This window comes from Rhea pennata, chromosome 4 (assembly GCF_028389875.1).
Source record: "Rhea pennata isolate bPtePen1 chromosome 4, bPtePen1.pri, whole genome shotgun sequence".
Taxonomy (NCBI): Eukaryota; Metazoa; Chordata; class Aves; order Rheiformes; family Rheidae; genus Rhea; species Rhea pennata.
The window spans coordinates 32,039,993-32,161,888 of record NC_084666.1 but is presented as its reverse complement, the minus strand read 5'-3'; the positions used below and the strand labels follow the sequence as shown (position 1 = coordinate 32,161,888).

The 121,896-nt window shown below is 36.9% G+C and overlaps 3 protein-coding genes across 3 annotated transcripts; 1 reads left to right on the top strand and 2 right to left on the bottom strand.

Annotated features, from left to right (window-relative positions):
* Positions 1-355: 355 nt before the first annotated feature.
* Positions 356-35,230, bottom strand: ZDHHC2 (zinc finger DHHC-type palmitoyltransferase 2). The gene is made up of 13 exons (XM_062574647.1): positions 35,068-35,230; positions 22,614-22,640; positions 19,411-19,505; positions 15,883-16,003; positions 14,862-14,931; positions 13,363-13,395; positions 8,334-8,454; positions 7,482-7,614; positions 4,950-5,076; positions 4,688-4,780; positions 3,579-3,688; positions 3,014-3,091; positions 356-1,366 (listed from the first exon to the last, which is right to left on the bottom strand). Exons 1-12 carry the CDS (start codon positions 35,228-35,230, stop codon positions 3,051-3,053), a joined length of 1,134 nt encoding a protein of 377 aa, XP_062430631.1. The 3' UTR covers positions 356-1,366; positions 3,014-3,050.
* A 7,638-nt stretch (positions 35,231-42,868) lies between these two features.
* Positions 42,869-94,354, bottom strand: MICU3 (mitochondrial calcium uptake family member 3). The gene is made up of 14 exons (XM_062575628.1): positions 94,055-94,354; positions 82,723-82,876; positions 79,043-79,074; positions 78,249-78,327; positions 74,924-74,971; positions 73,753-73,835; positions 70,842-70,913; positions 69,479-69,517; positions 67,001-67,096; positions 61,655-61,755; positions 60,391-60,562; positions 55,073-55,181; positions 53,891-54,048; positions 42,869-45,278 (listed from the first exon to the last, which is right to left on the bottom strand). The coding sequence occupies exons 1-14, from the start codon at positions 94,352-94,354 to the stop codon at positions 45,168-45,170; spliced, it is 1,554 nt and encodes a 517-aa protein (XP_062431612.1). The 3' UTR covers positions 42,869-45,167.
* Positions 94,355-99,025: 4,671 nt separating this feature from the next.
* FGF20 (fibroblast growth factor 20) lies at positions 99,026-105,396 on the top strand. Its single transcript, XM_062574526.1, has 4 exons — positions 99,026-99,075; positions 100,500-101,080; positions 103,711-103,814; positions 105,151-105,396. Exons 1-4 carry the CDS (start codon positions 99,026-99,028, stop codon positions 105,394-105,396), a joined length of 981 nt encoding a protein of 326 aa, XP_062430510.1.
* Positions 105,397-121,896: the final 16,500 nt, after the last annotated feature.

The following is a 121,896-nucleotide window of genomic DNA, read 5'->3' as shown; positions in this document are numbered from 1 at the left end:
CTAGTTTTCTTATCCAGTCACATCAAAAGTGTAACTAAGTTCCTCCTAAAGTTGTTTTCTTAACACAATTACTTTGCATTTAAATGTAAACACTGTGATACCATAAACATAGTGTATATGGAAGGCACAAGACAAACTGATTTGTGTTGCTGAAACTTCCTTGACTTTGAAAGTTTATAATGTATCTTTTATTATCTGGCTGGTAGACTTTGATCTTAAGAGAGCCGATAGCGCCTAACTTACTTAATTTAAAGAGGTTTCCCATATGCAACAGTTTGGCTTTTTGGTATTACCAACAAATGTCCATTGTCCTATAAATGTAAATATCACAAGTTATGATAATAAATCTCCTTGATCGTACTTAATATTTCTTGTGTTATGCAATAAGAAATGAAGTGTCTTAATGAACAACTGAGAAAAGAAATAAGACAATTATTGAATAAGCAAACTAGGATTTTGTAGGATAGCGCCCCTCACGAGCACAGGTTGGTTCAAAGCCTTTTTGAATCAAAGTGAGATGCCAACATTCCTTTCCCTGCAGGGATAAGGACTCCAAATGGGACAATAAAATCCCTCTTTCATGGGGCTTCCCTGTGCAGCTTTCCTCAAAATCCCCAGTTGGCCAGGTTCATTTATACTAGCCATCTGTATGCGATCTTTATATCGTTCTGCTTACAAGTGACTGACTGTAGCTATAGTACTCAATCAACGCAGGAGTTTTTTTCCCCTTCCATAACTCTGCAATCTATTGGTGGTGCATATCTGAGAGAAGAGGGAGCCTTTGCAAATATGCTTTCCAAACATGTTCCAGATATAGTCTGATACTTCACTCAGGTTGGCTTACCTTCAAAAATAGCTTATCAAGTATGCAAAACAAAATACAGTCTACCACACCACTCACTCATTCATCATCAACATTGATTGTTCTCTCACTCCATAAAGCCAGTAGTGCAAAAATTTGTTTTTTAAGCCACTCGCAGCAATTTGAATTAACAGGTGAATTCTCAAAACCAAGGCAAGAACATGGACTGATACGTCAGAAGGTCGCATTTTCCTTGTGCTGTACATCAAAGTAAAACCAGCCATAGAATTTGCAGAATAACCCTCAGCCCCCTTTCTTCATTTCTTAATACTCAGAATCATCTTTTAGCATTCAAAGACAATAATTTTAAGCTGACACATTCTTTCTATGGTTCAAAAGTAGTATGTCTTGTTTCATGTTTCAAGCAGCGATATGGAGACAGCTAATTATCTGTCAGTTTATTTTCTGAGCACATCCACACAAGAGCAGACAGGAACAGTTGGCCAGTAGGGCTGATTTTTGGAAGAATATATATTCTCCTTCCAACAACTGCTTTTTCTTGAACTGGAACAGAACATAAATTAGCAAAAAATGTTTTAGAAATGAAGAATACTTAACATGGCATTATTGCAACAAGTCTTAAAGGAGATGGCAAATGAGAGCTGAATAAAAATCATACACACCACTAAAGAACAGCAGCACGTGAGACTTAACTTCACAGTTATGTTAATAATCCACGTCACATGACTAAAAACTGACCACAAAGCAAATTGGCCACTGGACATTATAAAATCAAGTGAGCAATACTTACAGGTAAAGATGCTTTTGAGAGATTAGTTGATTTTGTTATCGTGATTCAGCATCTTTAATAGAATATCCTATTCACTGCCCAGGAGATAATATAACTCAAACATTGACAACAAAGGAATAAAGTTAAATGCAAGCTAGTCCCAGAAAAAACACTGTAAGAACATTTTCAGACAAGGACTCTTATTCCAGCAGCTGTATGTCAGCTATGTGTATGCACACACAGAGTAACGTAGCACTTTTTGTTACATCTCCAGGAAGAGTTCCAAGTGCCACACAGAAGTCTCAGACACAGCTAAGGGTACAAGCTCATGCCACAGAACCTCTCTCTCCTCAGCTCTTTCAAGTTGTGCCCACATTGGTCTGAGACAAAGCTGATTTCCAGGCCCCTCTTTCTTTAGGTGGCTTTATACTTGCTCTTTGGAACACTTAACCTCCTCTGAAGGTAGTCTCTCTTTTATTTTAAATGTGTGTGTGAGGAAATCAGACCGCAAATATAAATCTAATTATTACTTTCCCAAGCTAGTTGTTTATCAAGTAAGATACTTTTTGAAAAAATTTATTTCACAGTTTGTGTCTTAAGAACAATCCCCAGACCAGAAATTTGACATTCAAAATAATTTAAACAACAGAGTTTCAAGGAAATGTACACACTGTTCAAAGAAAGATTAAGGTTAACAAGTTGTTAAATAAATTATGTATTAGAGCTTTGAAAGAAGAGCCTCAAACACGACAAAGATAATTGTAATTAATGGTATATCTGTAACATTTCATAATTTGATCCAAAGATCTGTTTGGGGGGTGAGGGAGGTATTTTTATTTCTGTAAGTTTTTGTCTTCAGTGCTTTATTCTTTGATTGCTTTGCTCAAGAACACCACCACTTGAGTAGCGATGACGTGTAAAAGACATGAAACTAATAGAAGTTGAATAATTTATTCTTTCCCAGAAGCTATTGTTTTGTTGAAGCAACTGATTGATTCAAAAGGGCACAGGCATGCCAGTTTACATTTTGAAAGAAGGGTTAGAAATGAGAGTTAGATTATTGAAAAACAGCTACGTAGAACAGTAAAAATTGCTGATGCCAGCTGAAAGTTTCATTTCTCAGCTCTTTAATTGCATTCAACACCCACATTTTAGACTCATATAACCCATTTCAGTCAGTATCATCACAGCTTGTAGATACCCCAGAAGCATCTATATAGGTAATAAAAATTAAATAATACTTTGAAAACATGACCCATAAAGAAAAGAAGAAATCAGAGGTTTAGTTTAAAATCATAAATTTATGTGCTACTACCTCACGGTAACAAAATTAAAAAGGAAAAGAAAACATCTTTTGTGCACTGTTCAAGTGGAAAGTAGTTATGGAATAGCAGATTATAAGCGTATAAAACGTAACATACCTTTTTTTCAGTATTCAGATGTTTCTTTTAAGAAAAACTAGGTTTCATTTTCCATGGTTAATGCAGGATTGCTCATACCTTTAAAGACAGAAAGTTAGTACTTTTAAATTAAAAAGTTGCCATGTCATTTTTAGAAAACAATACAGCCTTTAATTATCAACTGTCTTAATTTTGTTCCACTATTAAGTCTATTCCTGTCATATGTCTATTACACAGCTTTTCACTAGTTGCAACAGGATACTGTCATATTTGATATAAGTAACTTCTCTCCCCCCAAAAAATATCACACTGAGTCAGACAGACAATTAGCATCTACTTGTATTACTGTGCTCAATATCTCTTAGTCATGTTTTCCAGTAACTTGGAAGGACATGGCAGCTTCATAAATGGAACTTTTTACAAACATACATTAGAATGATAAGTTTAGTGGCACAGCTCTATGGAAACAATTTTGATTCAGGAATACAAACCAAGTCACCTCTGTCATTTTTACACTATATTCTCTAATATTCTCTAAAAATAATTTATTACAAAATTAATTACTACAGCATAAATAACTCCTTACCAACTTTGCCCTTTTCAGCCTTTGCACTAATTTCTAACCAAGACTGTGTATCAGTAAGAAGGTGGCTCTGGGAATCACGTAACGGCTTTGCAGGAAACAGGTGATTCTCACTGTAACATGATTGAAAAAACATGGAAGTGAACTTTGGTAATTTCACATTGTCTTACTTCACATTTCAAACACTGTGCCATATGCAATATTTTCTACATCTTATCTTGTTTATTTTCTCATGAATCACTAAACTTTTATCACTACAAATGCTACATTTTAGTTGTCAAAAGTGCAAATGCAATCTAAAAAAGAACTCTTTCTTTAATGTAGAGCTGTGAAATCATTCTTGTTTTCAGCAGATACTATAAATTAATAAAATTTAATTTCAAATACACTCTACATATGTTCTCCTCCAATACAACAAATCTGACACAAAGAGTGAAGAGAACATCTCTGAAATCTCTTGTCTAATCTAGGTTATGGTTCACTTTCCCTGCACCATCCCATCATCGTGCATGGACTTGCAACAGTATAAATACATGCCTAAATTACTAGTATAAGACTTAAAACATGCTCCAGCTGGATATTTCTTGTCTGTCAATAAATAACTAGCTGAAATTCTGTGCACTTTTCATGCTTTAAGGATACTATGGCTGTGAAAGAGGAAGATATTAAATTTAATATTTAAGAAAATGTCTCCTATTATCAGCAGAAGCAAAACACAGGGATTTTACATGCAGCTTCATTCCCACTCCCCACTTCAGAACTCCCTGCCACACACAGCAGTTGAGGCCCGAGATTCTCTTAAGCAAAGTATCTTTTACCAAATATAAAGAAACAGGCTTCCCCCTAAAGCCTCTCAAAGTAATGCAAATAGGTCCAGACAGACTGATCAACTATCTCCTATGTATGCAGAACAAGGTGTTACTGAAACTATTCAGGCAGCCTTAGCTGAATGACAGCTTACTTAGCTGTTTTAAATGTTATTTTATTTCTTAACAGGAAACTCTTCATTTGCTTACCACTTTTAGATATGTTATATATGGTTCCATTTATATGTGCACTAGAACAACAGAATATCAGCTATCTGAAATATGTAACAATAAGCATAAGATTACTTTTTAGATGTTGAATTAAGACCACCAGGTGTGGAAGCTTGCTCAGGATCTTGATTAACAAGGCAAGTTGGGAAGGAGCAACCATCCCCTAGACTGAAAAATTCAGAATTAGTGTTGCACTTATAAAAATGCTCTGTATGACTTTTTTAAAGTGAATTTTACCATTTCTTATTTCAGAAAACTTAAACAAAAATCAAACCAAAATGAATGTTTGTGGCTCCTGATAATGCATCAAATGAAGCAATCAAAACTTAACACATACCTTGAAAACACAGGCAGCAACCAGTATTTCTTCTCATCACCAAACACCTGCCTTAGATTTTTGCTGAAGCCCAAACTAAAACCATTCTTGTCTGTTCTATGACGAAATATGGGAGCTCTGAACACCTCTTAAAAAAAAGAAAGTTTGCATCACATTTCCTTGCAAGATAACACATTTCAGTTTCACAACAGTATTTAAACAATTGCACTGATGAAATCATCATCCAAGAGGAAATGCTTTATGGCATAAACAACTGAAAGTTGGGTCACTCACAAAATCCCAAATTACTGGTACACTACATTTGCAGAGGAAGTCCTGTGGCTAAGGAAGGGTGGAAGTCTTGCCCTCTATCCTCTTTCTCAATCAAGGCCAGAAAGAGTGAGAGACTTACTTTTTAGGAAAGCCTGGTATGTTTTATGAAGATTTCACCACACGACTACAACACAGTTTTCTTCAGAAAGAAAAAACTACACAAATGGTCTGCTACCTAAACTTAACCTACTCCAGTAGTAAAACCAGCTTTTTGTACCTGGGGTATGAAAACATTCTATATTTTTACAGCTACATACAGAAAGCACTTTACTCACAGACCGAGATAATTCCCCATGGATGTCCAATCCAAATGTATGGAGAAGACAGCTAAAAATAGCTTCAAGTGTTGCACAGTGTCAGAAGCAGAAAACTCGTTCACTTTTGAACAAGTGACAGCCGTTTAATTCCCTTAATTGACTGTACATAGTAGGGAAACCATGTCCTGATATACTGACTGCACAGCTTACACAAGCCCTTCTGGCATCACGCAGAAAACAACCTTCAAAGTGTAGGTATGCATTAGTTATAAGGTGTTTTATAAAAGGGGCAAAAGAAAACAGAGACATCCTTTTAGACGTCCATGTTAGGCTAGGAAAACCTCTCCTAGTATCATTTAAGCACAGCCACATTTAAAGCTATCATAGTTTAATTACCAAACTGTTGCATGTGCAGAGCCTGATATGAGGAGTTACTCCGCAAAGTAAAATGAAAAGGAGATACAAATGCATCTCTGAGTAGACTATGTATACAGAAAATATGGTATATTAACTGTGTGAAATTTAACTATTTTTTAAAATGTAAAGTGAATTAGAAGTATACTACCAGTTACCATTAAATAAATATTTCTATACTTACATGTGCACTAAAGCTGGTAACAGTTTATAAACAGAATATTCAATTACTTTAAACATCATTAATAAAACTTTTTTCTCCACTTACAACTAGTTGGAATGACATCTTCTGTTACTAATCTATAAGTTAATGTCCAATTTTTCAGAATTCCAAATGAACATACAAACTCTAGAGAAGCCTTGAAGTAAGCAAACTTTCCTTCAATGATTATATATACGAAGTTTTCCAATAATGATGGAAACACAGTAGAGTCCAGAAGAATTGGGGGGGACCCAAAAAACAGCATTCTCACTTGCTTAGTCTAAGCTATCTTATATCAAGAGAAAAGCATTTAGTGATCTAGATGTTTTGAAAAACATATCAGCAAATTGCTATTATTACAGTCCAGGATATGGTAAAGGACAGGCACAAAGAAATTTTTGCTCCTCTTTTTTCCAGACCTGTGACCAGACAAATATTCATTGGTATAATAAGAAATCCTGGCTTAACATTGCTATTAAATACAGTTATAAACATTCCCAAAGTAAAGGCACAGGGCCATCTTTGAGGCTTTAAAAATCCACTCATAACACAGAACCCTTTTTATGCATCTATGATTATGTGACAGCCAGGAGTTGCAACTATGAAATTGCCTTTTAGAACTCTGGGTTCACTTACTACTAAATATAGAAGCACTGCTTTAAAATCTGATCTTCTGGATCAAGTTATTTTCTGACATTAACTCTTTTTCCTCACTCATGTTGATCAAAAATAACAATATTAGTTTTTTTTTTTTTTTTTTTTTTTTTTTTTCAGTGTAGGTAAATTTTTGGAATGCTTTTCAGTGCTTTTAAAAAAATTCTAACTGAAGTGGAAGCGGGAGGTGTGGTTAAGGGACAAGGAGGTTGGTACAAGATGCTAGTATACAATATAAGGATAGGAAGGAACTGCTGCAGTCACTGCCCTGATTGAGACATCACATCAGAGGACGCTGAGATGGCATCGGAAGCCTGGGAATGCCAAGTAAGGAGCAGTTGTGCAAGCATGTATTAGTGTATCTTGTATTTATTACCAAGTGATCTTATTTTTTTAAAAATGTGTTCCATTTCTGTTAACGAGCTACAGAGAAGTGAAGTTGGGAGGAGAGATTAAGTTCATTAACGGCTTGGCACTTTGAGGCAGGGCACAAAAAAGCCAAAATTTCTGGGGAGCAGCGGAACTGGGCAATCAGTACTGAACACTGCTAGATTCAGGTTTTTCTAACCAGGATCCAAGGACACAGGAATACATATTACAGTGCCCTTTTTTTTTTTCCATTACTTGCATACATATAATATATATTTATTATTTATTTTTGCTATCAAGCATAGAAGCATTAAATTTGCTTACCTAATGTAGACTTATTCTTGCTAACAAGCCAACAATGATACCCAAAGAGAGAAGACAGACTGACAGAAAACATGGCTGCAGCAAAGAATAAAAACATGATGTGGAACTTGGCTTGAGTATCAGGAAGGCCATTCTAAAAAGAATGGAGAATTACGTTGTTAGAATTGGGAAAATAACTGGTTAACTTGATTTTAGCAATCCTCTCTATTCAACCAAATTCAATTCAATGCAGACACAGACATACTATGCAGCAAGAGCCTGAAAAGTTTTGTACAGTTGGCCAAGGCTACTGATAGCATACAAATTAAAGAAACTGGCCCTTTCCTGAGACAGTAGAAATACTGACAACAAGAATTTGAAATTTGGATCTCAATCTTAGTTATGTATTTTGAAGAGACTTCTAGAGAAGAATGATTTATATTCAGAGCAATTATCTTGCTTAATTAGCCTTCTCAGAATAGTTATGCTATAGCATATCGTTGTAAATCTAAGAAGGTAATATCCTAGGTTGCAAAATCTAATAATCACAGCAGTACAGATTTTCTTGAAGCATTTTCATCATATACTATTAAAATAAGTCAAAGCTATCTAAAATACTTTAAAGGGAACTTGTGTTTTCTAAATGATTGCATACTTGTTTCATGCATCTTCAAAATAAAGTAAGAATAAGTGAAACTTCATAAACTGTGATAAACAGAAAAAAAAAAGAGAAGAGAGAGAGGACTACAATTATTAGCTGAACTTTGGTCCTTATATTAGGACATACTAAATTACAATATAAAGCCTCAGATCTGACTTCTTGCACAGGAATAACTTCATATGCTTGAAGACAGTATGTAGATGCATACTTACTGTCCAAAACTTGATAAAATATTGCAAATCTGTTGCAGCAATGAAAATGCAGTACAGTAGAGAATAAGCCAAGAAGAGAAGAAAAAATTTATAATTGGAGAATCCTACGCAGTTGTTCACCCTGACAACAACAACAAAAAAAGTAAAAAGGAAAACACAATGTAAAGAAAGTTTCTTTCATTGTTTTAGTCCAGTTTAGTTAAACTCATTTACTCTAACAAAAGTTGGTATCAGTATGTAAACTAGGCTTTTGCCTCCTCTCTGTGTTGCCCCAGCTACTGAAATGTATTTAGCTTCTACTCCTGAATCAGTATAGTAATTCTGACAGAAAAACAAAACAAAAAATCCCCACAACAATAAAACTCCAAAGAACTTTACAAGGTCTACTTCATACGGCCTACTGAAATTAAGTTTTGGCTTATTGCAAGAAATCTGTTCCCGACACACCTAACATAACTGTGAACTGCAGTTACAGTCCCTTTTTTTAGTTTGTAGGTAGATTTAGGTATCTACGTTTTATTACTAGGTATACTGCACACAACAGCTAGAAGAGTTGCAAGCCAAGATTTTGAATATTGATCAAATTTTGTGAGAATAAAGGCAGTCACATTTAATTCATATCCTCCATTATTCATCATATTACATAGTAATATAAACTTTTTCATAAAACTCATACTTAAGAGTATTCATAAGAGACCCTTAAACATATTTTCATGTATTAAAAAACAAACAAAACAAAACAAAAACCCCCAGGGAAACATTATTGTTGAAGCAAATGTTCCACATCGCTGACAACATGACAGCAAATGAAAGATGAAGAAGATATAAATACATGTCCAAATGTTAAGATAAATCTTATTCTACCATTTCTTTTTATAGACTTCAAGTTTATCTGCTTCCCATTTTTAAAGAATTTAAATTTACACATAACAATTAGCAACTAGAATACACTGCCATCAAATAGACATAATGAGGGTGCATTTAGGACTGTAACTTCACTTTAAAATCAATATTTTAAGTATTATAGATTTCAGAGCTGTATAAAACATATAATACAAAACATCAAATGAAAGTTTTTTGAAAGCTGCCCATGGAAAGCTCCCTCTTTCATTTGGTTGTGTTAAGAAGCTAACCAAAGCTAACACTGCACAAGTAACTTTGACAATTCTTGACAAGAGTTTGAAAAATAAAAAATCCCAGTAACTACTTTAATAACACTGCTGCCAGAAAAATTAGACAGTTAAGAGCCCAAGAAAGCACTTATGCATTGAAAATAATTCTCAAAAACATAAGAAGCCTTGCAGAGTCCCAGTTTCAGTTTCTTGCAGAAATGTAGTACAAGTTATTGCAACTATTTAGGGAGACAGTGCTGATAAGGGCAGGATGCATAGTACTCAGAATAGGTAAAATTGTAAAATATCGAATAAACTTCCACTGTAGCACACTAATCTTATTTATGGAGTTTATTATAAAATATTACCATTTCGATAAAAATTAAATTTAGCATCACCATTTGGAGAATTAAAAAGCAATAGTTAAGCATCTATATTAACTACATTTAAAGTAGAATTCATAAGATATTGATCTATTTTTTTTAAAAAAAGCACAACAAATGTTTCCAAGCTCTTCATGATTGTTATTGAAATGCATGTTTACCATTCCCTACAGTGAAGTGTTTTTCTCATTATATAAGTCAAAGTTAGCAATTCTGTGTAAACTGCAAGCAATTCAAACTCATGATTTCTATGATAAGCCTGCTTTACTTTCTTGGCATTTCATTTATGATAGTTTTTATTTTTGACACCGTATGTACGTAGTATGAGGAAAAACAACACCAAATGACATGCTATTCAGCAAAGATGAAATTTCTTGAATCAAAGATAAATTTTCTTCTTGTTGTTCTTTTGTGCTACTAAATATGGTACATACATAAAATAAAATTTCAGAAATTATCTCCCTCCTCTAAGTTTTGACAAAGCCCCCAACTGAGGAGTTCTCATTGGAAGAGAATATTCATCAAAAGATTGAAAAGAAAGTTAAAACCAAGGTTTTACAATTGTACTGCTTGAACATGCAGTATCAAATCATAAAAATCGAACAGAGTTTATATCTAAAGTCTAACATTTTTGAAGATTTAAAAGTGATAAACAGATAGACAACTGCTAAATAGTTTTATTACAATAAAATATTTATTCAGAAGAACTTACTAATTAGCAATTTGTTTTATAAATAACATTTAAAATGCTTAAATTGGAAGTATGAAAATAAAGAGCTATTCCTGCCAGCTCAAGAGTGAGTTTACTGAAAATGCAAGGCAAAAATATAACTTACAAGGCACATAAGTTGATGCAACTCAGCTAACAGAAAGCAACACAGAATTAACGACACGTTAAATTCTTCTTTGATAACTCAAAAGACAATGGAAATGTGTTTCACATGATTCCTAAGGTATGCGTCTTGTTAGTAGTTGAGTTCCTATATATATACTATACTTTTTTAGTGGTGCCTCAAGCCATTATATTCCTGCCTGCAGCTCCATCTACAATATGAGTATCACAAGCACTAGCCTAGAAGTCACTAATACTTTATTTCTGCATCACTTAAATCTTTCAGAGTAGCTAGAAGGCAATACGCATTAAGAATTTCTATTCATTATAGCACTTCTGTTAGCACAGAAGCTAGAGCCAAAATAAGGCCTCCGAAAGCAGAAAAGGTTCTCTCCCCCCAAATCCTTCTCTTAGTAGAATATTAAAATAATAATACCCATAACAGTTTCCCTGTTCTTTCTAAGCACTACACAAGTTCTTTCCTCCTCCTCTCCACCAAATCTGCTCCCAGATTCTGTTGAAAAAATTCAACAGAAAATGCAAACAGCATTTTTTAAAAATGTTTTTAAGGGGGCTACAACTTACTCATTATGCTGATTTGCGCCATTACTCTTGTTGGTAAAATAGATCAGATGAGCTTTCCCTAGGAACCTCTAAACACAGGTCTTTAAAGGAAACTTGATCAGCACTAGGTTTGTACAATGCTGACACTGTTCAATCACTCAGCCATCAGAACAAAGCCAGCTTAAGAAACACACACCAGCAAAAGAGAACTTGAGAGCCTTGTCGTTATTGTGTCACTTACTAATCAGAGACACTAGAAAGCCCAAGAATCAGCAAAGGAAAAGTAGTAATAAATTTTTCATGTTCATCAGCTGGCTATGAATGGAAAATTTTTCCAGAAGAGGTTTCAGAGAGGGAAAAGAAAAAAAAAGAAATCAATTGGTCTTAACATGTAGTCACTCTCACTTTGCAACTTAATCTACACAGTATTTCAAAGTCACTCATCACTTTCACAGAGTTAGTTTTTCAGGCTGAACAAGGAACTGTGGACATCTATTCAACATAAATATAAAATAAAATAATACATCTTTTCTCAGTCCACTTCTGGACAAGACAGATAATTCTCTATTAAAAGTGTTATGTCCTTCAAGTGCATACTCCATCTCTACCTTGCCCGTTTGCGCTCATTGCTTATTAGATCAAAAATGATGAGCAGTGTATAAACTCTCAAATTGGTATGTTTGTGACGTTTGGATATGAAGAGTCTGCAATAGGTAAAGTAAGCAAACACTAGTGGGAGGAAATTGGAATTTATTTTTCTAAAAGACTATGCTCTAGTTATATAAAAGGGCAGTAAAAATGATATCTAACTTAACCTAACGATTAAGTGCTCAGTTTATGATTTTTTATTTGATGCAGCAGTTTTTATTCTGAAATTTAAGTTTACCTAAAGGATGTGTTCTTCCTTAGGATAATACACGAAAACCTCAAAACATCCCAACATAGACCATAAAGCTTATGAAAAGTACGTGGTTAGATAGTGTGACTAGAGGAATAGTTTTATCATGGTACAAGAATTAGCTTCTCTTCCTATAGTTTAAACAAACAAACAAACTTTGTTCAACATTCAAAGTCTGTTGGGAAGGGGGGTGTTGGTGGGTTGGTTGTGTTTTCAAAGAAACACACTCCTAAGACTAAGCATCTCCAAGTTTCACACACCAATATCCCTGTAGCAAAAATATGTAGAAATCACCTCTGCACTATATCAAGCCAAGTTTTTCTAGCAGCTGCATCTAACATGCAACTGCAAAATAAGAGGAGATTATTAAAAATCATACTGCATTATGTCAGAGGCTCTAGTCAAAACTAGAACAGCAGAAGCTTCCCTAGCACGCTTCCATCCCCAGCACACTGTCCTCTGCCCAAGAATCTGGCTTAAGGTCAAAACAGCTTCTGGGAACACCTTGTATTAACTTGTTCAACGCAGGACATTCTTCTTTGGTGGGTTTAAATGTGCTGAAGAACGGCCACCTAACAGTCAATCCTGATAACTTGGACAATTCCTGCTACTAAAAAGTTACCTTTAATGACTTCCGCAGGATACGTGCCAAGCTGAAATAAAACTAACTACACATCCTGCCTATCCACTGGTTTCAAGGGCTGCTGAAAAAAGCCAGGAAAATAAACACTGTGCAGGCTAGTATGGCCACAGAGCAAGGAAAGGAGCAAGGTGGAAGAGAATAAAAAAGAGAAAACAAAAAAATTCACTACAACTAAAGAGCTGTCCTGAGAGCTCTAGGGGAAAAGGCATAGCTCTTCCTGTTTTGTTTTTAAGCTGGGGTAAAATTCATCATTCAATGTAACTAAGCCACAATAATACTCAGATTCAAAAAACCCTGAAGAAAAGATATAATCCTTAACAGAATTTCCTTTTCTTACTGACTAGAAGTCTGCCTTATCTAAACTGTAGAAATAAAGAGCTACCAAAGGTCTAAAACAAACAATATATAAACTTCTCTTTACATTTCGTAAGAAGGAAAAGAGGAGATAAGCAAATAATTCCATCTGTTCTGCAAGACCAATGAATTCATAAGCATCTACCTCAAGGAATAGTAAAACATCACCTTCATAATAAACCTCTCAGATGCTTGTTTTACCAAATCAGAAAATTAGAAAAGGAAAGCATATAGTATACTCACCAAGGACAATGATGATCCATTTTCAAAATGCATCTTGAAAAAACAGAAGTCCAAGCATCAAAAAATACCAGTTATGAGTCAGAAGAAAGGTCAGAAGGAGTTGTTTGTTATTTTTAAATTAGTCAAATACAGATTAAGAATTACCTACATGTACTATCACATATCTAATCCATATAGCAAAGATAGCTATTTAAATTCACATAATATAGTTTACCTACAACTACCCAACACACTTGTTTTGTCAAGGGGTTAGTGATATAAGAAAATCCCACCTACAACTTCAGCTTTAGGTTTTGTTCCTCAGTCTGAATAAAATTCTCAACTGATGTTTATTCTCTAACAGAAATTTAAGAACTGGACTAACTCAATTATATATTTAGTGATGCAAATAAACATATTTCCAAGTATTTGATATAGTTTATATATAAAATATATACATACACATATATGCATTTAAGAGGAACTCACCTTATGTGAAAAATCCAAAATAATTTTTGCAATTAATTAGTCTCCATTAATAAAAGGTGCACAAGAAATAAGATATAATTGAAGCAAGTGAATTTTGAGAAATAAGGACTTTAAAAAGTTAAAGGTATTTTGCAACATTTTCTAATAAAATTCTGTAAATATTACTCACATTTCATAGGACAACAAAGGTCATCCTCTTTTTCTAGCCTACTCAGACATGAGATTGTGTTGTATGTGATGGTGGTTGCATTATAAGACAGGAACAATCAAGATTCTATCTTAAATCAGTTATTCTTTCACTGTAAAGCTATTTTGCTGTTCAGTATGGTCTTTTCTGCCTCACAATAATGTTGCAATGTTTGAGTCATTACTAGCTGAGAGTATCTGGTACTGTCTTAAAAACTAAGAATAAATCAACATTTGAGGAAGCCCCTTTTCTTGAAGTTGGGGATTTAAGTCACTGGGGGCAAGAGGGAAGAAATGTAGAGGCAGCTCTGGTAATTGAGGAGACAGAGAGGAACAACTGAGGAAAGAAAGCAATTAGATCTCTGAGGAATCTGTAGGCGACCTTCCTTTCAAGTTACATAACAAAACCTTTACATTAGTGCTTCGATGAGAAATGAGGGCTGCTTGGCTGTTTCCTTTTTAAAAATAAAAATAATCTTCAAGTTATCCAATGAAAAATAGGATATTAAGTTTATTACCTCAGGTAAGATGTAAGTGACATCATGATTAGATTGAAATAGGTATGGTCTTTATTCAGATTCTAACAGAAAAATCAAAAAATTTTTTTAAGCAGGTATTTTTGGTTACATTCCTAAGGCAAGTTCTTTATTAAAATTCATAATTTTCAGCCTTTATTTAAAGGATGCATAAGACCACCTAATCCATGTCAGAATCAAAAAAGTCAAAGTACAATAAGCTACAGACTTCCTTAGAAATAATTTTAAAAATCTAATAAAAAAAAGCTTCTCTTTCCACAAAAAAGACACATTTATTTGAAAAGCATTTATTAAGAATATTTTCCTTACTTGTCGCATACAGAACAGTGATGGCAACGATCCGGTTTCACAAGTTGGCATCTGTCACAGTATCTGATTGCTAAAGTAAAAAGTTCAAAAATCAGATAGAGTTACACATTTTGATTCCTGAAGTCTGATCAAAAGTAAATACTTACAAACCCATCTTAACAGAACTCCTAGTAGAGCATTTCAGCACAATCAGAAGCAACTGCAAACACTGAACCACTCTGCATGTACTGTCATACAGGATCTAAGAGTGAACTGAAAAAAATCAGTTTTTGAAATCTTGCTGTTGAGGACTTTTTCCTCTAAACGCAACTCGGCTCTACAAAACCACTAACCAAACAAAAAAAAGTCTACAAAACCCATACCAGAGCAGAAAACTATTAAAGACTATTCAACCAAAAAGCCGTTTTAAGCAATTATTCTGACAGCTTTAATTCACTATATCAGGTTACCTTCTGGATTTGGTTAGCTAGCAAACACTCACAAACTTATCATTAGGTGAAGATCAATGGAAGAATTTCTGCTCTTGCAGCTGAACAGCCAGTGAGTGCAAGAGTAACAGTTTCTTTTTGTGATCTATCTAGTTATATATTATACACAGACAATGATTCATCTGCAATTAATGTTTATTTTTTACTTATGAAAGAAAGGAAATCTATGCAATCAAAAGCTATTACTGCTGCTTCTGAGGTTTGTTAATATTACCAGCTATTTTAAAATTTGTTTGCTAACATTTAGCAAGGTGTTTTAAAATCATAAATTGTACACAACAATTTACTTTCCAAAAATCTTTTTACTAAATTAATGTAACAGTATAAAGTTACATGAACATCTGATGTTGCAATGGCTTACTGTGTTTTCACTGATTAGATATACAAAATTCTTTCATCAGTTTATTATTTTATGAGCTATGAAAACCAGTTCTTCCCCACAGTCCAACCACTTGAAAATTCTCACTTCCTTCAGGCAGCAAAGCACATCAAGTCACCTGCCTTCAGTGGGCTCCTGAACAGGCAGTATTTACCTCCAGACATTGTTCGTGTATAGATAGGAAGATCCTTGGCTGCTCGTCTTAAGACTTCTTGCTGGGATTCACCTCTAGGCTCCCTCTCTAGGGATTCCTTGTCTGAATACGACAAGTGGAACTGGAAATAATTTTTAAAATCAAGGATGTGTTAGTGAATTTTAAGGTAAGTAAATATCTCTAGACACATGAGGAGAAATATTCATTAAATAAAGATGGATTAGTGGCACATATAAGGTATTATAGCAAATAACCTGCTGTTCCTAAGAGCACTAATTCAGTTTACGGTGTTTTTTGTCTAACAGAAGAAATAAGACCAAATTAAAATTCTTTCTGATGTGCTCCCAGTAGCACTTGGGGACAGTCTTCAAGAGGAGGATCAAGAGCTTTTGTAATCAAATGTAATTACCAATCCTTTGACAGGTCAGTTAATCTACTTTTCCAATAGTAAATATTAGCTAGCGAATACAAGCTACGGATGCCAATCTTTAACTGAAAAAAAATATGCTGCCAGTACTACTAAAGTTCTACTTTCTATAAGTAGAAAAGATAACTATATTTCTTTTCTAGTGTCTGGCATTTTCCCTTTTATTCTTTGTCATTGGAGAATCATAGTTCTCTTCATGAACATGTTAGTGTGTGTTTCTAGTTTAGAGACTGAGTGAAAGAATGGAAGAGTTGCATGCCATACATATGATAAACATGTCTTAACAACAAAGGACTTCTTTGGTTGTTGTTTAGAATAACAGATGTTGCTTTACTAAGTGCTGGAAGGTTGAAAAAGTGAAATAGATGCACAGTATATGTGAAGAAGTCCAGTTCTCCTTTACTGTAAAGTCCTCACACCGAGCAACAGAGTCAGCAATGTAACTGCAGCTTCTAAAAATGGGGAGATGCAGAAATCTTTGGTAACTCTATAAGAAAATAAGATACAAAATTGCTTCCTGTATTTGGCAGGAAGAGTGACTGCCCCTAACTTGTACCAGCAATAGAAGCCTTTTCAAATAGCATTTAACACCCATAAAAACATTTAAAAACTAGTCATCTTAACAGTATTATCTTTTTTTCCCTAAATAAAAGCAATTTATATAAAGCTAAGAAAGCAGACAGAAATATGAAGTGAGGAGCCTGTTTTCACCTCTTTAAAGAAAGCATCAATCCACCTTCTTGATAAGAAGCTCACAATCCTCCAGTAGAAACCAGAGGTTCACTGTGTGACACCAATTTCTCAGAGACCAGTTAATTTTTCCTCAGCAAAGTTACACCCTTTCTGGCTACTCTCCGGTCCCCCTCGGCATCTCCTGTTTGGAGTACGTAAAGCTATTGCTCCATCATTTGTATTGGTTCCCAGAATAATTACAAGTCTGCAAAAAACGAAGGTTTTGGTGCCTGGGAAACCACCTTGTCTCCCACTTGCATCCAACACTTGTACAGAGCTGGTACACACAGGTACAGAATGGCAACATTTAAAATGAAGCCGCTCAAAGACAAAATGCATCCAGGTGACTTCTTCACAATAGATTCTTAACCACAGAAGTTTTCCTCTACCACTGAGAGGTAACTCACAAGCCTTCAAGAGAAAGTAAGAAAATATATTATGTAAAAACTTTACAAAGTATAGGGATACAACTATAGTTAGGGTAATATAGTATTATTTGAGTTTGAAGTATTTCTCTGGACAGTTATTTCTAACTGAGAGGGATGGGGAAAAAACACTGAACATCAGAAGAAAAATGTAGTATTTTAAATTCAAAGCCACGGTGCTAGTAGTTTGATTGGTGCTTTTTATATGAGTAGAAAATTGAAATAAGCTTAAGAAAAGAAATATACAGCCAGTGTTTTTCCACCAGCTGCAGTATTCACTAGAACAAAACACAAAAGCTTTATGCCCTTTTTAGTCTTCAGAAGGGTATTTATTATGGTTGGTACGTTAGTTTAGTTAAATTGAGAATACATCATTTTAGATTTACAGATTATTCTAAAAACTGTAAGTCAGACAGTAACTTAGCATTATAAAATACCTCAATTAATTTTAAAAATAAAGCTCTAGCAGACTATCAAGAAGACACAGAACACTAAAAGATGTCATTTGCTGCCAGCAACATTGTATAAATTCAAAGAACACCGAAACATCACATACTGCTCTCTAGTAGCTAACTACACTACTAACATTCCATTTGAAGTTCTCTGATAGTATTGTATAATACTAGTATAATTACTAAGGATTTGTCAAAATGCTGACAAGAGCAGTGTTCTAGAAATCTTCTATTGACATCAGCCCAGTGACTTGAATACCTTCCTAATTATTGCTATGGCCACTTTAAACATACATATACTCTGCTCTGTAATTACTAAATGAAATAGGTTCTTAATTTTTATTATTTCCATCTTTCCCACCTCAAGCTGTAGTAAAGGCTGCAATGTGAATTTTAAGACAGACACTCATTACTTAAAACTATCTGCTTGTTTCCAGAATTACACATCTAGCAATTCAGAAAAGAACCTTCACACAACAGAGAGTGGAAGTCACAAGCTATTTGTTTTGTGTTTGCATGGTGGTTATAGGAGCTGAAGTTATGATGAGTCCACCTAAAATAGACATTGGCTTTGTGGATATTCAGAACTCTAAGGCAGCCACATTGTGCTTTCTCTTAGTATGTCTCAAGCTGTAAGGCTATCTAGTACAGAAGTTGTTGTTTCTGTACAAAGATGGGATGTAAAAGGACAAAAGCTTCTTTTGTTTGTACCAAGCTGTATAGGAAAGAACAGCATTAAGAGTAGGTCAGTTTTTCTCTTCTTTTTTTAAGATGATACCAAAAATAATGCAAAATTAAGCTGAAAAACCTAAACACTGAATTACAATCAATTATCTTGAGGCTATGTCACATTCAACATGGTTTTATATTATAATATTCTCCCAGAAAACTGGATCCTTCTTATTTAACATTTCTGTATTAGTTGGCCTTAGATTTTGGGTTTATATTCAACCTGACTGCTTTCTATGCAGCAGGTATATACTAGTTGCCTGCCTGGTTAGTCAGCAGCAGCTTCCCAGCAGCAGCTTACCGTATGGTACACTCACCCAAGTTCCTTTATATCAAAGCAGATGTAGCAGAAGCTGTAATTTAGAGGACAATTGACAAATGCTTATAGGTAACTTGGAACATATGTCTTAAATAAGTGGAAATAAAATTTTTCCCCACACAAAAATAATATATTCCTGTGCAAATATTTAACCTCCTAGTTCAAATAAGTGGCATTTTTCAACTAGTGACTTATTTTCCTGCTCTATATCATAAATGTTATCTTCTTTAACCTATTCAAAGATTTTTAAATTTAGTGAAGAGGTCTTTTTTGTCTTGTCAATTATGCTGTTTGCAGCCTGACTTATTCATATGAGAAGCTGTAACTACCAGTAATGTACCTTTCTACATACTATAAAGCCATATGAGTTCATAGCCTAAATTATTCAAATACTACAAAATCAGACATTTGACCAGGCTAGTTCAGAAACAAAAGTTATCTTACTTCTTTTGAAGGATTCATTGGTAGCGTAAAGATTGTTTTCCAATATGACCAGATGAACAGCATGAAAAATATGTGGTAAGCAACCAGGCACACAACTAAAATCAAAGAGGAACAGAATTAATACAAATAGACCAGCAACGTTATACTACTTACAAACAGATACCATACATATCACAGAAAGGTACACTAACAAATGTAAATACAGAGGCTTTGCAAAAGCTTTGCAACGAACATATTGCACTGCAACTTTACATGAGACAAATACAGACTTACTGTGCTAGGAAGTCATAATATAGGCTAAATATATTACAAAAGTTTGAAGGGAACTGTTGATAGGATTTAACAAATGAATAAAGGGAGAATGATTGCTTATTAATTATGGGATTCTAATATACTATCTAACTAATCTTTCTCTGCCTTTCAGTTTTATAAATCATTTCTGTAGACAGCTAGCCATGCAAAAATAAAGGAAATACAGCTACCTAAAGCAACAATCAGAGTGAGAAGAGTCTTTGAGTGTATATGGATATGCTGTCTGAACATTAACTACAATCAATTAGTTTTGATAGATTTTTTAGGATGGATGATGGTAGGGCTGTTTGTGAAAGACTGCAGGTTATTTAAACTCACATATGCGCTACTTTTTCTTCTTCATATTCAGTGATAAATTCTTACATTTCTTAATAATGGCAGTCAACATTTACCTTGCTGAGATGTTTTACTAGAATACTGAATACAATATTAACTTGGTCAAAGCCTGCCATGGATTCATGTGTTTCTACGCAAAAGTTCTCACTGTATGTATCAGTTATTCTGTATGTTACTACAGAAAATAATCAATCATACTGAACAATTCACTGCAGTAAAGATAATATCCAAAACCTGTTTCCCCTAACTAACAAAATGGAAATATCTTATCAGTTTAAGTCACTGATAGAAGTAAACTCCAAATCAACCACAGACTGATAATCATAACCCAGATTATAGCAAATGACTATCTCACTATTGAACAAGCATTTCTCAAAAATAGTCTACAACAAAACATTTTTATTGACTCTAAGAAAAGCTCATCTACACAAACAAAATCAGTATTTTTTGAAGCAACAGTATACTCATGCCATACAAGTGAAGGCAACGCATGACAAATTATATGAATTCTGTACAATATGCATTTACTAATCTGTATATGTATTTTACTGCTGTGAGAATACCGGTTATGGGGATTGGTAAGAGAGTTCCTTTTTCCTACATTAAAACAAAGAATACTGGAAGAAAACAAAATTTTAGCCTGAAGGCATTATCTTGAAAGGGAACCCACGCTTTCCTTTTCAAGTCTGCACTAGACATAAAACTTTTGTGTTTGCTCTTGCACCGAAGTTCTCCAAACAGGTCAAGGCAATGACTTTCCCAAGTGCCTGCCCATCAGTCTCCACACCCCACTCTGGAGCTTTCCTGGCTCCTACAGGAATCCAGAATCGGAACCTCAACTCTCTTGAGACACAAAAATCTGTTCCTTTTACATAAATCATATTGGACAACTATTAGAAGACAAGAATAACCAAGACAAGACAGCTGAAATTTGAAAATGTAACTGTACATTTTATTTTTCTGGAGGGCTCTTACTTCATTCAGCTCACAAGATAGAGAATGAATTAAGAAGCTACTTCAGTACTCTTCAATGGAATTTGGAAAGCTTAGTCCAAGGAACTATTCCCAAAAGTATTCTTCTGCACCCTTCCATTCCAGCTTTTCGATCAGACATGTAGATTTACTTCCTTTTTTGGTTTTGTGTCTTCTAGAGCATTTATGTCTTGGTTTTGTCTCTTCCCTTACATTCCCAGCTCTTCAGTTACACTTTTCCCATCCCATGATGGCTTCTCCCAGTGCTAAGATTGAGAGCGTATTCACATTCTGACCATTCACAACTGACCACATGAGTTTGAGGAGGAAGGCTTACAAAAAAAAAAAAAAAAAAAAAAAAAGCTTCTGATTCACACTGTTTCTCAAAAAAAATAAACCTGCCCCCCCAAAAAAAACCAAGAAAAAAAATTGCACAGGCTTGCATCAAGGAAACCCACTTACTAGATTTCAAACCCACACTTCTGGCATCACTAGACTTGCCCAGAAAGTTACGATAACTTATAATAGGGATGAGCCACATTTCTCCAGTTTTCATTTCTGAAAATTGTTAGTGCAGAAGGATAGCTGAGGGAGACTGCTCTTGAGTGAAGTTTACCAAGGCTTTAAGCAGCTAAAAATAAAAAAAAATCTAAGTTTCCTCAGCACCTTTTCTGTTAATTATAATTTGTGTTTTGTGAGCAATGCCTAACTACACATCAGTCTTTATTTTTGTTCCAAGGAGCAGCAGGAAACTGGAATTGTTTCAAAATTTGCAGGTGCTGAAGTTTGCAGATATGTTTATGCACTAATGGGGAAGAAATCACTGGACTGAACAGAATTGTTTTTCAAGCAAGCAGTTCTTAAATGGTAAATGCTTTTTCTTAGTAATGGAATCTCAAATAACTTAATAAGAACTGCTGAAATTACACAAACATAAGCAGCATCCATTTTTCCTCCTAACCTATACCCCTCTTCATTTAAAAGCTCCACAGGCCCATACTTTACATATACAGGTTGCACTGTATTATTAAACAGCATCTGGAAAAGCAATTTAAGAATGTTACAGCCTCCAAGTAGCAGCTCTAATTGTAGCTGATCAGGCAGTTTCATTTCCTTCTGAAAAGGTAACGGATCTGAAGGAGTCTGTGATTGTTTCTAGAAAGACAGTAGTTACAATGGAACTGGAGAAAAAAAAATACCTCTCATTTCAGTATGTTTCTCCACCATCGCCCCCCTCACACAAACATACACATTGCTCATTTTTAAAGCTCTTGGTTTTAAAAGAGCTTCCCTTGTTATGAATAGAAAAGTCTAAAAACAGGATGTTTTCAGCTGGCAACTCAGAAACCCAGTAAGAAGAGTGAAAGGTTCTCGTCTTTCTGGTCTGTACTTTGCATGGCTAAAAGAATATTCAAGGGTAATAGGACAACAAAAGGAGCTGAGTAACATCAAAAAATTTACTTGTTTACAGCAGATTAGATCTATAACTCAACTTTATTAGTAAACTATTATATATCACCACACCAATTATATAATCACCTGATGTATGAATTATACTTATAAATTGCTAATAAAAATCTTACCTTTTTCTCCAATATTTGTCATTGTTACTGAAAAATGAGAAAGAGAAAAAGAATAAAAATGTTTAAATAGCAAACAAAGTATTTGAGTATTTTAAGCTTCTGTTTTTCAACTGAAGAGGGAAGAGTAAATACCAAATAAGATGAGCTTGACACATTGTAAAGCTTTTATGGTGCAGCTGTGTAAATTCATGATTAAAATAGGTAAATAACTAAAAACAATGCCAATTGCCTATGAAGTTTTCTGTTTCCTATTCTCAGCCTCTCTACTCTAGCACCCCCCTACCCCCCGCCGAAGTAGCCCATGTTTAACCCAAGTAAAGCCATCTCTGAAGAACAAATGTTTTATTAACTGTAACTCTTCAAGCCTTATTGTTCATATATGTTCCATTATTGAGGTGGATGTTTCACATTCCAGAACTGTTTTTGCCAGCAATACTCAGTGTTAGTTTAGATCTCAAATGTGCAAAAATCACAGTAGATAAAAGTGGCATTTCCTTTAAGAAATTACCCACAGATTATAGGATTTTGGAATAATAACAGAGTGGGAAGAGTACATTAGCAATGGAATACATAGGTGTCATGCATCAGTTACTGCATCTAAGAAAAGAACATTTTTTTTTCTTACACCTATATTCCACTCTTGGTCATATTATAAAAAACCCAAACATCTCCAAGAGAGAACAAAAATTCCTAAGTAATTAAAAAGCCCTCCTCCTGCTCTTCCCTTTCCATCCAAATCACTCAACCACACATTTATCCACCCCAGTTCAGTAGGATGGATAACACAGAGTCCACAGAGATAACACAGAGAGATAACACCGGCACCTACAATTTCCAGGGAGAGGGTACTAGCTCAACAGACCTCTCAGCTGCTCTTGCTTCCATAGCAAAAATGGACATCCTGTAGGCATGAGGCAGCTACTACAGAAAGGCCATACAGCCATGCCATTCCCCTTCCTGGCCTGGTTTAAACTTATCAAACTTAGGCTTGTTGATAGAGCAAGAGTCACTCTAAGTATATCTTGCACAACACAAATTTCTCATGTAAGTAGTACTGCTTCACACCTTTACCAATGACTCGGAAGACGTGAGAGTGTGAACAACTTGATAAGCTAAATCTTTGTAGCAACTGCTACACAGAAGTTGAGGGAAGAATCTGAAGAGCAGAGATGCTGCAGCATGAGAATGCATGAACATGGTAAAGTCATAAGCCATTCACTGGAAATAATCGGTAAATTTTTAGAGCTGATGTGCAATTCAAAAACACTGGAGTTGACAGACTATGACAAAACAGTCAATTTACAAGCTTCAATTTTCTGTCTTCACTACGTACAGCCAACAAGGTATGCAGAATCCTTACTACTGCCTTCTGACACAGAATTTATGTTTGTCTTCTTCCTATAACTACTCTCTGCTAAGCAGAAAGCCTTAGCCAGGCACACAATGCAGAATCACTAACTTCAAACTAAGATCCACTTGTTATTTTATGTCTAGTTAGCATCAGTTCGCACTCTTGTGAAAACTTTCATAGTATTTCCCAGAATTGAGGAGAAGGAGAAAAGGAGTACATTTGTGTCTTAAGCCACAGTACCGAGCAAGTTTGCAGTTTGGCCCCTGGGTTCAGGATAGATGTGGAACAAAGCTTGAAGTTTTTCATGGACCTTTCGCAGTGGTTTGTGGCAGTCTCTCCTCCTCACAAGGGAATGGCACAGAACATTACTATGAGAGAACTGGTGGTCATCGTTCTTTTTAATCTTGGATAAACTGCAGTAATTAATGCGCTTAAGTTGAGATTTATATTCTGATCACTGAATCTACATCAGACAAGAGCACTCTTATCCCCTTCATCCTCTTCCTTAAAATAAAACAGCTGGTGAGCATCAATTACAAGTATTAATTAGGACAGATGAGAATTTCAATGCTGATGGCCTACATGCCCAAGACAAAAACTATTCTACTAATCTCTAAGTAAGGACCAAAACAACTGCCCAAAATACAAGTTTTCCATTAACAAGACATTGATTTAGAAGACCTTTAACAATTTCTCTCCACCTGCTACCCTCAAATAAGAGAAGAGATAAATACAAATTCAATAATTTCTACCTTACTGGAAGACTACAGCTTTTTGAAATTTCTGTCCTCCTCCCAGATGAAATATGCTCTTCAGAACATGCCTCAGCATGTCTTCAGCAGCCAATGTTTTCAGTTTTTGCAATGTCTAATTTAGAAGCCAAGTATTCCTGAAAGTCAGAAATTGCACACCATGAAGACTAAAACATAAGTGTCTCAAAATGTCCAACTAAGCCCAATAGGCTGAGAACCATTTTTTTGGCTTTTTTTTTTTTTTTTTTTTGACACCTCTGGACCTTTTAATCTCTTTTACCTTCTGCTAAGACCCAGAGTTGTTTTGCACACTTCTAAGTTACAGCCACAGTAAGAGGCTGAAGTAGGAGACAAGTCTGAAGAGAGAATCCTGTATCTTCAATCTTACTATTTTTTCCAGGCTGTGATTGGCATTTACAGCGAAACTGCACTGCTTAACAAACATCCCCTCAAACTGCGACACAAGGAGCACACAAGATATCCAATAACTTGCAGCTTTATAAAATGTGAAGTATCACTCCTTATGCTCATGTCTTTTTAAAGCACCTTTGACAAAGGCTCCCCGAAAGAGGGACAATATGTGGGAAAGTAACTGAGAGGCATCTGCAGTGGCACAGAACTAGAGAGGAGATAAGTCTCCCCCCTTCTCCCCACCAACATGAACACAAGCTATATATTGATCAGTACAAAGATAACTCTTAAAAAAAAATCAAAGTATCAAATCTAAATTACTCCATACTTCTTCTATTTGTAAAATGACCACGACATAAGAACTTCTTAGGGTTACTATAAGATGCTTATACTTAAACGGTTTAAGTGCACAAAAAATCATTTTGTAATAAGGAAAAAATAAATTCCGAGTCACAAATATTAGATTTGATCAAAAACAAGTTTGCTAAATTTTCACCTTCTGAACAGCACATTTGATAATTTTTTTAAAAATTAATTATATATTGTTCAGGAGATACAGTGATCTGGCTTTGTTATTTTATCCAACAATATTTTTTATATAGTCTTCTATGGAAAATTTGCACAGATCTTTCCAGTGGTTTTCTACTCTCTTCCTAGGGATTACATTTACTGTTGGCAACATACAAAAAAAGTAGGTCAGACCGTACATTCCGTCATTAACAAGTACCAGCTTAAATGCTGCAAATTTGCTACTGGTAGTCAAATAGCATATAAATAATGAATGTAGAAAGTACTTAAATATACAAGGACTGAAAATAACCACCTAGAACACACCTATCCCAATCGTTAAAGAAGTTTTACAGTTTTGGAGGAAAAAGAATATAATTATTTGAAACAGGATGACATGATAGCTTCCATTTTTTCAGAGACAGAGATAACTGTAAAACCATGGACCCACCTTCAAATATTCCTTAAAAAGTTACAGCTCTGTTCACCTCCTCAAGTACTGCAGGGGCCAATTTCACTAAGAATTATCCTTCCAAGGCCAACCACTACTACACTGCCAGGGTGCCATTTACAGCTCAGTACCAGCAGACTATCACATCATTAGAGCCTCTCTTTCTCATTATGCAGCTTACAGGTGGTGCTCATCAGAATTAAGGATCAGGCTGTGATATATGCGGGACTTCGGCCAACAGAGCTGCCAATTTCCTGAACCAGAAACACTGCTTCCTGCTTGCCATGAACCACGCTCAGCCAGAAAGATGTTCAGCATGTTCAGTAGCCTACACTGCTAAATAGGCTGTGTTTGCAAGAAAAGCAGTGCCTGAGTGCAGAAAGTTACATTATAAAATATGGTAATTGTTTCTCTTTTCTCCAGAGGAGGAAAAATTCAGGATGGGAAGAACACACAGAGAAACCAGGGGAATTCTTCCTCAAGTTGCTGGTAACATTCCTTCCTGAATTAAGTCTTTCAGCATTAGAAACATTGCCTTGATAGGCAAAGAGGACAGAAAATATCCAGAGAATATCTGGCCTTGGAGCACAACACAAGGTGGGTGGGAGGAGAAAGGACCAGCAAAAAGGCCCCTGTGCTAGCTGAAGCGGATCTAGAACACAACAGGCAAAGTCTGCCAACTAAAAACCCGTTTATGAAAGGTTAACCTATGCCTGTTCTTTTGACTCAACCAAGTCACTTTGCACTGGCTCAGGCCTTAATCTGAATTACTACTGGAACCAGATTTACCATTTCTGGAACTATGATTGACTTTCTCTAGAAACATTTATTCTCAGTTTACCCACTGAAAAATTAAGCAAGCATCCATCTCCATGTAGCTAGAGACTGTGCAAAACACATTGCTAGCACAAAACCCAAATGAACTTGGAGGACAAGATTCCTGTTAAAATTTTGTATTAGTTATCATTAAATTTTACCTGACTTGTACACCCCAAAATCAAAGTTCTTGAATGGTAAATATAATGGTTGACCTTAAAAAAAGAAAAAGATTGGAGAGAGCACTGTTTTTTTTAAAAGCTTTGATGGGGATAAGGATACAAGATCTTGTTTCCACAGCACAATTTTTTAATATTAAAAAATCAGGACACGTGAAAATATTTTTTCCCGAGCCGCTGCAGCCACATCTATAAATAGTTGTTGCTCTCAAACTTTTATACAATTTAACATCCTTATCTGATCCACAAAACCAAGTATGTATTTTATCTTCATAGATTATCTGAAGCTGTAAAACACTGATCTACAGATGTAGTTTAACTCATCTCTTTGTATGTATAGAATTGCTTTACTCTTATGGCATGTGTTCCACTCTTATCTAATCATTCATAAAAAAAAAAAAAAAATCAATGCTGTAGTAAACTACCTCTTTGCTGGACAGGGCAGCATTTTGCATTGACTCAGAATGACAAGGTGAAGACCAAGCAACCAGTGTTTCACTTAAGAACAAAAGCAACAGAAGTATTTCTGGCAGATTTAAGGTCAGCATAAGCAGTCATAAAACCATGTTCTAAGGCTGTTTGATAGAATTCATAACTGTGTCGGTAAGTTCTGTTTAATCCCTAGCACTGCACACATCAAACTACATCAGTATTTAGCTATCCAACACAGGCTGCTATCTGAAATCCTTTCATGCTTTAGGTTACAAAAATGTTGGTTTTGAATTGAGTATAGCCAAGAACTGATCTGATCTTTCACACCTGCAAATTTCCTATTTACCTTCCAAGTCACAGGGACTACTTTATGAATGAAGATTACTTCTCTAGAAGTTCTATGATCAGATCCTTTCTGGAAAAGCATATGCTGGTAAATATACTTTTGTAAGCTATTATGCATCCAGCAGTGTTAAATTTTTAACTGAAAACACACTCTTACCGAATAATTACACCTTTGTCATAAACCTTATGCTTTCAACTTAAAGCCATGGTTTAAACTTCAAGGCAGAAAACCTGCAGGTAGTACTAGGTGCTACAGGGCATGATAAGCAATCACACTTATAACAGAGGTTAATTCAATTTCAGAAGTGGAGAAGAGATGCTTTTCGGGACGGGGAAACAACACAACTTTTGAAGGAGGAACAAATGAAGGAAGTTATCCCTTTGGAATTCTGTAAAATAAATTAAGTTAAATTTGGGAAATGTAGAGGAATTCTACCGGCTAAAATTCAAAATGCTGATTTTGCTTCAGCTTTACATATCTTTCTTCTAACATGTAATTCCAAATCACAAACTAGCAGAAAAATAAACCCGGAAAAACATCTTATAAACTGAGACTGTCAAGAATGCTTCTGACAAACAACAGTGCAAGCAACTAATGGTTTTGCATTATCAGAGCATGGACTAGATAACTACTCGAGGTCTTTTCCAGTTCTACGAACCCGAATTACTGCAACATCTAAGAATGAAGGCATAAGAAAAGACTATTTTCTTTGTATATGTAGAGTTTACTGAAACCAGTATGTATTTTCTGAGTAATCAGATCTGTTTTCTCATGTACAGGAGCAATGGATGAAGGGGATGAGGGAAGAACTCTATTTGCAATTAATGTTCTTGTTCCAAATATCTTAGATGGAAATTTCAGCAGCTTTAGCTATCCAAGTTCAGCATACTCACTGGGTATAGCCTGTATTTTCCTCTCTTTTAAAGAAGGCATCTTTCTTTATGAAATTTTGAATGCTTGCAAACACAAGACAAAAGCAATGAAAGAGAAAATCTGTTTAAAAAAATTCTCTAGCTTTATATTTATGCATCTATTCATGTAGCTATTGCATGTACAACTGGCAGGAGTTAGAAGAACATGAGATTTTACCAAATACCTCCATCTAGAATGGATATTTTCACTTGAACAACATTTGCATTCCCTTTATCTCCAGATGTGAGAATTCAGGATCATGCTGAAGCCTCTGAAATTTTATACGGAAGAATAAGTCTTATTTTCAATTATCACCATCAGTTCCTTAGAGCTATTAAAAAAAAAAAAGAGTTGTGGTACTTCGTGCAAAGCTTCATCTGGTTTAACTACAGGCTACAAATTAATCAGAGGTAAAACCAGACTATGCTAGAGAAATCCTGGATTAAAATCTATGCACTACAACACACTGCCTGTGCATAGACAGGATTGCTTCTAACTACTGAAAAACTACAAATATTTAATAATTTGTAAAAGCAAGCAGCAGCTACAAGACACACTGACATCTCACTTCCTTGGTCAGATATGCATATTACTAAACATACTTCCACCAAGCCAAATAAATACTCTTATCCTGGATACTTGTTTACAACTCTCTGATTTATCATGTTGACATAGCCTCATTTAATCTGAGGCATTTCTCTTATTCTGCCTATTCCAAAAACTTAGGTATTGTATTTACTATCTCAAAAACATAACAATCATCTCCAACATACACACACAGGTACAAGCTTACTTTTACTGCTCATTCCTTTGAGTACAATGTGGGTGCAAAGGACCGAGAGGTATGAACTGGCTACTGAATTAGAAAATAAGTTTCCAAATCAGTATGGATCTGAAGACTCAGGACAGACTCAACAGCAGTAACATAAGAAGAAAAAACAAACAAACAAACAAACAAACAAACTACTTTTAAACCAAGCACTCTCAGAAGTATCTGACAAGGTGCCTGTCATAGCAGAAGGCTTGACTTTCATAGCAGGAAGCTCCTGTGATCTAGTACAATGAATGACAAAACCCATGCAATCCAGTATGCAGTTTTTCCAAGCAGGAAGTTTGGCCTGCACTGGGGAATGGGACTGGGATACCCATTTTATAATTTGCCTATTACACGCTCCTTCCCCCTAGCATAGGTACTAAACAGCCAATTGAATCTGAAAAGAGCATTTGATCTTTTAACTAAGGTGCAAAAAACCTTCTCCCTAAACTTTTATCATTTTACTGAAATATTTCAGAATTTTTTTACTGGAAATCCAGCCTTCTCCCTTTGTTCTTCCAAAAAGAAAAAGAAAGAGAAAGAAGTTTTCAAACAGTCCTATGAATGACTCCAATTCCAGAGATACAGAATGATTGCACCTTGGCATGTCAGATCACCTGCAGCTTTAGAAGAAAGAAGCACTGTGCAGTGCCACAACAAAATTTTCGTACCTGGGAATTCAGAAAAAAGTTCTGTTTTACTTAACACCACAGCCAATCCCAGAAACAGATCTATCCACATTTTCCAGGAAAAAAATATGCACTACAAATGAAAAAAAAAAGAAAAGTTCACAGTACAACGCATGCTGCCTTTTGCATGCATTAGCATTTGGTCTAGCCCTTCTATTATTCACTTACACTCTGTCTCCAAAATGACATCCAAATACACAGAAAGCATGCACCTTCAGATCTTTAAATAGCTTTTTTAAAAAAGTTAACATCTAGCATGTATTGAAATAGTGTGGTTCTGGCATTACAGATTCATTTGAAAATGAACAGCTTTTCAGTTTAGCACACTTTTAGCTTTACTTTGTTATCTAAAAATCAAAGAGGCAGCTTCACTGCCTTGTAAACACTTTTGAGAAGAATGTCCCCTAGCTGCACATCAACACTCTTAGACACAGCTAAAAAGATGGGAGAGATTTATCTTTTGCTCTTATCTTTTTAGTCCTATGATTTTTAATCAATTTCTAACGCAACAGGCCTTCAATAAAAGGAATATTGCATGAAGGTACAATCCTAAAGTATGATGTGCTGAAAGTTCTTTTGGTTTCATTTGAACTGTATGTTTTTACTTGATGTGTAGGTCAAATGACAGCAGAAAGACATTTTAAAAATTAAACTATTACTGGTTGCATAACTGAAAAATAGGCTTCAACTGAAACCTCTCTTTCTTATTTATTAAAAATCACTTGATATTAATAACTGACTTTAGCAATAAATACAATTCAGAAAAAAATATATACTATATACAAGAACCAAATTTGCCTTCACGCACCAGAAGTCAGCCAGCAAATGAAGGTTTAAATAAATATAACTCACAAATCTGTTTGCACTCATGGTATAACAATCATAATAAATATTTAAGTGTCAAATAATCAAACTTTTATGAAATATACTTATGTAAAATAAATATACTACTGGTAAAAATATAAGGGATAAACAGATTTCTGTGTTTCACATACTTTAGCATCTCTCTGCCCAACCTTCGAAACAACCATTTTGTAGAAGAAGAAAAAACATTCTGAAATACTCAGGTTTTTATGAACATATTCGAGTATTTTTAAGAGAAAGTATATTTAAAAGTCCATTGACTTTAAGTATAGAGGAAATTATTTTGAGGGAAAAGACAAGTACTTCTGGCAGAGGTCTTGTGAGTTTAAAATATCAGAAAAATCCAGAGACTGGAACTGGAATAAAGCAAATGAGTTTTTTAAACTGATTTGTTTACACATTTAATTGCAATATTCTATAACCAGTCTGAAGAAGATGATAATTTCCTAGCATTCAATACCTAGCGTTCCTTTTTCTTAAGACATTAAAGCAACATAAGCACTTAACTAAATTCGCTAATAAAAGAAACAGAAACATAAAAATGCTAAATTCTGTACTTAAGAGTTATGGATTCCTTTTTTTTTAATCATTATTTCTAAGAGCTAAACCATTTTTTGCACTTCTAAGAAGTTAGTCAGTACTATAACTACTCAGTTTTAGAGACTAAAGACTTCAACTCAGTTTAAAAGGACTTTTTTTTTTTTTTAACCTCTCTCCTACAACCCCCAGCTGAAATTTCAAAAGCAATACTATATTGCTTAACCAACCTGATAGCCTTCTCTGATGGGGGAGAGCAGTGGACATTGTGTACCTTGACTTCAGCAAGGCTTTTGACACTGTCTCCCGTAACATCCTCCTAGAGAAGCTCAGCAAGTGTGGGTTAGACGAGTGGACAGTGAGGTGGATTGAGAACTGGCTGAAAGGCAGAGCTCAGAGGGTCATCATCGATGGCGCGGAGTCTAGTTGGAGGCCTGTGGCTAGTGGCATCCCCCAGGGCTCGGTCCTGGGTCCCATCCTGTTCAACATTCTTCATCACTGACCTGGCTGAGGGGACAGAGTGCCTCCTCAGCAAGTTTGCTGAGGATACCAAGCTGGGAGGAGTGCCTGACACACCTGAGGGCTGTGCTGCCATTCAGAGAGACCTGGACATGTTGGAGAGCTGGGCGGAGAGGAACCTCAGGAGGTTCAACAAGGGCAAGTGCAGGGTCCTGCACCTAGGGAAAAATAACCCTAGGCACCAGTACAAGCTGGGGGCTGACCTGCTGGAGAGCAGCTCTGCAGAGAAGGACCTGGGAGTGCTGGTGCACTACAAGCTGACCATGAGCCAGCAATGTGCCCTTGTGGCCAAGAAAGCCAATGGTCTCCTGGGGTGCATTGGGAAGAGTGTTGCCAGCAGGTCAAGGGAGGTGATCCTGCCCTTCTACTCAGCCCTGCTGAGGCCTCATCTCGAGTCCTGTGTTCAGTTCTGGGCTCCCCACTACAAGAGAGACATGGAGCTACTGGAGAGAGTCCAGCACAGGGCTACAAAGATGATCAGAGGGCCGGAGCATCTGCCCTATGAGGAACGGCTGCGAGAGCTGGGCCTCTTCAGCCTGGGGAAGAGAAGACTGAGGGGGGATCTTATCAATGTGTACAAGTACCTGAAGGGAGGGTGTCAAGGGGATGGGGACAAACTCTTTTCAGTTGTCCCCTGTGACAGGACAAGAGGCGATGGGCAGAAATTGAAGCACAGGCAGTTCTGCCTGACCATGAGGGGGAATTTCTTCCCTGTGAGAGTGACAGAGCACTGGACCAGGTTGCCCAGAGAGGTTGTGGAGTCTCCCCCTCTGGAGATCTTCAAGGCCCGCCTGGATGCAACCCTGTCTAACATGCTCTAGGCGCCCCTGCTGAGCGGGGATGTTCTCCAGAGGTCCCTTCCAACCTTACTGATTCTATGATTCTATGATTTTGAAACTCTCATTACTAAAGGCTCAAACAAATTACTTTGGTTATAACCCTGCAAAGTTACTTTCCAAGTCATACTAAGCTATGGTTAACACTGTCCCCTGTACATTATTGTTAGCATCAAAGATGGTAAGTTGCGGTAAAAGACACTTATTATATACATTCTCTTCAGCAGCCAGTGCTGCAGAATACAAGATGAACTGAACAGACAGGCTGGCTTCAAAGCACTTAAAACGCCAACAGTCTACTCCTGCTGTTGGCTTTTGTTCTCGAAGTTGTTAGCTATTCCTTCTGTTGTTTACACTAAATACTAATCAGTAAGATGAGGCATAAGTTTATTTTATCTTAATATGCCAAAAATGAAGAAAAACATCCAGATACAGTTAAAAAATAGAGTTAGTTCAAGTTGTGAATGACTGCTGTGTCAATGACTGCTAGTTTTTTTACTGTAAAAAAAACAGTAAGGCAGGCAGAATGGGAAGAGGGGAGAGGGGAAAAAAAAATAAAGCCGTTTATCCAGAGAAAAGAACTGAACTCATGAGGTTTGTGGAGAATTCTAAGATTCCCTTTTCCTTCCTCCCCACAAGACTTTTGCTTAGAGCAGTTCTACAAATATTATGGCAAAATAAATAGTTTGAAGGAAGTTTCAAGCATTCTGTTGTCCTAAGAGGCTTTACAAAATGCTTTGAGGCATTAGTACACTAAAACACATTTTTCTGGCACTATATAGAATTACCTAGAAAAAAATACAGTAGATCACTAACAGTAGTGCCTGAATCAGGGCTACTTTTGGGGGGAAAGTATCAAGGGAATGTGTACTTTAACACGGGTGTTAACCAGAGTCACTTCCCCCTGAAACATCCTTGCCTTCCTTGTCTCACTGATCTCCCCTTTCCAGGCTCACTCAGGCAACTCTTCCAACTCTCTAGCCAGCCCATTTCCTTGCACTGGCAGTGAACACTTCAGTCCTCCTCTTGCGACACCGACAGGGTACTCAAATCTCAGTTTCTAGATGAAGAGCAGCCACAGCAAGAAATGCCGAACTGCAGCCCAGCAGTGCGGGCACTGGACGGAAGCACACAGATGAAATCTCTACAGAGTTTACCCAGAAGTCGTCCGTTGCCAACAATGATTTTTAAAGCACTTACAACCAGCAAATGTGAATGCCATTAGTGAGAGCGAGGAAAAAAAAGGGGCTATACCATCCCAGGTCTTGAGACCTCACTCCAAAACAGAGGAGCTACACCTGGAAATCACTTTTGCTAAATGTCTCAACTAACTGTTCAGCCAAGCATCTATAAAGTCAAGAATTTTCTTATCATATTCTTCTGTTAAAAAAAAAAAAAAAGCCACAAGGCTACTGAGATTTTTCAGCCAGAACAGCTGAAGTCTGACAAAGTTATACGCACCTATCAATAAACACACTGAACTTGGCAAGGCTTCTACCCTCTCCCCTTTTCTCCGAACAGGCGCTAGGTAATTCAGGGACGCTCCGGACCCACCCGCAGCAGAGGCTGCATGGGGATCCAAGGGGCAGTTTGCATTCCTCCGGGCGGTACGTGACTGGAGAACACACGCACGCCGGTGCGCTGGCACCCGCACGCTGACGACTGAACCGCTGCTGCTCGGCAGGACCGCGCTGCCCGCGGCGCGACGGACCGCAGGGCACCGCCACCCGCGTCCTGCCGGCTCGCGGGCACCCGCGCGGGAGCTCTGCACGCCAGGGAGAAAAACGACCCTCCCCCTAAAAAAAGGAATTTTAGATCCCTCTTTGATTGATTTGTAAGTGGAAGCTCGCACACCCGGGGATAACTTCCGAGCACGTCCCACCGCCAGGGTACGCGCGGGACGCGGCGGAGGGGCGCAACCCAGGGGCTCCACGGCCCGGCCCGGCACGGCCCGGCTCGGCCCGGCCCGGCACGGCCGGCGGGCGTGGCGGCGGCCCCTGCGCGGACAAACAACGCCCGCCGCGGCGGCGGCACTCACGCAGGCAGAGCTGGACGACGTAGGCGTAGTAGGACCAGCAGAGGATGCTGGAGATGAAGAGCACCGGCACCCAGTATAGCAGCCGCCGGCAGCGCCGCCGCACGCCGCCCCAGGTACCCGCCGCCCCGGCCGCCGGCGCCGCCGCCATCTTCCCGCACCGCATCCCGGCCGCTCGCTGCGGGAGGGATGGGGGGGGGGGGCGGCCGGGGCGGGGCGGGGCGCGCCCTGCCCGCGCGGCGCCCCCGCCCCCCGCCGCGGCAGCGCCCTCTGGCGGCCGCCGCGCGCGGCCTCCCCGCGGCGCCGGGAAGCGGCCGTTGGGCGCGCGCGCTCGGTAAAGCTGGCGGCGGCCGTTGGGCGCGCGCGCTCGGTAAAGCTGGCGGCGGCGGCCGCCGCGCCGCGCCGCACGCAGAGCCGTTGAGGGCTTTCTGTGGGGCCGGGGAGTTTTTACACCATCATGGGTCCCTCGGCGTTCACGATCAGGCGGAGGAATTTCCGTTAGCCGTCGTAAACTAAACTGAAGGAGCGAGACATTATAGATTGAAAGGAATGAGTAAAATGATTAAGTATCCCATGGCGGTAAATTATCTATTCAAGAAAGAGGTTGGCATGTCACTCGCTGAAACCATCTGCCCAGTATGTAGTTACTATAGAAGAAAAATGAACAAAATGTGCTGTGGAAAGACTGGAATACAATTACTTAAGAAATGGTACTGCATAATGGAAAGTATTGAATTTACTTACAATAACTTAGCACCTGACATAAATTGGGGTTGGGGAGATCTAAAAGGCAAAAGGGAAGAGACAAATGACATAAACAGACATCGTGAAAGGCACTGGAAAACCAAATTTGATATACCTATGTAATGTGTTTCATAAAACATGAGGAAAGGGACCAAAAGTGATGCCTCGATAAAACACATTATTTTAACTGTAATTGAGTTATGCAAGTCATCACTGAGGCCAAAATCTTACTAGAATATTTAAAGCATTTGACTTCAGCGTGGTTACTCCTGCTTGAAGGCATGCTCTATGCTTTACTGACAGAAGTTAAAAGAAATAGAGGCAATTTAATCCATCTGATGGCTTTTGGCACTCTTTGGAAATGCCTCTTGGTGACGTCTCTCAGATAATGTGTTGTGTTTTTTCAGGACAACGCAGTTACATCATGAGAATTTAGCAGCTAGAAGCTCTGTAAGGGCGAGTTCATTTTTGTATGGTGCTTGGTCACTATGAAAAGCTGTTTGATATTGTCACTTTTTCTGTAAACATCATGTGCTGTTATTTTTTACACTCATCAAATACACATTGTAAGTTTGAATTAATCTTTTAATGTTCCAGTACCTGTTGGTTTGTTCTGTCATGTTTTTTCAAAGGATGCAGGAAGAAAAACCAGTAATGCATTATTTTCTGTTTCCTTAAAACTATGTAAGTGTTCAAACAGCACTTGCAGACTGACTTACGTATACTGGCAAAACAATTCTCATGACTTTATAATTCTCCTATAAGCCATTTGAAAACACTGTGTATGCTATAGGGCTTATTAACCACAACATGTGCCAGGGAAAGATGGTAAATGTTAAAGCAAACTTTTTAATAATTACTTTTTAGTAATTAATTCTTTAAAATAATAATTATTATGTAAAACTATGTATATAGAAAGGTAGCAGTGATGTGAGAATACAAAAATGAAGTGTTGCAAGGACGTCAACTTGTATCATACATTTCCTAGTCAGATGCTTTCTGTTATGCCTTCAGGAAAATGGCCTCTGTGGTCCAGCTGTCCAGCTTTCTCATGAGCAGTACCATCCTCCTCTCACTATTTATTGTAAGCATGCTCTCTACCAGCGCTCTAAAGTAATGGTCATTCGGGTTCCTAATTACGCTGGTACAAAGCCCAACTTCAATTTAGCCAGCACAAAATTTAGCTGGCATAAAAAACCTCTGCCTTGACTGAGATCATTTAGTACTCTGGAGTGTCCTTTGGCTAGAGAGCTCTGAAGAATCCCAGACCCTTCCTCTTTCTTGCCCTTGTGCTTGTGGCTCTCATGGCACTCATGCTCTCCTCCATGCGCACAATTCACTATTCCCTGTGCAATGCTATCACTCTTCAGGTAGGTCACGAGAAACCCTTTCTTTTATGCCTTCCTCCCTTCTCTTCCCTCTGTTAGATCTGTGGTACTACCTGCAGAAAGTTTAGTTAGCAGCAGCTGCAGTAAAACTCAGGAGTGGGCATGTTCAAAGGAGTACTGCATTATGGCAAAAGTAAATGCTGGGGCAATCTAAACCATGAGGTATTTATAGAGAGATGTGCCCAGTACTCAGAAACCCTCCTTCTACAATGACAATATCAGAGGTTACTTGGGCCATAGTTTATTGATGCTTGTATAAGTATTCACATGTAAAAGATTTAGTAAGGCACTAGCTTTTGTTCATGTCAGGAGCTGGGTTGAAAGTAGTTGGGGTTTGAGGGGGAGGCTGAGTGTCTGGTAAACCGAAACAAAATGTTCTTGTCATAAGTGATACCACTTGTTTTCTCCCCTCAGGCAGGAAGCATTCTACATGCAAGGTGCTGCTGGCAGATCTTTTTAAAAGTGTCACTTCTGGAATACCTTTGGGTATTCCTGATAGTAGAGAAGTATTTTCTATATCAGGTTGTGCAAGCTAGGGAGATTCTAGCTTGGTCCTCATCTGTAAGTGGAAAGTGCAAATACTGCCTCGTTTCCTAAGGAATGATTTTTGTATTTTAGTAAGCAGTTGCAATTAAAAAATAGTCCTATACAAGTCTAGGGGGCTGTGCTTTGTTGAATGTACTGCCTCCAGATAAAAAATCACATTACTGTTCTAATTGCTAGCAACATTAACAATTCTTTTGATACTTTATAGATAGATCATGCTGCATTTATACAGTGTTTATTGTGTATGGATAACTGTTAAGAACGTTTTGGTGCATTTAAGAAGTAAGAAACTATTCTGATCTTAGTGAGTCATCCCTATAGAACAAATGACAGTAGAAGGTTTGTATATGTTTAATGAAGTTGCACAGACATCTTGAATGTATTTGATTAAAACATGATAAATAGTTCCTCATAATTAGTTTGTAAAATAATAGCAGCAAAACAGGAAAAATTCTCAAGTGAGGGAGAATGTTTAATACAGAGCAGACAGAAATTATCTGTTATAAATAAATTCACATACATTTTCTCTTCAGACCAGTTTTGTACCAGTTTGAAAGGTCAGAAAAATTTCTAAAAAATAGGAATGAAAAAGCAAAATGAGCCACAATAAAAAATAACCAAAAGAACAATGAAAGCTTGTCAGACTTAGATTGGGAATTACTTTAGCAGTAATTTATTCCCTTAGTCCAAGGCTGGCCATATAATACTCACATTTACAATTAATTCATGAGTTACGATGAGTAGCTGGAAATACCATGTGGGTATCTATCTGATTACATTTCAGTTATAAAATTACATTAAACAATGTGAAAAGATAAGGCTTTGGATTATTAGATCATTTTAATATGTCATGGATTTTCTGAACACTGGAACTCTTTTAAAGTGATAAAAAACATGATTTGTTTAATTAACTCATGAGTAACTTTCTGGTGATTTTCAGGGGTATATCTTAGAAACAATAATTTTTTGAGGTCACTTAAAACTCTGAAACTGTGCAGAATACATAAATGATGAGCAAAGTTGAATTTTACAGCTTTACCAAGCAAGTATTATGCTTTATTTGCTTTTATAAGCTAAGAAGTACTATCTCTGACCATATAATGATAAATAAACACACAACAAAAATGTATAATAGATATTCTTCAGAGAATCTGCCTAGGAACTTAATGGTTTACGGACTGATTAACATCTTTTCTTCTCTGTAAGCAATGTGGTATGATGGAATAGTTTCTCAGTGACCAGATGTCCCATACATTCAGTGGCACAGCAAGAAGAGTAGAGGCAATAAAACTGGAGTATAAATTTTTCTGTTTAGACAAGTGTAATACATAGCCAAGCAGTTAGTAGCAGGAATATACACAAACACCCAGATACATACACATACATTCATGCATACATGTATTTAATCTGACCAAAGCTAATTTCCTTGAGAGGATCTCTAATTAGGCAAACCAGTGGTTCCCTGGCAAAGAAGGGATGCTCTCCACTTTCCCATTAGTGAATTACTTTAATCCAGAGTGTTCAGGTGTAGGAGCACAACTTACTACACAGGAAAAGAAATCCCTCTGCAACTTCTCTTGCATAAAACATCACTGTTAGGAAATGTATGTTGCATCCCAGCTGGATTCAAGTACCATCTGTGTACAGTTTGTGGCTCCCAGCTACATGAAAATAAGCAGCCTGGTAGCCACTCCAGTTTTAAACACTCCTGTGCCTTGACATTTATTTTAACTGGAGACTTGATCCAAATATGTTTGTTCTTTCTCTTTCTTCCTTCACCTTGGCTAGGTACTTAATTATTTGTAACCATCTGAATAGCCAAACCTAATTTTTGTTGTAACCTTTACCACCTTTGTTTTTCAAGATGTAGAAATTTGCCCTGTTCCTGTGCAGGAGAGGGTTAGTCAGCTCCCCTTCAAGTAATGAAATCCTTCCTGGAGACTTGATTGCTATCCCTGGATGAAACTGTGGTATGATACTGTTTGTTAGAGTCTACTTTCAAGGAAGTTGTAAAAGGCATATTTAGGGCTTGTTATCCACCCACTCTTCTGTCACTTTCAGCAGTAATATTTCATTGTATTTTTTTTTTTTTGAAACATACTCATCGTTTGAAGTTTTCATTTCCCTGCTGTTTTGCTTTTGCCACGTAGGGTGGGAAAAATTAAACCAGTTCTAACCACTAGTTGTTCCAGTGCAATATAATTTCATACAATGCCCCAAGACATTTCTTTGCTTGTACAAAAATCATGATCTATGGAGGGGGAAATCCCTAAACAGCTATTTGTAAGAAAGCTTATCTCATCATACTAGTGACATTACATGCTGTGTGATGTGACCCAGTGGTTTCTGCTCTTTGGAATAGAAGTTATATGGGTTAATAGTTTATTCCAAAGGTAGGCATCTAAACACAAACCTTTCAGTTTGACAACTCATTCTCTTTTTGTTACCTAACAGTAAGTAAATAGTGCTATGGACACTTTAGTATTTTAAATTAGGTTTCCTCAGGCAATTTAAATCTGCCTGGGTGCCCGGAAATGCTTTGGTTCAGCTGACCAACTCAGTGCCTTGGTCATATATCTAGGTCTGACCCTTGTCCAAGGATGCGATACCTGTGTGTGTTCATGGTTGCTATTACTAGAGATCCTCAGAATGTGCCACTTCACAAAATGCAGCAACAGTCCTAATTTCTTTGTTTTTTCACTTCCCAAAGAAGTGTTTTAACTGCCAGTCTTTAGGCCAGTTTTGGCATTTGGTCCTTTTTTTTTTAATTAAATGATATAAAGGCAGCTGCAAATTTCATTGAGCCAGAGAAGAAAAATTTGATAGCCTTTCAGGGTATTTGCCCAAGTTCTACACACCAGTCCCTGCTCCTTCTACTGGGTGGCATGATGGGCTTTCCAAGTGCAAGGACATACTTTCTTTACAAACTACGTTAACTCTGGCAAGAACTGTAATTTGATAGCAGAGAGTACCACAGCAGCTTAAGTGTCTCTGAGTTTTGACTGCCATGGTCCTGCTTTTCACCTCTGCTTCCGGTAACGTATTTCAACTCCCTGTCGTGTGACATCACCAGCACTTTCGTAACCAGGAGCAGTTGAAAACAGTGTAACTGCATGTGTATATACACATACCCATATATGCGTGGGGTATATTTTGCTGTGTTAATTCTGAATTGAGCCATCTCACCACGCAGTGACGCGAGCGCTACCGGCAGTGAAAGAAAGTGTAATAGAAGGCAGAGGAGGGAGGTGGGTAGGAGAGCAGAGCGGGCTCGTGGCAGCCCTGATGTAGTCCAGTTCCAGCTACCTGGAACACCACCTTATGGCATCTCTATAGTCAGTACTGCCCGGTTAACTAGTTTAGCAGTTTATAGTATTTACGGATTTCATGTAATTCTCTGCATGTATTCATTGGAGAGCCTGTGTTTCTAACTTGAGACTCAGTATTACTGAACAGAATTGCATACCTGAAAGTTTATCTTTAAAGCACTGTACTCTTGGATTTGGGTTCAGTGATGGTTGCGGCTTCTGAATCAGGGTTAAAATGAGTTAGATGAACTCCATTATAACCTAAGGCAAATCACTTGAAACCACTTAACAGTGAAAGTGGTTATTAAAAAGGCATGGCTTACAGGTGTGGCTATTTACAAACACTGGATTACAAACACTGTCAGAAGAGAGTTGTAAATGAAAAGTTGCTTTCAGTGAATTGTTATGAAATAAAAGCTGGAAAAGTTCCTGTGTTCCTCTATGGAAATAATTTATAAGCAAGGTATTGGTGGAAATTAACATTACTCATTCAAGTTTAAAGCACGCTTTCTTGTATTTAATTACATTTTTGTGTGTAAAAAAAATCCATACCGCATATCCAAGGGCACCATCTGCTGACAGGTTCAGGATGCCAAACTACACCAGGGATATTCACATATAGGGAAAAATACTGTATATTCTGCCCCCACATATATTAAACAAAGTATTCTTATTCCTTTTGACTTGATTTTAAGGGGACTTCAGACTCGATATTTCTCTAAATTATTTTGTTTCAGATTAATTATTTGAATAGTGGAGGTTTTGATCTGATTCTCTTCCTTCTGCCAAACATCCGTCTGGAGTTCTTTTGCCATTAACTGTTTTTAAAGTGTCCTGAGGGGAACAACAGAGCAATCCAGAGCATTATTTAGAGAATATTACACAATGGCAAACCAAAACAAAGTGAAAAATTCCTTTACCCTTTTCTCTCATTTGAATGTATTCTCTTTTCTGTCTAAATTTAGGAGAGATGATCAAACAACTACAGAAAATCAAGGAAATCAACAATTTGATCCAAGTCACCATTAAGTAGTATTTTTTTTTTTTTTCTTCAGGCTGGTAACTTTCTTCTGTGTTACAAAACACAAGAATTTGCAGTGGAAGTAATTTATATTAACTTACTCTAAAAGTATGCAAGGATAGAACCTGCCAGTGTAATTTTAAACATTATAAGATTAGCAAGAAGCAGCTTACAATAAACAATATTCTGCTGAGAACTAGAAAGTCATCAGAGCTCAGGCAAAAGTAAGTTATTATCACAAAGCTACCCAAAGCTGTAGGTTTAACATTTTAACACAATTTACGGCTGGTCTGGGCATCAAGAGATAGTTCCTAAGAATTCACTATATATATATTATATATATATATATATATATATATATATATATATATAAAAGAGTTGGTTCCAAAAAAGAAAAACTTTGTAGAAAACTCTGCAACAAGAGTTGGTTCTACAAAAACAAAGCCTTCATTTGCACTTTCACATAACTTAGTGGCAGCATACACAGTTCTTGCTGCCAAAAATGTGGGAGATTTTGAATAAGCTTTTATCCAATACCCTGACTGCTGCCTCCCCGAGGGGTGCCTCTACAACAGATGGCACATCTCATTAGCCTGCTTTGTTTTCACCTGTCTGTCCTTGTACTTTCAGCTCTTTTGTACAGAATTTGGTGGCAGGACAGTGTAGTTATCTAAAGAAAAGAGCAAAAAAGTATTTTTTTTTGTCATGGCGATATACCCATTCAAAGCACTTTTATATCCATATTTTGCAAAAAAATATTTTATGACAAATTTGAATAATTAACACTGCAAAGAAAATTAGTTTTAAATATTTATTTTGAAATAAACAGGAATATGATATCCATAATTTCATACCCTATATTACATAAATTATTATAAACAAGAGAAAAATACTTGTAAAAGCTAATCTGACACTTTCACATTCTATTTTATATTAAGTGACTACAGGAAATATATAGAAAAATGTTACAATTGTCTCAAGCCAGTCATAAAGCAAAGTGCACTGTTGCCCAGGGTAGTGGAGCAGCAAAATTGTGATGGTGCTTCTTCTTCCTCCAAGGGGAGGCATCACTGTGAGCAGGCAGTAGTGACTGAAGAGGAAGTACGGGAGCCCCTTTGGTAACCTCTATCCTTCCTTCCCATTCTTCGTCTTTTGTTACTAAAGTACCACAAGTCAGTTTTGAGTACACTGGTAAGAAGCAGAGACACCATTCTGGGAACCATAATACACTGAATACCAATTGATTCCCTAACTGATCACACAGGGATCACAGCTTATCCATATACTATTGTGTCAATTCAAGAACCTTTATCCCAGATTTCTGATTTTCCTTGTTGTCAGTAATTTGAGGAGGCCAAGCTAGAAACTTGGTAAGTATTTATCATGAAATATTAATTAAAGCCTTCAAAATGAAATCCTTCAAAAGTTTTCTGAATTGGCTTCTTTGTAGATTAAAACCACAACTAAAAAGATACTCTAAATGGCATGATTTTTTTCTAAAATTCACAGGGTGGAATTTCTTAAAGAACAGCTTTCTTTATCCATTTTATTTTTAAAGAGAGAAATCTTATAAATTAAGCATTTCTGAACCTAAGTGTACTTGAACAGATGCTACACATCTTTTTCTATTAATATATAATGAAAATGGTATTTGAGCAACATATGCACTAACTATATTTTTCATAAGTTTTCAATAAAAATTTTAAAAACCATTAATTTGAATCTAATAGTTTGGTTATATTTGAGTTGTATGACTATACCAAATACTTACCTTTCTAATAACACTAATTTATTGATATTAATTTTACTGTGTAGTCAGCTAGAAGTCTTTCAATGCATAGATTGTTCCTGAACAGATACAGGATAATTTAATGTCCAGTGAACCTTTTCAAGAATGGTACAAAAACTATGTATTCACATTTGTTTGGGTTTCATTCACATTACATGATCCATCCTGAAAAGGAGTGAAAAAAGGCTGCTGCTGAATCGAGAAGAAAAATTTTAGAAAATACGAGAAACAAACGCAACGGAGTGCCTTTAGGGTAGTTTCAATAATACTGAAACCCCCATGGCATGAAAGATCATGGTGGCCACTGATTATTTGTAGTGTCCAAAACCTTAGTAAGGTTAACATTTGAGTCCTAATATTCAAATAATATTATTTAGCGAGTGTTGCTCTGTACTACTGCATGCACTCATATTTTGCTTTGCTTTTTTGACACAAACACAAGAATATTACTAATAGAAACTGCATTGCAGAGTAGCAAATCAGACAACTATAATTTTTTCACAGTGCCATGTCTTACCTCATATAAAAGTGCACTATTCACAAGAAACACAAAGTTATACTCTACTGGAAATATATCAGTGAATTTATATGTATGGAAATAAAGTTTATGATAAATACTCCATAGTTGTGCATTACCTAACATGAATTAGAATATTTTGACACCTCCTCCTCAACATATTGCTCATAAAATATCTTAAAATTAATACTTTTCAAAGATAACAAACATAATAGTAAGACTCACAGAATTTGAACATTATAGTCCATACAGTACCTTTTTTTTTTTTTAGGTAAATACCTAGCATTCACATTATTTTTTAAAAAGGTAAAATATTATAACAGCTTTGTTAGCTTCTAAGAGCTTCATTTATACATTCACCTTGTATATAACTGTTATGCTACATAATGTTTTCTCATTCCCAATTTAGCATTGCAAACTGTTAATAGTGCTCTTCTGAAAGCAGATTCATACTCTAAGCTGATACAAACAGTTTCTCTTCATTGTCAAAAGGTGTGCTTACCCAGGTGTAACACTTACTTTCTTTTAAATGACAAACACATTGTAAAATAATGTAAAACCCGTTCAAAATGTTCTTAACGAAAACTTCTGCCAATCAGATGATAGTTATTTCATTGCTTACATAAAATAATACTGATAAATAGTTGTGATCACTGTATTAAGTGGAAAAAAAAATCCTGTGTTATCTACTGCAGCTGGAAGATTCACGATTCACCCAGGGTTAGTTTGTTCTTCATTCAATGTATATAGGAATAAATAGCTAGAACCAGTGCCCACAGTCATTCTTTCTTTATCTCAGCATATCACGTCTCCGAAATTGCTTCCACAGATCTCTGAGATGTTCACTGGTTACAGTCATCACACAAGAATAATAATCATTCCAACCGTATTTTGGGGTCTCCTGTGAAAAGTGAACAAACACACCATTGGAAGATATTCGCTAAATTCCTTAACACAGCATTAAATTTTACTCAAATTCATTTAAACTGGATAGACGGTTTAATGTTTAATTATGAAAAATCAAATACTTCCATGTCTCAGAACTACTTCTGTAAGATCAGGATTATAAATGTATGAGCAGGTAAGTTTTCAAAATGCATCCTCACTTCACAAAGTACAGTGATCATTCTAGAAATTGCTATTTATATTAATAACTACAAGGAAGTATATCCTCTCTATTCAGATATGTACTGCTGTCTGTATCCTTTGTTTCTTACTCTTTTATGTTCACATTGTACTAAGAAGTTCACCTCTAGCATAATTAAAAGCTTAAGAAATTCTTGACATACATGAAGCTGAGGCATTATTGGCATTAGCTAAAGCTAGTTATAATACAGGCAGATGACAAGAAAGCTTCTTTATACTATGGTATCTCAATCCTAAATTGCATTTTAGTTCAGTGATGTTCACAAGTGTCCACTGAGTGGGGAGGAATATGGCCAGTGACTGGCCTGGAAGATTCACCACCTGCGGACTCACTAGATCATCTTATTTCTTCCACTCTTCCTAACTTCACAAGTGTATTTTGATGGTAAATACATTAAAGATGGTGAGGGACTAAATGTTACAGTAGTTGGGGAAAACAGTTAAGGGAGGAACAGGAACTGTAATTGCCATAGATAAATCAGAAGGGTTAAAAAGTAATTTTAAATTGTAATCCAACTTAGAAGTGAAGTCCAGTATCTGGAAGCAAGTGGTACAGTGTTCAGGAGAAAGACTGGAAACAATACTTATGTGAATACATTATTTAGTTGAGATTCATGGTCAATCTTACTAAAAATGCATTAATTGCAAAATGCGTTGCATCATTTAACAAAAGCATATTCAGCTGATTAATCAGTATTTTAAGATATGCATGTTTTTATTTTATGAAACAGATTTATATAATGTTCATGAATAACAGAGTATTAAAAGAAATGCTGAACTACATTAACCACTCATCAGCTTACTTCTAATGTATGTATTGTTGTTGTACATACTCTCAGTGTACCAAATTTAATAGAACATTTTGTCCTCATACTCTCTGATGTTTTGCATTTTTCTAGAAGATTTTCCTCCCACTGCAGATACATTTTTAAGATGCTAGTCAGTTTTAGAAGACCAAATCTCGCGATTTCTAGTTGCTTCTGTAGAAACAGTAAGGTAAGGTTATCATATGCTACTCACTTTATCTGCTTCAGAGAAGGGATATGCAGCAGTCTTCAACTGGCTGCTTTTTAAAAGCTCTCTTATGATGGATATATTCAATTGTTGTATATTAGGAAAGCAGAGAAATTAAAAGCCTTCAAATTATTAGCTATATGACAAATTTTAATCTCATCTGACTGAAAAGATATTTATGGGAGATAGCAATTTGCTGTTGAAACATGACTAGAAATGATTCATGCAAGTCTTTCACGTGTTTCTCAAAACAAAATTTCCTCCCCCATCAGTCCCAAAACATTGTTTTAAGCTATTAACTCTTACTTCCTAAAATCCTTAGTCAGAAATACAGATAACCGACAAAACTCAGAGAATGTAGAAAACAGTTAATGCAAAAATCTTAAGTTTTTCAAGAAATTAGTGGGATATACCTCTTAATAACTTGATTTACAACTCTGACGTATGATATTTAATTTCAATATTTTAGAAGTCAACAAAACTGGAATTACAGTCTTAATATATATTACAGTTACTGAGTAAGTACCAGTAAGTTAGTGAATAGAACTTTCAAATGGGCTTGAATACCTATTAAAGTTGGCCTCTAGCTTCCTTTTTCTGAAATTACCACTGAGGGGGCTTGGTTAGAAACTTCTTAGATAACCCATCCATAAAATATTCAAAGCAGAATTCTCCTGTCAGCTCTGTGTGGCAGTTCTCTACTACAGTATTATTTCTGTTCTCCTCACAGCACACGCAAAGAACTCCTACCGACACCAAGGCAAGTGCTCTGCCTTGCAATAAGAACTGCAGAGAAAGAGAAGCTCTCCAGGAATGCTGTCAGCTGTTTAGACTGCACAGTTAGTATGGCTGTTCCTCAAGGACAGATTTTCATTTTTTATTATGTGGCTATGACAATATGCTTTGAAGCAAATGTCATGAGTGCAATTTAGAGATATGTAATGGACAGCAGAAGCTGTTCATCTCATTTCAGAGTAGATTCAAAGGTGATAAGCATGCCAAATATCATAGTATCTTTCATAAGAGATCTAGGTTTACCACACAAGTTATATGAAAGCATAAATGATGAACTTTACATTTCTATTTGGAACAAATTAAAAATGTTACGATATTGCATCTAACTTTGGGATGTACTTGCAGCAGATATTTTTAATTTCACATACAGTTATGTGTTTCTTTGTAAATCAGACTGAAATTTAACTAATCAATGGAAATACATGCTCAATTTCAACCCTCTAATGACTCAGCCTTTATGCTCTTTTCTATTTAAAAAATAAACTACAAAATAATTAGTTTCAGAATTATGTAAATTCATTTTTATTCCCCACTACATGACAAAGACAGAATTAGTTCTATTTTCCTCCACAGTAACTAACTCCAAATCATTTCTGGTATGTTTGGGCTGAAGTTCAATTTCTATTAACTGACATTTACAACAAGCTTTAAGAAATACAACAGATACACATAGATATTGTAAATTATATAACATTTTATAAAAAGAACTCAGAATAGCTAACAATGGGATACGTCAGTGAACTCATTACAAGAAACACGGAGCAAATGCTCAAGTGAAGAGCAGTAGCTGACTAATATGCTGCTAGAGAAGAGGGTATTTTATACATCTGAGATTTACACTGCATTCTTCAGTGCACAGGGAACAGAAATCCAATATTGCTTCTGGTACCTAAGCTTGCTTCTGTAGAGCTGTCTTAATCATAGCATCTGAGAGCTCCCTGTGGGAAAAGGAGCAGGTTAAATTAACCATCTTCAAACTATATGCTATTGCAGTGAGGTTGCTGGTAACCCAGTTAGTGCACTGAGAACAAATCTGGTTTCTCCATACTGTCCCACAGTGTGTAGTGTAGACGTAGTTATTCATCTTTAAAGAATTTTCTTGAGAATGACTTTATATAAAATTAATAAAATCTCCCTTTATAAATCTCCACGGTATATTGGCTTTTTCAGGTTACTCCATCTCAATGGATGAATGAATTAACTTACAGCCTGAATTCAAACATCCATAAAGCTGTCTAGACACTTAAACTTAATGCTTTTACCACAGTCTCTCCATTTGTTACTAAGCTAATTTTAATAGGCTTGATGATTAGATATTGGATTCTTTTGTGTCATTGTATTTTGTTCCTGTTGGTCACAGGCTCTCTACTGAAATTATTAGGAAAGCATCATGACTGTACAACATTTTATCAGTTTCTTATGAGAGCTATTCCCTATCTTGAGGAGTTTACAGTTTATATAATACTTGACATGTAACAATGTCAGGTGTGGCAGAATCAGTGGGGCTAAAGAAGAGAAAGTACTCCTAAAATAATGTTTTTAAAAAGACCTTGTGAAAGAAGCAAGAAAGAGTCAAAAGCGTGAGTTTCAGAGAGATGAAGTTACATGAAATTAATTTTAAACAATGAATTTACTCTTATGTAACTGGCATGTTGGATTACTAAAATGTTGTTTTAACTATTTCATTAGTTACTTACATTTCACGTTAGCAAGGTGAAGAAACTAGATACTTTGTCTGTAAAGATTCTATTCCTTGTGTATTAATACAACGCTTCAGTATTTGCATTTATACTCATAAAGAGGAAGTATAAATGGGATTAATGCTTAGCTAATAGTTAACCAAAATAATATAGAAAAAGTCCTACTGATGCTAAGTCTACATGTAACACAAGAGACTGCACACACATCAAGCAGATCTCCTGTCCTCTCTTCTTGAGTAAAATATTGGATGCTTGAGCTGTATAACTCTGGACATTCCCCAAACAGTTCTTTATACTGGATTTCACAGAACCAGCCTGGTCATGATGTGACACTTTTTTGAAAAAAATGACATGAAGAGTCCCAAAGAGCATAGGTCGGGACAAAGAACATGCTTTGCCATGGGAGTGAGCCAGTAGTTGAGGTATATCCCCTCTCCCTTCCTTCTCTTGCACCGGGGTCTACAAAAGAAAACCATTAGCGGGACTGGTGAGCTTGATGGCAACCAGTCTGAGTAATGGTGTAATCTGAAGAAATGGGCCTCACCTCTCACTCATCCTGAATGACTTAGATTTTCCCACTGTGCTGGAAGCAGACATCACCTCAGGTAAACAAGACCCCTAAAAATTCTGCTATGGGTTCCTTGCTTCCCTGCCATGCTGTTTCAGAACATCTCAGTCAGAGCCTCAGAAAGCTCACTGGCCTGCAAGTGGTCGGAGAGGACTCTGCAAGAAATGGGGAGGGATTTAGAAAATCAGGTGCCAATTTTAGGATGTATGGAGGCATCCAAAGATGGTTATTACAGAGGGAATCAGAGTTTAATATTGTGCCACAGTGTTCCAGAACTAAAAACAGTGGGGAAACTGTAGCCAAACCCTAATGGCTTGGCAGCACATGAGATTAATACACTGAGTCTCCCCACACCAGATCAGAATTGCTGCAGGACTAGTTTGTCATAACAGACATCTTCTTTCTCCCCACTAAAGAGGTGAAGAATCTGGAACCTACATTAGCTGTTAACAATCTTTGGAGTAACTACCACAAAGTCTATAAAAATGAACAGGAAAAAAAAGTGCCAGCACTAAATTGCAAAGAAGTAAACTCTTACTTCACATATGAAGAGTTTTATGTTCTAAACATTTACTGACATGTTTCTGCTGAGGCCAAAGTGTGACAAAGAGTTTCACGATAGGCTACAGAATATTCACACTGCAGTTCTTACAATGCAGTTTAATCGTAAGAATGAATATTCATGTGATGACTATACAAGAATGGCCATGGTGGTCACATGTGGCCACAGGTACCTATTATTGAGAATTGCTGGTGTAGCATTAATAGTGCCAAAAACACATTATGTTTAAATCAAAGTTGCAATCTTGATTGATAAATACTTATTAGCCATAGGTAACTCAGGTATTATTGAAAAATGGTCACAGAACAGATGGACAGAAAACAGCAACAGAAACTATGAAATAATACTTCTCCCTGTTCCAAACATAGCACAAAATAGCAACTGGCTTACACAACACTGACAGCGTGACTGACTTATTGCCAACTCCAGAATAAAATTCTATTACTTCAGTCAAAAACACAACATGACATTTTGAGCTGCTACATTGGTTACAATCAGATAATCTCTTCCTGAATTTTGAAATGGGAAACAAAGCAATGATGGTTTAACATTCAGCCACTCCTGCAAGCATGCCAGCACACTCTGAGCAGCTAACACATACCGTAATTTATCTGCTATAGAGTTCCTTCCTCACGCAGGATTTGAAAGTAGTATACCTCTGTATAGGTTTGTAGCCCTGTGGAGCAGAAGACGGAGAGTGCGCAGATGCAAACAACATGTGAAGGCAGCCAAAGGTAAGCAAAAGACAACAGTATCATGAAAATACAAAAAAATGAGTTTAAGTGATGAATAGCTAGTAGTTACAGTATAGTATGTGCTAGCTAAAATGTTTATCATTTAGTCTTTAAGTTCCAAATATTTCAGTTTAAAATGGAATTTATAAAGGAAAGGGGATCTACTTAAGTATTTTTTAAGCTACAAAAATGGAAATAACTATTTTAACCCAAACAGCAAGCAAAAAAGCTTTTCATTTCTGCATGTTTTAATGAGCTTATAGCAATACTCTGACTGACCACTTGATGGCAGCTCAATATACCACTTCATTTCAAAATACTAAAAAAGAAAAAAGTTTTCAGTTCATAACACTGTAATTCCAGAAAGAGAGAAATATCATTTGATTAACTCTTTAAGATGTTTGTTTTTTTCAAAAACTAACCTGAAATATATGTTAAAATGAGTATTTATTAAACTCCTAAAGAGGTAGGACCTGACCATCCTCAACTTTATTAATTTATAGCTTAGCTTTTAAACAGGACAAAGCTGGCATGTACTGACCTTGCAGAATTCCAGTTTCATCAGACCTGAATAACTCTTTGCCTTAGTCAAACTATAAGACTATATAAAGCCCTTTTCTAAAACACACGGTCCTAGTAACAAGGTATGTAATAACACCAAGATCCTTGTTGGCAAACATTTTAGTACAACTTTTATAAAAATTGAATTAGTAACGTATAAGGTGTTAACTGTAAACTACAGGTCTGTTCCACACTACCTGTTTAGATGTTTTTAGATTGATAATCGAAAACCGCATTGACTGTGGTAGATATCAACTGTAAGATATTTTGCCTCATTTCATGAACAGGTTAAAATTTGGCAAGACAAAAACTTACACGTGGACCACAAAATACTGCATGAGCAGAAACTGTAATATTCTATTGGTATAATAGAACTGACAAAGTCTTAATATGGATTCAATACGTATTTATTAACAAAGAAGATGTTAGTAATACATTAGTTCTAATTTAGTACAAGATAATGTAATGTTTGTGTAGCAGCAAAAGGGTCCATTTTTACTTGCTCTGACCACACTAAATATGTCATAACTTTTAAAGTTCAGATTTACTGGAAACATTTTGTATGTCATCTGAGACCAAAGTCTACAATCTTTGGCAGTTTCCATCATTAATAACACTTTCTGCTAATTAGTTCTGGGCAGCAAATTCTCATATATTATATATTTTGACCTTTTTATTTTCAAACTTGATAGAGGGAGATACTAAACTACAAAGGAGGACTTTCACAGAATTTTTATTACATAGACCGCTACCCATTCCTGGAGAAATCAGATTTTCATGACACTTATGAAAACTTAGTGGACATGATAACTAATAAATAAATTGTATAAAGCAACTGTCTTAAACACTATTCTTTAGTGAAAACAATATATTCTTATGAATAATATAACAAATCTGCATGTAAGCATGTCTAAAAAAAGGAAAAAAAAAAAAAAGGTATTTTTGGTCACTGTATTATACGACCAAATCACGATCACCTCACATATCATGAGCGCTGTCATTAGTATTAGACATAACATTTGTGAATCAAGGTGCTATTCTTACAAATACCCTAGTCTATTCTTTTTAGTTCTTCTATAGTCTCTTAACATAGTGAGACTATGTTTCACATTAAGATAACATTAAGATATTTTAAGGTGGCTTAGGCAAAAGAGATACATGCATAACGCTAAACTGTGCTGCGTGATAGAGATTCTTAAGAATTACATGTGATTTCTGTCATTCATTTTGTGAAATAGAAACATGCAATACATATTTACAAGAATTGCTTAGTAAGCAGACTGTGTTCTGGTTAAATTAACATACATTGCACACTTACAGTTAGTAAACAATTAAAACATACAGCAGAACATCTTGAAATGGTTATGAAACAATCATCATTTTCACAGCATAATAAAGATTTGAGGACCAACGAGGAAATAAGTCTGTCACAAATACAGTGGTTGTTATCCACACTTTTTACACTAGATGAAAATATTACAAAAACAAGTAACCTATTAGACTCAACACAACTTCACATAAAATTTTAAAATTATCTTAGTAAACTATATTTAGAAGGCTAATTAAAATGAATAAAATTACACTACAGAAATAACATACTGAAATGTGAATTTAGCAACTTTTATATACTTCACAAGTTCAAAAATATTTTCTTTTATAATTCACTTTCCACAGATAAAAATAAAAATTTGCTACTACTAAATTTTTCTAGGCTACTATAAAGTTTTTCTGTACTACAAAGAACCTGAAGAGGGCAGTAAGGTCTACACCTTCACCTAAAAGGCAAACTTCTAAGCACAATTCATATGTGTGTCCCCTACGAAAATTTCTGCAAGTAATTTCCTGTCTTCCAGCTTCATGTAATTTAATATGCTAGATACAGGGCTAAATTATCAAAAGCAACTTTGAACCAGAATATAGTCTTGTTCATCACAACTTAACTAATTCTTTTTTTTGAGAGATAAAGTTACCTTCTACTGCAACTCTTTCCAACAATTATTATCAATACTTGGTATTTAAAATAATGTATTGGAAGAGCTGGTGGTTGTCCTTCAACTAAAGTACCCAAGTTAGAGAAAGAGAGGAGGGAAGCAGGGCCAGGGGAGGGGGGGGGGGGGGGGGAAGGCACTCAGTTATCCCAGACATAATTGTTATCTTTGTTAAAACTCTTAAGACCAACCTATCAATCGCACCATGTAGAAGTATGCACAGTATACACAGGATTTCTGGTATCTAGTTTCATTTGTGTACTATAAAGGTACATTATGCCTTCTGTGGATTGCCTTCTAATACAAGAAAATCTAGAAATTTAGAAGAGACTAATCTTTTAGATTGCTTCATAATTTCTATGAAAATTACATGTTTAAACTGATATAACTAGTTATTTTCATAGCATAGTCAATTAAGAGAGCTTCAAAAAATCAGTATCCTTACCCTGAACCCTCGATTAAGTCTATCTTTCATAATGCCAATAAATTCTTTATAACTCAACTGGTCATCTCTGTCAACGTCAAAGATCTTGAACACTGTGTTCACCAAATGCGGTGAAAGTTTCAGTCCTGTGGCTACATACACAGCACGCTTGAATTCATCTACATAAAGAGAATATCAGAAGAAAAAAAATAAAAACACACACATGAATTTAAACTCTCCAAGTAAACTTATGCAAATAAATGTTTTACTTAAGTTTGCAAACTTTAGCATTCAAAAAATAAGAAAATGTTAAAATTAGGATTGACTTTCACAGATCTAAACCAAGTAGCTCTTAACTGGTATAAAATGATACACTTTATTGATATCAATTATTTTGCATAAAAGATAACAGCATATGAACTAACTACACATAACAGCATTAGAAAATCATAATTAAAGCCTAAGTCACATTTATACTGATGGCTTCTACCTAACTGACAAGAAATTGAACCAAAGAAATGAGAGTGTAGAGGAAACACCACACTCCTAAGGCAAGGCTATATGAAGAGTGTACTGTGTCAGACCAACACAGAGATGCTACTTTGAAGCAAGCATATAAGTTTGCCCACTTCACTTGGTCCTTCATCTTGCACTTCGTAAGCATCTACAACTGTTGCATTAGGGATTTCACACAGCATATACCTGCCTAGGCCTTTTAGTCGCCAATTACTGACTTGTTAAAAGTTTGTCTAATCCCCTTTTGCACCTTCTGGTACTGTTTCCCTCTACAACTTTGTAGCAGCAAGTTCCAAAGATTCACTACCCAACCTGTATAAAGAAATGCTTTTGTTTCCTTTAAACCAATCTTTTACTGGGATCATCAAGTAAGTGCCTCTTAACTCTTGTGTTGCAGGTTTTGGTGACCAGCAGTTCCATGTTCAGCTTATCCACCACTTATACAATCTTATAATTGTATCTCTTGTGATATGACTGAGCTTTCTCCTCTCAAAGCTATAAAGTACTTGCTATTTTAGATTTTCATCTGAGACAAGGAAGAATTGAAGAAACAGTTTTCAAAGGCAAGTTAAAGTCTAGTGATACCTATTTTATTATTTTAGTAATAGTTATGCTGAAAACACTAACAACAAAAACTACAAACTGAGAACTACAGAACAATTTACTTTGTATCTTTTGTATCCTTACCTTGACCTATGGAACGACTTGCAAAATTGTACATTTGCATTGCAATTGTAAAGTCTTCTAGGTTGTTCAAAAACTGGAAAAATGATCTGAACTCATCAAATGTGATACCCTGATGAATAAAAGAACAATATGTATATTAGTACCATTAGAATTAAAAAAATAAGTGACAAGCGAAAAAACAAACTTCATAGTTGCCTATATCAACTTCATTTAAGAATAGATATTACATCCATTGTAACTTGTACTGCAAATTGTACTTGTACTGAAATTTGTACTGCAGTCAATAAAGTCTTAGAGTCTCCTGAGAAATGAAATATTTTTATATTTGCTATTGCAATGGATAGCAATCCTCACTCAAAATATAATCAAAATGTTATTCTGTTGCTTAATACAATCCTAAAAATTCCCAGATTATTATGATATAGTAGGTAATATTTAGAGTAAGAGCCTAGGTTTGTCTAAGTCTTGGATTATGATTATTGCTCAAAGCACAAACTATTATTTTATATATATGAGAGTGTATGTGTGTATGCATACATAAATATGTTGAATGAACTAATATATACATGCTAGGATCTAATTTAAGCTCTGTACTTCAAGGTGAAGTTTATACGTATTCACATTTATAAACACCTAAGACTTCAACTGATACTCCAATTATCATATTATATTGTAGGGCTTGTCCAGCAATTTAAGAAATGTTTTGCATTTTGACTAAGAATTCAGAATCCTTTAAAAGTTTCTGTGAAAGTGCTAAGTTGCTAAAAAAAGCAATTTTTTTCCTTACGTGATATTTGTTCTACTTTTCTCCTGCTTTAACTATGAGTTCAGAGACCTGATAAATTATCTCTGGAAAAAATCTGAAAGAAATCTTTAACAGAGACTTTTAATTAAATATCCCCCTTAAAATGTCCACTATCCTCTCTAAAGGGATGTTGTTTTTGCATCTTGAACTCCCTGGTCCTCCTTAACTGTAATCTCTGGCTATTCTTCTGTCTACTTATAACCTTCCACATGTTCTTCAGAGGATCCCACTAACTTCATTTCCAGTTTTGTGGAGAGTATTTCAAAGTTCTGCCTTTGGTCTCTTTGGACTATATATAACAATACCTAAACAAGCAGTCTCAGTTTTAGGTGAAGCACCCTCTAAATTCTGGTGCTTCCAAATAGTATCAGAAGGTTCCAAAGGCACTATGTTATCACTGAAGACAGAAGGAAGATCTGTGAATCTTTCTGTTGATAGATTTTGACGTTTCCTCAAAGATAGGTAGTCCTTATGGTATGGTGGAACTCAGAAAGCACTGGGAGAACCTGAAGATACTGAAGTAGGTGTGTGATAGACAGGAGAGTATTGTGGTAAATGTGGAAGGCAACATAACACTGATAAAAAGTCTTTAATAGGCCTCCACTCATGAGATCTCAATCACCGCTAAACTGATCAAACCTAAGCTCTACCTAAGATCTGTAAACTCCAATTGAAAAGCATGACCAGTCTCCATCACGAATTTAGTTTCTCAACAACCATCTTCGTGCTTTCTCCGTTTCATCTTTTGAAACTGGGAGGAATCCTCACAGGTAACCTGCAGAAACTACCTCTTTATTTTCCTTTAAATTCTTCTCTATCTTAAAAACTTAATTACTAATACTAACCACTCCTGTCTTATTGTTTCTTTGTACTTGACACTTAATAGTGTATGCCCACATTCTGTTTCTTGTACTTTGTTTAAACTGCAGACTCTTTGGGACTGGAATCATTTTGGCCCATGTTTGTGAAATGCTTAGCTTAGTGAAACCCTAGTCCCCAACTAGTACTCTTAGGTACTACAGCAAAATGGCAATACATACTAGAAAATTGCCATAGATGCCTTGAACTGATAGTTTTAAGTTCACAAAGATTTAAAAAAAATCCTTAACTTGAACCAATTTGTCTGTAAAGATTTTGACTGTGGGAAATATCATAAAAGCTACTACAAAAATCTTTTCTCTTTCTATGTTAGGGAGTCTCTCCATTACAGGGAGAGGAGGAGGTAATTAGTCTAGGTGGAAAGCTGTCCTTGCACAGGAAAGACCAAGAATCACTAGTCTACAAAAAATCCTTTTTGCAGCTTCTGTACTTCTAGTAGCTATGAAAACTGCTGTCATGAGATATTGGAGATAAAGCAGAGAGACAGGTGAAAGAGCACTACTTCCTAGTGCTAAACATCCAGGCTAAACTGCATGGACTCCATAACATATAAGCAATGAGAAATACAATTATTTGTAGAATAATTTAAGCAAAATCTTTCTACAATTTCCATTGAAATAATCTGCAATCCTACATGAATAATTCCTTTCCAGAGGAAAGAGAAAAGGACAGAAGAGAGCAGAAAAAAAGGTCCTTTCCTAGGACCTCTTTTTGTTCAACTAGCAATTGTAGTAACATTCCTTATTTTGCATACATTTTGCATAATTTTGACATATAAAATTATTTATATAGTTTCCCAGGTTCCTACTGGAAATTATTTATTTTTTATGTAAAAGGAAACTGAACTTTATTTCTTTGGACAGATTATATTTTACTATAGCAAAGAAAACTGTTACATTAATGCACCAACGCTGTCAAAAACACATAAACTTTCTTTAGGGGCTGATATTCATAGTGATTCAAGATGCCAGCTTAAATAAATCACCGCTTGGCATCTAGTTAGTAAAAGGAGGAGAACATCCTGTGAGCAGGCAGCATGCCAGCTGAACATTTCAACATGACTACTACCTGCCAAATGATCACCACATTTGCTTCACAGGCTTCTACATACAGTGCTACAAAAAAAGGAGCACTGCCAACTGTGAAAGTATTACTTTACAGGCTAGCCTCATTTCTAAATGGAATCCTCTGTTTAATTTTCATATTACAGCATATTACCGCAATAAAACAGAGTATATTTTATAATCTTGGCATCATACTTCTAAATTAGGAATGTAAAAAAGGGCAAAGATATCAACAATGTTTCCATAAAAATAGGAGGCAAAATCCCATTCTCAAAAGCCGATTGCCAGTAAGAGAGGTATGCCACAGGGATTTACGTTTTTCACTGCAGTGATTGTGATTTTACCAAACCACTGACATGGGGTTACAGAAAATAGCAATGTCCAGTTTCACTTAATGGAGCTACAGCATATAACATATAGATACATGGTAATGGTGAAGTGGCAGGATATTCTCGGAACATAACATAAGCACACTTGTAACTGAGTGACGCAGCATTCCACACAGACATTTTCTTGGCTGATGGTTGCAACAGATGAAAAAGAGGAAACTACTGTGTGGAAGACTATCAAAACAGTAGTACTGAAACTTCAAAGAACACCTTGTGTGTTTAAAAAGAATGCATTGGTATTTGTTTTTACTTAAACAACTTCACCTTTGCCACTCAAACATATATTTCTCTCTTCCTATAACTACATTATTTCTTATTATGCAAGTGATATGTATATGATTGTCTTTATGCAAGCCCCAAAGTAATTATTTTTTTCAGACATTCCATACATACGTTAATCTTGAGTTCACCTTAAACAGAAAGCATTTGGCAACCTAAGAAAATAACTTTGTACCACTTCTATAGCATTTGCTTGGCTTTTATATGTTAAAAACTGTACAGACCTCTTATGTAATAGTTTGAGCTGAGTGCCTCAACGGCTAGACTGTAAACTTGCAAGGGGTCAGGGCACAGGAACTCTGATTCCAACCATCTTACTTCATTTTATATTTAATCTGGTGTGAAGAGGCAGCCCTGCTTTTCCTTTCCACTCCCCAGCTATTTTCGTATCCCACTATTAGCACTGGATCTAATTATTGTACAATCACTGGATGAATCAGATAAACCAGATACTCCAATGGAGAACCATTATCTTGAGGGATATGCTTTTACCAGGTTAGCTGACTAATCTTATTTACTCCACAGCTGTAACGTCAGTACATGTAAATTCAAAATCAGTGGCAGAAATACAAGGCTGGAGAAAAAAGGGAAGAAGATAGGATCATTCCCTTTAAACAGTCAACAGTTAGCCAATTCAGAGGTAATGTGCCCCTTAAAACACAGTTTTCTGGTTATGGTTGTAGAAGCTGAAGATCCCAGAATACTGCGCTTTAGGATTTTTTTTCTGGGAAAGAATGGGTTATTTAATCATCACATCAAAACAGCTTGTCCCTTTCTACCCTCTGTATTCACACAGATGCTCTGACTGGATGATCTCTGTCCTGCTACACTCTCCAATGCTAGAAAAGGAGAAAAAAGGCAAGAGAAGCTGAGTAGGAGTCATGACAAGTTAGTCCTCAGTAACTTTACATGATACAGTTCCATGTCAGTGACATTCACTTTAAACACCCATTTGTGCTTATAAATGTACTTTATAATTCTAACTTTGTAATAATGTATTTGGTTTTCATTATCATTTACTATTTTACAGTATCTCACTGTTTTTAATTACAATATAATTTCCCAAGTTAAAAAATGGCAGCAACTATCCAAACATGTTTATTACTTTGCTTCACAAGCTCTACTGTCAATGCTACCAAAACATCTGGAAACGTGATTCTTTAAATGGCTATGACAGACTAGTCTGATCCTTCTACAAACAAACAGAGGAAATGTATCCAAAACATCTCCTACTTGAAAGGCTACTTGTAACATTATCCTACTGATTACCACTGATGCGTTCAGTTGCCACTACATTTTTCTCAGATAAACTTCTGACAAGACATTTGTTGTCAAATGAAGGATGGGCCAGCCATCTTTACTGTTGTTAACTATCTTTTCTGTCTCTTCAGCCACTGATAAGAACCTCTAACCCATCAATGACTATGCACAAGTGATCCATTATTGAGACTATAATAGAACTAGATAAAGGGTGTCAATGTTTATTCTAAAGAGCTGCTTGTTTAGGCAGCAACACAAAAGAGAAGTCAGAAAAAGTATTTTTTTTAATGCATCATTGCTGGAAAAGAAAGCCTAGGTAAGCCATTTCTAGAAAATTTCTCTATTTCAACTCTCACATTTCTACTGCTTGAACTGAGTTTTAATGTAAATTGTAAATTGTTATCTAAATCCCAAAAATATTACTATATCCTAAGGAACAAAATGCCATCTTATTCACTCTTCTACCTTATGTTCAGTAAGTAATCTGAAAAAATAAAAGATGCAAAGCTTATGATCAGGATAAAATCCTGGTGCCAATGAAATCAGTGACAGAAGCCTCATTCAGTCCAACAAGGCTATGATTTCATCTCAGACACTGTGATTTGATGCTGCCACCCATTACCATACTAGCTAAACAACTACCTTTTCTTCAGGGATCCTACAGCGCATGTTTTCCAGGTAACTTGATGTATTTTCCACATTTGTATATCTCAAAAGAATATGCGCAAAGTCTTCCTCACTGATGGTGTTCATCCCATTAGAGTAGGAAAGGAATTCTATCTCCAGAACTTCAGTTTGTAGGTTATCCATAAACCTAAAGCACAAATACAAAGAAACAATAATACTTTTCATTTCTATTATTCTTGTCATTAAAATATACAGAATATGAAGCATTATAGCATTATACCAAATAGTTCCCTGTTCATAGCATTGATGGTAAATCTGATAAATTCTGTTTCAGTGCTGACATACTGTCTAATCAATCCAACAAAGTACTTCAGTAAGGATTAAAATGACTGAATAATTTGTAATTTATTGCTAGTTTGTATTTCTCTAATTCTCTTTAGTGGGTCATTGATTTTTATATTTATATGCTAGACTGAAAATTCCAGTAATTACTTAAATTAAATTACTTAAAATTTCTTAAGTAACTACAGTGGGAATAATTCTTGTAAACTCACTACAGACTGTAGTCAAGTCTTACCTTTCTCTTTTTAAGAAGCTAAGTATTTTGAGCTCCTGCAGCCTTTCAATCTAAGCTATTTTTTTCTTTCTTACAACATTCCTATGAACTCTGTCCTATTTAACAACATATTTTGCAAAATCAAGACAACAAAATTGTATACAGTATAAAAACAATTAGTTGCATCAGCAGGGAAACATAATTCCCTGATTTTATGTGATGTCCTAATTATACATCTAAGGATGAAAGGACTCTGGTCATAGTATTGCACTTTGAGTTTACGTTCAGCTGATTCTGATTACCTATCACAACTTGTAAGACTCCCTTATTACAGGTTGCTGAGATCCTATCCTTCAGACATTGCCTGTAATGCTCCTTCCTAGCACATAGTCTGACTTGTAAAAACTATGAGCAGCTCAAAAACAAGAAAACCCCTAAATGCACATAAGGACACAGAGTATAATCCCTCCAAAACAAACTAAAAATACACAAAAGTGTAACGAAAAAAAGCCACAGTAAATACAAAAGCACTACGCCAGGGCACTTTTTACAGCTTTTACTGTTTTATTACTTTATTCTTTGAACGTGTAACACCTACAAAGGAAAAATAAACTTTACATACTATATACATGCACATATACACTTTGTATCTAGTAATATAATACATATTAGAAGAGGTATGGAAGTATTTCTTTACATGGAACTTATAAAATTGAGACTCACCTATAAAAATCATCAAAGTTCAGTTCAGCTTTTCCCTTCTTGCCAAAAAAGTGTACAAGTAATGTAGTATCTGATAGTGAACTTGTAATATCATCAGCACGCTTAAATATTAGAGGAAAAAAATAGAGACCATGATTGGATTGATTAGGCGTATAATCCAAGAATGTTTACCAGGATAACAGATCTTTATATTAAAAGAGTTTGTGCATTTTATGTTTACAGTGTTAAAAGATTTTAGTATTAGAGGCTGTTAAATGAATTTAGTCATATAATCTTCACACAAAATAGCATTAGGCAGTTAGCTGCATTTAGTATAAAACCCTTAAAGCAACAACATAACACATAGTGGAAACAGTGATGAAAGGAAAAAGAAAAAAAAAAGGCATGAAAAAAGAAACCGGAAGTTCTCAGAAAGAAAAACAACATGGTCGAGGTAAACCTTAAAAATAACTCCCTTTGTACCCAGTCTCCTCTCCTTTAATTTCTATGTAACTGCACAGAAATTAAAAGAAGTTATTTCATATATTCCTGCTTAGTATTTCAAAATGATTAAGTATGGAACTATGTTCCAAAAACACTCATATCAATCAAGTGTACTTTATTTGGTTCTCTTCAGTAAGTAGCAGAAGACTACAGTTTAAATTTTATTGCCAAAATATATTTAAAACAACAGGCTTGTAAAAAAAAATTCCCTCAAGTAATATTATTTTGTTTGGTTTATGTAAGAATGTTCTTTATTTATGGAATACGTGGTCTCTGCATCAGAGAGGAACCTTTGAACATGTAATAGCCATAATAATAGCTAACAACTTGTAAGTCATAGAATTAGAATAGTAAAAACAACTCATTTGGATGATTCATGAATAACAAAACGTGCAAATAAATGTAACAGAAATAACTCTGATCAGTATATAGTGGTGCTGCAACATACAACTTTTTTACTAAATATTCATCAAATTTATCTGTGGACATACGAACATTGACATTACCTCTTCTACAAAGAAATTCTTGGTATACTGAAAAGCTAGAAAAATTGTTCCTTAAAACAAGGCTTTAATAATCCACAGTATTACTAAATTAAATTATTATTATTAATATCCACAGCTATGGCAATGTCCTTCTGACATTAATGAACATCTGTCAACATTTGAAATTTGAAAAGGAACATACTTGATCTCATCACTGTACTTGCTTAGGGGGAACCTTCTGTCCAAGCTCCGACTTTTCTTATAAAGACAAGATCTTGTGACTTAGAAATGCAAAGAGGAAAAAAATGGTTCGAATTCCTAGACTGTTGTTAACTATAAAAAACAGGACTGGAGCCTAAATGGATTTGTCCAAAAGACAGTATATTTTTTGGATTTAACATCTTTGTCATTCTTCAGAAGTATTTTAGAGTTGATTTACTAAAGTATCTATAGCAATGGAAAGATCTTGAGCTCACCAATAGATAACAGCAAAGAAAGCAGCAGTACTGATGCTGAGAAGGTGATGTTGAGAAGGTGATCCTAAAACGACACATGCTAAACTACAGATCTGTGGTATTATGACTATCCATATATGAAAATCTTTGTCAATACGCAAAAAAAAAAAATAGTACTTTTTTCATCATATATTGTGCAGTGAACGGCTTTGGTAGCAGTCTGCAGCAGAAACAGCTGGAATTTTTTGATGCAACTAAGTTTCAGAACTACCACAAACTCAATGCAGGAAGACTCTGCTGTTGCTCAGAATCCCACTGAAGTTGGGGCAACCGCAAGGCTGTACAGAGCACTGATTCAAGAAACCATTTCATATCTACATTCTCTGATCTAGACTACATTAATTTCAAATTTGTATACTGGTTTGTAGAAATTTAGAATACTTTATCTATTAGGAGATTGCATGCATCAACAGCTAATGGAATAAAGAAGGAAAAACGTGAGGCAGAAACAACACAAATCTTTTCCTTTCATCATCCAGGAACTGAAGAAATAGGACAGACACTCTTCTGTGGTTTAGTATAATCAGTTTAGGATTTTCAAGATTGTATTTCATGTACTCTAGCTTTCTCTTTATTCTCATATTTTTCTCTAGGGAGAAATAAGATAACATAGTGTATATATACATAGAGAGATACTTCATGTCCTTCAATTAGGACAGCTCAGCTCTTGAAGTGAGCTAATTAATTCAGAAAAGTAATCACTGTTTGTCTTTTAATATTGTTATCCCCCACTACAGGACACAATACACTGAAATGCAGATACCCTGATTTCCTATGTCTTTTAAACAATTAAATCCCTAAGTACATTCAAACAATTTCCCTCAAGTACACTGAAAAGATATCAAATGTTAAATTACAGCCTTTCATCTTGTAAAAAACATTTCACAACCTTAGACTTGGATTGCATTCATCCATATCTAAAGAACCATTAAAAAAAAATACAATCTGTAAGTCTTTTCACAATTCCCATTTGGTCAGCTTCACTAAGCGAAAAAAGAAAAAAAAACCAAAAAAAAGAAAAAAAAACCCACTCCAGCTTCTCCACAGAATTGCAGGCAACTAAGAACTATTCCTGTGCTCCTTCTGCATTAATAATATTAGGTAGCTTAGGTAACTTACAGGGGAAGGGTAAAAACAAAAACTCCATCCCTTAAAACTACTGTTCATTCTTCTGAATAAAATACATTTTGTATTTTATATAAATGAAAATCTATTTTCACACCTATTTCCATATAATCAAACATGGGGCCCTATTTTGATCTAACATATTTTTAAATCTTTTAGATAAAAGAATAAAAGAATAAAAACATCTCACTTCTCTTTACTTTTAGACTAACTGTAATATAAATACAGATAAAAAGACAAATAGAATAGACAATCATTTTGATCACATCAGCTTGTGGCACAACGGCAAAAATTTTTCCTGTCTGCATCTCAATTTCTCTATCCCTAAATGGACCTGAATCAGAAAGGTTTAATACTCTGGATCAGAAGCTCAATTAAAAAGTAACTTAAACTCATGAGCAACAGTCCACTTGTATGAACACATTCAGAGAATGAACGTACATTGTACTTTCAATTAATATGAGCTTTCTTACTGCAAGTCCTTGATTTTCAAATATTGTAATAACTTTACTAATTTACAGTTTCAGTTAGTAATTTACTGAATTCAGTAGCAACTGGCACATTCCAACATGCTGATATAGCTGCTGAAGTAGCAATAGCAGAAACAATGCCATAAAAAGTGTCTCAGAAAGATACTGAGTATGATGAATAACTTTTTTTTTCCCCCAAAGAGGCCTTGTAAGTTGATTCTCACAAGAATGAACCTTATTTACTCTCCTTTTCAGTTTATACAAGACCTTTTCAAAAGGCTGTAAGACAACACAGACTCCAATGTCACTTAGCTTTATGCCACCTTTTTTTTTTTTAGCACAGATGGCTATATCATTCAGATGTGAAATTACCTGGGCAAGATAAGAATACGGATGAAAGCCAACTGGCTCAAACTTACGCCAAGACAGATAAAGATGGTTATGGTGAGAAGTGCTAAATTCTCTGTGGAGCAAATGAAGGACATGATTTGTCTTTATAAAGTGATTAACAAGTGATCAGAGAGGTTTTTTAAGCATTTTACAGACAAGTTTAAAACAATGTTTGAAATTGCTGCTCATAAGCTTTAATTACATTGTAAGTTACAGACCTTTGTCTAAGGCATCTCTAACGATGTACAAATTCCTCTTCTTCTTAAACTAAAGGTGTGGTAGAGACTAATAAATTTAAGTCCATCTGAACCTGGGCCTTAATTCATCCCAAGGAACTGCAGATTAACAACACTTAATTAAGAAAACACCAGGCTCCTTAAGTAGTCAATGAGAAGAGAGGTCTTCTTTCTCTATGTCCCTTAGTTGACTTGGTGGAGCCTAGAACATCAGTGCTCCTACCTAAAATTAGGTAGGATAAATACAGTTGTTAAGGACTAATAACTAGATTAACAGTTCAGGAGCATATCAATTTAAAAACAAGGAAAAGAAAGACTAGGCGTACTGGTTTATTGCAAGATCATTATGAATGTATTATTGCTATGAATTACTGCTATAAATACCAGCCTAAAACTCAGTTCTGTAACACTAAATATAGTTTTGGTCACAGGCGGATGAACTCAGGCTGAGAGGTACAGAGACAGGCTATCTGATACCTGGGAAACGGAGAGAATATTCAGAGACCTGCTTAGCCTAGGGAAATAGAAACTGAGGGCTATGATTGTGTTTATAAATATCACCATGAGCAAGGAGATTAACAGCAAAGAAGAGGAAAAAGGCTATATAAATTTAAGGAACAGACTGGTATAAAAGGACTACGAATAAATTTAAGTTGGAAATTAGAAAAAGTCCAAAGTCCTCAGGTTATAGAATAGCTTCCAAATAGGAACAGCAGGGACAAAACACTAATTACTTTTAATATGGAGCATACACTGCTTATGAAGCAAACGAAGAGATTGTTTTACTCAGGAGGTCCTTTCCGCTTCCAGGTTCCTTTCTCATTAGAATCCTGCTCGTGAAGCACATGACCCGAGACCAGACAGTCAGCAGAGAGCCGCTGTGTCCTTTAGTGTCACAACCAGCAAAGCATTCAACCTCACTGTATGGGGCACAGAAATGCCTAAATGACCTCATTTTCTGACTCTCATAAATGATCGGTACAAATAAGTACCTGTTATTCAATTATTTGAAAGCAAATCACAAATATCTTAGAATTTAAAGAACTGTGTAAATTAATTTGATGGCGCCGTGACATTGTTAGCTCTCCAGAACGATTACGTAATATTCAAAAAGAGTGACGAATGTAACCGATTGTTTTATTTACCTTAAAGCATTCCTAGTTCGATCCAACAAATTTAAACTAATCTTTGCATGATATCGCTTTTGTGAAGATAATCTTTGATAACATACATAAAAAGCCTACTTTAAACACCCACAAAAGGGCCTAAAGATTAAAAGGTTAAGAGACTGCAACTCTCATTAAAGGTACCACATCACTGAATGTCAAAAGGTTTCCTAAATTATTACTGTAACTGAAATATTATCATTGCTAATTTTAGAAAATTCTTTTTACAATAGAGACTTAAGGGGACTTGATTCTCCTGCTCTTTCAAAAGGTAACTTTGCTAGTACTAAAAGTTGTCATTTCCAAGTAAAAGCACTGCATGGAAACAAATCTATTTTATCTGAGAGCTTTCAGGTTTTTTAAAAAAAATCTCAAATGAGGAAAAGAAACAGAGTGTGTAAAATAGGACAACAAATAAAATAGAAATAAAAAAAAATCAATTTGTTTATGGACCAGAGACAGAGGTTGTCTTATACCTCTGCAAGGTCCGAAAAGAGCGCTTGGCTTGTGCTACGTCTCAAAGTATCCCAATAGCTTCTGGGGACAAGGTCCTCTCCTTCTGTTTTAAGCACCTGCAGAAGTTTCAAGAAGTACAATCATTTAAAAACCAAAGAACAGTAAAGCAACAGTTTACAGACTTTAACTTTTTTTTCTAACTGATATTCTAAAGCATAGCTTGATTCTTTTGTTTCTACTCTGAGAAATCTTTACACAACATCCATATAAACTCAGTATCGTGCTGTTTTTTCCAGTAATTTTGCTCTCCAAGAAAAATATTAATTCATATTCTTATGGTACAAAATTTGTTTTCTCCTTTATCAAAGAATTAATGCCACCACCTAACTAGTTATATAAAATTTAATTCTAGGAGATAATCAGGACGATATTCTCGCAACAATAAGAAAAAACAAAACCAAGCCTAATAAGCCTACTTTCTAACTGCAGTGTACTTATCAACATAACATGATGCATGTCTGATGATCAAACGTAACAGAAAATAAGTATTTAATCTCCCTAAAGAAAATGTGCTTACCTTTTTGTTCTTAAGTGTTCTGTGTCATTTTTGGAAGCCTAACAAAACTTTTTTTTTTTTTTTTTAATTATTAGCCTTCCTTTATCTTGCAGCTAGTCTTGGAAGAACTACATAATACATTTCATTTTTTTACCCAAAGAATCTAGGGGAGATTATCTTGAATGCACCTGAAGGCTATCTGAATTTCGTTAGGGTTAGTAAGACTGAATGCCCTTTTCTCTTTCTTTCCAAGTTAATCTAGTGGGTCTCCTATTTTCAGGGCTCCCTACTCACATCCATCTGGATGCACAAAACAAAGATACAGAATGAGTTTAATCTTCTAGCTACAAATTAAAAAAATATTATTTTTTCCTGAGTCAGCACACATTGTTCTCTTAAAAATTTACTGCCATAAAATGTATTGCATCATGCAGTTTGCAAAATCTGATGGGACTGCTGTATAATGTGTAAAACTACAGTTATTGTGAAGAATATTGCACAGAATGAAGATTTTTCCTATGTGTTCCCCAATGTGAACCATAGAAATATAACTGTATAATACATTTTTCAGATGGTTGAAATACGACATAAACATACCATATATATGTGCATATAAATTTCCACAAATTAAAAAAAATAATTTGTTTTCCCTTAATGCTCTTCAGCACAGAATCTCCTCAGTGAATATGATTTTACTATGCTCCTCTTGCTAAATAAATACATCCAGAGGTAATACAGTCACATGACTAAAGATAATATTTAAGGGCTCTTACCAATGTAATGAGACTCAATGCTTATGAGATTATCTTGTGATTATTTGTCCCGGATGTATTTTACATACAAACACATATATATCTGAATGATTATTTAATTTATACCTTATATAAATATCTTAAAATCACAGAAGTATTTCAGCTCTAGGTCAATATATAATTAGCCAATAGAATTAGTACTTCTGAGCATGCATTTTCCTTGCATTATTTTCCCTGCATGCATCTCATCATAATTATCACGTTTCAGTTGGCATTTGGCTAGAAAAAGCACTCATGCAATACACGCTGAGCTAGTCTTAACACATATCTGCAGTATGCACCAGAACATGACATACAGAGAATTAACCTGTGCAAATGAAAATATAGAAATATTTAATACATTTAAAACTGCACTAATGCCATAAGGCTTACGTATGACTTTGTCAAAAAAGTTTTTTGTTTTTGTTTTGTTTTTTTAAGTCTATAGTGAGGAGAAGGACCCAACATGGGACTTTTGTACTATTCTAGACATTGCAGCATTACGTTATCCTTCTGCATCTTTCCACTCAACGGATTTCCCTCCTGCATGTTGTCCAAACTCTGTGTGCTAACTTCACAGGAAGTAAATCTGTGTATTCCTATGATGAATATACACGTAACAAAGAAACAGACTTTACAATGTAACTTTAACTTTCAAATTCTTATTTGTTCGCTCCAGTAAGTGGAGCACTGAAAAAAGAAAACTGGAAAAGAGCTTTTTTTTTTTTTTTTTTTTTTTTTTTGACTTTCTGGGGAAAAAGTGGTAAAAATTTATTTAAATATTATTCCATGTAATGCACATGGAGACAAGACGGGACCTGGATTAATGACTGCTATAGGATGACTCAACACATAGGCTCATCAAAACCAGGTCTATATTTTCCTCAGTAAACATTTTGTCCTTTTCCTATCAAATACCTTTTCCTTATCTAAGCTGAAAGAGCAACCTTTCCTCCTGGTAGGCCTGACTGTTTCTAAATGCTTAACAAACATATGCAACCTTTTGTGGAATTGAAGTTCCATCACATTATGACTGGTTAGCAAAAGTAATTTACTTAAGAAGTTGCATAAATATAGCATATTTTGTGATAGCCTATTATTTCACCTCACTGGTGAAGACTGCATAAATTGAAAATGTTTAGAGTACATACACTGTTAGTAGAAGTATGATATCCGTAAAGTTGAAGACGCTGACATACAGCAAAAATGGGCCAAGCCAAGTATCACATGTCAGAATGAAGCCAAAGGAAGGGGAAAAAAAATAAAGACAACAGAATAGATTAAGACAGGCATATTGTCATTTTACATATTATTAGAAAATTTGTTTTGATTTTTAAAAAGACAGGAGAGCAAATTGCTTATTTTCAATCTCATTCTTAAATTTTCAAAAGAAGTGTAGACTTGAGATCATTGTCAAGAGGAATATTCCATTGTGTAATCTTTCTTTACCTTTCTCAAAAGCTCTCCTTTTGGGTGTAAGTTTCTTTTGCTCTGAATAAACAGTCTGCGAGAAATTCAACAATATTAACTGAACTGTTAGTACATAATATAACTATTATATAATAGTAATAGAATTTTGAAACTTAGAGAAAGGTATGTCTCTCTAGGTGGGAAGAAAACATCTCTTTTTTTGCTCAGGGAAGTTTTAAGCAGCGTTAGCTCTTGATTCAAATTTCCCATTTTTTCAGGGACAAAGATCTGAAATCTTGAATCTATGGTTCCTAAAGGATAATAGGCACCATAAGAAAGCTTTGTAGATATGTCAAAATGTTTCTTATATTGAGGAATTTCTGCCATAAATATGCACATTGCAAATGAACACACTTTTTCTGCTGTGGGATTGACAAAGGTTTGCTATTGATTTTTACTTGTCCACAACCTAAAGAAGGTTGCTATTGCTGCCATCTCATCTCACAAAGACAAACCACAAACCTTTATATTTCCCACTTACCTTTCTCATTCACATAATAAATTTAAAATTTGACACTAAATAACAATGAGTATTCAATGTTCCACAAAGATCTACTCACATGATATATATAACTCAAAACATTTTGCACTCGTCATGAGTAGTATTTAATAAAATACTCAATTTCAACATAAAATCTAAGTTTGCCTATCATATTTTAGCAGTTATTTTAAAACCACTGCGTTAATAGTCAGCATCAGAATCAGTATGTATACATGAACATTTTCAGTAAGTTATGAAATCAGGAACAGTCTCGTCTTGCCATTACTATCTCAGTCTTATAGACAACGACAGTGTCATTACTATTCAGTTTTCTTTGATTTATATATTTTTAAAGAAATCAGTGCTATTTAATAATACATAATGTAACATTTAAATATATAATATGTATTTTTCTTCTCTATAAGAGAATTAAATATATTTTTTAAAAATGTAGTTTAGGTTAAATTCTGCTTTTTATCTATATATACTTAAAATATATATTCTTTTAATGAAAAGAGTTACATATTAAAAAACCGACTATGAACTGCAACTAATGTACTTACAAGCATCGCACGTTTTTCTTCATCTCCTTTTCTTTCTCTCTTCTCATTTTTTTTCCTGAATATCTCTTGTAGCTGCAAAACAAAACATTTTGTTCTTGTGTAGCATTCAGGCTATTTCACATGTATAACAATCATTAATTGCAATAAACATTACAAATAGTATTAAAATGTAGTTCTTCAGTAAAATATCAAGTAAAGACTAGTGCTCCAGTCACTTTTGTTCATATTCATGCTTTCATGTTCTTTTTGTTATCTTAACCGTCATAGAAAAAGGAAGAATTTTCTCCTCAAAATAAAGCTATTTGAGAGCACTATATTCAGAACTTATTATTCAATTTATATTTTAATCAATTGAGATCTGTACTGTTACTAAAAATGGGGAGTGATAGCCTTACTCTTTCACCACTTCCCAGCACAACCTGTGGCTATGTAGTCAGCTTGGTTTATTTAATTATTTATTATTATTAATTTCCAGTCAAATCAATTCTTACTATTACTGGCACAAGGGAGGAGTGGAAATACAAGCTGGGAGTGAAACATTCCCTTTCAGCAGCAATATAATATTGCTTAACAGGTTTTTTTCCAGGCTCTTTTAATGAAAATTTTAGTCTTGCAAAATACACCTTTCACAGATTTCTCTGTATTAGGAGCTTTAAACATAACTTACTTCTGAGACTACCTCAAATTCAAAATGTAAAACATTTTGAGAAATTCTTAAAAATACGTGTTTTTGAAAAATACAAAGTCTTCAGACTAAGGAATGGCTTGTTTATACTTATTTTTCTTTGTAATGTTCTATATTTTAAGAATTTTAAAGTAATTTATTCATATTTATTATAATATTAATAATCCTCCAAAATTAGAAGAAACAGTGACAAATCAGTATTTAATCTTCAAAGCAGACAGGGTAGTATCAACTACGATCCATCCATATCTCCACCAAGGAAATTCAACTTTTCAAAAACTGCATCTGAAAGTATTAAGCTAATATACATCCGATAGACTATAAAATATGATCAGTTGCTAATCTTAAAGAAGAGGCCAAAAAAACTCCACACACTATTCCTGATATATTTGCCTTATCTAGAACATGGTATTTTCAGAACCAAACATGGTGACATACCAACGGTTGTACCATAACTACACAATTGTGGCAGCTGTTTCAAAGTTATTTTACCTACCAAAGTCTGATAAAGCCCTGATGCTGCAATTACCTGCACACAGAGCTCTATAGGGATTTGAACGTGAAATGTCTGTGATAAACCTTGCAACCTTGCAAGCATGTTTTAAATTTCAGAATAACAAATTTCAGAGAAGGCAATTCATTAAGACAAAGGGATCACTACCCGCACAACAGCGGTATGATGGAAATGAAATATATAAATGCAGTATTTAGAGATCAAATAGCAAATGCATTTAGAAACCTCATTTTTTAAGAACTTCCAAAACTGACTACAGTGTTCTGGAATTTCCTGTAAGGCAAACACAGACTAGAATATTCTGTCATCAGGGTATCTCTTCTTGAGTGAAAGAATAATTTACTTTTTTTTTTTTTTTCGCCACTCTTCAAGCACAAATTCCTGTAACCTATTCTGACAAGGAAAGAGATTTGATAGGAGGGTTTTAGCTAAGATTGATGGCCTGGTATTAAACAGTTTGCAACTCAAAACTGTAGAAAAAAGAAAGGTAAATGAAGAGATAGAAGTAGAAAGAAAACACCTTGTGAAAAGTGAAGCAACAAGCCATCATAGAGAGAAAAGCGACAGTAAATGAAAAACCAAAAAAGATCTGAAAAAAGTAATGCATCCTTGTATATATTTCCCCAGCTACAGAAGCAAAGGGAGTAGGATTCTGTTGCACTCATCATTAAAGCACTTGCTAAACCTCTGGAAATGCATCTTTTGTTCAGAAAGAGCGCTATAGGATAGCGATGAGTAGAAAAGTGAACGTGAAAAGATCTGGGAGTACTTTTATAGGAACATTGTTTGAAATACAATAATGAGATTGACTGTTGAAAGCAGCAAAAACAAGATCTCCTGTAACAAGGGAACACAATCCTTCTGTTCCCTGACCTCATCCCTATGACATAAGCAAAGAGGAACTGTTTAAATTTCTAACAAGTAAAAAAACCCTATAGTTTAAATATTTAACAAAAAGAATCTAGAGAATTGCTTTGTTCAAGTGACAAAGTGAGGAAAGCTCTAGTGTGACAGATACTGTAATTCAGATTTGTAATGTAATAATACCTTGGATGCAACAAAAACGTTCAAGTTCTAGGTATCCTGCCGTTGTTCAAAAGCACATCAAAATTATTTAGCTGAACACCAATTTTGCTACCAAGAATATTCTCCTTAAAAGAATTATTGAACCTCAGCTTGCCAAATTGCTTCAGTGTATGGTCATGAAAATGTGTTTACAAATAGACAGTGCAGTGATTTGACAAAACAGGATTTAATGAGGGCCAAGCTAGATGCATATATAGTGTATTTTATTTCACTATAGATTTTGTCCAAAACAGAAGAAAATATTGACTGACATAATGTAACACTATTAATTCAGCTAGGATCATGACAAGAATGAATGACAAAGCAAAGCGGTCTCAAAGGAAAAATATTCTTTCATAAGTCCCCTCATCATTATGGCAATCAAATAACTCTGCTGACCACAGGTACAGCAATATTACTTCAATACTTTTTATTTGAAAATATAGAAGCAATTAAGAAGATTCATCTGAAAATTGGAATTAAATGTCAAAAAGAAAATCATATACAGTAAACACATGCACTATAATGAAGAGCTATTATTTACCACTTTATATGTTCTCATGAACACGGCATGATCATGAGTATGAATCTGGAAGAAGTAATGAATTTCAAGATTACATCAAAATATTCAGACTGAATACACATACCACCAAGAATTCCTTTTTGTCCACCATCTCATTGCCATCAGTATCGAACATGTTGAAAGCAATTCTAAAACCTGCATGAGGCTCTGCAAAAAAAAAAAAAAAAAGTCCTTCATTTGCTTAGAAAAAACAAGTATAGAACTAAGATATTATTTGGCATCTGTTTATAAAAGCTATATCCTTAACCAGTTTAAACTAGTACATTGGTGCACATAGAAAATGCAAATCATAACACTGATTTAATAATACTACCCATGTTATGGATATATTCAAGTTCATAAATTAGAGGAAATACCCAGTAGAAATACAACAGGAATTATCCAAAGAAGAAACACCTTGCAGTAATGGTTGGTTTGGTAGTAATGAGTGCTAACTTATAGACATGGGTTATAGAACCCATTTTATTTAACTTTTAATGGAAACACAGGAGTTTAACAGGACACTTCAAAAAACTTCTTGCTCCGCCTGATTCAGACCCCAGATCCAAACCATGTCTGAAGAAAATCCTAATGAATCCAACAGAAATACTTACTAATGAAAGACAAATAAAATACTTTGCTCTTTCCGGAAAAGCACCTCTTAAACTATCAAAAAAAAAAAAATGAATCAGGTTGTTTACTCTAGCCAAGCTTTTTCTACATTGGTTTCACAGGTGGTATAAGAAAAAGTATTTAATTGTTAGTGTTTTCTTATATAAACCAACACTTAGTTTGACACATCTTCTAAAATGAAAAATAGATACTGATGTAATTGTCACATTGACGTCTCCCACTATGCACTAATAGATGGAACAAAATAGTAATAATATATATGTTTTTTTTCCCCATAAAATTCAATGTCCTTTATGGACTTCATTAAATTCAACCAAATGTTTTACAGGAATTTCAAATAACAAAATAAAGATAATCTCTTAACTAGAGTTCAGCTGAAAGGTATGGATGAACTTTCACAACACTCAGTAAAAGGTGTTTCAGATAAGAAAGCACTTAAAACATAACACAAGATTTTAGTAGGACAGGAGAGGTTCAAATGGACACAGAGATGCATGATTCAATTTTCTCCATATTGGGCTAAGCTGCAGAGAAGAAAAGAATATTCTGATTGATGTACAGGAATACATTTGGTGCTTATAAATTGTAAGGAGTTGTCCCCCTCCCCGTTCCCAAATACTTACTTGTTAAAATACATAAGAGGAACAAATATTCTGTGTAAGATATCACACCTGAAGACAAAAAATGGTATATCATATTAGGTTTATTTTGTCTTCCCTTCCTAAATTTGCAAATATCAGATATATGTATTAGAAGGAGCATTATTGTACATGTGGATATGTATAATATTTATATTAAAACTCTTACATAATGAACGTGTACATTTTGTTAAATACTTTAAAGGTCTCTTAAGGACATTTGTATTACCTATTCTATACTCATAAGACCTATAAGGAATACATTCTACACTAATTAATTCAGACCAAAAGTTTTTTAAAAAAATCCAGCCACACCTTTGGATGTTTAAATCTCTTTTAAAATTCAACTTAACGCTAGATAGAGTACATGACAATCTATGTAATAGTCACTTGAATATTTTTCATTAAAACAAATACAAAATTAAAACTCTAACATTATGTCATTCATGTGGATTTTACAGTTACTGAATATATTCTATATTGATACTTCCCAACACTGCCACAATAAGAAACTTTGGTATTTTTCATTGACACTTTACAGTAAAAAAAGTTCCAAATTAATTGTATCTTGAAATATTCAAGAAGGACTTCCTGTCATCTTCTCTGATTTGTGGATAGATTTTCTGTTTTCAGGAATGGCTGAAAAAAATCACCTCAAGTACTCAATCATCTGCATTCTCTAATAACAAAATGATGCGCCAAACACCCGGCTTGAACCACTATGCCAAAATGTGTCCATGCATGCTTGGGGGCCTCCGCAAAAGTTGGTTCCTGCACAATTCTTGTTTCACCCACTGATCTCGTATTCAAAGAATATGCTGCTAGAGCTTCTTCTACTCCTTCCAGCCTATTAATATCAAATGTAAGGCAAAGCCATTGGGGAAAAAGAACAGCTTTTTTGACATCAGCAGCTGCTTCCTACTTTTTCTTCTGCATACTGATAAAATTAAAATTAATCCAAAACATTGCAACTGTGATTTCACAAAAGCCTGACTCATGACTTCCACATTTCACACACAGCAACAATTTGCAGCTCTCATAACTTAAAAACAAAGGACATAAAATAGATTTAAGAAAAAAAATCTTGATGTTGGAATGAATGTCTTCATACATTCTCCAAAGTCACTCTCAGCAGCCATTCACTGTATCACTTTATTAAGGACATCAAAAAGAAAAAAAGAAAGAAGTCTCATCCATATTACTCTTGGACACCACTGTACAAATATCTCCCCCAAACTTATATCATATAGCAGTCCTCCCTAAATGCTAATCATCCTGAAAGAGGAGTGCCTTCCTGGGAATATTATCTCCCATCCTCAAACATAAAAGAACATAGTAACAACCTCAGAGATCTCCACACGTATCACGGAGATAGACTACAAAGACAAAACAAAACAACAACAACATAAAGAAGAGTTAACTAGACTATCATGAGAACCAAATAACACACTTGAAAGAATCATTAAAAATGCACAATATTTACTAACTGAAACTTTGCCTTCCAAGCTTCCATTTGATTCACAAAGGTATTTTCCCATCTTTTGATGCTAGACTGAGTTTAAGTCTTTAGACCTAAGCTTCTACTTCTGCTACTAAATCTAGTCAGGAAGGATATTAAATACTTTTAATGCCACCTTAAGCACTGCACACTGAATATCAGCAATTCATGATTAAATGTAGGCATTTAAATAACACATCTTATGCTTTGTATCTTTTACATTCTATACAGCATCATGCAGAAAGTCTATTTCAAAGCCCTACTTGAGTCTGTTTGGACAAGCAGATTTCAAGAGATCAGATACCTCAGAGGTTTTGATACAAAGATGTAAAACATCTTTAATAGCCAGTCAATAAATATAAAAAGAATGTATTTTAGAGTTTGTTTGATGACACCTTGTTTGTCGTAAAAATGAGGAAGGAAGTGCAATTGTCAAGTAGTGTGTCACAGGTATGAAGAAAGCAATATAAAAGGCCTTGAAAGCATTCCCTCCTTTTGTTTGTACTGCTATATTGCAGCTATAGACAGACAGCTCTGGCTGATTGCTCTGAGCATGATGGGAGAAATGCTCTGAAATGACAACTGCACAGAAAGAAAAGCTTACATGAAGATCAAAAAGGAGAAGTCACTTGCATGTAAATAAGACCCCATGGCAGCTGGCATAAATCTGTATAGCTCAACTGATTTAAATGAATCCATGGCAAAATAAATTGACTGAGGTATTTGCTACTTCGCTCCATATTAAAATATGTATGTTTTAAAGAAAATGATTAAATAAATCAATCTATTTTGGTAAGTGTCATGCACTAAACAAACACCAGATTATAAGGAAGGAGACTTTAATTCTATTCCTATTCCTGTCACTGGCTAACTGAATGACTTTATGAAAGATCCAACATCTCTTTGTACATTATCTGTAAAATGCGATAATGGAACTGAATTATTTTGTAAAGCATGCTGAAAAGCTCTGCAAGTGCTGAAGTTTATAATAATTACCAGCTTATTGGACCAGTTTGAATCCTCTGAATTCTATAAATTTCTGTAGAATTTCATTGGCAGAAAACTGGAGTAAGATATTTTTGAATCAAGACTACGTGTTGGAGATATTTTACTACAGACTTAATGAGTGTAACATCTGGATATGCGGTTTTCTTTCAATAGATAATGATTTAACAGATGTTGAGGCCGAATTTTTAAAGTAACTAATGTTTCAAGAGTCAGCTGTTTTGACTGGATAGACAGCAACCCAGACTAGGGAACACAACGATTTGCCAGGCAAAGAGGTGTGCCAGTTTCCACGCCTCTCTAGAGAGAACTGCTGCTTACTATCTTTATTTATTATTACTTACAAATTGTAATTTTCAGCTGTATTTGAATTCGACTCACTGAATTAAATGCACAAGTCTGATTTAAATTTGGTTGTTGGCAGGAATATTATAAATATCTATAAAGCAACTTTACTTAAAGCAATTATTTGTGGCTGCTTGTTTTAAGTGCATGCGGCTTCTTAAGGGGAAGAAGAAAAAGAAAAAAGGATGAGATCTGGAGCTTTTCTCCTACCAAAGAACATTTTGTATAGTTGGAAATTTTAAAAGTTATCAAAACTCAGATCTGTAGACTTTAAAGGGATGTATAGGTTTTCTGAAACTGCCTCTTAGTATTGTGAAGAAAGCATTTCTTCAGGCTAGCTGAAAGCACTAACTTTTTATTTTTTGAAGACAGGACTCAGACTATAAGTAAAAGTTTTTTTAGCCACAATAAGAATAATACATGTAATAATTTGTTTCAGAAAAATAAATTCTCATCCCTCACCTTTCTCATTAAGATTACGGAAGAGTTTAGATGATCCTTTCCAAACTGGTGGTGTCTCCATAAGTATTTGATTCAGTTCCTTAAAAAAAAAAAAAAACTGAATACTTAAGACAGTATCTAATTATTAGTAAATGCCACGAAATCAAGATGAAAGACAAGCAACTGTATGCAAATCTGTACTAGTTAAATTAACTACAGTTCATCACAATCACTTTTGAAGTGCTCCAACACATACATATATTTTGCATGTATGATTAGTCTGTGAATTGCTTATCTGAGCAAATCTGCATAGATACTAAGTGTCTGCAGAATTGGAGGCACATAATATATTTGCTGCTGAAATAATTCACTGCTGCCCATGTTCACTGAAGCCAAGAAAAAGTCCCCATTGGGCTTTTCATTTCAGTAAGATTTTGATACAAGCTCTAAGTAACTTTTCTTTTAAAACACAGTCTGAGCTAAGGCAAATTTCACCAGTGAACAAAAACATACTTTACTTTCAATGCAGGAATACAGATTACAGTCCTCTTGTATTGCAAAAAAAAAAAAGAAAAAAAAAGAAAAAAAAAAACTTTTATCAGAGTCAGTAAAGAGAAAATAGACAAAGCTGCTCACCCATTTGTGAGATGCTGGAGTAAAATTTAACATGACAAAATAAAGGAATTAAAGTCTTAGTATTTTAATAAAGATGAAAAGTCCCATCTTTCTTCTGTGACTGCAAGTTTACATCATAAAAGAAAGTAACTGTAGCAAAATCTGTGGTTGTAAAATAGCATAAAGAGGTTATTGCCCACCTGCTTTGAAAGGGATCTCCACTTTTTAGCATCTGCAACCAAGGATAAAAAGTTATTAATACACAGAATTCAGTTATGCCAATGTGATATCATAAAAACAGATGACCTTTGTACTCAGTGTTTTGTAGCCAGAGATGGGTTTTTACCTTGCCTACTTCACAAGACAGATCTCCAACCAATATAATCTGGCTCCAAGTAATTCACTTCATTTTATTTATGTTACTAAAAAAAAGATTAGTTTAATATATACCTAGATTCCTAACTTCAAAGAAACATTTAAAATGTATAGTTTTAAAAATCAAACTCCAGTTAGAGAAAATACTTTCCATCTCCAAAATGCACCATTACAATACTAAATAGAAAATGGAGAGAATTCAGGTTAATCAATTGTATTAATACCCTGAAACTGTTATTTTGTAGTAATAGTACTACAATCCCAATTGTAGGGTAGACCTGGATTCCAGTGCCTTCTTCAGGGAATACTCAAACCTTTAAAAGCAAATAGAGAAAAATCCTTGAAACTACATCTGAAGCTAAGACTTCTTTCAGCCATTCCTAGTCACTCCGGGATTCACATTGCCATTTAACAGCCTCTCTCAAGCTCAAGTTTTTAAAATCAATTTTAACAGAGAGCTGGAGAGAACCTCCAGTTCAGAATAACCTATGAACTGGTAATTAAAACTGAAATTTGATAAAAGACTAACACTGAGTAAATGTTTTCTTCCTAAACCCTTGAATGACAGAATCTGGGAGTTGGGTTGCGAAATTCTGTGATTTGACATCAGTTGTCCAAAACCACTCAGCAATTCAAGACTTGAAGTTAATCACCACCCTCTCAAAACGTACTTTTACACAGATTCAGTATTAAACGTATCAATGTACTGTGAATCTCAGATAGCGAGGTGGCAAGTTTACAACTCATAGTTACAAAAAGATTTCTTATTATTAATAAAAAATTATTATCAAAAATTTCTTGGTCAAATCTGTGACGTTTTTGATTGATAACAGCTCATTTTTATAAAGCAGAACACCTTGAGGTACTACAAATCCCTTCCTCGTAATGGATTTCCTATTTCGTTAAACAGCGATCAAGATACAGAAGCTACATACGATGGTCATTCATTAGTTCATGTAAACTTGCTGAAATTTCAGTTTTACACTTGAAGTGCTACTGAACCCCTCCTTCCCCCATGACTAAGTGAGGTTACATGAAGTAACATCATATGAGCTAGCATATTTCCATATACATTTCATTTTAATATTTTTAAATGCAAATTATAGTCTTGTCTCAAAATACTAAAATAAAACACTACAGAACAACCTCCTCTGTGATACAGATTGACTTGTATTTATGCCTATTACAAAAAAAGTACCAAGCAAATAAATATATCTAACTTTCCAATCAGATGATTTTCCATTCATAAATATATATATCTTTCTAGACAAATAAGTGAAGTTTTAAATGTGAAGTTTTAACGCTAAGCATTAAACAGAAATGTTTATAGTTAGCCAAACTAGAGCTAAAGAGAACAAAATATATTCCCTCTTTTTTAATCGGCTTTCTGAAAATAAACATTTATTCAGATGATAAAAATGTAATTTTTAATAGTCATGCATAATTTCCCTAAATGAAATCCTGTATGATAAAGACAGGAGAATAAAGTTAACCATAGTGCTTATTTTTTTTATAATGACTGCCTGGGGTCAAAAGTTACATTTCATAAAAGAAAATATACTTTTGCCATTATTAGTTAGTGTTTAATCAAAAGGAAGTGAACACCCTCTCAAGTTTGTAGGGTTTAAAAGATTTCCAGACTAAATCAATCACAAGAGACGCATTCATTCTATCAGAAATCTCAACTAGGTCTAGTATTATTAGCTTTTCTGTAAAGCAGAGGTAAAGAGCTACTATCATTACTCTTCAAAGGGCATTTTTGCTTTCTGACAAAACTCAAGTCTTCATCCATTAAAAAAAAATCCAAGTGTCTGTTCTTTTTCTACAAGATAGTTACTATAGTACATCAGCCTGCATAGACCCAGTTAGACCCAAATAACTACATTTTAAAACAAAACCAAAATGATTATAAAAATCACAATATAATGTTGAGCATTTATTTCATTCAAAAAAAAAAAAAAAAAAAAGTTTTCCTTAAACATACTAACTGCAATAGAGCAAGACGGAAAATTAAGACTTGCCCAAACTGACAAAGCAGTACTTTGACCAAGCTGCAGTACAAAGATGAAAACTAACACATTCAGAGACCAGAAGTTCGATGTGGTAATATCTGCAAGTCATTTACTTTATCTATTACTTCCTGTCAGCCTTCTGCCTAACATGTTTTTAAAGCGTCCCAGACAACATGACTTTCACCATAACAAAGTCATCCGCTTCTATTTAGCTTATACCACATTCGCTACCCCTGAATATAACTATCTCCGCCATCTAGTCTAAAATTAGAAGACATCCAGGTTAGTTTTACCTCTGGTCTCAGAGATTAATGAAGTGAACCAGAAGGATTTTGATACAAACAAGGTTCACTATTCTGAATTCGGAAAGTTTCCTGACTCTTCTAACTCCAGATATCTTCCTCATTTGAGTGGAATCCTCATGAGCTTAACGTTAGACCTGAATAAGCGCAGGTCGCCTACTTTTCAGCCAGATTATCAGGGCTGGTGAATTAATGAAGACCTGACACTACACTTGTGCAACTGAAGTCAGCAGACTTCTTCCATAAGAAAATCAAGCACTAATGATGCTGTGAGGCTGAAATCTTGGTGGTTTAGATAAAAGTGAAGCAGCAGTTTGCTTACTCTACTACAACACAGAACTGCCTAGAGTCTAATATTTTCTTCTCAAGTTCTGACTGTTTCCCCCCTCTCTCTCTCTCCTCCTCGCCTTCTCCCCTCCCCAACCTGAATTCAGAGAGATCTGGACAGGCTGGAGAGTTGGATGGAGAAGAACCTCATAAAGTTCAACAAGGGCAAGTGCAGGGTCCTGCACCTAGGGAGGAATAACCCCATATACCAGTACAAGCTGGGGGCTGACCTTCTGGAAAGCAGCTCTGCAGAGAAGGATGAAGGACCTGGGAGTTCTGGTGGACAACAAGCTGACCATGAGCCTGCAATGTGCCCTCATGGTCAATGGTATCCTGGGGCATTAGGAATAGTGTTACCAGCAGGTCAAGGGAGGTGATTCTGCCCCTCTCCTCAGCCCTGGGGAGGCCTCATCTCGAGTCCTGTGTCCAGTTCTGGGCTCCCCACTACAAGAGAGACATGGAGCTACTGGAGAGAGTCCAGTGTAGGGCTACAAAGATGATCAGAGGGCTGGAGCATCTGCCCTACGAGGAACGGCTGCGAGAGCTGGGCCTCTTCAGCCTGGGGAAGAGAAGACTGAGGGGGGATCTTATCAATGGGGATAAGTACCTGAAGGGAGGGTGTCAAGGGGACGGGGACAAACTCTTTTCAGTTGTCCCCTGTGACAGGACAAGAAGCAATGGGCAGAAACTGAAGCACAGGAAGCTAACTGTATACACCTGGATACTATTAAAAATTAAATTCTGGAAGACTATCTTTTCACTACAAACAAACAGAAGTAGTAACCAAAAGCAAATGAAAAAAAAAATAACATACATCACTACCATTTTCCCTAGCACTTTTATCAATACAAAAGGCCTGCTTACGTTTGGGTTCATCATTTGTAACAGCCTGAATGAAGTCATATGGAGTCATATACAGCTGTCCTTCAAATTCTAAACTGGCAAACCTACGAAATCGCTGCTCCCGAGGAGTTGCATAAAGGTGCAAATCTTCAAGGTCTGATGCGTTTTCTGTAACCTTCAAAGACAGAAGAAAACAATTTTAACGTATGAAAAGGTATTGTTTTACAATTGACACTGCCATTCACTGCAAGAAAATTGCAAACATAAAGGTGATAATCAGTAAAGTCAAATGCATCCAGGTATTTTTGTATGTTAAAAGCTAAAGACTACAATCAGGATTTCACTGCTATCATTTTCAGTCTTCTGTAATCTTAGCAATAAACCTTCACGCATGAAAACTGTTGAGACTAGTCTTGCTCATGAGCCATATAAAAAGGGTAACTTCAACTTGAGAAAGACCATGTAACTTTAGCAGTCAGACTAAAGTCATTACTCAGTTAAAATTATTTCAATTGCCTGAAATTTAAAGAAAAGGGGAATATAATACTTTTTTGGTATTGCTTCTTAGCATAGAGCATAGCTGTTCACAACAGCAGACAAGAGAACCTCCATAATATGCTCCAGTGTAAACCTTTCAAGGATACTGCTGTTTCAAGTACCTAACGCAATCAAAGCTACCATACTTGGGAGAACAAGAGAGGAGAACAGTAGAATTACTCATCCAGAGTTACAGAATTATTATATGGCATTAGATTCACACAACTCATTAGAGTATATAAATACCAGGAGTATCTGGTGTATCTACCACCTGACTAATCTATACATAAACTTATTAACATAAAATCGTGTTATAAATTATTACATTGTTGTGTTACACTGTCAAGTCTTATAATAAAAAGCATGCTACCACTAACTGAAAAGCTCTTTTATCTCCATAACCAACCAAGCTTCTTTGGAATCAGTATCTTCAAGGATATAAATTATTACATTGTTGTGTTACACTGTCAAGTCTTATAATAAAAAGCATGCTACCACTAACTGAAAAGCTCTTTTATCTCCATAACCAACCAAGCTTCTTTGGAATCAGTATCTTCAAGGATATATAAGTATCCTAAACTTTGCCCTTCAGAAATGAAAAAATCAAAACCTAACAGTTTCACAAAAGGAAGAATAATGATGTAGCTAACTTTTTCCACTATACTGAAACAGGAATGCAATATTTTATCAATGAAACTGTCCATACTGCCATTGTCCTCACTACTGCCATTTCACCTCTGTCTCAAAAATTCATTTGGTGTCAAAACAAACTATTTAAAGACAACAAGCAGCAGATCAGTAACTAGTGCCTATTTTAACAGTTCAGAAAACAGTCAGATGTAGTTTGTTTTTACAGAGGCATCTAAACACAAAGAGAACAAGTTGGGAGATGTTTACAATTAGTCTACTGAGAGATAATAGTCCTAAACTACAATTGGAAATTGGTTTTCAATCCCCTTTTTAAGAACAGGGTTCAGATTTCAGTGATTAGAAGAAAAGGCAAATCTATATGAGGTAGTCAAAACGTAGGTTCACTTATTTCCTGTTTTCCATACAGCAAACAGTGCTCTGAAAAATTAACACGAGTAACATTAGTGCAGTGAAACAAAAGTGTCGTGGCCTTAGCTGTAACTAAGAGTTCAAATTACATTTGTAGAATAGACATATCAAAAATGAATGTGTCACTTTCTATTAGGAAAAAAAATCAAAACCCCTACATATATCTAACAATGTAACAAAACCCCTCCCAAATTCTTGATTCTATAATATGAACTGTAATACCTTCAGGTACTTGCAGGATATCATACCACACTTCTAGAAAGGCAATGACTACTGACTACATAGTTCTTTTTCTGCACTGAGTCTAATAATAGCTTCAATTTGTCTTAAAAAAAATCCTAGTTAGTTTAAAAGGAGAACCCTTTGTTCTGATAGTGTTATTTTTTTAGGTAGATAAATTTCTGGATCCTTCCCACAAGCACAGTATTTGTTCCAGAACTTAAGCCACGGGAACTTGTATGATAATGGGGAGGAAAAAACAACAACAACAACAAACCCAATTCCCCCTAAAAACCCAACTTTTCTTTTTTTTCTTTTTTTTTAAGCAGTAGGGTGCATCTATTTCAGGTTTAACTAATGGAGAAACTCTAGGAATTAATGGGGAACCTTAAGCATAATTTTATTCTATAAAAATATCATATTTATTTTGAATTTTATGGTTTCATGTAAAAGAATCAAAAAAAGCTGTTTCTACTAAATATCTAACATGAATTAAAACAAGCATATACGGGACTGAATTTACTATAGTAGATCACTGGTCTCATATAAAAGTGTCCAAATCAGAGCTAGGCAAGATCAGGTGGCAGAAGACTCCACATATACACATATAAATGGGGAAATATAACTGCCTTTTGGGAATAATATTACTTCTAGTCCAAATTTCTTGTCCAAAGTTTTCCTCCTTCTACTACTGCTTATCAATTCATGAAACATACAGTAACTCTCTTTCATAACATCTTTAATTATTAGGAATTAACTAATATATTAAAAAAACAATATATTCTAAAACATGACCTCAACCCATACCACTTCGTGCACTCATTTAAGGAATTCTTCCTAGTATGTAATTATGAAATATTTTTATTTCTCCCCAATATTAGCAGATGATAATACACAGAGGCAGCTAGGAGAATTTTAGGGGCTCCATAACCTGCTCCCCTTTGATTTAGTTTGCACTCACGCTCAAGTGCAGCAACCACTGTAGCAGTACTAGTATCAAATCTAACAGACGCATCAACGCACAGAGAAAGTAGGTGGTGAATACCTCAGGGAAAGCAGTGCTGATGGAGTAGTGAGTAGGATTCACTAAGATTCTGATTTCTATTTGAAGTTTTACGAGCTTACCCAGACTAAATCTCTCAGTAATTATCAGCAATCTTCAAAAACTTTCATGAAAGTACATCTCTCTGACAAACAAAAGAGGGGAGTTTTTTTATACTTCTGCTTACTAATCCTGTTGGCAATCCTGTCTACTAATTACAATGCTCTTGTATCACGTTATAGCTCTCTGCCTTTTAAAAACTGGCTGTGGCCATTTCCCTCAAGCCGAATGTCACGAATCTTCCAAAAGCAGTATTGTGGGAAATTTATGAGTAGCAGGTTAGTATCATCTGCATACGTATACTGATCTACTTACAGGGTTAACAGAACTTTTAGGGAAAAAAATATAGCCCTACAGCTAAAACCACAAATCTAGCTGATATCTGTAATTCCCATCCTTTCAACTTCACAAGTAAAGAAACAAAAGTGGTAAGTCTTAGGTTCATCATTCATAGAGATTTTATTATCGTTTCTGTGTTCCCACAAAAATCTAAGCTTGTAATGTGGCCATCAAACAGCTCACAGTTACTATCCCCCTACCCCTTCCTCTCTCAGCCTCTGCTCCCGCGCTGCTCTGCATTTCCCTGACACCTCACCGTGCACCTGCAGAGGCGTCGCGGGGGAACTGACCCCACGGTGCCATTTTAGGGTGTCGTTATGTACAGACTTGGCTTCCATCTACCTTCTCCAAAACCAAAAACAGAAAACACGTGGCTCTTGTGAGCTTGCTTTATTTCAGCTGACAAGAAAAACAAACAGATCTTGGCCTATTTTCTTGCTGTTCTTAGAACTCCGTAACACAGAAATACATGTGCATATACTCTTACCTAATTCTCACATAGTCAGGATATTTTAAAACAATTTCAAAATAGATTAGACGAATTCAGCACTTGTACATAAACCACCACCATGCAAATGAAACATTTAGAAGGAAATATTTTCCAGAAGCAAGAGCATTCTTATGTCAGTTTATCAAAACATGGAAAATAAAAATTCAATTGAAGACCAAATAGTAACGTGGCAGGAAACTTTATGAAGAGCCTAAAAGATCTGGAAAAAGGCCTACAAAGTTTCAAAGTTATTACATGCAAACAAAATTATAATGATGATAGTTCTTTCTAACTAACGTAATGTATTTTAAGGACTTAATGTAATTCCTCAAAATCACTTTCTAGAAGTACTTCATTTACAGAAGGCAGTCTAGAGCTGCATCTTTATTACAGACAGGTGACATTTTTAAGTCAATCAACTGAAAGCATTCCTTGTAGCACTTCTTTTACACAGACAGCCCCGCTGTGTAACAACACTGTCCTCTCTTACACAGCTTGGATTTTTTGCCCTATAGTTGGCTAAATTCCAAATGTCACAGTGATTTTTCTTTGACAAATGTAATGTGGCCATCAAACAGCTCACAGCTAAAACACATATAAAACACTTCCGAGTTTGTAACTTCATGATAAATAACATCCTTCCTAATTCATTTATGAATTATTTTCTCCCTTACTTCACAGAAAACTTGAGGGAAGCAAGTTTATGCTTTCTACCAAGCAAAACTACTGTTTAAAACTCATTCCTGTTTGGGCTTCATCCCTAGCACACCGTGTCAAACTGCAGAGATAACTCAGAACCCTGAAAGTCAAGTGTTCTTTCTGACCAAAGGATTTCAATGTGCCACCCAACTTCCTTGAAGCATTTCTGGTCTTGTATTTGTCTTACTAGCAGTTTTGCCTCAGAGATATGGTTTGGCTGAATTTGATATAACAAACTAATCTGTAGTTAAATCCATGCAGTAATGCTGCATTGCCTTAAGATGACTTAACATAAGCGAAGAGCATGCAGTAATTATGTCCTCTAAAACTATTTAAAAATACCAGTAAGTAGTAACGCTATGGATCAGGTTCAATGGAAACAAGGTGCACAGTGGGAAATGACATCATTATCCTTCCTGTTAAAAAACACAAAAGAAACGTTCCTTGTCAAGTATTAGTCTCATATTACAATAGGTCAGTAATTCAGAAATTTTACTCTGTGGTAAAAGATCTAGTTTTCCCATGGAGATAAACTGAAATGCCATATGCAGGATTTGCTGTTTGAAAAGTTGGAAAACTGAAGCCTACAAGCTGATAAAGCTCTTCAGAAGTAACCAGACAGAATCAATTGTGAAAAGCCAGAACAATACTGCAAATTTCAGCCTGTAAGAATATCTACAAATAACACAAAATATTTTATAAAATAAATAGGTAAAAATGCATTGTGTGTGCAAGTGTATATGAGGCATTAACCTCCAACAGTATCACATAAAACAAAACTTTACAGTGTTCCAATTCAAATCAGTGTTCTTTTACTTTTTCCAGCTGATACAGAGGTAAGACTATTTTGGCTAAATAAGCCAACATTTATTGCTAAAAGTACCTTTTGCTTGCAGTCAAAGGTATGTTATGTTACAGCAGTTTAATCTTTAAGAAAGTGAGTTTCTTTGAATTTTTCCTTGCAAAGTAATCTGTCTTGCATCAATGAGAATCTGTGAAAATTATTAAAATAAAAAGGTTTTCAAAGCAATGCTGTTCCTTACTTCCTTCGTTTATATTTGACTTCAGGCTTATTTAATATGCTCCCATGTAGATAAAAGTAGCACAATTTTGTCTTCATGTTGGGTGGCCAAAAGGTTAAACGTCAAGTTCCCAGTGTGGGAAAATCCCAACGCAGACAAAACTGTTTTGATGCTTAGTGAAGTTACATTTCCAGCAGACTACCCAGATGTAGCACAGCCAACAACTCTGTTAGTAGATCTCTCTTTACTGAGATAAGGAGATTATTTTATTAAAATATTTACAAGCATAGGGGGCTGAAACATATTTTAAATGCTGTAAAAGGGGCCTTGTTCAAATACCATTCCCTTACCGGAAATCTGGTAAATTCAGGGTAAAAACATTTACCTATAATTACAGCTATTCTAGAAATCCTCCAAAATAAATATTACTCTACAATATTCTCCAATGGTCTTTCTTACATTGGTTTCACATGGAAGTTACTTAACCTCTAGCAGTTCTTCAAGAAGCTTCAGTCAGTATGTACATTATGCTATACCAGTCCATATGCTTCACTGCGAGGAAGACTAAAATATATCAGTAGCTGGATCTGTTAGCCACAGACATGTGTCATCTTCTTCCAGTATCTTGAAGAACACAGAGTGACTGCTGGAAGGTAAACATTCCTTTCCCTTCAGCTGCATATCACCTTTGCTGTCACTACAGTTGGTTGGCAAGCAGCATCCTTCTCAGGATGACGACTGTGGACTTTCAGATATTACCAGCCAAAGTGCTAACCACTTTCCTACATTTGGCAACTGACCTGTTACATGAAAGGTACAATAATACTTGAGTAAAAAGGTTAGCTATGAACGATCCTTGTACAAATGATCCCTTTACACCAGTATCCTCTTTAAGTAGGCAGAAGAGCCTACTCCCTAGGGGAGCTCGCCTTACTTTTTGGAGTTAACATCTTCATTTCACAGAGCTGGAAATATATGATGTAATCCACTTAGAAATGTGCAGCTACAAATAAACTTGACCTTTTCAGTATTTTCACAAAGAGGCAGTTTGACAGTACTGCTGAGATCCTAGAATAAAACTCTAGAAACATCCAAAGTATGCAGCTTCCTTCTGGAAATAAACATGCCTTCAAGAAACTTGATGATAATTACCGTCTCCTCCTCCCTTCCGCTTTCCCCCTTTTAATTCCTAAATCACCTCTGAAGGAAACTATTCCCCAAGGATATTAAGTTAAAAGGAATGGAAATAGAGACATTGCATTCACTAATATATTAAAACAAGAATATAATTCTAGAAAAGATCTCTTTGCAGCACTAAATATGTCATTAATGGTATTTTTAACAGAAACTCCATAAACTGCAAGAGATGACAGTGGAAGCTTGGAAGAAAGGAACGTGAAAAAAAAGGAACTAAGGACAAACATTAATTCTCTTGAGGAATTTTGATGCTGCATTACTGATATGGCATAGTCTTCTAACATTGCTACAAATACGACACAGAGCTGTTGAGGCAAGGTAAAATACTTCATTAGTAGTATGTTGCATAAAACCTTCAGGCTCTGGGCCCTTCTTGGGTCAATTATGTCCTCCGTTGCCAGTACAGAGAATCTACTCCACATCAAATAACAGCTCTAAGAGTTTCCTGTTCCGCATCAGCATCTCCTAGACTTAAAAGGAGCTTTCTGTCAGAAGATCTCAACACCAAAACCTTCACATACAAAACCTGCAGGTCTGAGGGCAGAATTTGACTTTGGTGTCAAAGTGGTATGTGAAAGTGAACTGGGAATTAAAGGCTTTGCGGGTACTGGTAACAAATGCAATAGCAAAACAGTTGCTTTACTATGGCAGCCAAGATTTTGTTCCATGTAATCATATACAACCCCCAGGTCCTCAGGACTAGAACTATTCACAGAAAAGCATACGGGAAAAGGGAATCCTGTAGGGAGCTTAGGCCTAGCCTGCTGCTTTTGTAGCAGATCTTGCCCCCTACCTCAAGTGATAAAATATTTCGTCAAGTATTTTTTACACTGACCACATGAGATTTACTTGCTCAAAAAGTTTGCTAGGTCACTAACCCTGTGTTGGTGACATACATCAGAGCTTACTTGCCTTCTAGCAGAGCAGCTTCATGTTTACTTGTACATGAATTCACAATTATGCTACTCATCAAGTTTTTTATGGTATGAATTTCATAAAGTAGGAAGAAAGATCGGTACACCATTCAGACACCCCTTTGCTCTAGGAGACTCAAAACATTTTTTTCAATTATTTTGAAATGATATACCTCACCTCTGAACTGGCCAGGAATGTGAATGTCTCCTATCAACATCTGAGTAATCTTCAGCTTTAGGCCTAGAATCTAGAAACACTTTTGAAGTTTATTGGTTTATTACACAAAATATTAAGGCACCAGTAAAATACTAGATGCCATCAGTAAAAGAAAGCAACCAATTATCAAGGTAAATATTAAATATTTGTATTCTTAAGTATTCCATCACCACTGACGAGCACTATTTGGATTTGGTGATAGAATCTGAAGAGAAGTAACCTGTAGAAATACTAGTTGGGTCCAGTATGACTCCTGGATACCTTCACAGACCGTATGAACATTATCTGGAAGCAAGTGACCCACAAGAAGACAGTCACTCTTAGAAACAAACTCTAAAACAAACGAAAAAAAAAAAAAAAACAAAAAACTCCCCCCCCACACACTTTTTACTGTCTGCTGGAGCTGTCTAGATGAAACAATTCTGACAAAAAGTCAACCAAGAAGGAGTAGGAAGACAAGTGTCTTAGAATTAAAGAGTACATATGGAAGAGGCAGCTACAGCTATCTTGAATGCTTTTCATCACTTTGAATATCTGCTGTGAGACCCCAAACTAGTTAACTGTTAAAAATCAAATTATTCATCATCAATTAATGTTTCAGACCAGATTTTGTTTGTCTTGAACCCAAGAACTACGGGAAGAGATGGACATTCTTTTGCCCATATTAAAACTATTTGAAATTTGTTAAGAATCTCTAGCAATTCTGTTCTTTGAGAAAAAGATTTCCAAGTTTCACAGGGAGCAGCCACTTTAGCACCAAGAGCTTTTTAGTGGTTCTGTTAAGAAGTAAATAGGTTACTAGTCTATGAAACTTCATCCAAAGGAACCCATTCTGTCAGCTAAGTCCTCAAAAATTTCCATTTGCTATATGGTCATCACAGGTCAGAGTCCCAGGGATGAGGCAGAAGACATTCACTTTAAGTGCTTCTACCAGCTGCTATAGATCTATAGCACCAGGTACCAAGACTGAGAGCAGAGACACCATCTGCCTCTTGCTCCAAAGGATCCAAGTAAACCTGGGAAAAGCAGTCTGCTAGAAGAAAGATTAGGAATAGGTAAGCAAATAGAAACACTGGGATAAGGCAGAAAAGTCTAGATTGGCTGGAAGGAAGAGAAAACAAAAATGTTTGGATGATTTGCCTTGGAAGAAGAGAAAGCAGGTTAAGACTGCAAATGAAATAGGGAATGGGGGAAATAGGAGAAGAGGAAAGAAAAATTTGGAAAGACTCAGAAGATAGTGTCACACTTGGTGGATCAGAAATAAAAATGTCTTTGACTTCTCCTTGACCTTCCAAAAGCTGGAAAAGATCCCAAGATACTCAAGCCTCATCTTTCTCTGTTGATCAGTATATGATATAACTGAAAACCTCCTGGCAGAATATGCATCTCACTTCCATCAAATTCATTTATACAGAAACAGCAGGTTATCATTCTCCAGCAATTATTCCACGTACACATACTCTGCAGTAGATCCTAATACCACTGACACTTACATGACTTCTCATGATAGTTAAAAAATGTAATAGCTTTTGAAGTAGGAAGTTCTATTAAAATTGCTAAGCTCAGTACTTAAGAGTAGAAATTAAATTAAGACCCTTGGGCAACATAAATTCAGCTTTCTAGTAGAGGACATTAAAATACAATACCATTACACAATATTTCATGTCCATTCTATGCAACTTAAACATGAAGTCTGTACATTTTTCTTCCCGTAGATGACCCCTCTGGGGGTGTATTTAGAAACTGGTAATGAAAAAAGTGGTGTCTATACAAACTGTCCCTCAATCTACTGCTACAGGTGAAGAGTGCATGGTGAATGGGAAAGGGGCTACACCCCTGTCTCCACTAGAGTTCACTGGGCAAATCATTTCAACTAATAGTCCCCAAAAGAAGCCCTTAAGTCACGGTATGTTTAGAAGGAAATCCTAAGTAGTGTACAAGTCACAGATGGAGCTCATGACCAAAGGAGCCTTTTCTTGGTAGTTCACCACCTGAATCCCATTGTCATCTTCTACCTGTGGTCAACCTGTAGTCTCTACTGCCACACAAGTCCTTCAGGAGCACTGTAGTCGACAACAAAGTACAGGAATCCACAAATTCAAAACAAAAAACCCACAGCTATTTGATCCTCATTTTTGTATGTGTGGCTTGTAAGGATATTTTCAGGAATGCTGAGCACTCAGATCTGCAATGTGAATTCAATGAGACCATCAGTTCCTAAGCAAGAGTTGCAACGTAAAGCTAAGTATTCTGAGATGTCAGTCTCTACACATCTTAGTTTGGCCACACAGAGTGCACACGTTTGAATTTCAAATTTTTTTGTTATCCAAACTCAAAACTAAGTTAATTACAGCCTCTTTCCACACAGGAACATAGAAATAAGGATATTAATATTTTTCGAATGCTACAGTAACAAGCACCATAAAAAAGAAAAAAAATCTCTGTTCAGAGTGAGATATGAATAACATTTTCAATCCAAAAAATTGTTTTTAATCATATGGAATAAGAAGATACTGAAAAACTGCTTGCTCATGAGACACTGTCCAATCATCTTGATACATTTTTTTTAAATTTCCTAAGACCTCCTTATTTTGAATGTACACAAGATGTATAGTCTTAAGGATTTTAAACATAATCTAGATTCTGACATCTTAACTTTAGAGTTTGCAACCTCAATGTTTTTCTAGCTGTGTGTGCAGAAATACATAATTACAAGTTGCACTGAATTTACTGACTTTTCAGAGATGCAGCAGCCACCTTTTTCCTCAAAAGCAGCCTGAAAAGACCAAATGGGTAACTAGAATAGTGAGATTTTTGTCTTAGGTCCTCTGTGCCATAATAACATGCTCAAGACGACAAGCACATGAGTAATCAAAAATATCTGGCTCAACTTCCCTTCACAAATGATGCTGCCTACAGAACGTGCCTTTTGGCTAATGATTCAAGGCATAACAGCTAACAGCATTCATATTGGCAGCTAAGGACCCTACCTGCAAAAATGTACTGCCTAGTCCTGCAGGTTTTGTAACTAATACTTCTATGAAAAACAAAACATAATTACCATATGCTAAACACGGCACCGTGCAAGAGTTACCAGCTCTGAAAATGAAATATCCAGTGATCACGGGAGATAGGTCAGCTGTTTTGCCTTACACGTGGTTAGTTAACTCACGTATTGGGGAACTAGCTCACGGTAAGTGCAGCTTATCAGTACCAAGCGTAACGTTATGCGTTCTTACGAAGCTCTGCATGACCCTGTTGTGCTCCACACACTATATATATATATATATATATATTTATCGTATATCAGGAAGGTAACTGCTCTGAATATAACCGAGAGACGAGCGGGAAGCCGGGGGAGACGCGCACCAGCCGCGTTTCGGGCGGGCCAACCCCGGCGCCCCCGCGCCGCACAGCGCCCCGCGGAGCCGCCTCGCCCGCCCGGCGCCGCGGGGAGCCCTGCGCGGCGGCGGCGGTTCCGCGGGGCGCGGCGGCGGCGGTTCCGCGGGGCGCGGCGCCGCCGCCGGCCTCCCCCCGCCGAGCCCGGCCCCAGCCTACCGGCTCCTTGGCAGCGGCCGCCACGGGGATGGGGAGCCGCGCGCGGGCGCGGCCCGGCTCGGCGGCGGCCTGTTCTCGGGGGGGCTCCCGCCGCCGCCGCCGCTCGCAGAGCCGGTAGCCCGCGTAAGCGCCGAGCGCCGCTGCCGCCGCCGCCGCCGCGCAGCCCAGCTCCCGCCGCCCCCGCCGCGCCGCCGCCTCGCCGCCGCCCCACAACCGCCGCGCCGGCGGCGCGCTGGGCACGGGGCGCGCGGCGGGGCCCAGGCGGCGGCGCCACCGCAGCAGCGCGCGCAGGGCGGCCATGGCCGCCGCCGCTCCGCGCCGGTGACAGGCGCACGGCGCCGCCCCCACCCCGCAACGCGGCCCGCCGCAAACCTCGCGAGAGGCGAGGAGGGAGGGGCGGGGCCTGGCTCGGGCGCGGTGCGGCAAGGGCGGGGTGGCCGCGCTAACGCGTTTCGTGAAGTAAAAGGGCGTTTTAACCAGCTCCGGCACTCTCACTGCCGCCTTTCCCGTTCCTGAGGAACGTTTGGGTGCCGCCGCGCTGTGCTGAGGGAACGCTGTGGCGGCCCGTGCTCCCAGGGCCCCGAGAGGCGCTTGCAAAGGCCGTTCGGGGGTGATGGGCGGAGCCGCCGGTTTCTTCCCGGTTTTAAAATGCCCCAAGGCAACTTCATCCGTCACGTAATTCCTTTAGCTTCTTCGCCCTCGTGCGATACAAACCAATAAAACTGTAATTTTGTCAGTTTTTAAGGCCCAGGGCGTTAGGATAAGGTATGTTCATGAAGCGAAGGGCTTGGCCCCTCGTCTGAATTTTGCCTCTAGGCTGAGAGATGCAGCGCTGAAGCCTTTAGGTGTCAAGACAACATAATTTTGAATTCTCAGAATGACTGAAACTCGAGCTTTTCCATGTGGTTACAAAAATAAGGGTTTAGAGGTCTAAACATTCAGTTTGGAAACTTGCTGAGCGTGGTTCTTGGACCTTTTCAGATCCACCTGCCTGATAGGAGATGCGGTTCACCAACAGAGTAGTTCCTAAGTAGTCTGGTTTTCCTGTGTAATTAAAAAAAAATGCAGGGCAAGGTAGTGTGCCGAAGTCAGCCTGCTGAATGACTGATGAGTCACTTAAGCTGTAGACACAAACCATGAGTTATCTCTCTTGTTCACATCGCTGCCCTGAGATTGGCATCTTTACCCACAATTTAATGACTTTTCAATAACACCTTTAGGCTAATCTTTTGTTCACTTCGGAAAACCCAACACACATCTGTAACTACTTAAGTCTTCTCTGGCGAGGTGTTGGGTAGGAACACAAGTGTGGTTTATTCATGCAGTAGGTCAAAGATTGTAAGCTGGCCACACACTTTATGTCCTCAGATTCAGAGACCATCTAATTTAAAAAAATCAATTTTTATTCAAGTTTTCTTCAGTGACCCAGTTAGCGAACTGACATAAAAGCTATCAGATAAGACATTCTAGTACATGTGGATATATACGGAAAAGATCCACTCTTAGTGTATGTAACTGGATGTGAATGTGCGCTCACTGTCCAGCTTCTCTATTCCATGCCATTTACACAGGTATTATTTATGTCTGTTCACAGAAACATGGAATGAAAACCATGCATCTTGAAGGTGAATTTCTGTCTTCAATTAAAGAAATAAATCAGATAAATAATGAAGATGCCTGAAAAATAGAACTTTCTTTCTGTTGGAAATTTTCAGTGTTTTTCCCTCCTGAGTTTTTATACTATAGGTATATAAATCGTTAAACATATATATACATATATGCATACATGCATACGTATGTGGAACTATACCAGTTCAGAAGAAGAAGTTCTAAATCCCTTTAATGTAGAAATGTTTAATTCCAATATTCTCACTTAGAATCCCTCCGTTCTCCTCCTCCCCAATCTGATATTCTGAGATCAAACTATTCCCATGTTGGCTGCTAGTCTGAAGTGAAATACTTGGTTTCAGGTTAACATTAATTCTGTATCTATTCCACATTCCACGTGTCTTTGTTGATATTCTCCATTCTGTGGTTCCTCATGCCTCAGTTTTCTCTTTTTCTCTGTATTGGCACAATCTTCTTGGCTGCCTGGATTTCTTCTCCTAGTGTATACTTAGCAGATAAATCTTATATCACTGAATCTTTTTGAATAAAGCACAAAATAATTATAACATTCACCAAATTGTACAGTAAGAGATGCATACAAACTAATGGATAGTATTTTAAAGCTCTCTACCTAGACACATTATATATTATCCAAGTTTGCCTGCCAGTTATGACTATGGGATTAAATTTCATAGGCTTTTCTCCTCTTTCATATATTTGAACAGGGTGGGGTTACTGCTGACTCAAGCTACTATAGAAGGAGGCTCACCTTTGGGTTTGGCATTATCTTAGTTGACAATTTGACAAAATAAAAATTTTCACAAAAATTCCAGAAGCTGTAACTTCTTTTGTTGAAGAAGAAAAATATTTTAGTCTGGCTGAAAGGTTTTGATGAAAAATCAAAAAAATTGCTTAAAATATTTGTAGGTACTGCTTTTAAAATGGTTGTGGTTATACCTTTTAGAAGGAAATGCAGAGCCTTTATTTAATACTATATCTACCAGTTATGTTACCTCAGTAAGCAGTTGCTCTGTTAAAAATATTCATAGTTTCCAGTCAAATTTTATCTTCACTGGATCTTGCTGTTAAATTAGAGCCTATGAATGAAAGGAATTACCTCCCCAAATAGGCACTTGCAATTAGTGATCAAATCACTTCTTCATGTTTTTTAATGGGCTCAATAGGCCAAGTGTTTTAGTCTCATCTTCTGCTGTTTTTCTGAACATTGAATCATTCTTCTACCTCTCCTTTAAACATTCAGTATGTTCTAATATTCTTTTTGATGTGTGGGCATGTCTGCAGATGAATCTGTGCAGTGATACTGCCAGAGACCTATTTCTACTAAATATTCCTTCCTTTATCTGTTGAAGGATCCTACGCATTTAATTAGCTAGTGCACTGTTACAGATGTTCTGTTGTGACTCTGTTTTTGACCCACTGCTTCTTCTACAGTGTAATCCTAAAATCCAGTCCCTTACTATATGTCAAACATTGATGTGACCTAAGAAGATAAATTTCCATATATGGGGCTTGTGATTTAAAATGTGTGTTTATACGGAATTATCAGTTATAGAATAGTGTGGAGGGATCAGAATTGTGCCCAAGGGCCCAACAGAACCCAATGGCTGTCCATGTTTCAAAGACAGCTAACAAACTCAAAGGTATATGTGCATATGTACATTTATTTTCCTAGCATCTCCCTATTCTAGTGCTAGGGAAGTTTTGCTTATGCACCTCATCAGATTATGACCTGATTTGTACATCTTCACGTATAGAATTATTGAAATTTGAAGTTTATTCTATTATTTTCTTCTTAGTAAATCCCATACAATCAGAGACCTCTATTTTACTTAGCAATGCCCTGAAAGACTCCCACTGTAGCTCCTCATGTTCTGCTAGTCTCGCTGAAAGCAGCCGACCATGTTTTCTTGTCCAAATACAGGAATAATCTGGAAATGACCATATTATACAGGTATCTCCAGCTGCATATATTCCTTTATATATCCACTCAATGGATTTTGTTCCACGTAGTGTTTCCTTTCCCATATATTCATGCCCCCCCATTCATTGTCTTAGCTGATATTTTATTATATCATTAAAATTTTATGGCTGGCACAACACTGTTGTAAGAGAGTTCTAAAATTAATGAAGGCACAATAAACTGCAGGACATAAAGTTTTACAGCTTACATCTTTTTCTAATCAAGCTGTTTTTACATTCACACACACACACACATTTATATATATGCACACATACATATAAATAGAGGTAATACATGTACTGTATATTATGTACATACAGATAGAAAGCAGTTTGGTGTAATACATAGGCATATAGCATATTTGTCAAAGTTTTCAGCCCACTGCTTTCTTCATTCCCTTGGTGGAGGTACTGCCTACGACAATATGCAATTCTGAGGAAATGAACAGTAATTATATTGTCTACGGAAGCCCTAACTACTTGTAGTGGAAATAAAAACTGGACCACATATGTATTTGTTCAATGACATTGAAAGTGCTGTCTCTAGGAAGTATACGTAAAGTCGATTAGATTGTACTGTATACTTTAAGTTGAATAACGTAATCTTGTAAAAACACTCTTCAAAATTATTTAACTTCCCATGATATAGTCTCAGAAGGTGCAAAAAAACCCTTTAGTGTTATCTTTTCCTGTCACATGACTCGTGCAAACATCAAAAAAATTCTTATCTTTTTGTTTCTTTTCTGGCACTTTATAAAATAGCATAACCGGTTTAGTGCCCAGACATTAAAGACTCCGTCGGAGAAGATCAACGTTATGCGGTCCACTCTACTTGAAATGACTCCATTGTAACAGGAAAGAGTTAGTTAGCCATAAGGATCTTCCACTATGTGCTGGCTGAGGATATTTAAAAAAAAAAAAAAAAAAAAAAAAAAAAAAACTTTTTTTCACCTGGAGACAGTGGTGCCACTAAGCAGAAGAGGCCTCTCCTGTTTGCGGGGCTCAGGGAGTACCGCTGGGCTCCGGGAACCTCCTCCCAAACAGGGCACCTCTTGGCTCAGAAGAATTTACCTGCTGTGTTCATAGCTGTGCCCTGCGTGTCCTGCGATGTAGCAGCTGCGAGGGACTAATTATGGCTTGATCTTGAGCTACCATTCATGTCAATAAAAATACTTGATGCGTGTTTCAAACGTTTTAGGTATATACGAGTAATCAGCGTACAGGCTACTTTAGAAATCGGTGCCATATAGTTTATTCAACTTTGATCTATTTCTTTGATTTAGCACTGCAATTAAGTCTATTTGGTTCAAAGAGAAAGCTCATTGGTTGATGTTTTACACTGATGTGATAATGTTTACACAGATGTGCTTTGAAATCTCGATTATGGTGGATTTTTGGGTCCCACCACATGACAGGCTCCTGTTATCTGAAAGGTAAAATAATATAACATCTTTCTGTAACTGCCTTCAGAGCAGGTCTGCCTGTGCTCTCCTCTGAGGTGATTTATCTGATCATTGTATTTAGCATTAGTTTTTTTCTGTGTTAAATCCCTCCACAGTAAATCACTTGCTTTAAAGCAGCCTTTTTATAATTCAGGTGCACACAGGGGCAGTACTTAGGACTGCAATGATGAAAAGGTGTAGCATTACCTGCTTTAAAGCACCTGCCAATTAATTAGCCCTATACTCTCCATAGCAAATAAAGCTAAGCAGTCAAATCCATTTGATCTCCCAGATTTAGGCTGTGACTGAAAAGACCATGGAGCAAGACTGAAGAACTAATCTTTCATGATTCTCTACAACTTTTTTGTTTAAATGAAACCTTAAACTGCCAGGCAATGCTCTCAAACTTTTGAAAGAATTAACTATGGGAGATCTTGGAGTTTTATGCCATAATACCTTGTTTTAACATTAGCAAGGAAATGCATAGCATTTCTTAAACACTAAGATGGGTCTCCAAAATTCATTATATGTTCAAAAAAAAAAAAAAGCAAGGTAAAAGTCAAGATCTTAATTTTAATATACCATTGTTTTACATTGTTTTATCATTGTTAATAATGAGCATTTGCTCCAGGAACAAATTTGCATCCCTGAACCATTATCTCCTTGGGCTGAAAACGATACATATGCTCAGCTAGAACAGGATAGCAAAGACCTAAATTGATTCAAAGCGCTGTAGAAAGGCAGCACAGTACTTTCAGTAGGTAATGTTATTGTGGATTTACTTGCCCACAGGTTTGGCAAGGGGCCCAACGCAAAGCCCTGGAGAAGATGAATTAGGCGAGCCATCTCTCCCCCTCTTCCTTTCTTCATCTCTGCCTGTTTTGGGAGTATCTACCCAGAGCACCGACCTGCCCTTGATGTCTTTGAGGCGCTCTGTCGATACCCGGGCGCTATAGATCAGCTTCACTTCATGCTAGCGATAAATTAAGCACCAGGGAGAATTTGCAGAGGGGAAAGCACCTCCCTGACTATGCCAATTTCTTTAATAAAAAATCCCCTCCTTGTAGCCGAGGCGATAAAAGGGTAATGCGTGTACATTTTATTAGCGTTTTAGAAACACGGAGTAAAGCTGTCAGATCTTTTTTTTTTTTCCCCTTTCTTTCTTTCTTCCTTTCATGTGTGTCTGGGCAGGTCTAACCCTCAGGTAACGCCCTTCCTCCCTCTTCCCTCCCGCCTCTCCCTGCACCTGTGTCCACCTCGTGCCCCGCCGCTGCCCGCCCGCCGCGGCCGCGCAGCGCCGCGCAGGGGGGCTGCCGCCCCCCGGCCCCGGCCCCGGCCCCGGCCCCGCGTGTGCGTGCGCGGGCGGGCGGGCGCGCAGCGCCAGCAGCTCCCTCCCCGCCGTCCTCCCGGATCAGAGGAAGGTGCGAGGAGAGGGGGAGCGCGGTTTACAATTTCAAACGCAGCCTCCCCGCGGAGGGCCGCATTAGCATATGTCAGGGGGACCGCCGTATGCATATATACACGCGCGGGGCGTGTAAACACCACCCCGCCGCCCGGCTTCCCTTGGCGCGGCTCGGCTCGGCTCGGCGCGGCTCGGCTCGGCGCGGCCCCGCCGGCTCCCCACGCGCGGGGCGCCGCCGCGCCCCCCACATGCCCAGCCCGGCAGGCGCTGCCCGCCGCCGCGCCCGCTCGCCCCGCGCCCCCATGGCTCCGCTGGCCGAGGTGGGGGGCTTCCTGGGCGGCCTGGACGGCCTGGGGCAGCCCGTGGGCGCCCACTTCCTGCTGCCGCCCGCCGGCGAGCGCCCGCCGCTGCTGGGCGAGCGCCGGGCGGCGGCGGAGCGGGCGGCCCGCGGCGGCGGCGCGGCGGCGGCGGCGGAGCTGGCGCACTTGCAGGGCATCCTGCGGCGGCGGCAGCTCTACTGCCGCACCGGCTTCCACCTGCAGATCCTGCCCGACGGCAGCGTGCGCGGCACCCGCCAGGACCACAGCCTCTTCGGTAGGCAGCGGCCGCGCCGCGTCTCTCCGGGCCGGGGGGGAGGTATGTGCCCGTGTGCGTGCACCTGCATGTGTGTGTGCGCGCACATGTGTGTATACGTGTGCGTGCATGCACACCTGTATTATGTGTGCGTGCATATGCGTGCACGTGTGTGCGCATCTGTACATGTGTGTGTACGTGTGCACGAGTGTGTGCATACATGTGTGTGTGTGCGTGCACACCTGTGCATGTGCATGCACGCGTGCATGCATGTGCACATATGCACATCTGTGCGTGCATGTGCATATATGTGCATATATGTGCACATGGGTGCACATATGCATGCACATGCATATTTGTGTTCATGTGTTCACATGTGCGCACATGCACACATGCATGTGTGCAGGTGTGTGCATGTGTGCGTGCATACATTTGCGCATGTGTGTGAGCGTGTTCACACATGCCCCCACAAAGGAGGTGCGATGCCAGCGTGCTGGGGCAGGTGGGTGAGCGGCTGGGCTGAGCCCTCCGGCTCAGAGATGTGTCAGAGCGAGGGTGCAAGAGGCGCTGCTGTCCTGTGCCAGCCATGAAACCCTGTGTGTGCCCAGCTCAACCCGTGCCAGGTGTGTGTGAGTGCAGGCGCATGCCTGCGGGCTTCGCGGGGAAGGGGAAAGATAGCGGCAGTCACACTGCTTTGAATAGACTAGCTGCATCGCAGTGTCCTGTGCCTTTATAAATTAATACGGGTTATGGACTCAGTCACTGCGACCCTTCCCTCTGCATCAGACCGCTCTGTTTTGCAGAGCAGAAAGTTGAAGCAGGGAGGCCTGAAATGCCTCTTCTGCTCAAGTACTGAAAATGCTTCATGGTACTTGTGGTCAATAAACCAAAAGGAGGAGAGGGCAATCCAAGAATGTAAATGTTTACTGCGATATGAGAGTAAATCCTAAATAACGGGTGTAGGAACTGACCATCTGAACCAACCTGCTGTTGTCAACTACACGTGAATTTGCGTGTGCGTTGATTTAGTAGTCATAAAAAGGTGATTAAAGGGTTTCCTATCATCTTTCCCATAGTCAAAACAATCTGCTGGAATGGCTCTTAACTGCTTTTATAACACATGGATGTTTTCAGAAGTAAAAGAGCAGTAGTCAAACAGAAAGTTCTTCTCAGAAGGAAGATTTCCTACAGCATGTAAACATGAAATAAATCTACTTAAAAAGAAAAAAATTAGCCTCAGATCAAACATTCATTGGGCTTTTTAGAAATGTTCTTTCTTTATTCTACCACTATTCTTTGACAGTTTGTCTGATGTGGTTGCTTTGTGGGTTGAATCACCTGCTTTTTATAGTTTTGAGAAAGGGTGGCTTTGAAAATGATACCCGAAAGACAAAATTCCTCCACCTCTTTTTATGGGATTTTGTGCTTTAGGAACTGGAAAACCTATGATGATTTACATGCAGTAGGATTTTGAATGCTTACTCTTTCTAAAGGATTTATTTCCTTTGCTGCTTGGTAATATAAATAAGAGACATGCCAAAGCGTAATTAAAATTCAAAACATTTTAAATTATTGTAAAGTCCAGACAGTCCATCTGTCTTAGAGTGAAAAATGGTCCTGAATGAAAAACAGTAGTCACAAATACAGAAAATAGACAAAAAAGACATTGTCGAACTCAAACACACTATTTAAACATTTTCCTAAGATCCATTTTTTTTTTTAAAGTGTTGTGCAGGTTTGTTGATGCACAGCAAGACCTTAGGTACAACTGCTTTTGGAGGCTCTGTTTATGTTGTTAACTTTCAAAAAGCCAGTTCACACATTCCCTTTTTTTCATATTTCATGTGTAATGTTATCTGTGCAGATCAGTTGGTTAAATATGCTGTTCATACACTTTCCAAATTGCAGGCTTCAAATAAATGCCCCATGCTCCTGATTACTTTATATTAATATATATTATGTTTTGGACCAATATAGTATAAAGAGTGCTATAATTCAAACATTAGAAAATAAGCAGCATAATTCATGCACATGAAAAGCCTGCACTGATTATAGCAGGTTGTGTCAAGAGGTGTGGGCCCATATGCTAGATAAGATGTCTGGCAAATACTTTTTATTTATTTATTTATTTATTTTTCCTGTGGATAGATTCTGTTTCATAAAATTCCAATCTGTACTTTGATTTCTATTCAAATGATCTAATAATGGAAATATTTTTTTAAGATAATGCTATAGAGAAGGTGAAATATATTTTTGGGTTATTCAAACCTATCTTCCAGTATTTGAGTAGGAAGTTCAGCAAATAGTGTAAAGTCATTATAGATTACAGTTCTGTAGTACTGAAGGCTTTAGCCTTGGTGGTGAATGGAATCCTTTCTTATTCAAAATAAAAAAGATTTCTTTAAAGAATGTAGCATTTTTCCAAGATGTGGCTTCTCTGACTGCTTTCCTGTGGAAACTCTATACATTTCCATTCAATATTTGAAACTGCAGAAAATATAGGCCATAGTTATTATAATAAATGTGTTTGTTGTAATAAATGTGGTTTTCCACTTGCATTCAACTATATTTTTGATATTTTTTATTTTTTTGGTCACAAGTTGAATTAAAGCCATCTCTTTTATTTTTTTTTCCTTTGGGTGTATGTTCAGGTATCCTAGAATTCATCAGTGTGGCGGTGGGACTGGTCAGCATTAGAGGAGTGGACAGTGGCCTTTACCTTGGAATGAATGAGAAGGGAGAACTCTATGGATCTGTAAGTACTACCTTTGGATCAATTCGTACTTGTTTAGGTTTTGATTCCCTTACTGGCACTAAGCAAACACCTTAGGCAGCTAGCTTAGGTGGTCTTGGCTTTCAAAACACAATCATCTTTTCCTGTTGAAAAGTACACTGAATTCTCAAAGCACATGGTATTGACTTGGATGCTAAATATTTGATGGGAAAATTTTCTGTCTTAGATAAAGATAACTGAAAAGAAATATAGACGGTACCCTAAATTAAGACAAAAATAGCTATTTAAACTAGCTATTTAAAAAGTCTTTAAGTTGCCTGGTATATAATTTTCTTTGTAAGTATTAACCCTAAGAACTATCATGGTCGGTGCATATTCTATCTTTTAAAATACTTAATGCATGTGCAAAAAAGTTAAAAGGATAGCTATGGAACTAATAAACAACAATTAATACAATATCTTGACTTACTTTTCGTTTAGCCTAATAATGCACCTTTAGAAATCACCAGGTGATACTTCCAGGTACCAGTTTTTTAATGTAAAAGCATACTTTCAGATGTTAAGGGGGAAAAAAAGGCCAATACTATGTCACAGTTTTGTTCCACTGTTATTTGCAAAATCTGAATAGGGCAGGAGTACTGGCAGTACCTGTTGGACCAAACACTGGAATGTTTGTGTCTAAAAATGACAATAAGCTTGTACTCATTAGTTATCTGATCCTAATGAATAACTTTTGGCCTAAAAGTATTAGTATTAAAGGCTTTCATGGTGTTTGGTGTTCTGGTTGAATAAGAAATAGTGACCTGCTGGTACCATATAGCTTATACTGAGGTGATGATAGCTTTTCTTTGTGTCATAGCAGTATTTTCCCCACAGAAGGAAAGCAGTAATCACATACCTTTTGTTGAGATCAGTCCTGTTTAAAATGCGAGAAGTGTACCACAAAGAACGCTTTCCAGTATGTTCTTCATCTATTACATTGTGCCTGAGTCCCTCTATCAAATCTCGTTTCCAGAAGGGGTGGAAACCCCAAGACGGACCTCTCTGGAGGTCGAGTGAATTTTAGTTAATGGGAAATGCCTTCCTAGAGGGAGTCATCTAACTGGTGTTTAAATCCAAAACTGTGTATGAAGGGGTCTAGTTTTCAAATGAGTAAAGGATAAATTAGCCTTCCAAACTCCATTTGATGTCTACATACTCTTTTGGAGTTTGATTTGTTAACAGTTGAATGAACAGGAAGGCAGCACAAAGCCTAAAATATTTTGTTTACTTTTATCATGTTTTTTTCCATAAGTGTGTTTGTATTCAGTTACTGGTTGCTTGACTTCCTATTTTTCTTCCTTGTTTCTTTCTATAGGAGAAACTAACTTCTGAGTGCATCTTCAGGGAGCAGTTTGAGGAAAACTGGTACAACACTTACTCATCCAATGTGTACAAACATGGAGATTCAGGGCGGCGATACTTCGTAGCACTTAACAAAGATGGTACCCCCAGAGATGGGGCGAGGTCTAAAAGACACCAGAAATTCACACACTTCCTGCCCAGGCCCGTGGATCCCGAAAGAGTTCCAGAACTGTACAAGGATGTGTTGGGATACAGCTGAGGAAAGGCAGAAGTTTGAAAAAAACCCATCTTGGAGATGTTTGATCTTACTGCTTTGTCCGTGGCAGTACCAGCATGGAGAATTTGCAAAGTTCTGCAATACTGGGTTTGAAGAAGCTACTTAGTGACAGCCAAGCCTCCATTCCCTGGTGTTTGGATTTAGGAGACAAAGCCTTAAAGCTCAGAGTGGACTGGCCTCGCTCAAATTTGCTGAATTGTATGGTAGCCAGTGGGAAGTTGCAGTATGACTTAAAATACCAAACTCCTGCCTGTTTTGTCTGGATTACTTACTGTCTATAAATTAGCAAAAGAAACTACCTACAGCATCTGGATCAGAGAATAGATGGAAGAAATAGTAAGAAATGAACTGTAAAATAGTGATACATCTTGAGAACTGTATATGAAGTTGTAGTGGCTCCACTTCAGTGATGGACCTTAGATGTCAATGTATCACAGTCAGAGCTGGAACTTTACTTCATAGGATGGACCTATTTATACATCTCCAGATAGCATATATTTATTTTATATATTTATTTATTGAAGAGTTTATTTTTTACTGGGATATGAAGAGAATACAAGTCCCCAACCCCAATGACAAATCATTTGCAGTGCCAATATTTGGTAGTGTCCGAGTAGTGTCATGATGCAGAAATTGTATTTCATTGCAATACATCCAAAACACGAACACTCAGATTTCATTGTTTATCAGTTATAGATTAGGTTATATTTTATGCACATACCATTGCCTCATGACTCTCCTTATTTTGGAAAGAACGTGGGTTATTTTTGACCTATGAGAGTGCCTTACAGATCTGTAATGAATTCAAATGCACATTTCAAAAGGAAATTAAAAATTATTTCACTTTATTGGGTTTACTGTCATTTTTTAAAAATTGAGTTTGTTAGTATACTATTATAGTATTGCAAGCGTGCAACAATTACGAAAAGTATGTCACAGTTATCTTAGAGCAAGCTGTATTAACTCTTAAAATCTTGTTTCAAATCACAAGGTACTTGACATTTTTGCCAAATGGCTCCTAGTATCTTTATTACCACCTGAATAACTAAATGACTAGAATTTTCTACATCACTTAAAATTTTCATATAGGAATCTCATCACTGTAGTATAAAATCCGATACTGTTGAATGAAAGGCTTTGTGTGAATAAAGGTTGTTTCTTCACTGAGTATGGATGAGCCTAAGGAGACTACTTTCTCATCTCAATTGCCTCCACTAGGGAATAATCTGAGCATCAGTTTTTGAGTGAAGCCTGTCAGGACAAGGATGAGATATATCTCTCTGCTAGTTATAACTAAACACTACATAGATTACACTAATTTAATTTACATTAATTTAATTCAGGACTGTCAGTTATGAAACACAAACTCCTCTGCAGACTGACTTGCAGGAAAATCTCCACTCTCTTGGAGAATACTAGAAGTTTTTGATAGACCTGGTGTGGTTTAGACCTCTGCCCTGCTGCAGCTTGCTGTGAGATGCTTGCCCGGAGATGGTCTCACTTTTCAGGAATGGCAGCTGCATCGGGTCCAGTTTGACGTAAGCTCCTTTGAGTTGCAGCATGGTGGATGCATAGATAGTTCAAGAATTGCATGTGCATCACTTAAATCAAAGTATTAACTAAAAGCACTTCCCAGTGTATAACACACTTGCTAGAATCATTACTGTACTAGAACTTCCTGCAATTTATGAAGAGAAGTGGAAGAGCATAGATTAGTCATGGACTGTGGGGAAAAAAAATCACCCAACTTTCTCTCTATTAGAAAGTGACTGCAGGTACACCAAAAGATGTTCCACCATTTTATAAGTATCAGTATTTAACTTAATAAGGTTAAAAGCTATCATTAAAACAGGCAGTCAAAGATCTATTGTGCACTAAATATAGTTTGCTAAACAAGGGTTATAATGCACTTCAATTTACCATCAGATATTGATTTTATCATCGACAGAGTCTCATTAAAAATAGATCAATGACTGAACAGAACAATGTATGCTTTAAATAGTTTATTTTTTTCCGCTGTATGTTAAAAAATAAATTATTCCACATAAATTGTGTAACAAACCAATGACTGCTGCTCAGGATATAATTTCCTTGCATTTCTGGCAAATGTGCTGAGTGTTTAGCTCGTACCAATAATAGAGTTATTTTTCTTTGGATTAGCAATTTACTGTTAATCCAGCTACTTTCAAAGTACTTTGAAGATGGCAAAGGCTGCAATCATTATTAGACTGTATAATTTGTATCCTTATTGTGCTTTTTTTAAAAACAATTTTGATACAGTCCAAAACAGTAACTGAGGATAGCTTTAAGTGATGAATAATCTTGAGCTGAAACTCCTGAATCCAAGCACCTAGCCAGTTTACAGATGAAGAAGAAATGTGATATATGCTATTATTTGCTTGCCCCATTCTCATTTTAGAGAATATGTTAATAATCCTTGAACAAATCGTAACGGAGCAGGTACTGTGGTGATGAATGATGATACAAAAACCTTCAGAGCATTGAAAACCTATCATTGACTCTGTCTATTTCCATTGAAAACAGATTCTTCATTTTCCCATTTCATTTGGCTTGTAGCATTTATTTGCATTCTGTTATATTCTGTCCATCATAATCTTTTGTTGCAGTTAATGCTTTTCTACTTTGAAAACAGCTTTAGGTGTAGTTGGATGATGTAGGATGTAGATGTAGAAATCATACTTTGAAATACCTATTTTCTCATGTCGTTAGACTAGTGCCTTTAGTTTCCAGTGGCTGTTTTGTGTGTGGCTTTCACCTCCACCAGAGAAAGCCCAAGTGGTCAGAGAAAGAGAGTCTGCTATTTAACCAGCAGAATTACTGATTTAGTTTACCAGTCATTTTCTTTTGTACCAGACCATATCAGTCTGAAAGCTGTGGGTTGCACAAATGTCCTGAAAAGTGTAATCTGGAGGCAGCGACATTGTTCAAGGTTCAGAGGAAATCTCTGAAGGCGTGAACAACTGGTAACTTCAGACCTCTCGACTCCCTGATTTTTTTTCATGTAAACTGTGTTTTTTACATTACCTGCAATAAGTTTAAGAGAAAATGGCACATCATGAAATAAATCCCTGCATGACCCGCCACCTTATTTCTGCCTTCCCATTTTTCCAAGGAAGGAGAACCATTCAAGGTAGCTATTGAGTTTGCATAGCAGGTGCAGCTCCACTTGGTGCTTCCCACTTGCTCCCTTAGAAACCGTAGAATTTTTGATCCTTTGATCTCAGAGCTGGCTGAAAATCAGGTGTTTTGTGCCAGTTCTGTATTTCTTGTGTTGTACGTAATATTCTAGCCACACATAAGATTTTATGAAAACCAATCACTTGCACTTGGGAGTGTATTTAAAGCAAAATTGTTACCTTTATTAATCTTTGTGTTCTTCCACAGAGTACAGAACAGTCATTAAAGTTTATGTAGTATTGCATGTCTTGTAACTCTGGTAGGACATAGGAGAACCCAAGCATTTAGGAAAAAGCGGTGTTTTTTATTAGATGAGCTGATAAAAGTGAGAAAGTGTGAAAAGTCAGAAAAAGTGTACAGCTAGGCTAAAAGGCACACAGTCCTCTCGTAAGTCTGAACCATTTCTATTTGCACAGAGCAGTTTGGTGCAGTCTGTATCTTCATGCTCCCTGTCATGAGCTTATCAGTGACATCTTTCATGCTCAGATGTGACAGCCAACTTCTCTGATTCTAGCTGAAGTTCAATTCACTGGTAGAGCTGTGCGCTCCAGTAGTGCTCCAGGTAGTTGCAGAATTTACTTTGTGAAGTGTGAGAGTCCTTTAACAAATGCACTTTTATGATAGCTTTTCTTTCCATTTAAATAAATTTCTTCTGTGTTTTACACATTTTTCGTAGTCGTCCAATCTCCCTTCAGTAACTTTGTAAGTTCTTATCTAAACATAGTTCTGTTTCAGCAGCTATATGAGCTGTGGATGTGACTTTTTAAAATTGATGTAATCATGCTGGTACCAGCCTTCTGTGGCTCTAGCTATTACAAACAATCTTATACCGTTACGCCTTATTCCTTTCCTGTATAGCAATGAACTAAATTGAGGTAGGGCATTTTTACACACCAGAAATGCATCTTAACTATTGCCTTAATATACTGGACAAAGCCCATGTTATGAATACTGAAAGCATTGTGGTAAAATGCTTAAGTCTTGTTCGTCAGGCTCCCTAGTGTATAGAGATGCTATCAGTAAGGAGGTCTTCTGGAAATCTTCCTTCATTTGCTCCTTTTGTTTTTCATGTGAGAAAAGCTGTTGACCTTACTGCCGCTAAATTCCCCGAGATTTTTTTTAAAAATAATGTAACCATTTGAAGACTAAAGAACGTAAGAACGGCCGTACAAGATCAGGCACAGTACTGCACAGCCACTGCTGAGCGAGGAGGGTACGGATCAGACAAGTTTGGGGCATTCGTCAGAGAAGCCCCCAGGCTTAGGAGCTGAAGTCACTTCTCCTCTGGGTCATTTCCTTCTGCAAGGCTGAAAAGTAAACTCAACTTTTAACGTAATTGAAGAACATGGTGGTGGAATTCCAGACTACCTGGATGTCTGCATTAACCTGCATTTTCCCAGACATTTCTCTTAAAATAGTTTCCTTTGCAGCAGTACTTTGTGTCAGTGTATGTCTAGATATATATGGGCTTCTTTCAGTACAAGAGAACGATACGTTGCTAGAAGGAAACGAAGTGCATTCTGAAGTTGTTATATACCATCAAGATGTTAACTGGGAAATTTTTTATTTTATGGCCTTAGTTTTACCTCAGTTTTTGTTATGAAGTTTTGCTGTACAATGTCGTATAGGTTCTTTGTAGTCAGAGATAAATGAGCAAAAGGACAGAAAGGTGTAAGAAGCCTCTTAGGTAAAGCATAATTAACCACAAAATTGTTATGAATACGTTGTGCGCAAATAAGAAAAGAAATAGAGAAGAGGTCAAACAGTTACTTCTATTGCCAGTTGCAGAGATATTAAGTTTCAAAAAGAAATTGGTTGGCAACTTACCAAGACAAGTATTTCATCTGCAACATGATCAGACACTAGAACCATTCTGGAACTTTAGGAAAAAGAGAAAATATTAAATTAAACTAGTGGTGACAGTGGCTGTCTGTATTTTAAAGATGTCTGGAGTGCTATTGGTAATCTTTAGTAAATGCAGTTCACATGGAAAGGAGCAGTAGAGTTAGAAAGTCAGTCTTTTGAAAATGAGCTTAATAAAAAACTTTCTGTGGTAAAGTCTTGGCTTGTGTATTTTAAACCTATTGTATAGGAAAATTGAATCATGTTTTTTCACACTTAAAATATCACAAACCATGTTGTATTACATTCATGGATACCTTCAGGTCATGAATGTTACCTGACTTTTGAATCGAGCCCAAGTTATAAGTCATATGTGCCTCCCAAATGTCACCTCTTTATATATACATCTGCACTAGGATGCATTTGTGAAAGATGCTTTGCAAATTAGCTACAGGGTTTCATTTGTTTTTGCAAATACTGGCCATGTGGGGAATCAGGTTTTGAACTGCAGCCAGAAACTCTTTCTTTTCAGATGAAAAGAAAAAGACCAAAAAATTGTGTCTTTGTTTTTTAGATTTAGCACCACTTTGGCCATCTAGTCTTTCTGAAAAGTAGCGTAAACCAACGGCACGATGGCAGGAAAAGTCAGAACTGCATTTTATTTTTGTTCTGCCGTATCTTCTAGCTATTCAACCTTGGGACTATCTATTAAAGTCTTTATACCTATTTTTTACCATATAAGTGGACAATAACATTCTTTATTATTAAGCTTAATGAATGTAGAAAAGTCTTATATAACTTGTATAACTGTGTAAATGTGTCTAGAAATTTAATCCGCAGCAGAATGTGCCAATTAAAGTGATCTTTCCCTTGAGACCAAAAGGTGACTTTTGACACTAAGATATGACATAAGGATGTGTGCTTGTAGCCTCCAGTTTCCAGAATTTTGTTTTTTAAAATTTCAGGTGTTCGTTTTTCCTGTTCAGGAGACTTCTTGTCATGGTTCTACAGAGTTATGCTATATTATCGGCCTTCCTATCAAACTTCCAGAACTGTAACTCTTAACAGATAGACCTGAGGCCTCCCTTTTTTTGTATGAAACCCCCTTTAGCTACCCTCTAAGATTAGTCTAGGGTTCTGGATACTTGTTTTTTCTTATTGCTCTTAAAATTTGTTTTTTTCAGTTATTCCTACTCTTGCCACAGTTTTACTCTTCTTGGAACAAGCAGTTAGCAGATGTTTGCTGCAAGAAGGCTGCTTTGTGATCACTTTTTTCTCAGTGAGCCAGGATCCAGGACTTAACAGTTATGAAATGGGCTTAATTCTATGCTATTATATTCTATGTTATTCTATGCTATTATTCTATGCTATTACCTTAATGTAATAGAAACTGCTGATCACTAATAAAGCCCCGTGTAGTGTAGTACTTAGCTGCTCACATGTTCTCTTTTAGGGCATGATATCATAGGTATCTATTTCAAAATCATACAGATTCTGGAGGTGACTTTTGTGCCTTACGAGTGCTGTAAGGTGTGGCGTGAAATCTCCTCTCATTTGAAATGTCTTGTGCTATATTCAAATACCATGCAGTCACCACATTGCATTTGATTTTTTACTAAAATTGGGTCCAAGACAGAGCATTCAAATAATGGTTGTGGTTTTGCAGCTTGTAACCTCTTTTATCTAGGAATGTGCTTGCTAATCTTATCTATGTAAAGTATTCTCAGTTATTCTGATGCTGGTGCTGGGCAAACAACTGAAATAAACAATATGTAGGTACCTCTGTAGGTTTTCTTCATGGCATATACACCTTGGAGAGCTCAATTCATTTATTCCTAGGTTATTTGCAGAGTTTACCTTATGCCATTCTGTATTCTGCTGACAGTTTTCATATGGCGGTCTGCATTTTCTTCACAGTCTTACGCTTCTCTCACCTCTTTTAGCCTCTCTAGGACCTATTTCCTACCCCTGAGCACCTCTGAGAACAGATCTCTTGCAGCTCATCAGTGCTCCTTCCCAGACTGTCGCTAGAGAGCAAGGGAAGGTATTTGTCATATCCAGGCATCCTGTCTGCTTTACTGATGTTTATCCTGACATAGTCGCTTGGCGGAATTAGGCACTGAGCTCAGGGTCAAAAACCAAGCCTGTCTGTGGCTGTACAACGTCGAGCCCTGGCTCCCCTTACACATTTAGGCAGCCCTGTGACAGTGTTTTACATGAAAAGGGGACAGATGGTGAACTACACACAGCACCTTCACATCTTTTCATATTAAAAAAAAAAAAAGAAAAAGAGATAATATTGTTTGAAAACAGCACACGTCTTTTTATCTCGTGAAAAGCTTCAATAGCTCTATGAATGATTTGGTTGCTTAAAAAGTTGGTGAGTGTGCCCATATGTTTTCCTATGTTTCTTTATGGTGCTGGCCAGCAATGATGAAATTAGCATGTTTTGATCTATATACAAGTTGTTAGTAAGGAACTTGAAAGGAGTAGTTAGGAAAATCCACGCACTGAAACATTTAAAATATACTTTCTGGTCTCGCTTTTGTGTGATTGTCAGCCAGGGACTATCATGATCAAGGTAGCTTGCCAATTGCCTGCCATAAATATAATATTTATTGCTGCAGTGGGGATTTCCTATCAGAGATCTGAAGACAGTCTTACGTATTGTTTCTGCTAAGTAACCTATACAAATCAGAAAAGAGATCTGATACTAAAGGGAAAGTATTCAAAAGATATATATTTTTGATCTTTGAATTTATTTGAACTTCATTTTTTTCCAGGTTTTCCTGCACGTAGCTTAAAAAAAAAAAAAAAAAGTGAGGGAGATTGGCTAGTGTTCTGCTTTCCTATATGAAATCCATAACTGTAATAATATTAAAGATAAATGTACGTTATTACTGATTTACTAGGTGTATCATTTATTTTTCATACTACCAGGCAAAGAAGTAGATATATACAGTTCAGAAAGAAGCTGTCACCTCTTTAAAGTCTGTTGGAAATATATGGGAATACTCAGCTAATCAAATCATAACTGACTAATATTTCTGCTTCTCTTTTCCTAAGACATCATTATTCAGTGCTCTGAAGTGCTGAGACTAGCAAGATGGCATTAACATATAATGAAAAATTGCGAGTCCCATGTCCATGGTTACTTGCTTCCATCTCCATTTTTCGCAGACACAAGCTCTGCTCTCCACGCAGCTGATCCTCTTCCAAAGCTGATGGATTCTTTTTGTCATATGCAAAACCTCCCATCTTCCCTTCACAAGCCATGTTCTTCTTTTCACTTTATCTCAGTGAACAAATCAGGTCTTCCCAACTACCCTCACATTTTCGGAAACTGTAGCCTGAACTCCTTTATCAGTCAGGATCTTCTGTTTCATTGGAGAGACCTGGGCTTTTCCGACAAAAGCTTACATGGTTTAGTGTCTAATATCAGAGGTAACTCTGGGTTTTGCAAGGGCTCCCCTGCTTTTACAGAGGGGCATCTCTTGCTGCTCCCAAGGAAACTTCCTGAAATGGGGCAAATCCCCCAGCCGGTGGGGCTATCTCAGCTTGACGCGGGTGAGAGCAACGGAGGAGCAAGGATAGGTAAGAGACACGAACACTTAGGTTTGAGCAGAGTGCTGAGGAAGGTGTGAGAAGGCAAAAGTGCGTGTCCAGGCAGGAGAGGCAACGGCAGCCCGAGATCAAACTGCTCCGCTGCCATTTCACCCTTTGGATACTGGGCTGGGAAAGAGGATCAGAAATGGTGTCACAGCTTTTGGTCACCAATGACTCATGATACAAAAGTTACAACTCTATTTCTAATTACTTTGCACAGCCTACTCTGTCCCCGTCTATGACTCATTCTCTCATAGACAAAATCCTACAAGAGTTTCCTACTCAGATTCAGCTCTGTAGTTTCTCATGTTTGCAATTTATACTTTCACAATTTTCCACATCCCTTTGGTGGCTCTGTAGCACAATAATGTTTTTCTAGTATCTTCAGAAAACAATCTTATTCAAGGACTTTTTAATTTGAAACATTAATATATTAGTAAATGTTAACATGAGAATGTTATATTTCACATCTGAGTTAATATCTCATTGTGTCCAATGAGGAGAAGACAAGTTCTGCCAGAAGGTATTTCAACATGAAGGCATGACAGGACATATTCTGCAGAGCCATTAGTGAGTGCTTCAGGTGCAGTGGGAACTCCAGCCACCTATGATGCATCTTAATGAATTCATAAAACATGATCTGCAGTATCTTATTGCTAGTATAACAATAATAATCCTGAGTTCCATTTTTAAGTACCTCATTAAAATGATTACGCTTCTGTTTGCTAATTTAAAGCCATCATAGAAAATAAAAACAATTACTAATTGAATGGATGCAAAAACACAGGAAAGAATTGTAAAACAACACCTTCTCATTGATTATCATTGCTAAGATAACTATTTTCTTATTTGGCCTCTGTTCTCTCCTTGTATTTATCGTGTGCTTATCATCATCTCACCACAGTATGTGTAGCCTTTCCACAGCTATTCCTGCTCCCAAGGGTCCAATGCTAACACTTACTTGCTGTTTTCTAATTTCCTGGAACAGAGTAACTTACTGGTAGGCTAAAATAGAAAATTAAATTGAGAGAATGCTATGTTCTTAATGACGTTTGAAAAAAAGGGGGGGGGAGTCAAATAATCATGACATTTTAATTATAGCAAAAACCAAGGCAGGCAAACAGTGAGACATTTCCATGAGAGACTAGTGGCAAAATTTGTAACAAGCTTACACTGGCCTATAAGACTGGAGAGGAAGAAAAGGAAAAGGAAAAACATGTGCTAATTTGGCACAGATGGGAAAATCCAATCAGCTCTGATATGGTGCAAAAATAGCAAGTAGCCTTGAGTAGGAGTTTGCAACACAACCGCTGTAATTCTGCAGCCTCAGATTCCACCTGCTGTAGAAATGCTTTCCCAGCCTTCGAGGTAAAGGACATGGCATTTCAGCAGGACACTTTTCCTGCAGAAAAGATGGAATTCTAAAGCCCAGAACTTCTTGTATTGCTTGTCACATCAGAGATTATTTGAAATACAGAAATTCCTCAAGGAATACTGGGAGACGAAAGCAGTCCTCTTCAGCACCCTGCCTAGGACTTCTGTATGCTGAAGGACAGCACAACATTACGGAGGGTGCTGTCTCTTATCAGGCACCCATAGTACTAATTCTATAACCTTGAAAAGTACACCTAAAATCAAAAGAAACAGTCACAGCAGTAACTTTGCTGGCAGGCAGGAATTCTAAACTATATTGTAAAGACAGGCAGAGAAGAAGAACTCTTTTTAAAACTGTGAATGAGTTTTTTCTAACACAAACTCTACTGCTGTCAGAAGAGCTGAGACTAAAGAAATACCGAAGAAGAGTTAGTTTGGCCCCTTCCTGTAATTTTCATCTAGCAAGAGAGAAAACCCCTTGACTGACAAAAAGTACAGGTCTAGAAGGATGGAACGATGGAATGACTCAAAAAGCTGAAAACTGCATGTGGAAACTGGAGACAACAGGGGAACAGGCCAAATATGTCTCATGGGCAGAAATAATTCCCAGACCCCCCCCATCCTCTGGAACACGTGGCACTTGAGGATAATCCGAAACACGAAGAAAGTATATACATAGCATGAATAATTTTGGATAGTTGGTCTCTATAAGAACAGTGGTGTCAGGTAAGACAAGAGGGTCCATCAGTCAATCTCAGCATCCTATCAAATGACCAATGGCAAATGCCAAGGGAAAAAGATGAGGCTAGGAGAAGCATATAGTGATATATGCTTCCCCCAGCGTAATTCTAAACAGTAGAAATAGGCAATAAGGATGTTCTAGTCTATCATCTGGAAATGTATCTTAAAATTGAATGCCAAGTGTTGATAACTGAATCATGGTATTATTCTTCTTGCCCCAAAATTATAGTTTTTTAAAAATAAGATACTATTTACTGTCTTGTTCTTCCTTTTGTCATTCATTTGTCACTGGTGAGGAAACTAAATATTATATTCAATTTCTGGGTGTATTATGGGTGAACAGTGATAGAAAAGTGCTTTTTGTTTTGTCTTCTAAGCAGGAATTAATTTAAAACAAGCCTTATCATTTTATTTGGGTTTTTTTGGCTGCTGCTGAGAACTGAGCTGACCTTTTCATAAAACTATCTGTTATAACACTATGGTCTTTGACCTAAGTTTTAATAGCTAGTTCAGAGACCAATATCATGTAGAACAGCTTTTTCTATGTGCTCTTTTTGCACTGGATTTCATATGCCATTTCATTACAGAGTCTTGCACCTAGGGAAAAATAACCCTAGGCACCAGTACAAGCTGGGGGCTGACCTGCTGGAGAGCAGCTCTGCAGAGAAGGACCTGGGAGTGCTGGTGGATGACAGACTGACCATGAGCCAGCAATGTGCCCTTGTGACCAGGAAGGCCAATGGTCTCCTGGGGTGCATTGGGAAGAGTGTTGCCAGCAGGTCAAGGGAGATGATCCTGCCCCTCTACTCAGCCCTGCTGAGGCCTCATCTCGAGTGCTATGTCCAGTTCTGGGCTCCTCACTACAAGAGAGACATGGAGCTACTGGAGAGAGTCCAGTGTAGGGCTACGAAGATGATCAGAGGGCTGGAGCACCTGCCCTATGAGGAACGGCTGCGAGAGCTGGACCTCTTCAGCCTGGGGAAGAGAAGACTGAGGAGGGATCTTACCAATGTGTACAAATACCTGAAGGGAGGGTGTCAAGGGGACAGGGACAAACTCTTTTCAGTTGTCCCCTGTGACAGGACAAGAGGCAATGGGCAGAAACTGAACCACAGGAAGTTCTGCCTAACCACGAGGGGGAATTTCTTCCCTGTGAGAGTGACGGAGCACTGGACCAGGTTGCCCAGAGAGGTTGTGGAGTCTCCTTCTCTGGAGATATTCCAGGCCTGCCTGGATGCAACCCTGTCTACCATGCTCTAGGTGCCCCTGCTTGAGCAGGGAGGTTGGACTAGATGATCTCCAGAGGTCCCTTTCAACCTTACCAATTCTATGATTACCTGATCACTGCAGGTAGGGTAGGAAACAGTCTAGTGCTATAAAGCAAGCATAAAGACCCCTATTTAACTCTCAAATCTGTGATACTAGAGGCATGATAAGAGGATGGTTGGAGACATATAGTTTTGTAATAGTCCCTGGCACTGTTTAGGTCCTTGCTGCTGGGGACAACAAATTAAATCAGTTCCAAACTTTTCTCTGGAGCTGAGCTGATTCTTGGCTGTCCTAAGGATCAAAAAGACATACAGGTCATTTAAAATCACCGTTCCTCTCAATGCAATTTCTGCAGAGCAAATTTCTTGACTAGAGCCTTGGAATTAAAGATGACAGTAAATAATATCCTATTAAAAGCTTATCAAGCTTTTAACATTTAATTTTAATATGCACCTCCAGATATTAAATTTGAACATTCCAGAACGTAAAAGTATATTTGTCTTTACAAAAAGATTAGCTTTATCCCTAACATAAAACTGCTTTTCTTGGTGAAGGTGAACTACTTGCATAGTTCACAGAAAAAGCTTTTGTTTTGAGTGTTACACTGCCATCTAATGGCATAACTGTGAATTACATGAAAAGTTTTCACAGTTCTGTCTTCTGTTTTTGGAAATAGATGGTGTAATACAGGATAACACAACTTCTATATTAATGTTAGTATTCATGTTAATATTAATGGAATTTATAATAATGGGAGAATAGGGCATTTATTTGTGATGAGAACTACACTCATAGTAAGTTAAACCTTAACTGATTATATGGCAAGCAGCAGGAAAAAAAAAGCCCATCTCTTAGAGATGATAAATAAATCAAACCGCCATTTAAACAAACAGGGCAAATAAGTCTTCCTCTGAAGGCATGAAGAATAAAATAAATTAAATGAAGGCCCATTTCATGAGTTATAATGGATTTTTCTGTACGTCAGGTAATCCTAGACACAATGTTTTCAGTGCCAGATGCTGTTTACACCACCTAGTGCACGTGTAAGGACCTAAATGAGTTTTTGGTGGACGAAGGGGTGAGTACAGGGAGTAGAGGCACCTGGGCTCTGTTTGCACTTGGTGGGTGCTGAGACAGGGCGAGGGGATCCCTGAAGGCTCCTAGCATTTGGTTTGCTGGAGGCCAGCTGGGATCCAGCACTGCGACTCTGGGGATCTCGTAGAGCACCGGGGTAAGCTGGGCAGGTTGGTAAGGATATGCACTTGGGGGGAGCGCCTGGGCCTTCGGGCTCTGTACCAGGAACAGCTAGAGCTCTCAGCACAGATATGTAACTCGGTATGTACTTGATTAAAAAAGAAAGCTGCTTCCTACTACAGAAATGCTGATCTGAAGCAACCCAATAGGGCCACCAAGTTTCTGCAGCAACCTCAAGTGTGAAGAACTTCTACAGACCTTAAAACACTTTGTTAAAGAAAGGTAAATAACACTACTGACATTTATATTAACTACCATGTATTTCATTGCTGAGTGAAACCATTAATATTTGATTCACAGTCTTAGCTGAAACTATGCTAACGTGGCCAAATGCCGGTCAGCTGCATCGTAATCGGGACGACTTTGATTCTCCCCAGTGCTGCCAGGATCGCTGTGTCGCCGACGGGGGGAAAGGCACGCGTGCCGACAAGCATTGCGGGACCAAGATTCGGCTTTTCAGTGAGCGGGAGCATTTTGTTGATTTTCTGGAACACGAGGGTCTTCACGCGGGGAAGATCAAAGGGCCCCGTTGTGTTTCCATACAGAACTTTATGGGACAGATGGAATCCACCCACGGAGACCCATGGCACTCAGTGCCGCATTATCAAAAGTATCAGGCACTAAAACGTATTAGCGTCTTCAAACCTTTATCCCAACGCTGTCAGCACTCTTTAGTGCTGCTTTAAAGGGTCAATCCGAATTTTAATTACTGCGAAAGTTCAAATGGAGGTTAAAAGGATGGCTACAGGAGGTGGCAAATCAAAAGACGTTTCACTCGCCATTTCTTTGTTTCCACGCAGAGATCGTGAAACGTTTTTGCAAAAGAGAAAACTATATCCTTTGGAAGCATGCCAGCACTTGAAACCTATTTGGTAGAGTGATAACCCTTAAAATGCTGCAGGATTGCAAGAGCCCTTGCCGCTGGGATCAGGGAACGTGAAGAAAGCTTTTCACGTTGTCGCTGTTGAACACGTTTCAGGACTTTCTACTCAGTAACCCAAATACACTCGGGGGGAGGAAACTCACCATCTTATAAGCAGTCTCCCCAGATTTCTTAGACTCCTACAGCCCACATTTTGCTGGATATGTTGATTACTAAAGCCCTGGTAAACTTCTCCCTTTGCAAGGGACTCCAACTAGAATTCCTGGCTTGACTCCCAGTGTGCTGGACACTGCGCTCTGGAGTCACCCTCAGCGGGTTTTGCCAATGAACTAAAAGTTCCGAGTTTACACTGGCCTGTCTTACAAGCACAAGGATTCTGCCTGTTACTCCTTCAAAGGAAAGAGATCTTGCATCTTAGCCCCTTTAGGTCCCATAACCTATGGGGACCCTTTCCCAGATCTCCAGCCTTGGGCATGCTCTGCTTTTACGGAGATGAGACAGAAAGTTGAAGCTGGCTAACAGATTTTGCAAAATGTCTAAAAATTATCACAGTTTTCATAGCATTACTTTATAGCTTAAGTGAAGAGGCATTTTATTATCATGTTGATGACATGAAAGGGTCTTTCTTTAAGATGGTTTTATTGTAACTAGTAGAGAAAAATAGAAATCTAGGTCATATAATAACAATCACATGTGTCTCCAGCCTCAGTTTCCTTATCACTTTCGAACACTCTTAAAGCCCCGTTCAGGGATCCTAATGAAACCCGTGATCCTTCTGTTCTTCATCAGCCTGGCGTTCTCTCCGCAACGGGCAGCCTTTGGCAAACTGCTGCTAGGAAACCCTCTGTATTCAGGACGGAGTTGCTTCCTTGGCCATACCAAGGGATGACGATGGCTTGTCAGGCTATCCACCGCTTAACTGACTCCTCTTTGGGGTCCAGGCTTGAAAAATAGATTATCCTAAATAACATCCAGCTCTTCATCTAACTGAGCTGTCATATGAATGAATAAAAACTTGACAGCTCTTGCCAAGTAGTTCTGTAATAGAAGCAGATGATAAAATAAGCCTCATGAGTGGAGTTCTTGGTATTAGGTATTAAATGGAATCACTTATTTTTAAACAACTTCTGCTACAAAATCGCAGCTCCCGCTGCTGCTTCACTGGTGTGACTGTACCCTGCTGCAGCGGGATGTGGGGAAAACGCACGGTTTGTGCAGCCGCAGTCGTACTGGATTGATTCTGCCCTCCTACCCTTGGTCTGCTTTCTGCTGCATGAAGCAAGGTACCTCAGGTACTCAATATCTCGTGTTTCCCCAGTATAAAATGGTGGTTTGGGGATTCATTTAAAACTTTCCAGGGAATAAACTATAATGGAAAACACTATAATATTATCTCTACCTGGAATGTTGAAGGAAAGAGAGAGCGACATTGACTTAAAATTACATATTAGCATACTTGTATGAGTTTTCTTAAGCAAACTGCTCTTACCTACAACGGCACTTAGCCTTTGTGGATTATGTTAAAAGTGACTGAAGGCCTACTAATGTGACCTGAATTTTTATTACTAATTTAGTGCATTATGACAGAAGAAAAATCGTCAAATATTCTTTTTTTGAAGGACTGAAGAATAGTGGAGCGTAAAAACCACTGAAACATGGGTCCTCTCCATGCATTTGTGACATTACATGTGTGCTTCATGCACTTCAGCACTGATACGTTAAAAGCATCCCTGTACCTACCTGGGCTCACCTGTGGCTGGACGACCTACCGTCGTATCACAGCACCTTCCGAAAAGCAGGCAGAAGGATCAGACCACGCAATTATTTTTAGCAGCAAATTTGTGATGGTCATATATAACTGCATGAGATGATATAACATTTTGATAGGCACAGGAAACACACAGACAGCATGATTTTTCCCCCACACTATTGCAGCTGCAATTAATAATTTCCAGTCTTACTGAAGATCTGTCAGGATAGATAGCCTGTCAATACAGGTGCAGTAACCATTTAATACCTTTTCACAACAGGCAGAATGCAGTCTCGCTTTTAAAACCGTGCTTTAGCATCTCTTTTGATTGCATCATATTAGAATCCTCTTCCATTTTAAGTAAGAATTTAAGAAGGAAGAAGAAAGGGTTAAAAACCACACTGTCAAGCAGGTGTGTTAGTGAGCGAAGGCTTGGGCTTACTTCTTGGCCCTCACGCAGTGCAGGTGTTGAACATCAGCATTTTCATCCTGTTTGATATCTAGGCTTTTGTGTTTGTCATCTGGGGACTTTTACACTAAACCTGCAGGAAAACCCCCCTTGCTT

Excerpts from the sequence above, each read along its gene's own strand:
- MICU3 (XM_062575628.1), bottom strand. The coding sequence starts at position 94,354 with ATGGCCGCCCTGCGCGCGCTGCTGCGGTGGCGCCGCCGCCTGGGCCCC. Across the intron at positions 61,756-67,000 it reads TCTTTTCGGACCTTGCAGAG|CGTGCTGATGATATTACAAG; the intron begins GTATAAGACAAC and ends CTAATATTTAAG. Across the intron at positions 55,182-60,390 it reads GTAGGATCCCTGAAGAAAAG|GGTATCACATTTGATGAGTT; the intron begins GTAGTTGTTTAG and ends TTTATTCATCAG.
- FGF20 (XM_062574526.1), top strand. The coding sequence starts at position 99,026 with ATGGTGGATTTTTGGGTCCCACCACATGACAGGCTCCTGTTATCTGAA. Across the intron at positions 99,076-100,499 it reads AGGCTCCTGTTATCTGAAAG|AGGAAGGTGCGAGGAGAGGG; the intron begins GTAAAATAATAT and ends CTCCCGGATCAG. Across the intron at positions 103,815-105,150 it reads AGGGAGAACTCTATGGATCT|GAGAAACTAACTTCTGAGTG; the intron begins GTAAGTACTACC and ends TTCTTTCTATAG.
- ZDHHC2 (XM_062574647.1), bottom strand. The coding sequence starts at position 35,230 with ATGCGGTGCGGGAAGATGGCGGCGGCGCCGGCGGCCGGGGCGGCGGGT. Across the intron at positions 22,641-35,067 it reads CGTCGTCCAGCTCTGCCTGC|TAACAATGACAAATATTGGA; the intron begins GTGAGTGCCGCC and ends CTCATTTTTCAG. Across the intron at positions 3,689-4,687 it reads CTTAATTCAACATCTAAAAA|TGAGAATCACCTGTTTCCTG; the intron begins GTAATCTTATGC and ends ATCATGTTACAG.